Source organism: Fistularia commersonii, chromosome 6 (assembly GCF_037954325.1).
Source record: "Fistularia commersonii isolate RoL2024-O1a breed Wild chromosome 6, RoL_Fcom_v1.0, whole genome shotgun sequence".
Lineage (NCBI taxonomy): Eukaryota > Metazoa > Chordata > Actinopteri > Syngnathiformes > Fistulariidae > Fistularia > Fistularia commersonii.
In genome coordinates, this window is record NC_141289.1 from 16,167,055 (window position 1) to 16,281,538 (window position 114,484).

At 38.8% G+C, this 114,484-nt stretch overlaps 4 protein-coding genes across 4 annotated transcripts; all 4 read left to right on the plus strand.

The window, feature by feature from the left end:
* Positions 1-12,652: 12,652 nt before the first annotated feature.
* lancl1 (LanC antibiotic synthetase component C-like 1 (bacterial)) lies at positions 12,653-21,582 on the plus strand. The gene is made up of 10 exons (XM_086147506.1): positions 12,653-12,709; positions 13,001-13,103; positions 13,184-13,301; positions 14,451-14,661; positions 15,660-15,807; positions 16,149-16,295; positions 17,360-17,542; positions 18,328-18,504; positions 19,475-19,547; positions 21,033-21,582. Exons 2-10 carry the CDS (start codon positions 13,017-13,019, stop codon positions 21,107-21,109), a joined length of 1,221 nt encoding a protein of 406 aa, XP_086003632.1. The 5' UTR covers positions 12,653-12,709; positions 13,001-13,016; the 3' UTR covers positions 21,110-21,582.
* A 3,440-nt stretch (positions 21,583-25,022) lies between these two features.
* On the plus strand, positions 25,023-28,517 carry mylz3 (myosin, light polypeptide 3, skeletal muscle). Its single transcript, XM_086148405.1, has 6 exons — positions 25,023-25,142; positions 25,638-25,665; positions 27,259-27,402; positions 27,588-27,758; positions 27,844-27,921; positions 28,000-28,517. Exons 1-6 carry the CDS (start codon positions 25,140-25,142, stop codon positions 28,026-28,028), a joined length of 453 nt encoding a protein of 150 aa, XP_086004531.1. The 5' UTR covers positions 25,023-25,139; the 3' UTR covers positions 28,029-28,517.
* Positions 28,518-30,573: 2,056 nt separating this feature from the next.
* On the plus strand, positions 30,574-35,398 carry acadl (acyl-CoA dehydrogenase long chain). Its single transcript, XM_086148406.1, has 11 exons — positions 30,574-30,711; positions 31,484-31,663; positions 31,749-31,886; positions 31,964-32,128; positions 32,484-32,550; positions 32,630-32,794; positions 32,869-32,970; positions 33,350-33,463; positions 33,951-34,078; positions 34,160-34,246; positions 34,332-35,398. Exons 1-11 carry the CDS (start codon positions 30,623-30,625, stop codon positions 34,423-34,425), a joined length of 1,329 nt encoding a protein of 442 aa, XP_086004532.1. The 5' UTR covers positions 30,574-30,622; the 3' UTR covers positions 34,426-35,398.
* Positions 35,399-37,749: 2,351 nt separating this feature from the next.
* On the plus strand, positions 37,750-111,817 carry LOC147233518 (uncharacterized). The gene is made up of 20 exons (XM_086147413.1): positions 37,750-37,848; positions 65,960-66,035; positions 80,748-80,814; positions 90,797-90,952; positions 91,498-91,572; positions 92,907-93,149; positions 93,308-93,359; positions 94,177-96,959; positions 97,874-98,068; positions 98,210-98,347; positions 98,998-99,050; positions 99,866-100,180; positions 100,307-100,424; positions 100,574-100,630; positions 101,611-101,918; positions 104,985-105,077; positions 105,675-105,767; positions 106,419-106,500; positions 107,062-107,174; positions 109,771-111,817. The coding sequence occupies exons 4-20, from the start codon at positions 90,814-90,816 to the stop codon at positions 109,978-109,980; spliced, it is 5,067 nt and encodes a 1,688-aa protein (XP_086003539.1). The 5' UTR covers positions 37,750-37,848; positions 65,960-66,035; positions 80,748-80,814; positions 90,797-90,813; the 3' UTR covers positions 109,981-111,817.
* The last annotated feature ends 2,667 nt before the right edge of the window (positions 111,818-114,484 follow it).

Here is a 114,484-nt window from a genome sequence, read left to right on the forward strand (position 1 = left end):
TTTTCAAAATTACACATTCCATTGCCTCTGACTCAAAGCACTGCTCTCTTTGTAAATAAAAAAAATAAATAAAATTGACACTACAGTGTGATATCTAAAACCGAGGTATTATTTCACATAACATAGGTAGTGTTTTTTGATTCTTATCTTCTTCTTCTCCTTTCGACTGGTCACTTCAGGGGTCGCCACAGTGAATCAACCTTCTCCATCTAATCCTGTTCTCTGTATCCTCCTCTCTCACACCAGCTACCTTCATATCCTCTCTCACTACATCCATAAATCTTCTCTTTGGTCTTCCTCTAGACCTCCTGCCTGGCAGCTCCAATTCCAGTATCCATCTACCAATATATTCACTATCCCTCCTCTGTACATGATCGAACCATCTCAGTCTGGCTTCTTTGACCTTCTCTCCACAACATCTAACATGTGCTGTTCCTCTGATGGACTCATTCCTGATCCTATCCATCCTGGTCACTCCCAAAGAGAACCTTAGCATCTTGTTACTCATTGTTACTGTTTCTAGGCTATACAGCATCGCTGGTCTCACCACTGTCTTGTACATCTTTCCTTTCATTCTGGCTGATAGTCTTCTATCACATAGTACCCCTGACACTTTTCTCCACTCATTCCAACCTGCTTGAACCCATCTCTCCACCTCTTTTCCACACTCCCCGTTGCTCTGGATTGTTGATCCCAAGTACCTGAAATCCTCCAACTTTTTGATCTCCACTCCGTGTAGCCTCACCATTCCACCTGGGTTCCTCTCATTCACACACATATTCTCTGTCTGGTTGCAACTAATCTTCATTCCTCTCCTTCCCAGAGCATACCTCAACCTCTCTAGATTTACCTCAACCTGTTCTCTGCTCTGATCTGCGACTCTGTCCATCACCGCTGCAAACAAGAACGGGCTCAGAGCTGATCCCTGATGAAGTCCAACCTCCGCCTTGAATTTCTCTGTTACCCCTACAGCACACCACACCACTGTCTCGCAGCTAGCATACATGTCCTGCACCAGTCTAACATACTTCTCTGCTACTCCAGATTTCCTCATATATTGCCAGAGTTCCCCTCCTGGCAGACTGTCAAATGCTTTTTCTAGGTTTACAAAAATGCAATGCAGCTCTCTCTGGCCTTCTTTGTGCTTCTCTATCACTATTCTCAAAGCAAATACTGCATCTGTAGTACTCTTTCTAAGCATGAAGCCATCCTGGTTCTGCTGGTTCTGCATACTGGTGCGGAACATGTTGCTCAGTGGTGGAGGGCATGCTTTGCATGTATGAGGGCCTGTGTTCAATCCCTGGCATTGCAACGTCAGTCGCTTTGGATAAAAGTGTCTGCCAAGTGACTGTAATGTCTCAGTTGAGTTTCCACTACTCTTTCCCATAACTTTATTGTATGGCTCATCAACTAAGAATGAATTAATTAAAAATGTTTAACTCATTTACAGCTATATGGGTAAAAAGGTGAACTATTTTCTCACCAAAGGGATTAAAATATCAAAATAGCTATTACGTTTGGAATTTTTTTTATTTCAAGTGGTAAGTGTGCCAAAAGTTGCTGACAGAAGATCAGTTTGTTTCTGTTTCATGATGATAATCCAACACATATCAGGGACATCATTCATTCAATATCATTCTGCTCTTAATCATGGATACAGCTTTGCATAATTCCATCCAAAATAAGTTGCGCTACTAACACTTCGTTCACTGAGTTGTCAAACGAGGTCAAATAATGTGATTTGGGCTGATGAGACAGACACAGCATGGCTCCTTACTCACAGAGGGGTGCCACGTAGCTGTGTCAGTTAAGCGGCTGTTAGCCTAAAAGTCTGAGCGGGGGTCCCTGCAGTGAAGAAAGGGATCCAGCTCAGCAGGGGAAAGTAGGAGGAAGGTAGAGGCGATCAGAATCGTGTGTTGACTCCCAATCATGGTATCAGTCATAGAAGAGGAGAACTTTGTTCATGTGTGACTCTGCACAAGCCAGCTCAACTATCAGCGTGCTGAAACTGTTCACCAATGTATCATTGCAGGCTTTTAAAGTATCATGACTGCAAATGACCAAATACTTTTCACCGAGATCTTCTCACACATGAAACAGGATGAATCAAGATGGCGTATCAAGTGCCGAAGGCAGAAATCAGCTCCTAAAGTGGTGCAATCAAGCCTGTAAGTCAAAACTATGAACATTGAAATTTCACAAGACCTTAAATATCATGTCATAAGCTATCAAGAACATCTGTACCTGAAAATCACTTCTTTATCAAAATGGAGACTTTTAATCATTTCATGTTACCACACAATGTCACACTGCACAGCTCATTGCACATAGTGGAATACTTATTCCAATTATAACTAATAAACATATCGTATATATGCAGACATGTTATTTCATTTCATGCTATGATTCTGACCACTTGAGTATATAAACAATGACTTCTGGTATTTTGTATTGTGTAATTTTGTTATGTCACTCAGTCATTGTTCTCCTTACATGTTCGTACGGGTGGAAACTAAAAGACCAGTCAAATTCTACTTGGAAAATGAACTTCATTCATATTGTAAAGCAAAATTAGCAAAATGCTTGAGGCTCCTGGGGGAATAAAGTTAGTCTTATTGTAAAATGTCAGTTCAGTGATGCTGCATAAAATTTTGAAAAACAATCGTAAAACCTCTTAAAGAATATAAAACAAATGATTTAAAAGTAGCAAAACATTAACTGACCTTCAGAAATTAAATAAATAAAATGATTAATTAAGATAAGATAAGAGAGGATAACATTGTGGACAAGTGTGAGATTTACAAGCACTAAATTATAGAAGTTCTGCAAGAAAATAAATGCCAAAAAATAAATATGTATAGATGAAAACTATGGAAGGACAAAATTAGGACAGAGGAAATACACGCACACAGTATATATGCAGTGCATATGTATGTTTACATACATACCTTTTTATATACATGTACTTACATACATAATATATTGCAAATATATAATTCAATGCAATATTATTAAAAAGTCCTTGTATGCTTTGTAAGTTTTATACTGAATAGGTTTAAATATTAATATCTTTCTTTTAAAGAAAGATGTTACATGTTTGTTTTCTTATGAGAAAAAAAAGGTTTTCATGTTATTCTCTTGTGAGTAAAAAACAGCAGAATATACATACCCTAATTTGTCAGAAAAGGCTATTTCAAACGATTTACTCAATACTTAACGTCAATACTTTCCTAAAAAGAAGTCACTAATTTCATCACTTTAGCACGGCTTTTGTATGCATTTGAAACATCACAATTACACACAGTATCAACTCCAAAAAATGTAATATTAAACCATTCAAAAGTCAGGTCAAAAGTCACTCAAACTTTGAAACATAAAAAACAGCAAACCAAAGTAATGATTTTCACAGAATGTGTTTTTATGACTGGACTTTTCACTTCAGATCTCTTTTTCTGCACCAAAATCCCACTACTCAAACTGCTTATTTGGATCCGATTAATTCGATGCGGACAAGAGAGATATCTGTCAAATTTTAAGTTTGGTATACAGGCAGGTGGCCCTGCCTCAGTCAACGTTTAATCATTGTACCAGCTGCCCAATATCAATGCAGCCGGGCAAGAAAAAATTTCCAGTCCAAAGGTATAACTTATTTTGCTGGGTAGTGATGTGTAGGAGTTTTAAAATACAAAGTGCCATAAATAAAATGTTCAGTGTGCATAAAAAGCACTATATGTATCTTTCAGAGAAGAAAATGTGCAAAGGCATTGCTGTGGATAATTTAATTTGAGATTGAAGGCTTAATATCAAACCCTAACTTGCCAACTGGAGTTATGATTTCTATGAACAATTTGATATACCCACACAGACATACAAGTACAGACGCTCCCCTGATCATAACTTTTTCCTGATCTCTCCTTGATTGTCTGGAGCTAATTTCTCTGTTCTCTCATTCAGTCTATTGACTATCGGTCTATCAGTTTAGGTAGCTGCGAATGGGGAGGCTGGGCACCTAGAGTCTCACAGACATAACGGAAGCTGGATTTCATCCTATCCAAGATTCTTCTGACAAACATTTTTTGATGCCTCCCCCAGTGCCTGAAACCATTGTGAGGTGGCAAAGGTTTAAGAAAGATGAACAGCCGTTGGCATGATCGTAGTCAGAATAGATGTGTTTGTAGGTCGGGAGGGAGGGATCCTTCTTGTGATTGTGCAAAGGCAACATTCGGACTGGTTCTAATGAGAACGTGTTAAATGAGTCCATTTAGGAAGGCTGCGTGGGTTCTTAGCATTTGCTCTCTAATTAGGAAAGCTAAACAGTCCCAGTTGCCTTGGATCAAGCTTGGGGGGGGGAGGGGGGCGTACTGTGCGCAGGATGTTGGGCCATAAGCTGGGGGAGGAAGAGACGGAGGGAGGCTGAAGGGAAAGAGAAATAACTAATTAGTGGCTTCATGTTATACAATAGGTTCAAATTTTTGAAAGAAGGGATTTGATTTACCGTCAAAGCACTGGATGCAAACAACTTTCACACATGTCCAACAGAGACTCTGTCAGGGGGGGAGCAGTTAAGTTGAGGACAAGGCACCCATCTAGTGGTATGTAGGAGAAATACAACAAACTCTTGACGCTTTCTTTTTAAAAAAAACCTTGAAAATGGCATAGTGTTGACCTTTACTTTAATTGCATAGAATTTTCAAAGCTGGGTAGTCAGTAGTGATCAGCTGCTCAAAAGTGAAGACTCATTCATGTGTATGTAGAAGGAATATCGCCTTGGGCATCCGTGCAACACTTGATGATGACAGCAAAAGCCAGTTTGATGCTGCTCCTTTCTTCCGGGCAGCATAAATCCCTTTATGCACTGTCCCCCTCACAACAAAGGTGTTACTGAGCATTTTTTATGATTAACACTACTAATTTTCACATTTCTGGAATTTAATTAAGCCAAAGCCACTCAGCTCCACCTTTTTTGATTTTCCCTTTAAATGGTAGAAATAGCAGCTTCCATTCTCACTATTTTCTGTTTCAAAACTCGACCCCTCTGTACAGAAGACTGTTTAAACACTCTTCATGTTCCAGCAAAACTTTAGTTTTGCTTTATGCTGTTCAAGGTACTGAATCAGTCAATCTAATTGATACTCTACAGGACTGTCTCAGAAAATTAGAATATTGTGATAAAGTTCTTTATCTTCTGTTATGCAATTACAAAAACAAAAATGTCATACATTCTGGATTCATTACAAATCAACTGAAATATTGCAAGACTTTTATTATTTTAATATTGCTGATTCTGGCTTACATCTTAAGAAAACTCAAAAATCCTATCTCAAAATATTAGAATTTGTTTTTTTTTAATTGCATTACAGAAGATAAAGAACTTTATCACAATATTCTAATTTTCTGCCACAGTCCTGCATATCCCGGTCTGTCGTTCAGTTAAACACACTAAATGCTTCCCGCTTTGATGAAACAGGGATCAGATGGAACCACAGTGATTGTGTTTTCTCGACCTGTATTGGATGTGCTTAGGTGTCACTAATCTGCCGTGTTCACTCAGTTATCTCTTCCTCAATAGCAATCAAATAGTGGTCAGACTTGTTCTCCTCTGTCCGGCCATATCTGTCATCTGCCACTTCGTATCCATCCCATGTGTTTGTCTCTGTCTTTTTTCAAGGCTTGTATGTCTGTCTGCCTGTCACCTATCTTTCTCTCTTTTTTCACTCCCTTCGTCTGCTTCTTGCTCCCAGACATTCAACTGGTATGGCAACGCCAGACATCGTGTATTTTTAGCATGGCCACAGATGGGCTGATGGCAGCATGTCAGAGACTAGAATGTTCTTCATCTCAGCTGTCAGGCCTTTCCCCAGCACCCGAATGGATCCCGTCCTCTTGAAGGGGAGACTGTCACACTGGATGTTTTCTTCTCCCCTCTCTTTCCCTCTCTTCCAATCCAGGTTTTAATTGTGTCTTTTGGCACGATTCAATAACATCTATGATTGAAAGCGCAAATGAATTGCATGAACAGAAAATGCGGCATTCAGGTCTTTTGTGGAAACATTGAAGCCTATAATAGAGCAGGTGGAAAATTTTGGAGCATGTTTTTCCCCAGGTAAAATTGCCGTTTCTAACTGAAAAGATGTGTAAAAATTCCTCTCAAAACAGGTTTACAGAAAAGTCTGGGCTTATAATATCTTTAGATTTTCCCAGGCTGGTCATAAGAAGCAACAGTAAAGCTCAAACTTTTTTTTTTTGGATCGAGAAACATAGGTTTGTTCGGAAAAATAAGTGTTGTGGGTATTAACTTTTTTATAGGACATTTTGGCTTATTTAGCAATGAGTATAGTTTCACAATTACAGAATGGGAAGCCGCTAATTCTATGTATATATGTTTTTTTGTATTTGTTATATTCATAGCTATTGATAGCTACATATGTATTTATATACGGTTATGGTGGACAATCTCTATTTGGTACATTTGCTAAAACTTCCAACTAGAAAACTGTATGGCAGAGGAAAGTAGCCTTTTTGACTTTGTTATGTGTCTTATTTTTTAATTGCAAAGAGAATTGGAGAGCATGCTGCAGGCAAAGACTCGAGGGTCAAGTGGTCAGCTTTGTGTTGTGAGTCTGTTGAGGCTTCTTTGGCTGTGTTAAAACTCTTCTGCAGCTGCCTGGCTGTCCATGCGAATGTGCAGGGTAACCTGAGGATACTACCAGAGAGGAGAAAGAGGGAAGAAGTGAAGATATTTTTATTTTTTTTCGGTGAGTCAAAGATGATTTGAGGCTCAATTTGTTATACTATCAAACTGAACCTGAATATTGGGTTTGAATTAAGGTTCTATCATTATTTAGACTTGATGGATAAGGTTATATTAGGCATGATTTGAACATGGAAATGTAATCATGTGCAGGAGACAAATTTTGATTAGTAGCAACTCTGATTAATATATTCCCCTCCTTTTACCAGTTTTGCTACAGGCACAGCAGGAGGAATCTTGTAAAATGCCTCAAGCCCATAGGTCTCCATCTGAATATTGTCACATGTTGAACTTAATTTCCATTCCCCATCCTTCAAGGCAAGGTAAAATAGTCCCAAGATAAAGGAGTAAAAGCTCTATATGTATGAAACATGACTAGCCTTCACCTGAAGCCCTGTCATCAGCCCTGACAACAGCCCTAGTGTTTGATATGGAAATCTCAAATGAGATTTTTCTGACAGAGATGGTGGACCACTCACCAGGAAAAGAAACAGAGATGCAAACGCAAAGAGTGGCCTGGATGACGACAGCAAATCTGATACTCAGGCTAATAGACTGACAAACTTCAAAAGCACTTTTCAAAGACAAGGTTAGACAAGTCATTAATTAAGGATGTTGTGAAAAAAGCAGGTTGTAAAGTTAGTTGAACTAATGAATATATTGATGTGCATTATCAATACATTAGCAACAAAGGAAATAACTACTTAAGAATTCTGCTATCAGTCATCCATTGGGAAAAACAAAAAGAAGGTACCTCGAAAAAATATTCATAAGGATACAAAACCTGATGAACTAGCCATTTTTTTACACATTACCAGTATCTACATACAATGAAATAAAAATAAAATTCAGAATGATAAATAGGGTGATAGTAATTATCAACCTAATTTTAAATGGAAGGTGAATTAACTAAAGGAATGGGCTGATGCTGAACAGATGCCCAAAAGTAATTCCTCTATTAAATTTTTATTTTTTTACTCCATTACTCATTAGAATATCACACATGCACCGATTTGAAGACTATGGAGGATAGATTGGGTTCAAATAGATAGAGCGATGGAGAATTTATCACAATTCCTGGTTGTTGAGTAAACAAAAAAAGCAGAAAGATCGAATTAGGAAAGGTATTTTGAATTTTGAGAAGACACAAAAATACCATGTAAACAACTGAAAAGCAAATTACATGAAAAAACAACAAACAATCAACTACTTAAAATGTATGATAATCAGTTAATAAGCAAAAGGGCATCTCTACCTACATGCATTTACTATTGCTTTTTTATCTTGAGGTTTTTTTTTTAACCATAAACAGTTACCTTCACTGTTATAAAACAGAGTGATGGGAGCTGTATCTAATGATCAGATTAAGAATTGTACATCTTTCATAAATATTGAGCCTCATAAACCAAAGAAGGAACATTTAATAGCAAGGGATATGATTTAGGCAGCTTCATAGAGAGAAAACTGCAATCAAAAGCCTCCAGAGGTTGCAAGATTGTGCTCTGAACGCCTTGACGCATCAACAATGTTCTTTTTTTTCCTTTCAGACTGTGCTGCCATGGGGTAGAACACTGAGGGGTAGATTACAGGGCTGGTGCAGCAATGAGCTTTACAATAAGTAAAAATGTGGAACACCAGCTGGGAGCGTCAGCAGATTCCTAAATTTTCAATCAATAGCAACAGCGTGCTCTCGGTGACTAGGGTAATTATCACTTCTATCCACAGAAATGCCATGCTGTTCTGGCTTTGCAGAAGGTCAAAAGTAGATTGGTGGCACGTGCCATTTCCATGGCAGCAATTTGTGTAAACGCTGCTCTGCCCTGCTGCCCTAAATTCGGCTCTGTTTGGAATCCATTAGCACGTTCAGTTCGGTCATCATCAGAGAATTGCTAGAAAGGTAGGGGATAAGCTCTGGTGCAAGTGTAGGTGATTTTAAGTTTTAACCTTTTAAAGCATTATGTCTGTGGACTAACAACTGAGATTAGACCCCGAAATAGCAGTACTCCATCCCACACCAAGATGTGTTAAATATTACCATCAGAAAAATGCTGCCTTTGACCTGAAACAACCAAGAATTTTGTCATTTTCAAATATTATTTTCTGAGACTTGCGAGCTGAGCAGTGCCAGGATTATACATATGGCAAGTCCTTATACTCTTCCCTGATTGTTGTGCAAAATGCTTTTCATGAGCATGGTAATGCAAATTGATTTTTGTGAATTTCTTTGGGGTTAATAATGGGCAGAGGTTGACCCCAGATGGCTGGCAAGCATTTCTTGAGGGGAATGTAAGATTTAATCAGAAGTCCTATTTAAAGAGGTTCTGCACAAATCATGCAGGCAAGATTTGTGAAAAATTCACATGTTTTAAAGCAAATCTTGAATTGAGTTGTCTGGGACAACTTGAGTCCAGGCAGCACTGCAACATATGTCTGTGTATGATGGGATTTCAATGATATAAAAATAATGAGATGTGATTTTTTTTTTTTTTGTGTGTGTGATTTTAATGTGGTAATTTTATTCAAATTCAAAAACATGTCAGGTAGTATTTCAAAGGAATGAGAGTGGGACCTTTAAGATATATACAGTGTGATAATACATGAGTTCAAGACTCTAGGCATCCGTACTTCTGTACATCCGTACATCCGTACTTTTTCTTTTTTAATTTGAATTTGCATCATGGCACGTCTCCAAACATGGTGACAGATATTCATTAAAATATATGGAGCTGTACCAAAAAGAAAAGGAAATCCCCAGGTATATTTGTTATGCAACACCAAATGTAACAAATCAAATGCAATGATGTCAAAGACATAGACAATGCAACGCACACATAGCAAATACAGGAGTCAAAGCTTAGAAGTGAACAATTGAAAAATTGACTGGATCTGGGGTGATCTTACTCAGTTGTTAAAGACTCTCCGGCTCATTCAGAATGCTGTAGATACGAGGTATATTTGTCCCATGTTGGCTTCTATACCCCAACTCCCTATAAAATTTAGAATAGAATTTAAAATCCTTCTCACTTATTATGCCCTAAATAGCCGAGCATCTTCATATATCAAATAACTTTTAATCCCCTGTCACCCCCTTAGATCATTACACTCCCTAAACACAGAGCTACTGCTGCTCCCACATATTTATACAGTTTATACTGTTTATATATCATGTACAGCAGGTCCGGGTGATTAATGATAGGGAGGGAAATGTATTGACAGATGCTAGAAGAGTGATGGGAGGATGGAAAGAGTACTTTGAAGAGCTGATGAATGAGGAAAATGAAAGAGAGGCAAGGGTAGAAGAGGTGACTATTGTAGACAACAAAGTAGCAGAGATTAGTAAAAGTGAAGTGAGGAAGGCGTTGAAGAGGATGGGAGAAGCAGCGGTAGAGTTTCTGACTCTATTATTCAACAGAATCGTACAGAGAGCAAATATGCCTGAGGAATGGAGACGAAGTGTGATGGTGCTCATTTTTAAGAATAAGGGGGATGTGCAGAATTGCAGCAACTATAGAGGGATAAAGTTGATGAGCCATACAATGAAGTTATGGGAGAAAGTAGTGGAAACTAGACTGAGAGCAGAAGTCAGCATTTGTGAACACCAGTATGGCTTCATGCCTAGAAAGAGTACTACAGATGCAGTATTTGCTTTGAGAATGCTGATAGAGAAGTACAGACAAGGCCAGAGGGAGCTGCATTGCGTTTTTGTAGACCTAGAAAAAGCATATGAAAATCTGCCAAGAGAGGAACACTGGTAATGAATGAGGAAATCTGGAGTAGCAGAGAAGTGTGTTAGACTGGTGCAGGACATGTATGCTAGCTGCGAGGCAGTGGTGCATAGTGCTGTAGAGGTAACAGAGAAGTTCAAGGTGGAGGTGGGACTTCATCAGGGATCAGCTCTGAGCCCCTTTTTGTTTGCCGTGGTACTGCTAGATGTTTTGGAGAAAAGGTCAAAGAAGCCAGACAGAGATGGTTCAGTCATGTACAGAGGAGGGATATTGAATATATTGGTAAACGGAGAAGAGAATACAAAGAATAGGGTTAGATGAGAAAGCTGATTCCTGAAGGGAAAAGCCGAAAAGAGAAGAAGAAGGCTGTTTATATATTGTCATATTGTTATGGTGAAACTTGTTAATACAAGCCCTATCTGTTTATATATACTGTTAAGACTGTTTATTGTTTAGTTTTGCTAACTTTCTTGCAACGTCCAGTGTGGGTGGCTGAAATTTCCCCTCTGTGGGATGATTACAGGACATCCATCCATCCATCATCTTCCGCTTATCCTGCGCTCAGGGTCACGGGGGATGCTGGAGCCTATTCCACTTGTCATCGGGCGAGAGATGGGGTCCACCCAGGACTCATCGCCGGCCAATTGCAGGGTCACATATAGAGGCAAACAACCACTCACTCACTCATTCAGTCGGGGCAATTTTCCCAATTTTTTCCAATTAACCTGTATGTTTTTGGACACTGGGAGGAACCCCACGCAGACCCTGTGCATTCAGTTACCATGATTCTTTCCTGATTCTTCCAATCTCGATCCAGGGGGCGGACAATCTCTCTTTAATTAAGAATGAGGTACAAACCTTCTTTTTCGATAAAGCTTCTGGTTTGGGTTGGCTCCTGCTATCCTTTAGTTGTGCTGCCATTGGCTTAGGTTGCCGAGGGATATCCCACGATGAGCCTCTCTCATTCCTCCCACTATCCCTATCCTCTCTGCACTCATGACCCATCATCAATGCATACTAGTAACTAAATGTCTTCTCCCAAGTCCTTGGGCTGTTTCAGGGTCTGTTGAATTAAATTATTCTTGTATCACTTCAGCTATTCATGTAAGAGTCATTGCGACTGGCAGTAGTAGCGTAGTGATACATCCATCAGCATTTGGACTTTCCTTCACAAATAACCCCCTGTCTCTATCACACATATGCTTTCTATCTCTCTGTCCTCCTCTCTCTCTTGCACTCTTTCTCTCTCTCCCTCTGTCTCTCTTTCTTTCCCTTTCCCTGTTCTTTTTCACCCCAAACAGTAGAGCTTGAGGGTCCAAAGTTTCTATCAGTTGAAAGGCCTCTTTTCCTTGCTGCCGTCACCAAGTTCTTGTACATGGGAGAATGTTGGGTTGATAAAAGAAAAGAGTGTGGTCTAGACCTGCTCTACATGTAAAGTCACGGACAATTCTGTTGTGAATTACTGCATTTAATTTATTCTATCGTGATGTGTCATGGGGAGACTTACAGGAGAGTCCTCCCAGCATCCTTTGAATCAGCGTTCGGAACTTTGCCAGCCTCCTGTGGTTTAACACCTGGAAGTCCTGGTGTTTATGTGGGTGTCCATGTGCAGGTCCACGTGGGATGCCCTAACCAGTGCCATACTGTTGCACAACAGGAGGGCAGAATGTGGAGGCATCTCGAACAAGACTGTTTGCTTTCTTAATGACCCCCTAAGGTTTTCCTGTTTGTTGAATGGTTGCTACAACCTATGTGTCGAATTAAAGAATTTTTTTTTTTTTATAAGGTGATTCTTCTACTTAATTTGCCTGCTGCAACCCTAGATAGCCACACTGTATTATTTAAAATTATTCTCTTTTAACTTTTATTTTAGCTTTATATACAAATGTCTTGCTTGTTCAATTTTGAATCAGGATTTTAGACAATTGTTTCTTATTTTAGTAAGTGAGCTGACATGTCCATTGTGCCATTTGGGTAATAGCTGGGTGAAATCAAGTTGCGCGCAAATAATTTTGTGTCAGTTTTTTATTGTAACTTCGAACTGTCATTTCCTCGCCTTTGTGAGAGTGATGTTTGGCAATATGAACGCAAGTAAAACTATTTTAATTTCTCAATTTTGTTACTGTCGTAGTACTTCCACATCGCTAGATAGCAGTAGAGTGCTGCTGGTCGTCGTATTCGGGAAATATATACAGACGAAGAAGATCAACCATCACAAACACAGCACTAAGGGGTAATGGTTTAAGTTTTAACTGTTTACCTTTTTTAATGGTCCTTAACTTACAAAGTACTTTACATATTATCACGCTCATATCAATATCGGGGGTAACAAAGTGATAACTGCTCGCTTTTCGATGCATTTAAGCTAGCCTGCTGCAAGCTAACCTAGAAGTGGGTGTGTTGTTTATTCATTTTATTTACTTAGAAGTGGACAAACCGCCCTTCCAGCTTTGGGTTCGTCCTATCTTTTCTTACCAGTGTGCGCTTCTGTCTTATCTGTATATGTTCACAATTGATATCACAGATAAAAAGGTTTGGAAATGGACACACGGGCTTTGAGGAATCCTTACCCTGAATACGACGGGAGCCCTGAGCTCACCCAGGCTCTGTTCGATGGCCAGGGGAAGGTAACGTTCAGAGATGGACACCTTGGGATGCGCATCCAGATGATATTTATCTCATTATTTTTAATTTCTTAAACCTACAGCTCACATCAGAGTTCACCCAGCGGCTAAGCAGCAAGGTCACTGAGCTTTTAGCGGCCATGGAAGAAGGGCTGAAGTCTGCTGACCCAAGAGACTGTACCAGTTACACGGGCTGGGCAGGTAAAATATCGAGAGTCTGACACAGAATGGCAGTAATTGATATCCAAGCTGTATTTAAAATGTTCATCCACTGCGGTAAAAGTGTGTGTTTTCTTGTTGCTGCAGCTGAATGTAAAAACGGATGTGTGTGTGCAGTTACAGCTTTGCACTGTGTAAAAAAAATAAATAAAAATGATATCCTAATATTTGGAATCCCTTTTGTCAAAACAGATAACGTCCTGAAAGATACTAGTCTGATTGTCTTTGTCAAATAATCAAAACTTAGTTCTGCTTCAGTATAATAAGAAACAGTTGTTACATTTTAAAGACGTTCTCCTTTGCTTTCGGCCCCCTTCGCCACAGTGAATCACTGGCCTCCATCTAACCCCGTTACCCGCATACTTTTCTCTGAGACCGTCTTACACCATGTCCCTTTTCCATGTCTCCACCCAGGATCTGTCCTTGCGGTTCTAACCAGTTCCGAACCATATCAGTCTGACCTCTGACTTTCTCTCTAGAGCATCTAACATGTGCTCTCCCTCTGACGGACTCATTCCTCAATCGTATTGATTCCTTGTCTTTCCCAAAGCGTAACTCAACATTTGTCGTGTCTCTGCTTCCCTCAGTTCTGCCTTCTGTCTTTTCCTCAATGCCACTGTCTCTTAACTCACCACAAGACAAAGGACCACATATAGAAATGAGCTATTTAGGTAGAATGTGGCACAGCCATCTTTTTTTTTCTGCACAGTCCCTTAATAGATACAATGAAAAATCACTGACATCACAACCATATTGCAACTCTTTCCTTTCATTCTGGCTGGCTCTTTTCACCACCCATTCCAACCTGGTTGGACACTATTCTTTATCTCTTCCACAATCTCCGTCGATCTGTACCGTTGACCTGAAGTGCTGTAAATCCTCCATTTCCTTTACCTCTTGATTTTTCTCCCTTTTTAGAACAAATGCATTATAGTTTTGCTCATTTTAGGCTTCTGTTGTTGATTTTGCTTGTCAAATCATCACTTCAATTATCTCTTAATCTGTGATGCATGTGAACCAGCTGAGAGAAGACTTTCTTTCCAGAGAAGACTTTCAGTTTCAGGGGTCTATTACATAACAAAATAAGAAGAAATTAATGTATTTTTGTCAAGCTTGGCTTTATATTTTCAGGTATCGCTTTGCTCTACCTACACCTTCACAATGTGTTCAAGGAAGCGTCATTCCTTCAAAAGGCTCTGGACTATGTCAGCCGCAGCTTGAAATGTCTTACCCGCCGCCATGACGTCACCTTCCTGTGTGGGGATGCGGGGCCCCTGGCTGTGGCTGCTGCAGTGTACCATCACCTGCAAAGGCCTCAAGAAGCCGATGAGTGCATCAACAGGTCAGTGCAAAGGGGTATGGCAAATATTTACTCTGGTATTATAATGAAACTGTTTCGGGGCTGTTAGGGTGTAATAACCTATTTGTTTATTTGTATCTTTTTATTTTGTTTATATGTTATGTTGTCATAAGTTCAATATTAAATGCTGGATTATCAATGACATTAAGAAGAAATGGAAAGGGTTAGTTTGAGTCACCAAGACTGGTGACAAAAAAAAGGCAGTTTATTTTTTATAGAAATGATTTGTACTCATGTGGGAAAGGGATTTATTTAGAAACATTTAGTGTTTAGTCAATGAATTTATAATAATGTTGGCCTGCACCATTTCGCATTTTCGTTTTCCAATCTGTTGTGACATATTGTAATCTTTCAAATGTCCTTCATCAAAGTACTTTTGTGAATTTATAAATGCTGTGGGATTTACAACAGTGTGTTTGGTAAAACTTGCTGGTTTTCCTCTTAAATGTAAGCTGTTGTATGATGTGATGATGTGCTCAATTTTTTCAGTGTGGTTGATTTTGTTAAAGGTTATGCTCTCCATATGCTGTGGAAAGGTTATGCTGGATTATGCTTTCTATATGCTGTAGAAAGGTTATGCTGTGTTTTTTTTCTGGCCACATTTTGCTGCGAAATCAGAATCATATATTCAACTTTCAACCAAAAGTAATGTTATGTAATGGAACCTATTTACGATTTGCATGTGTTGTCATTACCAGAATGGGTTCATTTTATTATAGGTGTCTGTCATTCAGCTTGGGGATCATCAGGTTCTTTCTTATCTAGATATGACAGGTGTTTATCAAATACAGTTAGTGTGACTGTGAGCATATTTTCAGAGAGACCTGGGCAGTAAAACTTCATAGACAAACACTCCTGATCAAATTGATTTTTTCATCATTTCAAACATCAAACTGATTTTGATAATGATTGTATCTATTACAATAGTTGCAGGATTCGCTAAACTATATCAGCAAACCTTGTCACTGTGCTGTTCTCAGACTGCTGCAGTATCACCAGACTGTGGTCAAAGGTTCAGGGGATCTGCCCAATGAGCTGCTGTATGGCCGGGTGGGCTTCCTCTATTCCCTTGTCTTCATCAACCAGCAGTTTGGCCAAGACAGGATTCCACGGAAGTATATCCAGCAGGTGAGTCAGGATCAGATTGTTCAGACCTGGTAATAACATACATCCTGCGAGATGTTACTGCAAGAGGCCAGCTTAGAACATGTTTGTAATGCTCTTCAAATGATTATTAAAAAACATACTGCCCAATATGGATGGTATTGTATATTAACTATCACAAAATGGCTTACATATAGATACTGGTTCTAAGGAACTTTAGGTTATCTTGCCACTGTGCTGTCTCTCCAATACTACTCCCTGTTTCATTCCATGAATGAGAGAGTGAATGGTTGTTTGTCTCTATAGTCCTAGATTCCACTGATTTCAAGTCTTTATGAGGTAGAACTTCTTGTTTGCCTCCTCAGATCAGTGAGGCTGTCCTGGCTTCAGGCGAGCACCTTAGCAGGAAGTACCGGATGCAAGATCACAGTCCTCTGATGTACGAGTGGCACCAGAGTCAATATGTTGGTGCCGCTCATGGACTGTCCGGCATCTACTACTTCCTCATGCAGGTACAATTACTCTCAGGCCTGTGTAGAGTCTTGGGTCACTCTTGAGACTTGACAGGGTGACCTAACTGGATGCACATGAATGACCCGAAGACAGTTTTTATAAGAATATCAAACAAGTGCACTTGTTTTGAGAACTAAGTCAGTTTTAATTCTGTTGACAGGTAGTGAGGCTCCTAGATGCAACTGTGATGTTTTATGACATTTTACAGTACCCAGAAGATCTTAGACTGAGAATCATATTTACGATTGATGAACAGAATACTTGCAAATAACAGATAAAAATAGAAAGTGGTTAGCAGATAGCCCTGTCCCATAACCAGCAGCACATTGAGTCAACTGGGGTTCAGCACCAGAACTCTACTCTGAATCTTTGCTTCGAGCACATACTTATTGAACCACTCTTTGAAACAGAAATTACTAAATTTTATATTGTTCTCATGCTGGTGAACTACCCCTTCTCATTTGCAGAGCTGTTATAGTCTTGTCAAAATTGTCAACAATTAAAACGACAGCAATCAAGAAAAAATGTATTGTCTTCATATCAGTATTTCTAAATGTGTGCATTGTAAAATCTCTTTGAATCTAATGATCATCGGCCAACATTAAAAGGGGATAAAAAAAAAATTAAAACCATATTAGCTGAAATCTGCTTTTAAAGGAGCCTTTAAAAGCCCAGTAATTAACAGGAATTAGATTAACATTTTGCTTTAAACTAAAGACAGATTCCTTCAAAAAAATTAAGACACATGAAAATTAAAATTAAAATTTCATGAACAACAAAAATAGCAAGAATCACTGAAAATTTATAAATGGCCTTTATATATCGTAACTGAACTGGTATGGTATAACATTGTGTGTCTCAGGAAAATATGGTTTTTGAGCCAAAAAGTAGTTGATTGATTGATTTTTATTTTTTTCAGTATACTGTATTTTCTGAAAATGATCACATTTTCTAGATGTGGATGAAAGCTTTAACTCCTGTTTTGAAAATCACTCATATTAGTGACTTCAGTGTCTCTTTCTAACTCTTCATTATCTGTTTCCATGCCATCTGGCCCCTTCAGCCTGGCTTTGTGTCTGCAGAGGAGTGTGTCCACAGGCTGGTGAAGCCCAGTGTTGACCACGTCTGCCGTCTCAAATTCACCTCTGGAAATTATCCCTCCAGCACTGGAAAAGAGCGTGACCTGCTGCTTCACTGGTGTCATGGGTCCCCTGGTGTGATTTACATGCTCCTACAGGCACACAAGGTAAACACTGAGGGAAGTTATAGATACAGCACATCATCAGGACATTTGACCTCTGCATTTAACTCCTCATGGATGAACCATGAACAGAGGGCAGCTACGAAGCAGCACCAGGGGAGCAGTTAGGGCTTTAGTGTTTTGCTCAACAACACTTTGACAGTCTTGGAGGAATGCTGGAATGGAACCAGCAATGTTCAATGCAACAAATCAAAAAAAAAGGGCAGGGTTTGTTTTCTCTTGTGTGAAGGTTAATGGGATCCATCCTTGGTGCAAATTTTCCAAATATAATCTTTGACAGTCAGCACATGTAAATGTAATGATTGTAAATTTAAGGATAGTTCTTGGCATTTTTGTACATACCTGTAATATGTTTAACATAAGTTGATTTAAAGTTTTTTTTTATTGTAAATTTTTCTAGATCTTATAGGCAGTTGCTTTTTGATATTAAATAATTGTTAATTAGCAGACAGTGAATGCAGATGAAACAGTCATATTAAGTGGTGTTTGATTTTGTTCAATTTTTTGATATTATTAATTGATATTAAACAATTGGGATTGTAGATTCACAACAAGAATATAAAAAGAAGGTAACATTTTAATAACACTAACATTTGATTAATTTGGGGAATCACGATGGGGAGGGAGTATATTACAATTCTCTCACACCTTTATTTTATCATTGGTGACGTGAAACATTTCCCACCCACACCAACCACTAGTTTAGCAGGAAGAATGGCATGTATACAGCTTCATACCTTGCTTTAGTGTCTTCTCTGCTTTCCCTGCAGGTGTTTGGGGGCCCTCAGTACCTGGAGGATGCACTGCAATGTGGGGAGGTGATCTGGCGCTGGGGTTTGCTGAAGAAGGGCTATGGTCTGTGTCATGGCTCCGCTGGCAATGCCTACGCCTTCCTGGCCCTTTACCGCCAAACGCAGGACCCCAAGCATCTTTACAGAGCCTGCATGGTTAGACACCCTCTCATGTAATAACTGAAGAATCTGACGCTGTGGTTCCCCCGCAGGGCAGCTGACACTGATCTAGTTTGTTTTTGAATACGTCAGCAGTTAGTCAAAAGAAACACTGTTTTTACTCTGAAGTTGTCTCTGTTTTTTTTAATACTAACTCAGCATTAGCTTTATTGAAGCATAAAATGCATGCTTTAGATTTTCTTCTTTTTATTCTCCTTACATTGCTGCTAAGCATTCGCAGTGAAACATTTGGGAAGCTCTGATTGGGTGGATTGTCTTTAAAAAACACTAGGGAATTTATTATATCGTATATTGTATTACTAACAGGAGAACTAAAGGAGCTTTTACTTACTTTGTATTTTCTCTGTTTTCTTTTGCTCTTCAATATAACAAAGTATTTTTGAAGAGAGCAAATGATGGATTAAATGCCTAATGAAAGCTGACAATTGTTACTATTGTTAATTATGAAAAATCTTGAAAAACTGTCATTAGATAGGAGAGGAAACTGTAACAGTGCAATATGTAGCTATAGTTTGAAAATCTTTTTATGTCTTATTTTATATTCTGTGCATGCATTTCATTCATTTTGACATGAGTTGTGAAGGTAATATTGACCGATCACAGCACTGTTGGCTTTTTGCCATGTGGGAGGCAGAGTCTCTCATGTCTATTGACAATAGGTCGGTAGCTGTCAGTGTTAAAGTAAGCCTTACATGCTGTGAGCTTTGTCTGGATGCACTCCAACTGGCATACGTCCCTGTTAATATGAATCTATTAATGGAGGGCGGAAAAAAAATCTTAACATGATTTGCCAAGGCTGCTCCAGGGAAACCGACTGAAGTTTCGCTTATCAAGAGAATCCCGCAGAAATGTCTAGACTTTTGTGGATGCTACTGTCTCACTCCAGCACATTAGCTCTTCATCTACAGTTGTAACAGGCTCTCCCTTCCTCTCTTTGTCCCCTCAGTTTGCAGACTGGTGCATGAACTATGGCAGACATGGATGCAGAACACCAGACACCCCCTTCTCACTTTTTGAAGGTATTGAATAACAACACTTGACAACACAAGTTGCTATTTCCTAGGATATCGATTGTAATCAATAACCTCCAGCATTTATCAGTGTTTGCAATTATTGCATCAACATGTCATTTCATTTCGTGGCTACGGTTTGTAGAAAAGTTATCTCCTAAAACTAACTACTTAAATCTGACGTGATTAATGTTCCAGTAACTGGAACATTAATCACATTGGCTTCAGAACAAATCATTTTATTGGAACCTCTTGGGAAAAAAATTACCCAACCTTTTTTAAATATACCACCAAAGATGGCAATTTCTTTATTTAGTTACCAGTGCTATGCATCATGAAATGTCATTCAGACATCAGATGAAGCAAACAGAGCCACATTATCTGTAAAAAGCAGGGACCAAATTCTGAGGCCACAGGAGACCGGAAGCAAATCAGATTTTCTGCTGGCAGTGTTGACCAGCCTCTGACACCAATAATACAGGGACAAAACAGTTTGTATCAGGGGGTCCCTGCAGTCCATGCAATGTTGCAGAAGCGTGTAAGCCAAGAAAACCCAACAACACCTTCAGCATTGAGAACTGAAGGCGTGTCAAGTCGGGGTCAGTAGAACCCCATCCCAATCATAAAGTGCTGCCAGTGCACTGTTTCTCCGTCAGGCAGCCGGATGGCGCACCAGAATCACTGCCAAGCTGTGCAGTAGCCTCAAGTTTGATGACACAACCACAAAGTCGATGGACTGTGGCCTAGGATGTCCTGGTGCCAAGTGCACATATGTACACCCGTATGCCGGAAAATGGTGTTTGTTATGGACAGTCTGTGACAAGTACAGAACTCTAGTAACAAAACATTGCTCTGGTCAGATTTTGGGGGGCTGTTCCTCTGAATCATATGCTTGCGGGTCTCACTGTTGTTTGCCCATGTAAGCAGTCCCCCTGCAGAACAAGGGAGTTCCCAGCTAGAGCACTCTTTAGCATCCCCTCCAAGGTCGGTACTTTGAGCTGCTATTTGGTGCATCGGGGCAAACAACAGTCATTACATTACATTACATTTCAGTCATTCAGCAGACGCTTTTATCCAAAGCGACTTACAAAAATTGCAATTCAATAACCAAAAATCCAAAGTACCAGTAGTTGTTATTCAGAAGTCACCACTCTGCCAAATAGCCATCTCAAAACCATATACCGGTACATACATAATTAATTTCTTTGTTGTTTTTTTTTGGGGGGGGTGCTAAGTACGATTACTGGGGCAGTGCTTGGTGAAGAGGTACATTTACAGATCACAGCAGAAGATGTGCAGCGACCCGCTGTTCTGACCTTTAGAATCCATCCTCCGACCCAAAGGCAGGGGAAGACTACCCTCTTAATTTACAAATTTAACTATTTTTTCTTAACGCCATCTGCATATTTTTCTACTATGAACATTGATTTGTTTTTTGGTGTCATTATAAAGCTGTGATCCGCATGAATCCTTTCTCTTTCTCCCTTTTTGCAGGCATGGCAGGCACCATTTACTTCTTGGCTGACCTCCTGCAGCCAATGAATACAAGATTCCCTGCATTTGAGGTGTGAAAGGTAGTGTGTCCCCTCCTCACGCACTGGAACAACTGAATAAGATGACTCACTGTCTCTCAGTGTCATGCATGAAATAAAAGATATAACTGATCTTGCCAGGGCTTGTATCATCAGTTTCTGCTGCTTCAGACATTATGATATATTTTGTCTTGGCTGTGAGGATTAAAGGGTTAATCATAAAATAACTTGTCAGCTCAATAATAAATTGTCACATAAGCAAGTAACAATACCTTCTGACTTATGGAATTTCTCTTTTGCTCAAAGTGCATCAAGCAACTTTTCCTGAGTAGATTTAGAGCCACTTTTTTGTTTTGATTCCTGATGTCTGTAACATTAAGTACTTTTCAGTATGATTGCTACACTATTTTGCACTATAATAAATGCAGCAGCTGCTGTTCCCTGTGTTAAGGCTCTGACCACAGTACTGAGTGTACATTGTTGCTTGTTTGAAATAAACATGTGTCTCTTTACAACTGTCGCTACAGTTTCTTTTGGTGGTGTTGTCATGCAGCTGTCAGATATTGCCACAGGAGGATAGCAGAGAGTTGCAGATAAAAATCAGTCCTGGTCATTTCACTCTGCCATTCAGATTTTATAGACAAGGGAAAAACTGGAAATCAAAATGGAAATTTATTTTCCTATGTCAAACATTTTGGCTTTTTGGCTAATATTCAGGTTTTTGAAAATGTCTTACTGGATTCTTTTTAGCTTGTTTCTTCTTGATTTTCTGGCCATTTTTTGACATTATTTCATTTCTTGTCATTTCTTTCCTCTTTAAAATTTACATCATGACTATACTCTGAAATATTTAAGAAGTATTTTAAAGATGTTAATATGTCTCTTGACTGAATTAAAATATGTAATGGTTTTATGTGGTTTTCAGATAGTTTTCTAAGAGATTTTTCCCTTCTAACGCTTTGTTAATCATTATTCTAACTTATTTTTTATACTTTAAGTAATCATTGAATCCTCACTAATTGATGACCAAAGAATTAGGTTTTGTCTTGTATTTGATGGGCTTTTTTTTTGCTATCCAACAATAATAAGGCATTTTTCCAACAAGCAAAACCCGTTAATTCATTGACAAGAGACCAAAATGTTCTGCCCCTTCCTCAGATAACATTCAGCTCAACGGCTCTGCAGTCCTTTCCAAATAAGGCTTACATAACACCCTGAAAACTTAGCAGGGACACAATGCCACCACTTTTTTTTAAAACTCCAGGCCCATGTGTCTTTGCAGCGAGGGTCTTGACTGGCTGAAGAGGAGGAGTGTGAGGGGAGGCAGTTACTGCGGGTCTTGAGGAGCAGAAGTATTGCTTTCTCCACCCCCTTGCGCAGGAGAAACCGAACCCCTCCAGCAGAAATGAGAGTAAAAATAGAGCTCATTTGTCGAGGGGTGTGGTCTTCCAGACATTCATCTGCTTCACCCACCCCTGCAAATGTCCTTCAGGTCTTTACTAGCAGGACAAAACCGTTCTGTGACAGAGCTGATGAGCAACAGTCTGGCAGAGGGTGCGCAGACACTTTGTTTTGAGGCTTCCCAGTATTTCAAGTCTTCTAATTTTACAATAATGGACCTTTGGATTTATGTTTCTTTGATTGATCATTTCAGCTAATTGCAATTAGATCCGAAATAGAGGCTAGCATTGGAAAATAATCGCAATAAAAGATAGTAGAGAAAATTGGAATTGTTACAGGGTCAAGAACACTGATGTCTTCCTTTGGAGGTCCAAACTGTCTTATGGGAGGCATAGTGAAGGGGAGCAATACAATATTACAACTAACATCACACAGCATAGAATACTCATTACTACATTCTACATACTACATGTGTGATATGGTTTAAGAGCAAATTTGTTTTAAAATCTTTTTCAAAGTGATAAGTAATTTCTTCCATCTCTTGGATAGAATATAAAGAACCTTACTATGTAAAAGACTTCATATATCAGACAAATGTTATTGAACAAATGCTTGGATTAAAGATGATTGATGTAGCACGAAGAGTGATTACAGTTTACAAATGTTCATGTAACTTCCTGCATAGTTTTGAGTTGTAGCTTTCTTATATCCCTCATTTTTATTTTCAAAAATGTGAGTCTTTATCTCCAATATTGTGATTAGTTCTAGCTCACCTTTTGTGTATTTTGCAAATATAAGTTTGATGATATTAGCTTATTTCATGACTAACTACTAATATCTACGGGAATTCTTGGTATTTAAAGACAAAGTATTGTTTAATGTTGAATAGGGGGCATATTTAAGTAATTCATATTTTTTAAAGTTTATTTCTTATTCAAAGGTACCGTTAGGTACATCGTCAATTTCAGACTTTGAAGTAGCCCTGTTGGAGCCGAATCATGTTTCCGTTCCTTTTCCTTCATCGTATGGTGGCATACAATCAGTAGTGCAGCTGGATACAAAGACTACTTGCTGAGGGTTTTCTATTCCATTAAGACATCCACTAACCAAAAATAAAGCCATAAAATTTCCTCAGCTAAGTAAATACACTAAAGATATTCTAAGCGTTTTGAGGTTTTCAAGACATTTACACCAAATGTTGTTTTGTAATTTGTAAACACTTAATTTTACTACCCCTATTCTGAAGATTATAAATTCCAAAACATACTAACACACATAATGAAATGTTCTTTTGTGTGTTGAGCATATAAAAGATCTTTTTTGATATCAGCACCATGGAGAGCGCTGGAGCAGCTGTAAGCCCCAGACCATTTCACCTCCAAAGAATTACTTAAGGGAAATTTCGCCTACTGTAATCATTCTTTAACCTGCATTTCACGTGTGATATTTCTTTCAGCTAGCCTGGATTAAACAACTCAGTGCCTGGAAATATGCATGGTATGTACATAAGAGTGGACATGGTTTATACAATCAACCAGGTAGATGCACTATACATAGTATTTACAAATCGATGTGGTGTTTCGGTCGATTTTAATGTTCAAAAAATTGGCGCTAAGACAAATGCTATAGAAATAATTGATTTTCTAAGTGAAACTAAGTTCAAATAATGTATGTGGTAAAATGACCTGCAAAGACATCAACATTGAAACACTCATAGAAGTTTTTTTTTTTTTTTTTTTCCCTTGGTAAAAACTAACTGATCCAAAAATTCTATCTGATTATTCACATGGATCTTATGGAATACGGTTACATGTTAATATACCACTTCAACAAGCATTGTAATTGATAGAATAATGAATAAATTGCAAAAATAATCACCCTTTACAGGAGACCTCACCCAGACAGGAGAATACTGTAACTCCATCTCTGTCCATCAGACTAGCTATGTTCTAGAAAATGACCTGTAGAAAAGAATTGGAACACTGCTCAACTAGAACACAGAGTTCTTAATCAAACCAGTAAAGAAAGTTAACTATTGGGCAGATCTAGTCCCTAATACTTGATAATCAATTTCCATGTTTATGGTCACAGTTTAGTTCTATTTGCAACAAAACTTTGTGAATCAGTTTCGCAAACGCTAATTTACCCCGCTATTATTTATCCATAAGAGGAGGAGTGTGTGTGTTGCTGTTTAAAAATAACACCTTGAAATCCAGCCTTGTGGGTTTGGAACCCTTCTTGAAAGGACCACCGGGTCACTGACTTGTCGCATATACGAGGGAATCTGACCAGGCTCACTTTTAAAAGGGGGGAAATAAGTGATATCTCAAAGAAGTCCTCCTTTCTTGAGAGCGAGTAGTTTGAAAGCAATTTATTAATAAAAAAAAGCTCAAGGCAAAAAGTCTTGACACAGTTCTTCTGGCTGCTAAAAATAGCCATGTCCCCTTCTAAAGGCCCACTACTCTTGGAGCGCAGCTCTCCTTTCCATTTGCCCTAAGAAAGTTAAAGATGTTCCAGCATGTTACATGATCCACCTTGTTACCATGTGTGACATCACATGACCGGGTAAAATAAGAGGGGGTCTGACCATGGCTCAGCACCACTCTGTCTTGGGACATCGGCCTCTCCTCTTCCTTTCTTTCCGCTCCTCCTGCTTGAACTCTCCAACATGGTGTGTACTGAGTTGTATTTTGGACCCCTTGGGTGGAGTTACTATTTCTATACCTTGGGGATTTTCTTCTTTGTGGCATGAGATTGGATTCATCGTCTCCTGGGGGGGAAAAAACAAAACATAATTATGCTGAAACGCACTGAAATCGTGCTAGACCTTTATTTACATTGTTGCTCTTATTAGTTGAACTTTTAATTGTTGGAAGCTTGAAATAACCAGGATCACTGTCTTGCTGTCTTGAGAAATGCATCCACACATCTATAACTTAAATATAAAGGGTTGCATATGTTTGCGCTATTTCTGATGGCAAGCGACAGAAAAATTCAGTCTCGTATTGACTTTTAAGGTAAAGCATTGTTAAGAAACCTTACATAAATTAGATATGTTTGCTGATTTTGTGTATAGTTCATCTGCTTCAATCATTTTTTTCTTTTTGTCATCTGTGTTTCCATAAATGTCTGTATCTGTACATTTTGGTGTGTTTTTATGTCACAGACTGAGTTCACACCGGACCAGATTGAAGGTAAGTTTCCAAAAAATCATAGATTTTAAAAATATAATAGTGAGAAGTAGTAGAAGCAGTGCAAATCCGTCTTTCTGGTCTAGATGATACCATCCAGTCAGCTGCAGGAAATACTGTCACTGCCAGTTGTGCTGAAAGATTTTTCAGCAATTGTCAAACAAAGAGTGGGCTTTCCAAATTAAAATGTGTCACCGAAAATGAAGTCCAGAATGAGTGTCATGTGTCATTCCGTAGACGTGTCCAGTTGTCCAGAGGAATCTGATATATGTCTATTCTAAGTTGACCTGGCCTTGTCTTATGAGACACAGTGGCCCTTACCCAGCACAGGTGTTAATCCTTGGGCCCGGGGTTAAGATCCAGATCTTGTGGCATTCCCTTTCACAGGGATCCAGACTGTGATCCCCAGTTTCATTACAGCACATGCCCCTTTGCTGACAGACATATCCCACCCCCTATGTTTGGTGGCCCTTTGTTTGTATAGAGATGTGTGTTAATACCTTGCACTTTTACAACATCACCAAAGGTCAAACGTGCCTATTTTTCCCCATCTTTAAACCCTATGCATCCCATAAAGAATAAAAAAAAAAGTGTCGCTTCTGCGCATTTATGTGACACGTCTGGCATGATGCCGTTTTTAGCGCAAGACGAGGTGTTGATTACGACCTGGTCAGCATCTTTATGTTTAACCTGATCAGGGCAGGAGGGGCATGCCTCTATATGGCTGGAGGGTCTACTTTTAGGCGGGGTCTCTATTTCTCCCGAGGGGTTGGGGGTGCAGTGGGGTCGAGGATTGATGGGCTGGCAGTGGGGGGGGCGGGAGGGGGTACAACTGTTCCGACTGCTGTTGTTTTTGTTGATATTGTGGTTGGGAAGTCACGTAAGAGAATTAATGTGTCGGAAAGGTCACTTTGATTTTGGCACCGGGATTTGTAGAAATAGCTCAGCTCTGGTCAGGAACCTTTTCTGGTCCAGATAGGATACAGCTGTCGCTGCTGAGCAGCTGGAAAGAGTGACAGACGTATGCAGCTTTTAGTTTCTCTGATCCTTCAGCACAATGCGACACCACATAACAGTCATAGCTGAAGGAGGAGGCTGGAGGAGAGAGAATAGAGGAGTGAGTGGGGATTTGGATTTTAAAACAGATGATCTAGCCTGAAATGCAACTTTAATAAGGTTAAAAAAGAAGAAGTAAATAAAATGACTCCCTCGTCAATATTCCTGTTAGATTATCGTTTAGCTTTAGGTCTTTCAGCAGTGCGCCTTGTGGAACCACAAATCAGTTATATTATGTGTCCCATCTCAAACATTATAAGCCTTGCTGGCTGTAACAAAAATGAAGTTCTGCTTTCGTTTTTGATTTCTTTGTTTTTGCATGATAAATTAATGGCTGTAAATGTGTGTCTTTTAATTAATTTAATTACTTTGGCATTATTAATTTGATTTTCTCATTATTTACTATGATAAGGCTATGATCAAGCTGTGAACATGTTCTATTTACATATTCACTTATATTTGGTTTCAAGTATTCATTTATTGATGTAATCCCCTGTCTCTGCTTGTAATTCAAAGATCTTTTCCCTTCTTCTTCAACAGACTTCAAGGAGGCCTTTGGTCTCTTTGACAGAATTGGTGACAGCCAGGTGGCCTACAACCAGGTGGCTGACATTATGCGCGCCCTCGGCCAGAACCCCACCAACAAGGCCGTCACAAAGATCCTGGGAAACCCAACCGCCGACGGTGAAAACAAAACACACAAAGTTCATTGAAGAAATACCAAATTTGAGAATTTTAGATCTCCTTAAGACCTTGCTTATAGACCTGATGTGTGTATTAACTTGAGATTTGTACCGGTATAAAATCACTAAAATAGTTTTATCGTGAGATTAAAATAGATTTTAATGTGCCGTTTTAAAAAACCACAGACATGGCCAACAAGAGGCTCAACTTTGACGCTTTCCTGCCCATGCTGAAGGAAGTTGACGCTCTTCCCAAGGGTACATATGACGACTACGTTGAGGGTCTGCGTGTCTTTGACAAGGAGGGCAACGGCACAGTCATGGGCGCTGAGCTGCGCATCGTGCTGTCCACCCTGGGTACGTCTCAAGTCACCCTCCCCAAGTTTAGACACCCGCACAAATATAGCTCAAGTATGTGACCCTGACATGTATCCACCTGCAGGAGAGAAGATGAATGAAACCGAGATCGATGCCCTCATGGCCGGCCAGGAGGATGAGAACGGCAGTGTGCACTATGAGGGTGAGCGCTTGCGTCCTCATTTCCTCTGAAACTCTTCCATATGAAAAATGTTTTAAAAACACTCTTTCTTCTCTGCAGCTTTCGTCAAGCACATCATGTCTGTGTAAGAGGCCAGCAGTCAGAGTGCTGAAGAAACTGTAGCTCGCCTACAGACAGCCCAGTGTTCAAGACATCAACACTGTTTATAAAGACCAACCAAGGAAAGACAAGGACTTTGTACAAGGGATGTTGAAGCAAATCCATCTTGTTTGTTTTGTTTTTCTGTCCATTTCCTCTCAAATCCTCTACTCTCGGGACAACGCCATCATCTCTACATTGTAGACCCCCTATCACTCGGCCTCCACTCCCCCACTGGGGCACGTCTCCACTCGCCACATGGGGTGAGGAACGGGGGAGAAGGGGTAACCACTCATCAAGTGAGGGTAGATCCCTCCCTTCCCACCGCCACCTCATTCAGTCAAGCCATCACTGGCCCAGCTGCACCAAAGGTCCTGGAGAGCGGCAGTGGGTCGACTGCCAAATCTCCCACTCCCCTGATAGTTTTATTTATTTTCACTCCGTTTATTTCAGAATAAACTTTTCCAACGTACATCCCATTTGGGTTGATTCTTGAGCATTCATTGACCACAGCATTACACTTTTTAGGACACGACAAAGACGAGAACAGGAATTTGAATTATTCTCGGTTGAATCAAAAATAAGATAATGAAAGTAACGAATAAGATAATAATTAGTAATGAGTAGTAATAGTAATAACAAATAGTAAATAATGAATAACATCATTTAATTTGATGCCATGTGATCATAAGCAAAATGTACCATGAAATCTACATCAGTATAACTATCATTGAGTCGCTTTCCAGAAATTACAATATAAGAAAAGAAAAAAATCTTCAATTTCAGCATCTGTGTTTTACCATTTTAAACTGCATCTGTCTGTTAAACTTAATTTGTCAACATAAGTGCTACTGTTTAGTTATAGTTATATTATTATTATACACTCACATGTTCTCAATGAACCATTGCCAGATTATCCATGTAAGGTTTCAGAAGAGATGGGCTGTCAATTTAGGATCACAGAGAATTAGAAATTAAATATCAATACTTGGCATATTTTACATAGAGATTTTATTATATGTCAAAGGCATTGCGATGGAAAATGAAAAAAAATTGAAATTAAAAATCTCTGTTCAAAACATCAAAAGAAAGAAAAAATGCAATTAAACCACGTTACCTGTAAGACAAGGGTTTCTCCTTTCCCTTTACTGACCTTTTATCAGCACTGTTTACTCTGTCTGGTTTGAGGACTTAGAGAAATATTGTCATTTATTATCCTTGAAAACAAATCAACTCATTTTAAGAACTGCCTGAAAATGCACAAGTGAATTCAAGGATTTTCCTGTAAACATGGTAAAATAATGACAGTGGCAGTTCTCTAACAAATATGCATATATTCTGAAGGAAATAATCTTGTAATTCATAAAATAGATATAAGATATAAGATTCAGCTGGATGTGTCCCCATCTGAAGCTGCAGTGATGTGCATTCATCTGGAAAAAGTGAATTGTTTTGTACACTAGAATTTTATTTTGAGAACAGGTAGCAGGTGGACAAGGTAGATTTCTACAACTTTTCCCAGGGAATAAAACTTCATGTGGCATTAAAACTAATGATTACATTTCATCTCAAATTAACTAATACGACAAGCTTTAGAGACTCACACTAAAGCTTTCTGCATAGATAAGAATATAAGTCGTTGACCACGCCTGAAGAAATCACATGCTTAAGTAACACACTGCAGGTCAATGGATTGTAATCTTCAACTGTTAAACAGAATTGTTTGAAGGAAATCTTGAGAATGGATTTGTATAAGTCCATTTAGTAAATTTTATTTCCTATTTTCAGGCCCCTGTTTAAAGTGAACACACGTACTAGTCCATACATGTGTGTTCCACTTGCAGGAAATAAAGGCTCTATAGCTCCATCTTGGGGTACAACAAAACAAAAAGCTAGCCTTTGCAATATGACTTCAGTTATGCCATTCAAAAAATGTTCATTTCAATATTTTTTGATAGGCTAAGTTTAATAAAATTGATATATTTTTTATTACCCTAAATCAGTTACACATTGCTTTGGATGTTGATATACAGTTCGTATGATGCAGTCAGATGCAGTCAACGAATGGATTTGATAACAGGTTAACCTTATTTGACATTGGATCAAGTTTAATAATTTTTTTGCTTTTATTTTTGGCCGTGTGCTTCTTCTGTTTCTACATAAATGACAAAATATATAGGAATAATAAGTTATGTTTTCATCCTTACCAGTGGATGGCAGCATTATAGCGGGACGCCTTTTCCGCGTGCATTCGAAGAAATACGAGGAATGCAAAAAGTAAGAGGTCTCACTCTGTTACCAATTCCACTGGCTGGAAATACCCTGAAATATCACTTGCTAATGACGTATTAATATTCATTTCCAAATTGATTTTAGTCCATATGATTCAAATAAGCAAAATAAATAAAACCCCAAGTCCAAAAACTGAATAATCAATGTTTTTGTTTGTTTTTTTTAAAACAACGCAGAACATAAACATGTATTTGGTATCTGGGAAATGAGCACAAAGTGATGCATCTTCGTGTGTGATTTCAGACGTTGCCGTGTTGTTTCTTCAGTTTACGTCTCTTCGCTGTTTCTAACAATGTTTCCTAAATATTTCCCCAAAACTTGTTTTTCTGGTCTGATAAATGTGTTTCGGCGTGAACGAGTCGCACTGGAAGCTACTGCCAGGTGATTATTTAATTTAATATGCACCGAAATCTTTGTATTTAAGTCTTTAACTTCCGAAATTATTTCACAAAACCCTCGAGATTACTTGGTACACATTGAGTTTTGGACACTATTCACACTTTCTGCTAAAAAAAATACCTTTAATGCTGTTTTCCAAAATGTTGTGACTTTTTATCGGTGTATTTTTGAAAGTGGAACACAGTAACCTTTGACACAGTTCCCTCCGCGTCCTCTTTGTCAGGTTATATATAATAATTCATTTATTCAAAGTCCTTGTTTTGAACATCATTCTACTCTTATCTGGTGAAAAGAAAGTTAGCTAATAATATTGCTGATAGTTAATAATGTTGTTTTGACTTTAACCTCGTTGAATACCCTTAGGTTCCAACGAATGTAATTTCAAATATGGACTTTGACATTTATTCACTGTGAATAATATTAATCCAAAGCTACATCAGGTTATATGAATTAGCTGCATTGTATTATATTTCATATGTTGATTGATATTGCTTTAGGATTTTACTGAGCCTGACATTTAACTCCTTTAACTCCTTTAGACCTTAAAACACTTCATAGCCTTTACTTTGACACTTTATAGTTTTATTTGTATTTCTTATCCCCCCCCCTTTTTTATTACTGTTTATACAATTTCCTACTATTATTTATCATTGTTATGTTTTACTTGAAACTCTTGCACAACAATTTCCTTTGGGATAAATAAAGTTATTCTTATTCTTATTTGTATTTTTATTCTTATTTATCTGCCTCCCAGGCTGCAGCACACCGATGCCCAGCAGCTCAGCCATCCGGGCCCCTCTGCCCGACAGGAGACCTCAAGTGCCAAATCCTTGATGGATATCGGCACACGGCGGATCTTCAACGAAGACCATGATATGTTCAGACAGAGCGTCCGGCGTTTCTTCCAAGAGGAAGTGGTGCCGCATCATAAGGAGTGGGTTTTTTTTTTTTCCTCTGCAGTTTATACTTACTTTCATATTTCGCCCCTTCTCATGCGTCTATCTGTGCGATGTCCCCAGGTGGGAGAAGGCTGGCCAGGTGAGCAGGGAGTTGTGGGTGAAGGCAGGAGAACAAGGCCTACTGGGGGTCATGACACCAGAGGATTGTGGCGGCATTGGTGGAGACCTGTTTTCCGCCGCCATTACGTGGGAGGAACAGTGAGTCCTGCTTTCATTTCACAACTGTTCACTGTCCATCTTCCTTTATCTCACCGGATTCTGTGTTCTTCCACCAGAATGTATTCCAACTGCTCAGGCCCAGGTTTTGCGCTGCACTCTGACATAGTTATGCCTTACATCGTAAACTATGGCAGCAAGGAGCAGATCGATCGCTTCATCCCCAAGATGACATCTGGGACATGCATCGCCGCCATCGCCATGACGGAGCCAGGAGCCGGCAGGTGAGGCAACATTACATGTACAATATTTTTTCATACTCTTGTGCACTCCTTATCTTTCACTTGTTACTTAAGACCTTAAGACACTTTATAGTTTATTTGTATTTCTTATTCTCCCCCTTTTTTTTTTTTTTTTTTTTTTTTTACTGTTTAGTCAATTTTCTACTAATATGTAGTATTGTTATATTTTTCTTGTAACTGGCACAATTTCCTTCGGGATAAAAATAAAGTTATTCTTATTCTTATTCTTATTCTTATTCTTATTCTTATTCTTATTCTTATTCTTATTAATGACACCTTCTTTCACAGGAAAATGCTGTATAACCTAAACCTTCATGAGTTCTTTTGTTGGTTCCAGTGACCTTCAGGGTGTTAGGACCTATGCAAAGAGGGACGGAAGTGACTGGATCCTCAATGGCAACAAGGTGCCAACTTAGTCATCAAAATACAAACATTGATCTAATTGCAAATTGAGATCACAATAGTCTCATCTCCTGTCTGCAGGTGTTCATCACCAACGGTTGGATGGCCGACGTGGTCGTGGTGGTGACGGTGACCAACCGAGAGGCGAAGACAGCTGCGCATGGTATCAGTCTGTTCCTGGTTGAGGAGGGGATGAAGGGCTTCCACAAGGGACGCAAGCTGGAGAAGATTGGACTGAAAGCACAGGTACTTGAGCAAAGCTCATCTTCACATTCAGCCAATGTTTTCCAGACATGTGACTCAGGCATTCTCCTTTCAAGGACACAGCGGAGCTGTTTTTTGAGGATGTGCGGCTGCCAGCTGATGCCCTCCTGGGGGGGCTCAATAAAGGCTTCTACTACCTGATGAATGAGTTGCCCCAGGTAAATCAGTTTGTGCACTCCAGCAGGAGGGTGTGAAGTGTCTCTGGGCTCCGAGGCTTCACACATTCTGATTCTGAATCCTTTAGTTTGCAGGTTGATGACCTTTTTTGATTAATAGTTTGCCTTCAATCTGGTGAAACTGATTTTTTTTTTTTTTCACAGACAACACGTTAGATAAAGTGCACAATGTTAATGTACTAATTGGACAGAACTGTTAACAATGAAGAAATCAATTAAAAACAGAACCAGCACTTTAAACATATTGAAGCGTATTCTGGTTTTCACACTGGTATATTCTGTTGTGTGGCTTAATGACTGTAAATAAAATACTGGTAACCTGTTTCTCACTAAACATGATTTGCTATATTTCTTCGTGTAGGAACGTCTGGTGATAGCAGATATGGCCATTGCCAGCTGTGAGTTCATGTTTGAGGAAACCAGGAACTACGTATTGCAGAGGAAAGCCTTTGGAAAAACAATCGCTCACCTGCAGGTCCATACATCATGGTTTTCTTTTTCCTGCATATTCTCTTGACCAAAATGCTTCCATGGTTTGCAATATATAAAGTGGATCCTGCTGAAATTTTATATCAAGGCTGCTTGAATTTTTGTTTCTTCATTTAGATCAAGGGGAATGAAAAAAGGAAAGCCCTTGGTGGGTGCAGTTGTCAGTCAGTTCTAAAACAGCATGGTTGTCTTTGCACAGCAACAGACAACAAAACATCCCAAAAACAAATAATGTTTCTTTGGTGGAGCTAGATAAACAAGATTCACTCAGATAATTGCATTTGGTATTGCTTCTTTTTTCACACTGAGTAAAAACAATCACAAATGTGATAAAAGAATAAGTTAAAATTCACCTCCTTTAGTTCATATTTCCTTTACCTCATTGATAATTTGTTACATTTATATGTATAAAACATCTCTTATTGCGTAGGATTCCCCTGCTGAGGACTGTTGGTTTTATGTGTATTCCTCAGACTGTGCAGCACAAATTGGCGGAGCTGAAAACTGACATCTGCGTGGGCCGGGCCTTCATTGATAACTGTCTACAGCTCCACGCTGAGAAGCGTCTTGATCCCTCCACTGCCTCCATGGCCAAATTCTGGTGAGAATATCAACCCCCCCAAAAAACCAACCATTCCCTCTTCTGTTGGCTAAAGTTTGTTTGTCAATGTCCTCTTTCCAGGGCGTCAGACCTACAGAACAAGGTTGCTACTCAATGCCTGCAGCTGCATGGAGGCTGGGGTTACATGTGGGAATATCCCATTGCCAAGTAAGTGCTATGGATATTTTATTAAAAAGAATAAATAAGAAAAGACAGGAAACAAGTCACTGAATTCGCCTGTTTTAACCTTCAGGGCATTTGTGGACTCGCGTATTCAGCCAATCTATGGAGGAACAAATGAGATCATGAAAGAGCTCATTGCCCGAAGCATCGTCAGCCAGAAGTGATGCCTTTCCTGCACAGAATTGTCCTACTTCTAACTGGATAGTCACATAACAAATATAACTGTAGAAGTGTCTTCAGATGAGTTTGCAGAACGTCTGAGAGCAGGCTGCAGAATGTAAATTTAACCAGCAATCATTTTTCATAGCATGAAGAACTAAAGTTTAAGAGTTGTTCAGTCCTATTTCCACTTCCAAAATTAACTGAAAAGACAAATAAGTTCTTTCTAACTAACTATTTTATTTTTCATATTTTCTGCGCAAGTGGAAAAGAATCATGTAGCAGGAAAATTATTCTAAAAATAATCAAATAGTTGTTAAACCTTCAGTAAGGCAAACATGAATTGTACCAAGTTCATTTGGATGAACAAAACCTTCAAGTGCCCTTTTTATGTGTCTCAGTCAGCGACTCACAACTTCAGTCAGTCGAGTGACAGGTGTTTTGTTCGGTGGCGGTATCAAGGTGTAACCCAGTAGCAGAAACAGATCAGCTTGTCCTGCAACTGATAAAGTGCAACCAAGCTTACTATCTACCTGTCTACATTGATTGCAGCTTATCATGATAAACTTTCTATTGCTGAATGAGACTCAATTTCACTTTGCTTTCCATGTTCTCAGCTGTTTTTTTATGTGAGAACTCTTAAGTTAATTGTGCAGAATGAAAAGCTATAAAAACAAGTTGTATTTGTATGTATAACAATGGTTTTATTTAACTGTAAATATTCCCTTACATTAAGAAGCATTATCATAAAACTCAGAGGGCTAGACAGATAATTTAATTTTTTAGCATTTTATTTCTCCATGTCTGTTAGTCAATATTATGTTTGTAAAATGCACTGTAGGTATTCTGTAAATAAGTCCAGTTGCCATGTCCAGTTGCCATGAAAAGATTTTGACAAGATTTGGGTAAACAAATAGTTTGCTGGCCATGTATTCCAAATATTATCAGCAGTGTAATAAATTGAACACATTCATCCTCGATTCATCTTCAAGTCTGTAATTTCTGTGTGATATTTTACTCTTTTCCTGACTTCCCTTTCCAATTATTTGTTGTTTTCTATCAGTAGATGGTCTCCTGCAATGTAACTGAGATTAATCTGCTTGCAAAGTGATTAAATGCACAGGATTCCTTGACATCTTGCAAGTCCCAGTAAACATATCACCGATATATGATATATTATCACTCATAGCACATGGAAAATAAGATGTCCTGGAAAATACCACTAGCTTGGGAAATTATTCAAAATATACAGCTAATAATGCCATCTTCTAAGTGCAAAATAATATGACAGATTTATTTCAAATGTAATGTAAGTGTGTGAAGAATATTATTTTGAAGACATTTGACAGACCAATTTGTTTTTAGCTTTTAGGTTAAATCGTAAATTAAGTTTCAAGATGATAAATTGACAGAACAAGATAAGAATACTTCATGATAAGAGTAATACATAGCTGAAACCTCACTGATGACTGTCATCCAAGAGAGAAAAATGTTTTTTAGATAAAGTCCCTGAGGGAACACTTGATGAAAAGCGAACCTGGTGAGTTCCAGATGGTGTCACCCAGGCTGTGCTTCTCCTTCTAAGCCAGTAGATAGCAGTAAATGTCTAATACATTGCTGCAGTGGCTCTGAATGTTGGTTGTCATTCTGTAAAATATCTAAGCTGTATTTTCCAAGGATTTTTAACTTGTACTTATTTGCATTTTCATAGTACTTTTAAAATGTTTATCTTTATAACTCAGTGTGTCTATCAGTGTTGATTATTTCAATTTAACCTTAGTTTCTTGTATTTACCCCTTTTTTCAAGGTTACTGCTGCACGCTGCTGCGTTTGGAACGCCTGCCGTTTACATAGATAGATTGATTGATTGATACATAGATCGATAGCTAATAACAATGCATTTTTCTTTAATCATAATTCCTTTAAAAATGTCATTAGTTCCCCTTGAACCCAGGGTTTCTGAGTATATGTTGGCCTGTTACATCTTACATCTTAATTTTAAAAATAAACATTGGGAATCATCGCAAGCAAGGATAAAGGTTACTTCCTGACAAAAACCTTCCTTTTTTTTAAATTAAATTTGCCAGTTTATTATGTTTTACAACCAATTTACTTTGATTCATAGAAGTCTGGATGAAAGATGTGAGCAGTCATTTATTTTTGATACTTAATTTAGAAATGTATTTTGATGTACCTCCTGCCAAATGTATAATTCATGACTTACATAATGCCTCACTTTCTCCATAAGGCCTATTTCCTGAACAGTTCCTCTCCATTTTATTAAGTCTTGGAGTTTGCATGTTCAACATTATAGTTCCTTCGCAACTGGACTTCTCCGAAATCTGAATAAAAGATTTGAAGGATAATTTTGCAGAAACAGACTGAGACTGGACGTCCCTTCAGGAGATAGTATTCTGAATGTAAAATATAAATTTTAAGACTTATGTGGCCTAATTTCCTCCCCTATCTAAAAACTCAGTGCCAGTTGAGGAAGTAGACAGCATCCTCACCACACCGCACCCCCAGAAGGGGGGGGCTTCTGCTGGATCCATCCTCATCTTCCTCCCTTCCTGGGTCCACCCTCTCTTATATTTCACCAAATATCGCCTTCTTCTACTGTCTTTGCATTTGTCTGTACGTGCAACAGTTCCATTGTCTTCTGTGCAACAACCCCGATTCATACAAATAATACACATGTATTTATAAATCCGAATGCAGAATATGTTACACATGTTTCTACATACCTTTAACTTTATTTTTATTTATTTATTTTGATTTTCACCGTTTTTTTAATTTCATTTTTATTATTCACGATTTTATTCTTTATTTTTATATCAAATTCTATTAAGATTTTTCACCACTTTACTCTGTGAGCAGGAGCTGCTTTCAACAAAAAAAGCAATTTCCCCCTTGGGGGATCAATAAAATATTCTGATTCTGATTCATCTTTGCCCCTCCTTCTCACTGCCCACTTGGCATGACATTCATATCCACCCCTCCTCTTCCTCCCTTCTATCTTTCCTCAGCAACAGCCCCACCCCAAAGCTTCAGCTTCCCTCTCAGAGCACCCTCTTAGAGAAAAAAAAAAAAAAAACAGCAAACACACACTTGAAAGACCATTAAAACTAAAATGATCTATCACTTTTGCACTTGCTGTGTGTGTCTCCTTATCACTTGATAAGGCCTGTGTTCTGCAACATCCACAGCTGCATGAATTTGTTGCACGCATTCCAGCATCCAATCACAGGATTCACCCGTTGTGCGTCTGCCCAGCAGGCATTTGTGTAATCTCTTTGCGCAAACACCACCATACTTACGGTAGCTTAATTTGCGTGGGGAGGGATCAGAGGCCCCGCACGGCTCTCATTGTCACTCCAGCTTCTTCACTCACAAGAGTATTAGTGACGCTCAGCAGCCCCGACCTGCAGGTAAGAGCTGATGCACTTTGTCGTCTGCGGGTTTATAAACTCTCCCCTCAACATGAATATTAGTTTCAGATTTCTTTTTCTACATCTGCGAAAGTTTCTCCATAAGAGTCTTTATTTGCGATGCAATTGCTGTTCACTAATCCACAGCCGGTATGTCCATGGAGGTGATCAGCGAGGTGTATGCATGCATATGTGTGTGTGTGTTAATTGGAAGATGCGCTGCAAGCAAGTTATCACCTTTTTTTTTTTTTTAAGTGCAGTCGAAAAAGCAGCAATGGGCTGAGCCATGAAGAGATGACTGTGAATTGGCGCTTTATTTTTCGGGGTTTTTCGCTGTGTCGCTCTGGCCGCTGCAGCAGCCTGCGCCTTTTGTTCTGGTCCACGCCTGCATGGTGCTGAAACCGGCGCGCCTCGCCGGTTTCCATCCACTGCAGTGAAAACACAGTCATCCGTGGAGGAAGATAGTTTACATTTCCAGGTTACATCATTGTGCTTATCACAGTGTTTTTTCGCGTCTATGTGTTGCCCCACAAACGCGAATATGGGAGTTGCCCTGCCTTCAGTGGGCATCTTGTTTGTCACAACCAGTTGCCCTTGCAGGCGTTATCACCTTGCATTATCCAAATGTTGCACGATTAATATATTTTCAAAGCCATATGAAATCGCTTGAGTGAAATTGAAGCGCAATAACCGATAACACTAGAATAAGACCTAAGTGACGTGACCGCTGGCTATAACACAAGTCTGATGAATTGCAGGGTCCCTTTTCATGTCTTCAGTTATGCATAATAATCTGGAAATGTCCAGAGTTCAATGGCTCTGCTCCAAAAGCCTGCCTCTTTTTCAATGTCGCCTCGGCCTCCAAGCGATGAGAAGAAGCAGGAACAGAGGATTTCCCACGTCTGGATGGGAAAACATTCCTCTATGAAAAGAAATCACCGCTGGCATGAGACTACCCTGCAATGTCTTCATCTGCACATTCCAACCGCTTTCTCAGAAAAACCCGGCTATAGACAAGATATGTAAAGAAAATAAGGCAATTATATACTGATGATGTTGAATGTAGTCTCTGATGACATGTTCCTTCGATAAAGCTTCATCAACAGGCCTTGTGTTGGTTTAAGACCCCGGACGGTCTTATCTCAAATCAGGAAATATCTAACTTTTGAATCATACATTATGGTTTTAGGTTTCTTTGTTTAAAAGTCTGGGTGGCTTTCGTCATGTGAGATTTGGTTACTCTGAATCATTTTTCCTTTTTTCAATCCGCCGGCTTTCAATGAGGAAATTTTGTGGCAACAGTTAGGATGGAAGCCTCAATTATCACAGTGTGTGCGTACGCGCACTTAAATGCAAACTTTAGCCATTTCACCATGAAAGACTAAATGTTTTGACTGTCTGTTTGTAAGATGTGGCCTACGAGGACTTGTCACAGTCTTAGCTGAGTATTTAGCAGGCACGAGTTTTATGTGAAAGCTTAAAGCTTTCGGACGGTCAGAGTCAGACGATTTGTTACACCTTTCCATTTAGTGATTTTCAACCAAAGAAACTGTGATTTTTTTTTTTTTTAATTTTTATATATATACTGTGGCAGGTGTTGAGCTGAGCAGCAGTGATATACACGTTTGTCTCTAAAGCTAAGCTAACCAGCTGTTAGCAGAGAACTGTACTGCACAAACAGCTCTTTGCTCACAATTATGGTTCTTCCAATGCGACTGTGCTCACATGAAAGAGACAATAGCATCAAATAACTGATCATGCATCGCCGCAGTCACATATTTCAGTTTATTTGAACAAATTCTTGTTGAAATATTCTTGTCTTGGCAACTGGACTTGAATTTCTACGAAGCTCAAATGACCTATGGGAAATATAAATCAGTTATTTTCAGAAACTCCCCGCAGGTCATTAGAACTGTAGTCGCCCCTCGGACGAGGGGTGAAACGTCTTCAAGCGAAGAAATTCAAGTCCAGTTGCCAAGATAAGGAGATTTCGACAAGAATTCACCATGATCCGGATGACTGAGAACCTCAAGAGACATTTGAGCTAATATTTGTAAAAAAATGTAATGATCAGATGAGTTATTGATATTACACCATATAATTAAATAAGCAAAGCATGAGAAGAAATGCACAGTGTCAAAAATAAGTTATTGCTATGTTTTAAGTTGCCAGAGATTGGTGCTATTTAAATTAAGAGTAATGTAAAATGTCCAAAACAGTTTTCGTTTAAAATATTTTACTTTTTAATCAGTATCTGAAAGTATTGAAACAACTTACTGACTCTACTGGTCAGATGGGGATTATTTCAAACATTCTTTGCCCAGATATTAACCTGCTTCAGAGGAGGTCAGGTTTTCAACATAAGTAACCATGGCAACATTATCTCTTGAAAAGTGAACCGCCCACTTGTTACAGAAATACCAGGATCAACCTAAAGTTATCCCTCACTAATCCTGCTTCTTGATACGGGAGGATGGTCACTGCCTGCACCTATGCTTATAAAATCAGGAGATGTGCATCCAGCAGGTCATTGTGTTTCATATGTCTCCATGTAATTTTTAAATTTGGAAATAAAAATGACTTCAAAACTTAAAGTCTTTAATATTGGTGAACTTAGATCTTTTTTATTTATTGCAGAGAGCCATGGCATACATCAAGGGTGAATATAGAGGAGAAAAAGAAATCTGTTTGGTATTCAACTTCTTGGTGCGGTGACTGCTTAGTGGCTTATTGGAACAGCAGAAATAAACAAAAAACATGCAACTGCTTTTAATTTTATTTGTATGTGTGTCGGTGTGTGTGTGTGTGTGTGTGTGTGTAATATATATATGTATATATATGTGTATATATATATATATATATATATATATATATATCAATAGGACAACAGCTGAGCGTAAGTTAAAACTTGTGTAGTCCCCATTTATACAAAAGTTCATGGTTTCATTCCTTTATTTTGTTGTTTAATTTAAATTTTATCTTCTGTCTTACACTGTAAACAGAAAAAAAAAATGTCATTTCATTTGTGGATATTCCCAATGCTGATTTTCCTACCTTTGGAAAGGAAACGAAACAGTTAATAAGGCAAAGTTCTGCAAACTTTACATCTGTGATGGGAAGTTCTTTCTTATCATGCGCAACTCAGCATGGTTTACAAAGCATTTCAGTAACCACAAGAAATAAATTATCTTCTAAAGCATTCATTCATTCATTTTTTAACAATTCAAAAGTCAAGAGAGCAGACAGAGATTGGCAAAGTGCATTACAAGTGCGTTGTCTATCAGGTTTCACCAACTTCCCCTGTAAAACCAGATTGGACTGTGTGTAATCACCGATGGAGTAATTGCAGTGACGTTAAATCACAAAACAGCAGGTTGGGGGTTGTTTGACTAATTACCGGCATGTACTATGAAAATAAATGGTTTCAGTCGGTCGAGGTTTAAAACTTTAATTTGGTTTAGGTTTGTATGTCTGTTTGTGCTGGCATGTAGATTTAAAGCCACTTCTCAGTTTTCCAACCTCTGGGAAACTGTATCCATGTCCCTTTATCACACAGGGTTGTTAAGTATATTTCTCCATGTCAATTCAGTTTTGTTGCACTATCAAACTTGAGAAACCACAAACCCAGTCTGCGCTCCACTGAAATTCAGACATGCCATCTTGGCTGGCGATTCCCTCCTGTTGTGTTGGGCTTCTGTTTGCTGTAAAGAGCAGAGCATGGGTTTGTTTGTGGACTGATTTGAAGGCAAGCGTTGGGACCTCTGTTTACCACAACGGAGTTAAGGACTATTTCGGTGATGTGTGTTTGCGTGCGCTCTGATTTATCTTGGTGTAACAGTCACAGGTGTCTGAGGACTCAGGATGATGCCTCTTTTCCCTGCTGCTCTTGTTCCCCAAGGCCCTTTGCACTACAGGTGTCTAATGGGAGCTGGCAGAACTGTGCCTCGGTACGTGATTAAGTCTGGACTGTGAGACAGACCTAATCTAATTCCCATACGTCAGAGGAACCAAACAGCAGTGACCTGCATAATGACACACATTTTTTCAAGCACTTGCCCCTTTCCTTCAACTGAAAACTTTGGCATTTGTTGGTCATTTAGGACCAAAATTCAGTTAGTTGATTACTGCCTGTTCAATTCTATCTTAGTCAAGGAATGTTATACTCTGACTTATGAAGGGACTTCCGGGCCTTATCTATTTGCCCTCTGAAATTGCTAAGAAAGTATTGTATAAAAGGGGGATGACGGACACAAGCGGATGTTAAAAGGTCTTGTTTGTCCTTAGTAACCGTGTGATCTTGAGTTTCAAACAACGGGAATGATTACCGGAGTTTATCGTTTCATTGGGTTTTTTAATTGGTAAACCTTTCTGACCAAGGACAGCAATGTCCGTTTGAGTAAGACTTCCATCCTGAAATCCCCCGTCTTGCTGATTATTAAGTATTTTTTGCATCGAATAGTTTAAGGGACATCAGCTGCCCTGCTGTTAAGATTACCCCAAAAAAGATGGCCTTTTATGGTGATCAATTAGGTTTCCATTGTACTTCCTATGTACTCTACAAAAATGATACTGAAAAAAATGCTAGTCATAGCACTGAGGATATGCGAGGGTGGTGTCAATACATTGGCGTCATCATTTACTTTCAGCTTAATGCCGCAGCACTTTCTCCCGTTGTCCCTAAAAGGTCTGCAAACCCTATTCTTTAGAGGTTCTTTTGGTCCTGCACAATAAAGGGTGAGACATTGAAAAAGTTCCTCCTGTCAGACAGAGCTTATTCTCCCACCCTGCTGCCCTTGTGCCAGGGCTCCATCTTTGGCCGACGCTCAGGCAGCCTCTCAAACGAGGCCTGACAGCCAGTGTCACATTCCATTCCTCACGGACGATGGCCCTCGACAGAGAGGACACTCAGGCTGGGCATTCTTACACTCAACACCAAACTCCCTCAGATATTGGCATTCCAATCTTGTGTTGCAACTGTGCAAGATAACCCATGAGCTCAAGCATATATCACAAGCTGTGGATGACTGGCACTCGCATGAGCAAAGTTTTAACATAAATATACCCGTACTCCTGAGGTTCATTTTTGTGCAGTTTTGGCCAAAACAAAGCATATCAATGCAATACTTGTTTCCCTCCTATTGAAAGCTTTATTTAGAGCAATTTGTATGGACGAATGTCCAAAAATGCATTCCGAGAAGAAGTGCTGTATGTTCTCATGGAGTCAGGAAGTTTATATGTCTCTGTTTTGGCAGAGCCGTGACATGTAGTCCCACTTAAACTTGCTGTTCGAGGTTCACACCCCTAATTGGCGCATAAGAATGGAAGCAACTGTGCTGCTGACAAATTCTGGATTATATTATGCCTTTTCATATGTAGAAGCAGTTGGCCATGCATCTGTTTTAGTTTTTAGTTTTTGTCAAGCACCTAAACCTGGCAGTGTTGATTCTGCAGGGAGTTAACGTATTTTGTTTTGGTGCTATGACAAAGATTTGTTCAAGGACTTTCACAAGCAATTCAACCAAATAAATCAAAATATTTTCCATGTTGTTGACTTGTAGATGCTCGCTACTTTCTCAACTCTTTTTTTTTTTTTTTTTGGCAACAAGGTGCAAATTTATTTTCAACAATCAAGATAACGTACTGGAGAAGACATTACTTATATAGCAAATCAAAATAGAAAGGGGTCCTCCTTTACTTTTCACACAAAGATGTGAGAATAGAGGTAGATAATTGCGAAACAAGTATTCAAAATTCACTAAATAAGTTGCGTATTGTTGTGAAAGAAAAAGAGATAGGTTCTTGTTCATCAAACTGTAAACGTTATGACTAATTTTTCAAGCAGGGACATTGTTATGTGAAGCTGCTCTGATTTGTTGGACCTTATTTTGGGGCAGCAGTGTGAAGAATCCCCTAAATAGCCTTTAGCTTCCTCTTGAATTGTCCAGGGACTTCCCGTTAGCCTAGCATAGCATTTGAGCAACGCAACACTGAGCTTTTATGCTTTCCAGATGTTTTCCAGGCAAAACAGTGAGATTGTTTTCTCCCCATCCTTCTGCAAACAGCACTGGCAGCGGTCGGGTGAAGTGTACTGGAGCTGTTCTCTGCGCAATGAATGGGTCTAATTGTTGAATCCATGTCGCTGGAACACACAGATTAAGTTCCCCCATGCTTTTATGATTTTGTTCTTCTCAATTACTTCTCAATGTGAGAGTGTTTTCCACTAGATCCATTAAGGCTTGGACTGTAATGTCATGGAAATACGTCTCTAAGGATTTGAGGCCAATAGCCTCTGAGTCTCTGCATCTCAGTCTCTGTTTGTCTGGCCCGTTTTGGATGTATTGCAATCCCCCAATCCATAGGAGCTTCCCCACACAGCAGCTCTGTAACGCCGCTGTGAAACATCGAAACAGATGGACGGCATGAATGCATTGATGGTACATCTCGTTCTTCTGCTTGTGTTTTAACCGGACAGCAACAGCTCTGTGTCTGTTGGTGGACCCCCTGGCTTACTTCCAGCAAGACATTTACTGTGCTCACCCCTGACTGTGTCTAAAGAGGGACATCCTGTCTCAGTCATGTAACATATTAGAGCACGTGGGAAGACACTGTGGTTAACAAAAGTCGGACGCTACCCATATTGATGTCTCACTGTGTAAATTGTAATTTGTCGACAAAAAAAAAAAAAAAAGGGAAATAAGGGGATATTTTTGTTGTTTTGTTGTTGCATTATGAAACCAAGGATCCCATTCTATGATTTACATGGAATGACCTCTAGCTACTATTTGCCTTCACCCAGGAGATGCACTGTTACTACATCATACTGGATACACAGTGGTCTGTTAAGATAACTGGGTTTGTACGATAATTTTTGTTTTTTCATATCTTAAATGAATTTTACCCATTTAAACTAACAGAAAACAAATTAACTTGTTCCAACTAGTGATATCAGTCACGTGTACACCATGTTGGTGCTTCGCTATTATTTTGTGCTTGATTTCCATAGAAAGTGTCTTCTTTCTGGGTTCACCACTTGCCTGACCACTTGCTTTCTTAGGGCCCATGATGATTATTAAAAAAAATAAACAAAATAAGTACAGAGATATAAAATTATGCCACACAAGAGATGGGAACACAACAAGTGATATGCGTACTGTGCGAACTACCTGGACGAGGAATGCTGAAAGCTGCAAGGTGTTCTTCAAGGTGAGAAGCTGCAATTCGGAAGATGCTGGCAGCGTCATGAAGCGTATTGGAATTGTGGCAGCTTGCTTGGTGCGTACCACTCGGATTTCCATTTTTCTCGCTCTCGAATCCGTATCAATATTTTTTCCGTATCTCAAGGATAAAATTTGCTTGCGTCATGCTTCGTTTCTTAAAAAATTAGTATGCATAAGGATTTGTATCTTAAAGGGCCTCTGTATACCTCTACAAATATATTCAAAAAGACAGGAGCCATACTTTCAATTGGTAATTGATATTCATTCAGTCATTTTCTGTGCTGCTTAACATGCAAACAGGTTCCCTGTGGGATGAAAACAAATCTCAGCTGACACTGAATGAGAAGTAGATTTTAACTTGACCTGGTCTGCTGTAAGTGATCGGGCCTGATATCGAGAAATCCAACCAGTCACTCACATTCTCACCAATGTAGTCTTGCACATTTTATTACTGAGTAAATCAAAGAACCTAGAGAAAATTCTTGCAGGCTCAGGGAAAACATACAAACTCAGCAGAACAGCCCCAAATTGTTGGAATCGAACTGGGAACTTTTTAGTTGAGAGGTGGGCGTGCTGAACACATCGGCACCGTGCCCTTAACATATGTTTGGCACATGATGAATCAATAAGATAGAGCCCGAGAGTAGTGGCAAGCAAAAAAAAAAAAATTGGACTGACTAATAAATCATTTCATTTATTAGTCGGACAAAATAATGACGACGCATATAACATGAGCATGTTTGGATATGATATTTCCTGACACAGAAAGAAGCAATCGAAAGAGTTTTAATCTTTATTTGCTGCTGCCCTACATTGGAAAAAATCAACACCTTGTATTTTTGATAATATTCTAACATTCAACAAATACCATCCTCTCACATGTGTCTTGGTGCTCTCATTGGATCTCTGGTTTACAAGTGGTCTCAGTCTGTGTTGTTTACTACTGCTCCCAAAGGGACCATTTCGGGCCCCCCTCACCACGGCAACCCCTGCCATAGAAACCAGTTCCCTCAAAGGAATGACCTTTTTTCTTTTTTTTTTTTTGAGAACCAATGTGTGGACCCTCTGTGTTTCCCCATGCCTCCCTCTGTAACAGAGAATACATTTTCTAGAATCTTATCTCATACGTTCACCAGCGTTCCACCTGAGTAAAAATACTCCGACACTGACTTACTGCAACAATAAGTGTTTCCATGGTGATTGCTGTGTAGACATATGACTGTTTCCAAAAGGAAGAAATTACTTTTTGGTTACATAACTTAAAATAGTTTTTTATTTGAAAGTTTCAGTGTGTATGCATATTTCAGGCTATCAGACAACGGTAAAAGTAGTGACACCCCTGGTATCTTCACTGCGGTCTTGTGGGGTTGGAGTGACTTGTTAAAACACTACAGAGTCCCTTGTAAAAAAGCCAGCTGCTGGAATATGTGTGTGCGTGTCAGTAAATCGTCATAAATCTTTTTTTATGGCATGTTTCTAGCATGCCATTGGTGCAGAACTGATTTTAACTTTTTGTCAGCATTTTTTTCAAATAGTAGAATATACATATTTTAGAGAAATTGTGGAATGGTTCATGGCTACAGTTAATTTCTTTAAGAAAATTTTTACCATGCACAGAAAAGTGGAATTACAGTATATATCACTTTCTAAATGGTGATTGAATAGTTAGAATAATTAGTTATTTTACCTAAAAAATGAACTACATATTTCCATTTCGGTCATGAAGACAAAAACATTGATTTCAAGATTGGATCTAAAAAATCAGCTTGAAAATCAACAATTGAATCAAAAAGGAATAATTGCTTTGGAATTAAATTTCAACGATGATTGAAAGACATTTTCAGATCGAGTCAAAATTTTTATTAAGAAAATGTGTCTCTCTTTAACTACTGGTACTACTTTCAGTGGTCACTCCTCTATCTTGCACTCCATTATTACTAAGTACAAAGAAATATTACACAAAACAAATATTAAAGAAACCTCATGTGAATTTAAGTACAGAACTATACAAATACAGGTACATGTAGACAATGTAAAACCAATTAGAAAAAAAGGTATTATCCATTTTAAATGTATTTTTATTTTTCTGTGATACCTTTTTGTATTAGCAATTCATTGATTCAAGCAGTTTAAGACAGTCTGATAAAGGATTCATAAATGGGAAGAAATATCTATAGACTAATCCAGTCCTACACAAAAAATGTAATAAACCCCCTTGACTGCTTTAAAATTCATTTTTTTTTATATGCATGTAATAATAATCACATTATATGATAAATGAGTAAACCACAACAGGAGATATTTTTCTGCAATGATTAAACTAGGATTTCCTAAATCATTACATAATCCATGTTAATTCAATTTTTTTCAGTATATTTTCACAATGTGATATTTGTTTTTCAGTGATCATAAAATCGACACCTCTGCCAAAACTAAAAGCTGGTACCCTTCATGTACTTAAACCAGAGTGTGAAAAAGAAACCACATGTTTTGTTTTGTTTTTTTTCTTTTTTACTGCAAATTGTTAAGTTAAATTGAATTTGTCTGAGCTTTGTAGAATTACTTGCCATCACTGGCTTTTGTGAGTCATGCTATATAGTGAATGTTGGCATAAATTCATAGCATGTAATGTAGTTAAGGTTCATTTATAGACAACTTGAATGCTCGCCATTTGTCACGTTATCAAGTTCTCTGAGGAACAGCAAACCTGTCTTCCATGTTTTATCTCTGCACGTAAAATGGCTTTGCTGCTGAAGACAAGGCTGTAGAACCATGTTATAACCGAAGGAAAGACTACATTATACAACATCATTTTTTTCTTCTGTATCTCCCTTTTGTCTTTAATAAAGTAAATAATTTTCTTGCAAGGAATTAGACAACCATAAAGAATAAATCAGCATCTGAAAGGAGCATCCACTTCATGTATCTTCAATATTGCTATCTCAGTCAAAACATTACAAACATGTTCAAGTTCAAAGCTGGTACTCTTGGTATGCATTCTGATGTTATCTTTGTTGCTGTCCTGTCTCCAGGAGCACAAGAGCTGATTGTTATCTCCTGCTACTGTATGCTGTTTGCGTGTATTGGGGCCTAGCAGTTTGAAAGAATAACAAAATACTCGTTTTCTATTCAGTGTATTAAAATATAGACTGAATATGTTGTACAGTATACAGTTAAATCAATACGATCGGTCCAGGGTTATGATGGTTGGGATAGGCTCCAGCATCCCTATGACCCTAAGTGCTGGAAAAAGCGGTACATAATGGATGGAGTTAAATCAATAAAGTGTTCCCTTGGTTTTATATTAGTTTCTTGCTAATTTTAGAGGTTATTAATGGCATTATGCCATCATATTTAACCTCACTGCACAAGTTAGCCCAAAAAAAGAAGAGAAACCTATACTGAAATAAACTGTCTTAAACAAGAAAAGAAAAAAAGTCATACTTTCATCCTTGTATGTATTTAAATCTTAAAGTTGCATGTCACAATACAACATCACAGTGACCCGCTCAGCTCTACAACATGATAAATTCATGTTTTTCGTACAAAGAAAATGGCATAGCCCACAGGGAGTCTATAATTAGCCATCTCCCCGGAAAGATCACCATTCAAAGCCACCAGTTTTCCATCTTTCTTTTGTCTTCGCAATGTGGGTTGCCAATTATCGATTTTGTCTCTCCTCAGCTGCCTCTTCCCCGGCGCACCTCTCCCCTGTGAGGATGCAAGGGGAGCGGGAGCCCCCCTGCAGATCTATATATCCACATTCAGATGCTAATCCCATGCCATCTGCTTTATACTTTAACGGAAGGCTATCCTGGATTGTTTACAGCGGCCATGTCTGAAGGAGGGCAGTCCCTGCACCTTCAGAGTTTGCTACACTGCTTTCTAACATTGCACCTTAATCAAGCCATAATGACAACTCCCTTCAAAACCCCTCTTTTTTTAGCACGGGGTCACCAGTTGAATCGAAAGAGGTTACCCCCCACCCCACCCCCAACCCCCATCCAAAAGCAATGGACCCTTACATAATACCGCTTTTTTTCTGCCTGACCCCTCGCCCCGTCCGGTCAAAGTGACTCCAGATGAGTTAATCACAGTCGCTGTGAAACTGGTCAAAACTGCCAGCCTCTTAGCTGATCAACTGAAGCAGACTTGATTTACATGCAACCTTAGGGATGTTTTGCTCCCACTTGTTTGAGTAGGAATGTTTCTTAGGCCTTTCTTTTTTTTTCAGTGACTATACCTCAACTGGTGTGTGTGGGCTTGCGCTTGGCATTAGAGTTTCGGGATGACATAATAGAGTGTATTTTGGCAGTCACCGCTGGAAGTTCCTCTTCATGCTCGCACCCTGTATTTAGAAGACAATCTTTTTTTGGTCATCCCAGTGTAATGTACTTACAGTGCGGCTCCTGCATGAAGGCAAATAGTAGCTTGTGTTCAAACACGCTTTTAGTAAAATGGCTGTATTCAGTCAGAGTTTTAGGGGATTTGTATTTGGTTTTCTCTTGCATTTGTATGTAAAAAGCTTACGTGTACTGACATTTGTCCAGCTTCATCTATTTTTCATTAGAGTCCATGAAGTGGGAGTTCACAAGAATAATTTATGGAGCTGTGCTCACCAAAACATTTTTGAGCTGCAATCTAAATTCCATTATTACAATCGCATCGTATTAATGCTATAATGTCTTCCAAAAACATTGAAAATTCTGCACTTATTGGACTGAAAATGGCTCAACACGCTGCTTACTGTTTGAATGATGCACTTTGCCCAAAAGATGTTTTAAAGTATTTATTCATTATTTTATCTTCAAATATATTTATTTTTGGGTATGCCATTATTATTGATTCCCTCAAAGAAATAATGAATACTTTTCTCTGAGTAGCTCTTTAGCCCGTCTTCTAATCTGAGCTGAGTTGCACCAACTTTCAGGTGAACATGCATTTTTGCAAGCATCGACTCACTGCTCATGGTTACATTTATCTACATTACTCTTGAAGTAATTCACCTCTTATCTAATTTCCCTTTTGCATTTTGTTGTTGTGCTGAGTGTGCTGGTCTTGCTGCATGTACACTTAATGGTTGTTGTTCATCTCCATGAACATGCCTAAGGTTTGACGCAATTAGCTTTTTACTGACTGATCAAAGTACTTGCAATTATATGCCTTGCATATTAATCTAAAACAGGGGGGATTTAATAGTTTAATAATCCTGTGTTGATGCCAGTGTTGGATATTTCTGCTATCGTGACTGTTTATTTATCTTTTAAAAGGGGAAAAAAATCATCATTCTAATGATTTTCTAAATTGTTTTTGAGCCCTATATCTCATAAAAAACACTTTGTGATGTGTTGATAGAAGTGTTGGGTTCTTGCTTGAAGCACTGTTACTTGAAATGAGTATGTCTCATAATTCACATTTTCAAAATTGCAGAACAATGGGACTTTTTAGTAAAGTGATGTGTAATGTGGGAAGCTGAAACAGCATATTGGTGAGTCAAATTGATAAACTCTTGTCTTCATTATGCGAGTCTGGTTGGGCAAATGTTCTACACCTAAAAAATGATTTAATTTCTCCATGAGCACTTTATAACATTTGACTCCCAGGCATAGTCACATACATATATGTGCAGTTAAAGTTGAAGAAATACACATTATAAATAAATAAGAAAGTGGGGTGTGTCATACAAGCCATCTCACACTCATGATCCCAACAACTATACCTCAAATTAGTCTCAGTTATTTTGGTACTAAAATCATTCTTGCCGGTGGTATTTTAACCCCAAAATATGATGCTGATGTTTTATATGCTTTAAATCAGTTTACACGCTCTACCAATAGTAACAGGGAAGTCTTGGTGTTTTGTGTTTCTGTTTTTCCCAATACCCTCAGCAGTGATTCAGGAAGGAGCAGTGTGTGTTCCCCATGAGGCATGGAATGCATCTTATCAGCAAACCACTTCCTGTGCTGGGCGGCAGCCCATTAATGGACATACATGATCAAAACCACAAAGCAAAAAGCTTGTGATTGAAGATGATTTAATCTGCATCCCAATCGTGAAAAGCCCCAAGATTCTGCATCATTCCTTCTTCATGACTTAATCTGCATGTGGATAATCTTGTGTGTGAAATATCAGCCCTTTGACTTGGTACTTAACACAACGTGTCTCATTGTACCGTATAAAATCAGTGTGTCACACATCACTTTCTCTGCAGATTCTGTCACTCTGCTGCAGAGCCGCTGATGGTGCACGGATGGCTGATGACTTAACGTGCACTCTTTTTGTCTCGACCTATCTAGCACTTTGCCTCCGTCAGCATTTTTAGTGGTCATAAATGATAAATGACACCATGGAAGGTCCCATATCTCTTGCCCACTTCAGCATAAAACTGTATAAAAAAATTGTTTCACCCTTCTACTTTTCAAATTTGCAACTCCATGTAAGATTATTTTTTTGAATGAACTTGGAAGTTAGGTCTTCACCAAATTGGCCGAACAGGTCATTTAATTTCAGCTGAAATTTTTTGGGGGGCTTAAGTGATGATTTTGAATATTATCATTTATCAAAACAGTATCCTGTTGAAATCTGACATTTAACTCTTGCTTAATAACAACCTTTTTTGTCCTAAAAATCTGTTTTTGGTTTTGATGTTAGTAAGTTGAGTATCTGTCTGGCTCTAAAAGTGATCATTTTGCCTGGCTTCTGTTGTTATTGTTCTTTAAATAGAAATGCAGGACTTTTGAGTCACAACATCATTTTATACTTGTAACTTAAAGCTTAGCTCTTGGTATCTTGAGGGATATGATCAATTTCCATCTTTTATTTTGAGACATTGATACCAGTCTGTATTTGGCGAGGTAATTATCTCATTCCTAAACCTCTGAGGTCTGTAGTGCTTTGCCACATAATACTCCTATTACTTTCGGACACATACAGTGCTATTCTGCTTTTTATACAGAGTAGTTTCACTCATTTATCATCACTACATCCTCTGTTGTCACTACGTCCTCTTTATATTACCTCCCCCTCCACCACCACCACCACTTTGCTTTATGAATTACACAAGTAAGATGGACTTATTGATGGAACCAAAATGCACATCTGTTCAACCTGGGACTGCCATCACACGGCATTAGAAAACTATTTCAAATATAGCAGTTTTTAATAGTTGTAAAGATTTATATCATCACTTTAAGATGTATCTATATTAGCAGTTTTTAAGATCACTTAATTTGCATGTCTCTCTCAGCACAATTTTGGTCAGTATTTCTGAGTTATCCTGTGCTGCTGAAAATATTAAGAATGACCAAAGTCACATACAATGCGATGATGCATATCATTGGATATAGTAAAGTAAGTACAGCTGAAAGAACTGGTGGCATTAATACCTATTGTTGTTATGACCCCAACACAATTAGCAAAATATGGTTTTCTGTTTTTTAGAGACATTTCATGTCTCTAAAGTCAGGTAGCTTTGACACAAGTGGCCCCTCTTTTAGCTACAAGCTCCACAAGCCAGTTGTTTTGGGTTGTTGTGGAGAAATAATAATGGATGAGTCATGGAGTTCAAGTAATCAGTAAATATTTAGAATTATCCAACTGACTGGCATTAAATAATGTATAAATGTGACATATCCATCATACATGAAGATTATCCCTCTAATCTCGACGCCAACGACATTTTAAGGAACATAGAGAATGAACATTTCAGAACATTGAGATGTGTGATGAAGTCACGTCAAACAAAAAAGCGTTGGTTCATACAACTGACTAACAAATATACAAATTTGCACGAATTAAGGTAATTGGAATATTTTCTGATGCATTTCTAAACTTATAGATCTGTGGTCTGAGCTGATGGAAACATATAGTGTTTATTATTATTTTATTTTATTTTATTTATTTTATTAGTTTATTATCGTTATGTTTTACTTGAAACTCTGCAACAACAATTTCCTTCGGGATAAATAAAGTTGTTCTTATTCTTAATTTGACATAGTTAACAATAGCTCTAGTGAGACTAATTGGTCAATTGCAGAAAGAGGCCAAAGCTACTTGCACTATCCTTCGATGGTGGTTGAGGATTTGCTTTCCAAAAAAAGGATGATAGAGCATAACAGTTGTCATGAGGGTGGTTCCTGCAGTTTTCCCCTATCCAGCATGGCCAAAAATCAAATTCTGGACCTCCTATGACTCATTTCATTTTTAATGGGTGGTGGAAAAGGAGGGAAAACAGACTGGCGTGCTTGTTTTGGATTATTTACAAACGGGGTGGTTTTCCCATGTGAAGCTTGAATGACAGAGTTGTACAACAAGATTTGACTTCTAGCTGCAGATCGCTGATTATAAAAACCATTTGTGTTTATAATTGGCACAGTTGACTCATTGCCTACCAGGCAGTTCACCTTCCAGACCAGAATGTGGGTTTTTGTTGACATCTTTTTGCGAATCATTTGCAGAGGAGTGACTATGTTGCATTCATGCACTTACCAAGTGTGCGCGTGCATGTGTGACATCCTCCTTTACTAGAGCAAATGTCCTGTGCAGCTGCTGGCCCCTCCACCCTGCCTACTCCTGATGACTTCCAGAAACTTCCGTTGCTTGCTCAATCTAAGTGACACGTGTGTCCTCTCTTCTCCAAGCCTGATATACCGCAGTAACTTATCTGCTGCATCTGTGGAGTTACAGTCAGCATCTGCAATGAAATATTTAATGATACTGTGGGCCGCCTTCTAAGTTGACGGTTTCAAGAACTGGAAGTCGTCAATCATTTTTGTGCGTTATTTCATATCTTTTTGTCTAGAAATTGCTTCATGTGCTGAAAGCAATTGTTGACTTATAGGACTTCCCTCCTCTTACCATTCCTAAACTAATTGGGTGATCATTGCAGTAATAACAAGAAAAAATTACAATCAAAGTACGGTATGAATGGAGATGTTGTAGTATGAAGGCTGAATGTGCTTCATGGCCATCCAATAACCCAAAATACTGAGTGCTGAGATGATCACATCACTGGGTGGACGCAGTTTGTCCCTCACACTTTCTGCAGCATGCTACAGATCGCCTCGCTTGTCCGCAAGGGAGAAGTTTGCCTCGAAGGCTTTCGGCCAGAGAGTCTTTCTGCCAGAGAAGCAGCCAGAAAGTCTTTGTAATATGTGGTTAACATTGTGAAAGGTTCTATTTTAAACTAAACCATGATGTTTTCCTAAAATCTAACCAAGGAATCATGTTGTCAAAGCCTAACCAAACTGACACTAAACTGAAAATATATAAAAAAAAAAGAAAAGAAAAAAAAATGACTGTATGTCACTAAGTTTAAAGGAAAAAAAAAATGGACATGGACATTAGCAGTTCACCAACAGCCCTCCAGTTCTAGGCACTTTCAGAAAAGCATTTCCAGGACTCGTTCACCAAAGAACGCTCCTGCCTTTCCATATGTTGTTACTCTAATGGGGTTAGAAATAAAAATCTTTCTCAATTATCTTCAGACACCAAAACTACTCAGCTGATTTAATGAGACAGTTGATATTTTTGCATGTTAAAACACTGCATATCCAGTACTTATTCAATACATGTTGGTTCCACCAAGGAGGGGATTGGCCACAAAAAGACAGCCTTTTGTGGAAAACAAAGTTCTTATAATTTCTACCCTGAACTACCATCTCAGTGCAAAGTAGCTCATCTTGTCAAATGCTGGTCTGCTTGGTGGCTTTTTAAACATAGTCACCTAAAGGTCTGGGAGGCTTTGGAGATCTTTCTGGTAGAAGAGGGCAAAGTGATTCTTTTTGCTACATACAGTAGATGTGGTGGCATTGCGTATCAATGCCACATCATATTAAATGTCAATCAATTACTTTGTGAATTCAGTTCCCTGAGTCAATATGGACAATGAATGGAAAAAGATGTTAGGAGTGATTTTTTTGATAAAGTGGTAGAATTTTCCCGCTACCAAAATAAGTGTTTTCTCCTCATTTCAGTTCTTTCCTGCTCCCTGATTCCATGAGCAAATAAAAAATGAAAAATGCATCTTCCACTGATATTCACTTTGGTGCAGGCTTTTTTCTTGATCTGTTGCCGTCCTCTACCGTCCGAGTGCCAGATAGTCCGTGCCTGCGTCTGACTTGTGATGCCCAGGTCCCAGTGATCCCCCATAGGTGCCAGTTGCAAGGGGAGGGTGGATTGTAGCAGATAGAATATTACTGTAGGAACTAATAATTTAAAAAAACTCTGTCAATATCCCATTTAGCAATTAACCAATTTTTGTTTCTGATAAAAAAAACATAATTTTGACTTTTGGAAAAAAGTTTAGTTCTAGCTTATATTACAAAAAGCAAAATGATTTAATGTTACCAAAAAAATAACAGAAGTCATCTGTTGCTCATACAAATCCAAGACACACAGATTGAAATGAATGTGGTTCATCTGTTTACCAGGCGACAGTGGTGGGAGGAGAGGTGCCCTAAAGTAAGTTTTATTTTGATTTGTCTTGAGTAAACTGGTCTCCGGCAGTGCGGCTAAACTTGTCTGGTAACGTGTCTGGTAAACGTCAACCAAATCATTTATTTCAGGCAGTAGTTTTGATGTAATCCAGGCCATGAAGGGGTACAGAAAGGATGTATTATTTCTAAATCAATTTGTTGAGATTATCATTAGTGGCTGTCTGAAGCTGGCCACTGTCATTTTTGTTGTCATTCCTTCCACATTTGGTTAGTATTTCACTGAGCTTGCCTTTCTTTTAGAGCAACAACTCCATTGATTGTATGCATCCACTGTAGCTTGTTTTTCAGTCCTCAATTGAGACCACTGGCCCATGCAGGACTGATAACACTGTCAGACATGGAAATTGTCTGCTCGAATAATTGGATAATTTCATCCGGCACAAATTGGCGCCTGTCAATACTTTACTCCATATCGTTATATAGAGTAAAACTCCACTATTGATTATTTTGAATACAACCATTGGAAGGGAGATACTCCGAATTGACTAAAATCAAAGTGTCTACTTTTATTTTACCATGCAGGCAACATCACCATGTCAATGAGAAAGCTAATTACAGATCAGACAGATTTTTTTTAATCTATTGTACTCTATTGTTGTTTTTTTTTTGGTGTATTGATAAATGTAACCAATAATTTTCAATGTCAATTAATATTTCGATTGTATTATGACTTTTTTTATGATATTGAAAATGATCGAATCATTGTCCATTTTTGTTCTTTGTATCAAGATAAAACTAATAGTTTCTTCTTCTTCTCCTTTCGGCCTTTCCCATCAGGGATCGCCACAGCGAATCAACCTTCTCCGTCCAACCCTATTCTCTGTATCCTCCTCACTCACACCAACTGCCTTTATATCCTCTCTCACTACGTCCATAAATCTTCTCTTTGGTCTTCCTCGAGACTTCTTGCCTGGCAGCTCCAATTCCAGCATCCGTCTACCAATATATTCACTACATGACCCAACCATCTCAGTCTGGCTTCTCTGACCCTCTGTCCAAAACATCTAATATGTGCTTTTCCTCTGATAGACTCATTCCTGATCCTATCCATCCTGGTCACTCCCAAAGAGAACCTTAGCGTCTTCACCTCTGCGACCTCTAGCTCTGCTTCCTGTCTTTTTGTCCTTGTAACTGTTTCTAGCCCATACATACAGCATTGCTGGTCTCACTACGGTCTTGTACATCTTTCCTTTCATTCTGGCTGATAGTCATCTATCTCATGGTACCCCTGACACTCTTCTCCAGCCATTCCAACCTGCTTGAACCCATATTTTCACCTCTTTTCCACACATCCCCACTGCTCTGGACTGTTGACCCCAAGTACCTGAAATCCTCCAACTTCTTGATCTCCACTCCCTGTAGCCTCACCGTTCCACCCGGGCTCCTCTAATTCACACACATACACACTGTCTTGGTACGACTAACATTCATTCCTCTCCTTTCCAGACTATACCTCCATCTCTCTAGATTTTCCTCAACCTGTTCTCTGCTCTCACTGCAGATCACAATGTCATCTGGAAACAGTAGTTTACATCTCTATTATTTTGCCTATCTTTGTTGCTACTTGAACAAAACTAAAAAGAAAACAGGACATAAACAACAAACGCTGCATTTTTAAATGAAACACATTAGCCTGCTTCAGAGACAGGGGAAAGGGTTTCCCTGTAGGTAAGTCTTTTACTCCATGGAGCAATACGGGATGTTGAAAAGTAGCCCATTTGAGTTCAGCCCATGCAGGGTGCAGGGAGGACTTCAAAGTGCATGGCTACACCCTGTGGTTTGCATAAAGCCAGGCACATGCAAGCTGGCATACTCACAAACACACACAACACTGGCAGAGACACCAAATGGTAGACAGTTAATATACAGCGTACACTCTATTGTAAGCCAGGCACACACCCTCAGACAGACACATATTTATTTAAGTCCATAAAAACCGTTGACTGTGTTCTCACTCCGCCCTCATAGAATCACTCCCTCCTCCCGCTGCATTTATTTGGTTATTTTCACAAAACACAAACGGATAAACCGTATCTCCTTTTTCTCTATCTTTGCTCTGCAATGTATATTAAATGAATCCTCGAGACACATATTAGGAACTTCCTGTGTTCTTTAGAAACTACAGATGGGGCTGTGGGGTTTTCAGTTAAAGTATTTTATCCACCGGTGGTCCACTTGTTGTGTTCCAGTTCCTCGGTTGTGTTTTCAATCTTATGCCGGTTCACCTATGCAGACTGTGTGGCAGGTACTTGTCACAATTAAATTCTGTTCACTCTTCTTCTGGCTGATTCAAATTAGATTAACCTACATTCACATCAACTACTTATATTCCTGTGCTCCAATGCTGACAACACTGCAGTCTCAGGGAAGTGACATGCAAATGTTCGTGGACACTGGCTTGGTTAATTAGTGCCCCGTCATTGAAAAAATAAATACTTTAAAAAGTCCAGTTGCCACGAGAAGATTTTGACAAGAATTGAACATGACCTGGACGACTGAGAAACTCCACAGACATGAAACATATTTTTTTCACACAGACACAAACAAGGAAGAACTCCAGATTAAACCGCAAATTAAATAGATTGAACTTCAACTGTAATAGCTTTTAAACGAGACAGAATTGAATGAGATCATCAAAAGGTGTTTCCAATTCCAACAATTACACACAGTGCGCTGCTGAACGATTTTGGAATTCAATGCAAGCGTAACAAAATAATGAACCAAATCAGACCTCTAGTTGTTCTCCCACTCACATTATCTATCCTGTCTGCCAAATTTGTGGCTGTCTTCCCTCATGTAGATCTTGCAACTTCCTTTTTTTTGTACTGTGATTACAAAAGCTTGTCTTTAGTTTGCCGTAAACACAACAGCCAGGTGCTAAATACGTTTTCACTTTTCTTCAGTGGCAGTATGGCTTCATGAATCATAAATTATTTGAATATCTGTTTTGGCAAACCTTTGACCCAGTCAACTTAACAGCCTTTTGTCATTTGAATTAAATATTTCTGCTGTGAGCCTTTTGTGATACTGTGGTTTATTTGTGTTGTAGCAGCTAATGTAAAGTACGATCCAGACGGGAATGTTTGAGTGGAGTCTAACAGGACATCTGGGCTCTTGTATGCGCATTTCTCTATATCTGTCTTCAGGTTGTTTGCAGTTGCATGGTGCTCTGCTCTGCAGGTACCATTGCATCAACTGGAAATATTAATTTATTTTTGATTTAATTCAATTTAAAGTGAAAGAATTGTCTCACAGTAACTGACTATGGACAAATCCCTGCCACCCTGCTACTAAGACAGTTGACCTTCATGATCAGCTGATCCAGGTTTTCCATCCATGTCCCCTATTTTAAATCCAGGGGTGACCCTGTTTAGGGAGTTGATGTTTCTATCTAACTTTAGAACCGGCTACCATTTTGTTTCAGATTGGATCAAACTATACTTGAGTGTAGATTGAAAAGGCTAGTATTGCTTTTGGCTACAGGGCACTTTATAAATGCAATTTATGTTTATAAATGTAGTTTACCTTTAGCTCTGTTTACTTTTTATTTATTTATTTTTATTTTTTTAATGTGTGTCCAGGGTGTACCCTGCCTCTCGCCCGATGGCAGGTGGGATAGACTCCAGCATCCCCCAAGACTTTTAAGTGTCAGATAAGCGTTAGATAAGGGATTGATGGATGGATGTGTATGTAGTCTTAAGTGATAACCGGTCCTTTTCCATTTTTCCTTGAGCAACTGTTTTCTGGTTTTATGCTGCTCTGTGTGAGCCTGAGAGACAACTGATAAAGAGTTACTTTTTCACACTGACAAACAGTATTAAAGTTGTAAATTCAACTCATTGTTCCCCATGACAGGCTTATAATGTAAAACTGAAGCGTTAGAAATCTGTTTGATGAGATGAGATGTCATTTAATAATCCCATGCTTGGGAAATTGTTTAGAAGCAGCAGCAAGACATACAAGGACAAGACAGTGACAAGTAAAAAATAAATCAAATAAATAAACTCTGAAGTGTAAAAGCATAAAGTGTAACCTGAAAAAAAGAATTAAAAAATGCTGATCCATATTTACCTATGTACAGGAATAAGTAATGAGCAAATTGGCAATGTGAAGTAATGCAGTAACTGATCAGAGTGAGTTATTGCATCAGGTTATGGCATGAGATAGAAAAGGGATTTGATTGTATTTTACAAAACTTTATATAAGGTGTTTCAGTTCAACTTTTATCTCCATAAACAAATAATACATACATTCCTCTTTCTTGAAGAAAAAAAATCAAGTTGTACCCCTTCAACTAGACCATAGATTTAACAATTTAACCGTTAAATCTATCCATTATTGAACTTTGATGCTGTTCGGTTAAAGTGTGTTGTCATACACGAGAGCCATTTTACTGATATGTAACACAGTGACTCAAACTAGTTTGTTTATAATATGATTACAGTAATTATGATTTGAAAAAAGACAACATTATTTTTTTAATGCCATAGTACTGAACTGTTATTTTCAAGAAACTGCCACAACAAGACACTTGCAACCACTTAGCAAACACTTTAGCTTTTAATCCATCTGGTAAAGAGGAATACTTTTCAAAAAACCCAGGAGGAAGTTTTTGCCTTTATACTGTATATTTATATACATTTAAAAAAAAAGCTGAAAATGTAGGATGAAGTACAGAATTAGTTTTCCTGTGTTGCATAAAACATGCCTTGTTGATGGGTCAGAGATAAAGTGTGTGGGAGAATGTCCTGGTCAGCACGTGATAAAGGAGGGAGGCTATTGGTTGGATGGAGAGTATGGCCTTCTCTATCTGGTCCGCCTGCTCTAAACACATTTTCCTTTAACCTCAGTTGTCAGCATTCTGAAACACCACGATCATGATCAATGATCAACAAATAATTAAAGACAACTCATTGCCATTGAATAGATGGTTTGAAAATATACAGTAAATTACAAGTTGGTGAAAACAGCAAATGGAATGGATTCCATATCATTCAAGATGATGTTGTCTGTATAATAATCAAGGGAAATTTCTGAAAATACTACCTTGGAGCTTGTGGGGTTTGCATGTTCATTGCGTATCTGCGTGGTTTTCCTTCAGGTTCTCCAGTTTCCTCCCACAGTCCAAAAGCATGCAGGAGGTTAATTAGAATAAACTGGAAAAATTGCCCAGATGTGTGACTGAGAGAGTGAATGGTTGTCTATCTCTATCTGTGGCCAGTCCAGGATGTAGCCCACCTCTGGAGCCAATTACATTTGGGATTGGCTCCAGTGACCAAAAGTGTGCAGAAAGAAGCAGTAGATAATGGATGGACGAATGGTTCGTTATTGCTCTAGATTAGTGAGCTTTGGGCAGACGACCACTCGTGACCCTCAAAAAGGCAGCATGATCCACATAGATTTAGGTAATTCCATTTCCCTTGCCTCAAATCTAATTTGTTATTATTTGACCCAAACAAGAAAAAATGTAGATAACAATGTGTTGAGTTGTGTTGTTGTGTTAATTATATCCTGCTTTAAAGAAATCAAGACTTCCTTTTGGTGTTGTCTGGTGATCCGAATTTCTGTTCTTGACATGCAACAGCTAGAGACAGAGTCCATATTTGGGTAGAGAAAAGTAACATGGCTTATGGCCGGGGATTGTTGCTCATTTAACCATATATGACATGCTAAGAATTTCATTGCACAGGGAAACACGGTTCCAGACTGTACATATGATATAAACACTTTAAATCTTGAATGTTTTAATCCGTACCAGGATGTCTTTAAATCAAAAATTAAGTTTTCATGATCAGCTATGGAGTGGTAGATAGCTTTCACAATTATTTGATGAAATTCATATCATTTTCTGAATTATGAAATAGACCTGGAAGAATATTATTGTCGCGTTTCTGATTTTTTTTTCTCCTTAGTCAGTATCTGCATATAAATGAGTTTGTCTTGGGCTCCCATCCCTTAGTTTGGCTGCGTACTCTGCTTGCAGCAGTTGCTGATGTAGACCTACAAACTGGGTGACTGGCTAGTCTAAATATAATTACACCGCAGTAGGAATATGCATGAACTGCAGTTGCATTAGTCAGCACTTATTTGTTTGCGCTAAAACACACGATGCCTAATTTCTTTTTTCCCTTTACACTGAGGTGATTTTCTTTAGTAGTGAATCCTGCCCTTAATCCACTGTGTGACAGAGTATGTGATCAGCTTCCAAAACACCAGGTGTGATATGCCAGCCAGGGAATTCTTGATGGTGTATGTGAGCTGCAATAAAATTCACATAAGATGAATATGTATTCTGAATTTCTTCTTTTTAGAAATATATACATATATAGAATAAACAGGGACTTCATCTGATTTTGGCATGTTGTTTTCAAACACCACATAAAGCAGGACTGTTGCAGACTTACAGCTTCTCAAAGCAGCTATGAAATTGCTCTTCCAAATCTGGATGATGGGGTGCAGGCAGATTACTCCAAGGCCTCATTGATCCATATGGCTAATCCTGATCATATTGCTTTGGCAGGCCAACTCAATCCCACCCTCTGGAAGCAGATACATGCACAGTTTCAGCACCCCCTCCCCAATTCAGAGATTCCAGACCCACCTTTTCATTTTTGATTGAGTGTAAATTTCAGTTTAGTGACTCTAAAGGAAAAAATGTAAAGTAGAATTATTGTGTTTGTACATTACCGTCACATTTTAAGGGTATAAACAACATCAACCAGAACAACTTTAAAATATGTTAAATGGGGATATTACAGTTGTACTTTCGAATGAGTCAGCCTTTCACAGGTGCGTTGTTACAACATTGCTGAGTCACATTTCATCAAGAGTTATATGTGATTACAGCTTTGTGCCAGAATCTGTCCTGATTTTGTTTATTTTCCAACACAAGGGTCATTGGAACAATTTGGTTCTGATCTCAGACAAATGGAAGTGTTGGCAGGCAGGTGGAGGGGGCTGATTCCCAATTCTTAATATGTCTAAATTGTCCCAGGGTAAAAGAAAGTCCCTTCCCAGGTCAATGTGATCCAGCATCACCCGGGGTCTCAGCACAGGATGTCTCCTATAGTCCTTTCTCATAGTTTTTGTTAGTTAATGCATGCTTTCATGTATTACCTTAAAATGGTATTTCTGCCAATAACTCTGAAAGATAGGTTATATTCTTAATAATAACATGATGTTAGCTATTTCTACAAGACATTCACAGAATGTTTCTTGCAATACAAGGTTACAAGTCGTGCAAAAAAGAACATTGGAATATTAAGTATTAATCTTCAACGACAATAAGGGTGGACTGTTGGGGACGTGTTGCTGATTACCGTTGAGTTTGCTCTAGTCTTTTTGAAATGATTTGAACCACCCCTCCTTTTTTTGCCCTTTCTAACTGCCAAACAGCAATGAGTGCAAACAGCGACCGACGACAAAACTTAACCTCGCACGTCGTTTCAAATCATGCGAGTATCTATTGCAATAAATCCTGCACTCAGCACTAAACATTTGGAGATCATTGCCAAGTTTGTGGCCCTTCTTCTCGGGATCGTCAGTTTGCTGTCATGCCTGATGTCTTCCACATTTATAAAATAGTAGCAGTGCTTTCTGAACAGTAGGAGGAGGTCTGACATGTGTTTTTTTTTATTGTTTTTTATGCTCAAATCCAGCGTGTCTTCTCACAAGGGTGTGCCTCATATTACACTCCCCCATATGTCCTGCTCAAACACAAGGTAGAGAAAATATGTAATCTGACAACACACTGTCACTTGTTTTCTCTATCTGTCCGTGTGGTTGCGATAGACTTTCGGGCTTCATCTGGTTTCGGACTGTGGAAATCGGAAGGGTGGTTAACGGCAATCTCATTCTACCTACATTGCTGGACAAAACTTACATCACTTTAATACTAACCCCTTAATCAGGCTTTGGTCCAAACCTACTGCTGTGGTTTGAGCTCTGAGAGAATCTGAAAGTATAATATAGGGTGATTTCCACTCCTTTTTTGGGGGCCCGATCAAAGCTTCACTCCATAGGTCATTAGATGTTTGTGGCCTTGCAGCTTCAGTCCAGGCATCATTCCCTGCTCAACATGGGCTAAAGGCTTCCAGAAAGGTTGGCACTTATAGGACAGACTGCGCCTCTGAGCGCCCTCTCTTTGTCTCACCATCTCCGAATAAGCCACTTGGGTTCCACTTTTCTTTTTTATTTTGTCAAAACTCCAATTTGTGGCTGTAGCATGTGTGGTTTGAAACCTTAAAATATGAATATAAACTAATCTCATAACTCAATTTGACAGTAAACTTATTTTTGCCCACTGACATTGATTCAAATATCTCATTTGCTTTCTTTAAACCTTATCCAATTCAAAAATGCTGACAGGTTGATTACAGTGTCATGACGGCTCTTTCCAGACCCTTATTGGCTGGAAGAAGTTAATAATGGGAGAGGATGTGATGTGGCATGAAAGCAGCTCTGGCTAGCTCCTCACCCTATCCTCCTCTAATTGTTTAAGTGGTTTTAGGAACTTTATGACTGTGTCCTTTATGGTTCTGTTTCACAACAACCTCTGTGGTCTGTGTGAGGTTTGGCAAACATGTATGGGAGTGTCTTTTGACATCAGTCTGGTAATACTGGTTTGCTTTAGTGGGTTTTATTTGCTTTTTAAGTCTGTTAATGTAATACTCACATGTAAAATGTGCCATGGGAGACTTACTCAATGTGACATTACAGTAATCCTTCCATGTATTATAAAACATAATGTGATATTACTTGGTTTACTAAACAAAGCCATCAAAGGTTTGCACATCTTGCAAAAAATTGCAAATCTTTGCACTTGTCTGAGAGACGTTGCTTATTTTTACCGCTTGGCAATATTTACAGGGCTCGGATGACAATTACATTTAAAATGGCAACATATCAGGGAAGGAAATTATAATGGCTAAAGTATCAATCATCATATCATATAATTTTCAGGCATTTTTATTATTTGATAATACATGAAGGTACATGGAATTTACAGCAATGAAATAGATTCAACAAGTAACTGAATAAAAAAAGGTAAACACCCATTCCTTCACTGGGAATATGGTCAAACTGCAACGTCTAGCTGACTGTCAACATGTGTTTTCATCATGTCATCTGCAGTGTCTGTCTGCAGTGTCAGTGTCAAATGGTGTCCGCTGCATCGCCCAAACATGCTCAAAAAGCACATATTTGCTTGATAGCATCTCCCTGAAGATTTAGCTGAAATATTAGTCGTTGCTCCCGGCTGTTCTCAGCACCTAAACCCTAATGAGATCAACATGAGACCTTATCCATTTCACTTAGAAGATATTTGTATAATGCATACGGCACTTGCTTGTTTCATCTTTTTCTGTCAATTCATCTCATCTAAACTTTGCTCACATTCGATCTGCTCAGCTCATTTCATTTATTTACAACTCAAGCATTGCTAGCCGGTTAAATGGGAAGCTAAAGACCAGGACTGTCCGGAACCAAATATATTTCATTTCATGTGGTGTGAGGTCAAAGTAATGAGCAGAGCTTTCAGCAGTCAGCCAATGGTTCTCCTGAGCTGCATGCTTTCCCTGCTTGTCTGGTCCCTGCAGTCTCTCTTTCTCCCTCTCTCTCTCTCTCCCTCTCTCTTTCTTTCTGTCTCTCTCTCTCTCTTGCCCACCCCACCCCCCCATTCACTCTCTCCATCTCACTCTGCCTTTGTTTCACTGCTACACTTGGCCATGCCTGCAAATGAGCACCAATACAGAGCAATTATTCAGCATGGGGCAACCCCTCCTTTACACACTCTGCGACTGCACTGTCATGTTCAAATGTGGGTCTTTGAGAGAAAGAGGAGGATATTACAGATGAGATAAACACAAAGAAGAGAACGGTGTTGTACCCTCCTAGAAGTTTCTTAAACAGACGTGATTTTATTCCTGAAATAAATTTTCCCGCAGACATCAATCCCTTACAGACCTGAATTAATGTGGTAGACCTGTACTGTGCACGCACACACACACACACACACACACACACACACACACAAACACTAACAGACATGCATTTCTACTGCTTTGACATCGCCAGACCCTCCCATCCCCCAATCCACCCCTCCCCATGGCAAGTCAGACACTTGCTTGTAGGAAGCAGCCAGGGAGGGTAGCCTTCTGAGAGAGCGGCATGCTGGTTGGCTTGGTGTGTGTGTGTATGTGTATGTGTGTGTGTGTGTGTGTGTGTGTGTATGTGCGTGTGAAAGAGAGAGAGAGAGAAAGATAGAGAGAGAGCTGCAGTGAGCTTGCCGGCTCCACTCGCCACTGAAAAGCATCAGTGTTGCACTGCTTCTATGACTCCTTTTTCAGTTTTTCTTTTTTTCTCTCACTCATTTATCTTCATTCTCTTCTCTCTCTACAGAAGCCACTATCTCTGTGCCCCCACCCCCTCACCCTCGTTGCAGACAAAAGCTGGAATCATTGCCCCACCCCTTCAGGTAAGGTGTTGTTTTTCTTAAAGATTTATATAGACTTGCATCACTGCTGCTGCAGAGATGAATATAGTGATGCATCAGCTTTTATTGCAGCAGTAAATGTTGAGAATATATGTTTCGTCACCACAAAAATAAAGTCTCTGTCGTTTGTCCTATTTTTTTGTTCCTTCCTCCCTGCCATAACCTCTGGTTAATATCCAGCCACATATCTCTTCAGACATAGTAATTATTCTGATTATTTGTTGACATAGCCAAACAATAGCGTAAAAGATGGGAATCTGTGATAATCCAGGCGCTAATTCAGCATCTCAGTGACCTTTTAGTCTGTGACGTACCTTGTCTAGACATGGCTGATTATTTAGCCGGCAGGATGACATGGTTGAAGACCAAGTGCACAGCTGGTGTGTGTTTTGATGTTTAAAGATAAAAACCTTCCATCTTTATTCCAATTGAAATGTATTACTCTGGAATATTGATGATATATTCAGGGGCCGGGCCAGTGATGGCATGTGGCCGTTGACAGTCAGCAGCTCTACGCCAGCAGATTGTTGGTGGTTTCTCAGTGGGAGCGTCACACAGAGGAGTGTGACTGCAGGACTGCTCTGCTGCCAGCGATGAACTGGCTGTCAAGAGTTTGCTGACAGCCTTACATGGCTGAGAGGACATTGCAAGATGACCGGCAGTTTGGATGTGAGCAGGTGTTAATAGATGAATAAAACTTCCATCCTTGTTCTCTGCATTCTCTTTCTTTCTCTTTTATTCAACATTTCACAAGTTGCCAATCTCTTAGCCTTTCTGATCTATATTTGACTCTTCCATGCGATACATCTTTTTATGTTTCACCATATCATCATATCAAGTACCATTTTCTTTCTACTGAACAAATAAGTTGACAATAGTGTTTTTTTTAATATTTTTTTATGTTTTTAAGTTGCATGTACCCGAGTGATATTCTACTTCCCTCAGTTGGGTTACATGAAAGCAAAAGACATTGACAATAATCTGAATTTTCTTCAGTCTCCATGTGTTTCCCCTGGGGCTAGATTGGTAGCTCATCCACCTTTGATTCGGAATTTACATTTCTATTCCATTTTTTGTGTTACTTAAAGTAATTTAGTGTCATTGTTTAGTAATTGTATCATGGTCTGGAATTATTACATCAAATTGAAAAGTTATTGAGGCTTTGAAAATTTTTGTGAAATGGTATGTGTGTTTGTGAGTGTTTATATATGAATATATGTGAATATATATATGTGTTTTTATATATATATAAAAATATGTATAAGTATGGATGTATTCTAGGGCTCCATAGCTTTCTGCTTCAATTTCTTTCAGCTGGCTGTACATTTGTTTGTGTAACTGAGCGCTAGACGTCATCAGGGTGTCTGCCACATCCACAGTGACGTGGTCGGTCCTCCTTTCCTCTGTCTGGCCGTACGGCTGCTGTGCAGCTCTCAGGCAAGCTGTCTTTTCCTTTGGAATCCAAGTTCGGATGACTTGCCTTGGCGTATAAGGGAAGGAAAGGGGAGTATTCCTACCCTTTTCTTGACCTCGCTTTTTGGGGACACAAACACAGTCTTAGCCCCTCATCTGTCCCCCTTTCTTCACTTTCACATGTGTCTGTATCACTCTGTCCCGTTGAGTTTGTGTTCTCAATGTGCAGTTATCCTTCGGCACAAAGTCGGCCTTAGCAGTCAGTTAAGCGACAGTTGCAACTCTTGCGGAACAAAGCCTGTGGGTGAAAGGAACATTGTTTCGGAGTCAACAGTGTCTCTGATTCATAATGTCTTTCAGCCTTTGAGACTTTTGAATCATGGTCAGCAAAGATGTAGGTGTTCCACAGATGCCAAGTAAGAAAAAAAAAAAAAAAAAAAAAAGGAGGGCAGCTGTTGTTTACGTTGGCAAGCTGCAACCAGTTGTAAAATATGGGATCCTTTTTTTACTTTGTCTGTCGCCGTATTGTGACTTTCCGTCTCTAAATTAAACTCAGGGGTGGATCTTCCTTTTCCAGAGTGCTACAACATTTCATTTAAGGTCAAACTTGAAAATTATGTTTATATTAAATGTCCTCAGGAGTCAAACTCCCAAAGCTGTACCTAGCAAGTTTACCAGACTTCTTCATGTCAGTGGGTTTGTCATGTTGACAGACAAGCACATGTTACACATGAATGTGATTGGTGAGAAAGTGAGAAAAGTCACTTCTTGAGTTCTGTGAGTTTGAGTTTGGACGCTGAACAATTTTTGAGTAATATAAATATATAAGTAAATATGTTTACATTTTCATTTCTTCTTGCCATACTTGATATGGGTGACTGGAGTAACAAGAAGTCAAATGACTAGCTTGGAGTTCAGAAAATGTACCTGGTTTTCCAGCGAGGAGCTCAGAGTTGACGTGTGGTTTTATTTGATTTTTCCTAATAAGAACATGGAATTTCCGACCTCTGTCTTGAAGAGGAATGTGGCGCTATTATTGCCTTGCCCTCCGAAGCAGGACATCGAGTCACAAAGCTGGATAGGAATATTTTCTCCCTGCCTGTGCAAAGTCAGTAAAAGCCTCATTGAAAAACACAACTTTGTTCTTCTTTTGCATTTAACTTGAATTTATTTTCCCCCCATTAAGCTGTCGGCATGAGCTTGTAACCGACTGTTTTTTTCCGTCCTTCACGTCTACGTGTAGAACCTGCCGCCGATTGTTTGACAACATATAAATTGCTTAAAATTAAACAATAATTAAATAATTACAACCCTCATGCTTGTTGTACGTATACTAAAATGTCATATTATTCCAATATAGATCACGAGAGTTTCCACTTTGTATTTTTGTATTGTGTTAACTTCCTTTTGCTCACTCATTATTTCCCTTCAATCAGTACAAATTGTAAGTCAATTTCCTTGCATGTGTGAACATTATCAGCCTTCTGGACTGATTTTGATTCTGATGAAAAGTACTTTTGAATATATAAAGTGGGCATAGTATGTACCTCTCTTTTGGCAAAACAAGTAAAAACACTTAATGGAACAGGGAAACATACTGTATCTAACCCTCTGATGATTCAATGTTCAGAAATCTCATCCATAATCTTATGCTTTTCATTGCTACTCTTCCTGAGAGAGTTCTGCTTTTCATTAATAAGCATTTGGCCAGTCAGCAGCTGCAGCACATTCATCAGTATCAGCCTCTTGTGCTGCGGTGTTTTCTCCACTGAATCAGTTGAGGGAGAAACGTGCTATTTGGGGGCCTTGTGGGAAGTGAGGAGTCAATGGCAGATCGGACTTTAACAGCATAACCCTCTGTGTGTTTTTACTTGATGGGCCCACATCTGGAGGTCTAACTGTTGCCAATGAAGTGAGATTCAGAGGCAGTGGTATTTGATGTGGAGGGTGAGAGTTTGTAAAATGGCTTTTCGGCAAATAATACATTGTCATGTATGGGCGGTGCAGTTGCTAGCACTTTGGCTTCACAGCGCGAAGGATCCTCGTTCATTTCCGACAAGGGGACCTTTTCTCTGTGGAGTTTGCATGTTGTCTGCATGGGTTTCCTCTGGGTTCTCCACTTTCCAAAAACATACAGCAGGTTAATTGGAAAGAGTGCCCTGAATGAGCCAACTAATATTTAATTGGAGATGAAAGAAAATTATATTATTCATGGAGAGAATTGAGCTAAACGTTACAATTGTAAGCATTTGATCAATGATTTCCACTGAGATGACTCTGTATTGACAGCAGGATATTAAACATGTTCATGAAAAATATTGGCCTCCCAACCAACCCTCCACACTAAAATAGCAGAACCGGAATGCTGGCGTAAAGCATCGATTTTAATAGAAAATAAAAAACAAAATAGACATGTTAAACTTTAGTGTCAAGTTTGGCTTTGTTACAAAATGATTTATAGATTTGTTCTGAAAACCTGCATTGGCCTTCTTTCCCCTGTCAAATAGATAAATGAATAGCTAAGAACTTATCAGGAATCATTAGTAATCATTAGTAAACATTTGCACGATGTGAGATTTTTATTCTTCTTTTTAACTATTTTATAAAATTGCTTTCAATATACATATCTCCAAAGAAAGTAGCAGTAAAAAATAAGCTCCATATGTTCTCTGGATTCTTTAGGGAGAAAGCTTTAAGAGCATTTAGATTCAAGCCAAGTGGCCCTGTTATGACTCATCTTGTTGATAGATGAAGATGTGAGGAATGCTCTTAGGCCAAAAACCTACTTGTGTGTGAATAAAAATTGTTCTCCCACCTGTCTTGTCTCCTAAGTACAGCTGCTGACCTGCACCTGGTCAGGCTGGTTTGTGTAACTTAGTATGCAAAAGTGCTGCATGCATGTGTCAGAGTTTATGGATATGATGATGGGCAGAGAATGTTTGATTTTGCATGCATAGTCCGATTTTTATACACCCATTATGTTCTGCTTGTGTCCCGGAGGTAAGACGGTGGTTGTCCTTGCACACATAGAAACAGTTCCTGTTAATACAAACACTGACTTGCAAGCAAACACACTGCTCAAACTCATTAAAATGAACATGCATTGAAACATTTCTAACACTGAGCAAAAACATGAACAAGTAAAATAGTGTATACATACATACAATACAACAATTAGAACTGAAGTACAATTTAAGTGCCTTAAGTAGCTGTTGATATATTTCGGTGATGAAATATGGGGCCATTATTGGATTCTTATTTTTCTTCCCAAAACAAGGGGTAAAGACAATATTTACTGCTTATGTACAGTTAGGCCCAGAAATGTTTGGACAGTGACAAAATCTTCATGAGTTGGGCTCTGCATGCCACCGCATTGGATTTGAAATGAAACAACTACAATAGAATTGAAGTGAAGATTTTAAAATTTAATTCAAGGGGTTGAACAAAAACATGATACAAACGCTCCTCATTGCAGGGGCTCAAAAGTAATTGGGCAAATAAAAATAAGCCTAAATAAAATGTTGCTTTTCAATATTTTGTTGAGAATTGTTTGCAGTCAATGACTGGCCAAAGTCTGGAACCCATGGGCATCATCAAACGCTTAGTTTCCTCCTTTGTGATGCTTTGCCAGGCCTTTACTGCAGCTGTCATCAGTTGTTTGCTTGTTTTTGGGTCTTTCTGCCTTAAGTTTTGTCGCATGCTCGATTGGGTTGAGATCTGGTGATTGACTCAGAATATTCCACTTCTTTGCTTTAAAAAACTCCCGGGTTGCTTTTGGAGTTTGTTTTGGATCATTATCCATCTGTACCGCGAAGCGCCGTCCAATCAACCTAGCTGGATTCGGCTAAATCTGAGCCATGCATGCCCGTGCGATCACACTGCATCCACCATGTTTCACAGAAGCTGTGGTGTGCTCTGGATCATTAGCTGTTCCAATTCTGTAACTTTCTTCTTCCCATCATTCTGGTACAGGTTGATCTTAGTCTCATCTGTACAAAGAATGTTGTACCAGAACTGGCTTTTTCAGTTGTTTTTTTTTTTTTTTTTTTGCCAAAGTCAATTCTGGCCCTTCTATTTTTGAGGCTGATTAATGGTTTGCACCTTTTGGTGGATCCTTTGTAGTTACTCTAATGAAGTCTTCTCTTTCTGGTAGTCTTAGATACTGATACACCTACTTCCTGGAGAGTGTTCTTCACTTGAGTTACTGTTGTGAAGGGGTTTTTCTTCACCATGGAAAGGATTCTGCGATCATCCACCACTGTTGTCTTCTGTGGACGTCCAGGCCTTTTTGAGTTCCCAAGCTCCCCAGTACACTCCTTTTTTCTCAGAATGTACCAAACTGTTGATTTGGCCACTCCTAACATTTCCGCTATCTCTCTGATGGATTTATTCTTCTTTTTTCAGCCTCAGGATGGTCAGTTTAACCTCCATTGAGAGCTCCTTTGACTGAATGTTGTGTGTTCACAGCAACAGCAAACACCATACCTGCCTGGAATCAACTCCAGACCTTTTAACTGCTTAGTTGATGACATGTTACTGACGGAAGAGCCCATACAGCCTTGTTCCTTTTTTTTTTTTTTCTTTTTTGCAGCCTTCTGAGTCAATTGTCCAATACATTTGGTCCCTTGAAAAAGAGGTGGCTATGTAATAAAGAGCCCCTAAACCCTTGCTCCAATTTGGAGGTGAATGCTCTCAAATTACAGCTGAGAGTCTGGACTTTAAGCCCATATTGATTATATCATTGTATCCTGAATATATATTTTGTAAATAGCTAAAATAAAAAAAAATTGTGTCGCTGTCCAAATATTTCTGGGCACTAACTGTTTATGTATCTGTTTACGATAGTCAAGTATCGAGCCGTTGTCGCTACAGAACTTCATGGATCCGTCTGTCCTCTAAATGAATTGCGAAACTGCCTTCTATCGCTTTGCACCTGTCAGGTCGAACAGATAACCGGCAGATTGCCTGAAGGAGTCCAGGACGACGTGTAGACTTTGATTAGAAAAGAAAAGCGTATCACCATTACTCAGTGCCTCACATTCAGTGACAAAGATAATGAATCAGCAGAAAGGCTCAGTGGTTATCATGTGACAAATCTAATCTCTGTCATTCTTTTCAAGTGAGATTAGTAATTTATAAGCCTTATTGTTTCGACTTTGGCATGAAAATATGTCTTTGTTCCTGTTGCGTATGTGTATAACCGATGTATAAATATGATACATGCATCCCTTTTAAATACCCCTCACCTTGACAATGACTTTGTTTGTGTATTTGTCTGTTTGTGCTCGCCCAAGGGGTGTATGTGTGTGTGTGTTTGTTTGTGCGTGTGTGTGTGTCATCTGAGGGGAGAAGGTTGCTGTCAGTGTTAATTATAGATGAGGAATTGGGGCGATGGCCAAATAAAAAAAAAGAGGAAGGGGAAGCGTCTAAGCAGTGGCCGGGTTAGAATTAGTGGATCTTTTGGTTGGACCAAAACACCCAAGACAGCCAGGGATAGTCAGCTAGACCTATGGGTGCCAACGTCCTTTACATGGAGTTCAGTCTCTCGAACGTCCCCTTCACTTATCCTTTTCTATACAGATAACCAGCCTTGATTTAGTTCAGATGTAAGAAGCCCTTAACCAACCCAACTCCACCCGGCACCACCTCAAAGACCAATATCCAAACACACATGTACCAATACAAACTTTCAATAACGCATCCAAATATATTTATTCAAGTTTTTAATTGTATTCACTTTTTTCGTTGCCTTTGCTTTTACATTTTCATTTTTTTTTCCAATCAATTTGATTTACCATGATGGATGAAACAAATCAATAAGAAATGTCACTAGGTAAGATTCCCTTTTTTCAGATGTATCTATTCTATTTATTTCATAAAGAAAAATGGCCAAAACATGCATCTATCAAAACTTTTCCTTCCAAAACAGATGAAAAAAAAAGCATTTTAATGACCCAATGTGTAATTCCAAGTCTCTCACAAGGTACTTTACAAAGCTGCTGTCGATAAGGAGCCAGATATTTTGTGGTAACTCCAGTAGAGTTGATGACAGAAAAGGAGTAAATCTGTTTTTATTCATGAAAACTAATAAGGTGGAAGGAAATAGGAACGCTAGTTATGAATGAATTTTTAAAGAGACTGTATTTGAATGCCATTTGCAGCTATGTCTGTTTGTTTGAAGTACTTATTGGTTATCAAGCATCGTGTGCAGGGGTCGGAAACCCGCGGCTCTTTTATACTTACACTGCGGCTGCGAGTGGCTTGGAAAAATAAATTCTAAGTATTTAATTGATGACCATTTTTTTTGTGTTAGTTCCTTTTTCTCATTTTAGTTCTAACTGGGAAGATTATTGTGATATGGAAATATTAAAATAAAATTATATTTATTATTTTTCGGCGCTCAAAATAAACGTCACACTCGCAGAAGCCGGTACATCCGCAAAAAGCCGTTACATAAGCGACACACTATAGTTGTTTATACAAAGTGTAAAGGTAAGAAAAAGCAATATATACAGTGGTACCTTTATTTTAGACGTCGAAAAGTAATTGCGGCTCCCAGTGTTTTCTTTTCAGTGGAAACCGGGTCCAAATGGCTCTTTGGGTGTTAAAGTTTGCTGACCCCTGATTATGTGTATTAAATGTGTCTATTTGTTCTGAATTTTATACTTCCTGAGGAGGTTATGAATGAACTAAGTCAAGTATTATCAGACCAAATGTCTTGGCATCAACACATCCATTAAGAGCTTGTTTTGTCCCACAGTTAAGAGATACTCTGGAATAAAAAGCCATTAGTCAGTCATCTGAAATCACATTTGTGTATGAGAAAGAGCAAACCAAATATTTTGCTGAACAATATAATTTATAAATAGAGTACTACTGTTCACCAAAAGGAAACAGAATCAGGGAAAATCTAATTAAAACCTGTGAAGCCCCACTATCATGTTAATGTCAACACATGTATTTTTTCTGAGTATGCAGTGTTTATACATCTGGCATCCTGGTCTTTGTGTGAAAGAGTGTTCAGAATAAATTGCAAACTCCAGGGCCACAGCTGGAAACTGAGATTCTGTTTGCAGGCAATTGTTCTTACCATTGTGCCACCATGCTGCCTCGAGTATTCCAATGGGAGCGATAACAGCGGATCCACCCCCCATGTAATCCACTGATAACATGCAAGCGTTTCATTCCACATGTTCTTTAAGAATGTTGGCGATCGGCAGCAGGAACGGTAGACGATGCAGTCATGCTCTGGTTGAAATTTTTAAGAGCCGTTCAGTGGCGCAGGTGACTTAACTCAATGGGGTTCAGCCAGAATCACTGACCTCAGGAAAGTAGGGTTTTGTTGATGAATTAAGTACCTTAAGAAACAAACCAGGCTATTAAAGTCCTGTTGGCTCCTCTTTATTTCAGCATTTGACACTTTTATTGCTTGCTTTCGGGATTGGTAAAAATAATGTTTTGTTAGAGCAGCGTCAGTGTTTTTTCTTCATGTATATATTATTTTGTTACAGTCAAAAAATCCTCAAAGGGTTTTGTTTAGATATTGGTCAGTTGACTGTACAATTTATCCAATTCATCCATTATTTTAAAGCCTTCTGTCATAAATCTTGTAAGAAGCAAAACATGTCATTTAACTCTCATTACTGTATAGTAAGGGGATGATCATTCTGGTCTGGTCTGGGAAATATTGTTCATGCAGGAAGCCTCTAATACACTCTCAGAAATGGCTCACAAGAGGAGAACTCAATGACCCAGAATGGCAACAAAATAAAGGAAGACCATGTATGCCAGAAATATATTTTATATTTTCCATGTGTAAGTGAATATGGTTCTATCTCAAATCATTTCTCCCCACTACACCTGTGCATGTGTAAAAAAAGATCTATCTATCTATCTATCTATCTATCTATCTATCTATCTATCTATCTATCTATCTATCTATCTATCTATCTATCTATCTATCTATCTATCTATCTACCCTATCTACCCTATCTATCTATCTATCTATCTATCTATCTATCTATCTATCTATCTATCTATCTATCCATCCATCCATCCATCCATCCATCCATCCATCCATCCATCCATCCATCCATCCATCCATCCATCCATCTATCTATCTATCTATCTATCTATCTATCTATCTATCTATCTATCTATCTATCTATCTATCTATCTATCTATCTATCTATCTATCTATCTATCTATCTATCTATCTATCTATCTATCTATCTATCTATCTATCTATCTATCTATCCATCCATCCATCCATCCATCCATCCATCCATCCATCCATCCATCCATCCATCCATCCATCCATCCATCCATCCATCCATCCATCCATCCATCCATCCATCCATCCATCCATCCATCTATCTATCTATCTATCTATCTATCTATCTATCTATCTATCTATCTATCTATCTATCTATCTATCTATCTATCTATCTATCTATCTATCTATCTATCTATCTATCTATCTATCTATCTATCTATCTATCTATCTATCTATCCATCCATCTATCCATCTATCTATCTGTTTTGTTTGACGTAAGTTTAGGTCCCTTTGTCAAATATCACCCTCATACAAGATGTGACAGGTGCAGCTGTTTGGTATGCCTTCTAAATACAGTTTGAAATCATATTTAAGATAAGACAAAATAAACTTTATTGATGCCCATAGGGGAAATTCCTTTGTCATTGCAGCGTGACAAAAAAAGAAAATAAATATGAATATAAATATGAACAGAAAGGCAGAGGACAGGCAATAGCAAGACAAAAAATAAATAAATAAAACCCAAAACCCATGAATAAATAGACAGCAGATAAATAGACAACAGACAACAACAACAACAACAACATCAGGGATGACAGTTGGCAACATCAAAGAACAGTGAGGGTTAAAAATACACAACTAGAACTAAACAACAATATAAATAGAGTGACAAAAATAAATAGTAATGAATGAAATAAATAAACAAAAATAGGCAGGATGTGTGCGGACTGGGACATACGAGGATAAGATGATTTAGATATTTAGATAATTGATTATTAAGGCCGATTAATGAGACATAAATGAAAAATTGCCACTAATACAGAGAGCTTGACCTTTCGGTAGATAATTCTGGAATTACCTTTCCTAAATTTTCCCACTTGATCTCTTCTTTTGGCTTATTTCTTTGAAGTATAAAGATGCTTTCCTGGCCTTTTTGCCTACTGCTGAGATTAGGATTCATTTCCTGCCTGCCTTATCTCTTATGATGAAGTCAAATCTGCGGATTAGGTCAGATCCCTACCTCCTCCCCATTGGTCCCTCCCGTCTTTTCTTTCCGCCCTCCTTTGCCTTCTGTTTGACCCATTTGGCCTTCGTCCTCCTGGGAGGAACACGCAGGTCGAGCCTGGTGTCAGGACGGACTGAAAAGCCTAGTTGACTGCGCTCTTCCTTTCAAGGGATTGCTTGTTTGTCCAAGCTTGAAAATTCACTCTATTATTGTTCATCCACGAAATCAACCAAAAGATGTGCGCTGGAGGTAATTGGGAGACTGGCTAAGTGACGACTGCAAAGATGTCAATCCATGAGTGTTAGAATATGACAGCTGCAGTAATATAATAAAACCATTTTGATTACCTCCATCCAAAGATCTCTGGTCATATAACAAGACATTCATAGTTTGCTTGTGCAAACTATGAATGTAGTTTTATAACAGCAGACTAACTGCCAAATGTGGCACTAAAGAGGGTTTCTATTCTTATCACATTTATTTTTTTAGGGTGGCCGGGAACTTCTAGTTATCTTGCTCACTCCTAATCCCTTCTTTCTTTGCCTTCACCCAGATGAGACATAACTTCCTGTGTGACCCCAGGTTCCTGGTTGTCTGTCTGTGTTTTACTCTTGTCCTCTTCATCTTTCTCTTGGGCTCACTTTAGAATAACCTTTAACCACTGCGTGCCCTTTTTGAACAGTATCCGTCAACAACGGCATTAAAATCAAGACTTGTGAGTGATCTTATCTTTCCTAAAGCAGCAAATACTTGTAATTAGAATTATTATTTTTATTATTATTTACTATTGTCTCTTTTATTCAGCAATTATTCAGCAAAAGAAACACTTATTTCTGTATTCTAGAGTTATCTTCCTTTTTGAATGTCCATTTTCAGATTTCTTTCTTTTATAATAATCTTGTCTTAATTATTTTTTAGGTCCGTTCATTGAAAAAAGGAGCTTTGTATTTTGTATAACACTTTGTATAACACTACTTAACAGACAGGAAAGAAAAATCTAATTCCAACTCAGTGGTTGTGACTATTTTTCTCTTGTGGGCTGTCTAGATTGGATTTTGCCAACTCAATCTTTGGCGGACACTGAACAGCATTTGTTGCCATTTTCTTATGTTTTCTTTCATTTAATTTTTTTCAGACAAATAAAAAAAAAAAACAGATATTAGAAAAACAGAATTATCAATTACATAGACAAATCAAAATAGATGACACATCTCCAGTTTTCAATACGTTTTGCCTTAAAAGTTTTTATACAGTTGAGATATTAATAGAAAGATATAAAAAAGGACCATAGAGTTTTGTATTTTCATTATTCCTCACTTTAAGTCTTCTCATTTTCCTTTTCAAACAAATCAGTCATCTCGCTCTCTGTGGAATTTCAGCTCTGCTCTCTCTTTTCTGTCTGTCTCATCGCTCCTCATCCCTTTTTTCTCAGTGAAAAAGACCCCCCGACGGCCTATCAGCCTCCTTTTACTGTGTTTTGATGTTAACGGGATGTAACTCCAGCTCCTGACAATCCTAAAGCACAGAAAAAACTCAGCGTCTGTCTCTTTATGATTGTCCCCAGCTCCAACTCAGCAGACGCTCAGCCTCCCAGCGGACCAATCCAACAACGCATCCCTTATTGGCTATTTGTTGATGTGAATGTACAGTTTTGGAATTGATGCATGACTTAAGAGTTCACAGGAGGAGATTCAATAATACTCTCGTAATAAGTTCTCCATAATTATACAGGGCTGCAGTTTTTTTTGTAACACGTTTTTCCCTGAAGCTTTAGCAATAATACATTTTAATGCTGTTTAGTGTTTTGATGCTGCAGGGAAGGCAGTAGGTATGTGTGGGTATGTCTTACCAAATTTGCTGCTTCTTGTACTGCAAATGTTTTCAGAAAGGGGTCAACATATTAAAATGTGTAGCTGCCAGCGTAAACCGAGTGTCAGAAAGTGCTTATGCAAAACTGGTCTTATTTCCCTTTCCCTTTTTTTCCTTTTTGTCATCGTCATGTTTATCCCTAATAATTCTAACCAACACATCCGTAGAAGGGTGGTGAATCCTGTGTGTCTTTACTTGATATGATATTGATATGTCGAAATTGGTTATTGTGTTTTTTGGAGTGAAGCATTTCTCGAATCATGTTATTGATAACCAATAATATACATTTCACTTTGAATTTTTTTTTTAATTTATTTTTAAGAGAACAGTTTCTACATTCACATGAACTTGGAATTGTTGGAATGAGTATTTGGTGACTTTTGACAGAAGTAGGCTGCCATTTGCATAGACTCCCTTTCATTCTGAAAAGCTAGCCAGCAGAATTTAGGCTTTTTGCTGCCCACTGCACACAGAGAGGGGGCATTTATCCTCTTGTGTTTCTATAACAGTCACGAAGATGATTCAAATTTCCCAAACAAGATGCTACACTCATTACAAAAACATGATTGTGTTTGGGCCTGGGGGAGTCAAGTTTCCTTGTGATATCTGTGTTTGCTGAATATTAGAATGGCCTCAACATCTGTTTTGCCATTAATCTCGCTCCCGGGTCCTCAGATTCTAAGATATTAAGTGAGCTCAGAGAAAATGACCATTTCAATCGACTGAGGTGAAAAAAATGCTCTAGTGTGAAAACTCTGGACATTCATCCTTTAACACAACAGAGGGAAATACAGAAAAAAAGGCATTTTTAAGAGTAGGAACAGTAGCCCTGAACGCAATCTCTAAATTGAGTTTTAATGCTGATAAAGTCACACAACATGGTGCATGCCAGCAGCAGAGTAAATACGTCATATTGTAGATATCAGAATCAATATTGATTAAGCAGAAGATTTTACCATGACAAAATATATATATATATATTTTATTTACAAATGTGAGTTCAATCAGACACAAATAAGATAATCATGAAGAGAAGTGGAAATCAGATGAAAATATAAATAAAGATTAAAAGCTACTAGAAAGAAGTTGCTATCTAAGAAAAGACATATTTTGACTCGGGGGTGGGGTTAAAATGCTTGAAATTAAAAATGAATCACAATATAAAAAATGCACGTATGTAATGAGATTACGCTAATATGCATGCCAGTCTTGTGATAACAGGGTTTGTGTAACCATTTGCACAAGCTCATGCCCAGCCAAATACCGTAGATTAGATTGTTTTTGTTATTGTTGTAGCTGTTGTTGTGTGCAGCCCAACAGCAGCAGCTTAGAAGACAAGAAGGCCAGCACACTGAATCTAGGATTACTGTGGCTGGCAGACTGTAGGTGATGGAACTAAGCTGCGAACACACATGGTTCACGCATCACCTCGTCCAACAGTAGATAGAGATAAAAAAATGTCTCATTAGAACCCACATTAAATTCAGGACCTAAAGTGGGAAAATGTGAATGTGAATTAGAGTAAGGATTCCTTCTAAGGATTTGAGTATTATCTGTGTCCATATATATATATATATCAATATACTGTATATATACTACAAATAGATGTTTTGAATGCAGAGCAAATAAGATATTGTAAGCCTGTAAAATTATTAAAAATGATTTTTTTTTGTCTTTTGTCTTTTTATTCAAGCTTGGGAACGGCTAAGGGAGGCATTGGTCTGTGATCCGCTGGGGATGCATTATTTTTTATCTAAATCTTTTTAAATTACCTCAAAGTATTAGTATAAGGAATGCTAAGGGGAAAAAAGTAACGGGTAGAAAAAAATAAATCATACAGTGACTTCTTAGTGGTCTGAAGGGTAATTATCTAAAAAAAATTCTGTTTATTAAATATTTATTCAAAATATATTACTTATGGATGGATATTTTTGAAATTGATTTATATGGCCACTAAATATATGATAAGGTGCATTTTACATTACATAAATCAGCTTTCAGTTTTTAGATCTTTTCATTTCTTACCTGAAACTCCACAAGCTTCTCTGCCTTCAGGGGTAAATGTGTGCTTTTGAGCAGCAGAATACAAGTGAATTAACTTATGATGTGCCCCTTTTCTTGTTTCATGCAGATTTGAGCAGAGTCGTCACTTCGTCGCATCTCAATTCTGTTCATCAGTGAAGAGATTTTGAAGCCAGGTAAGCAACCAGAAGACCAATCAGTTCAAAACAAATAGAAAGTTTATAAACTAATACACTGAAACGGGATCAAAAATGTCTTGTGGGATCATTAATGCGTAATTAAGTTTATTGTGTTTTTTTTGGAAGTGGTTTATTTTTCTGTGTATTGAAACTACAACAATTTAACAGTAATCATCAATTAAAAGGATTTTGAGAAATTGCAAATAGCTAAATAAAAATGACTGAAATACAAAAAGAGGGGATTTATTGGTCCTTAAATCTTACTTTAAAATGCAGTACACTATCTTGAGACACTGGATAAACGTCTTAATTAAAAGCAGTCATGTCGGGTTGAGGGTGGCGTGGTGGCACAGTGGTTAGTGTCTTGGCCTCAAAGCACCAAGGTTTAATTTCGACAACGGGACCTTTTCTTTGTGGAGTTTGCATGTTCTCCCCATGTCTGCCTGGGTTTCCTCCCACAGTCCAAAAACGTAATTGCAAAAAATTGGAAAAATGTCCCAAAATTAGTGATTGAATGGTTGTCTGTCTGTACAGGACTGTCTCAGAAAATTAGAATATTGTGATAAAGTTCTTTATCTTCTGTAATGCAGTTAAAAAAAAAAAAAAAAAAAAAAACTTTTTCATGATATTCTAATATCTTGAGATAGGATTTTTGAGTTTTCTTAAGATGTAAGCCATAATAAGCAATATTAAAATAATAAAAGACTTGCAATATTTCAGTTGATTTGCAATGAATCCAGAATGTATGACATTTTTGTTTTTGTAATCGCATTACAGAAAATAAAGAACTTAACACAATATTCTAATTTTTTGAGAAAGTCCTGTATATGTGACCCTGCCATTGACTGGCAACCAGTCCAGGCCTGGTCAGCTGGGATATGCTCCAGCGACCCTGAGTGCAGGATATGCGGCAGACCATGGATAGATAGTGTCAAATTTAGATTCCAAGTCCTGAGAGCAGGGCCTGAAATATATAGTTTATATAGACCGGTGTTCTTCCCTTTTTTTTTTTTTCATTTTTGGAGTTAAAAGAACGTTTCTTCATTCTTATGAATCATAACAGTTCATCTGTGAATGAAGTTCGTTGGTATGGGCAGTATGGCCCGCTATCTATGAAGGGGTTGGAAAAGTGGATTCCTCATGTCATCTGTTCAAGCATTTCAAAGGAACACATGGAAAGAATAAAACAAAAAATACAAGCATCTCCTTAGGATAATATATATTCTGTGGCTGTACATTTATCTAGTCTGTCTGTATTTTAACACGTAACGTGTGTCCCATAGCCTTGTATTGTTTGACTAACATCAGATATACTTGGCCTGTAGGAAAAAGCACCTTCATCAATAATGCTCATTCTGTCTTATCACCTATATATTGTTCAGAGTTCTTCACTTCAACTGAATTCAGAAAATTCAGCTAACTATTCCTTTATTATCTGTACCATTTATCCTGTAATCAGGGGAGGGTGTTGGAGGTGGTGATGGGGTCTGGAGTCTGTCCTTGCAGTCATCGTATGAAATTCGCTCCAAACGGGTCCCTCGACGATCAGCGAGGTCGCGTGTTGAGACATACAACCTGCTCATTCATATGTCTGGGCAACTTAGGGTCCCCATTGTTTTACTGCACGTTGTTGTGCTGTGGGAGGAAACCGGAGAATCAGGAGGACGACCGCGCCCACACGGGGGGGGGAAACATCAAAACTCAACGTAGAAAGGCCCCCTGTTGGGATTGAACCACAGCATCTTCTTGCTGTGATGTGGAGATACTAATCACCGCCTCCAGCTAAACATCGCATAAAAATTCCAAAAGTCAAAAGCTGAAAATTACTTTCATTGATTGCTGACAGCTTAAAATCTGCAAGAAAATCAGCAGCAAATAACCAAGTGTAATTAATTAAGTAACTTCTTGTGTATGGCCTGGTGATTTTTTTGTTTTTTTTTTATATTGCGTATCTTACCCACAATGTCCTGTATGTACGTTTCAAAATATTACTATTAGTATAAGGCATCGCTATCAAAAAGAAAAAAAAAAAAAGCTTATTATTGGATTTTAAATGTACAGTTTTTGCTGCAGCCCAAGATGTAGTTTGCACACACCCTTTTTCCAGGAGGTGAAGGGTTTTCTCCATTAGGAGCCATCCATGGTGTCACTCACATTTTTGAAACCCAAAACCGCATATGGCAGCTGAAGGGCGATTTTTCTCACACCTACAAAGCCAAATAAATAGCTAAAACATGAAGCCCTGCCAGATGGTAGATTTTGTTCTGCTTGAACCCCAACATGACATTTCGCACTCACTTTTCCCATGACTCATGAGGCCCTGCGAGTAGGATCTAAGTGGCTGCACTCAGCCGGATGATTAGTCTGGCCATCCATGGATGTATAATAGCGGGTGAATTATACTCAGCAACATGCATGAGGACGAGGGGGTGGCGATATACGTTGATGTCATCCCAGTTCTTTTTCTCTTACAGAAGCAGTCATTAACTTTGAAACTGCAATCTTGTGTAATCATTACACAGAAAAGGAAGTGGCATTACAGTGCAAGAGTAGCTAAATGTAGATGCGGCATTGGATGTTTCAAAGTAGTATTTTGTTTGTGTGGCTATAGTTAGCATGTGAGCGATGTGTTTGCTACCAAGCTTGTTTTTCTGTGTTTTGTATTGTATTTTTTTCCTGACTTTTGGATTCGTGGCCGCTTTCGAGAGCATCACTGGAGGGGTGTGTTTGAGGCTAGAATGTGGGAGGCAAGTAAAGGATGGCTTTGAAAGATGGGAAATTGTGAAATGTAGGGGCTTTTGAGAGGCGAAGCCCAAAGGACAAATGTTTTATAGTGACATTTAAAACAACTGGAAGGACAACCAGTAAATGAGCAGTCGCTTTTATATGATGCGGCAGATAAAAATGGTCCATAATCCTATTTTACAAATAATGCAATTGGTCGTTGTGGCTCCGAGTCACTTGTCGACTGAATCATTTCAACAGATTTGTTGGTGCATGTTGAGGTTGGAGCTGTTTCATTTACTTCTCCTTCACCTGTGAAATCTAAGGAATGAGAATATTTGGAGTCTTAATTGAATTTAATTTGGATTGAGATGTTCTTCAAAGTTTGTTTATAACTGAACAGCATAACACTGGGTTGAGCATTTTGTATGTTTTTCTCCATAACTTTGGAACTTAGGGACAAGTAATGACTGCAGCCTTTCAACCTTGTATCTTTAGCTTTATCTTTCTTTAACATTGCTCACTCCATGTAATTTGAGTGAAGAAGAAAGCCCTAATTTTCTTTACCCTTTGCGAAAGAGTAGGTCATAGTTTTACCTCAGTGAAATTAGTCATGATATAATTCTTGCCAATTTTTGTGAAAATTCTCCTAATTTTCATGGAATTTTCCACTCCTTTTGCACGTATTTGCCTAGTTATTCATTCCTTAATTTATTGTATTTTAGCCAATTTTAGCTTCATGATTTTGAAGAAAAAGTTGTAATTAAGAAAAAAATATTTTTCGGATGTCATGTGGGCAAAAAACTGTAACATTTCTACATTTTTAGATATATAGTATTATTTAGTAGTAGCATTATATAGTGAAAGTAGAGTATGACAACAGGGTTGTATATGTATATGTATGTATATCATATTTGATATGATATACATAGACATATTGACAATATATTAAATCCCATCTATGTTAATTTTTTTTTATAAAAAAAAGCATTTAAGAAAGTTATTGTCATTGTTTGAATTGGGGAAAATTATTTTCGGTTGGTTTATGGTACAGTAGGTATTGTAGAAAAAAGATCATTCAGCAGTCCGCATGAACAATCGAAAAGTAAACCTCACCAGCACCAGCATGAAAGCCTAAAACGACACAAATAGCCTGGCCAGCAAACAGATATCAGAGTATTGATGAATGTAAATGGCTTGGCTCCAATTTGTGTGCATTGAATGATCCCCGAAGGCCGGGCCCGCAGGATCCGATGACCTATTTCAGCATCCATAACATGGTCGAAGTCCACTCAGTGCATGTTGTATTCACTGTAAACAATTTGGCACTCCCAGTTCAGTGTGCACATCACCATGGGAACAGTGACGTCAGTATGGGTGGGGCTTATGTTTTCCAAGAAAATGTCTTCAGTTGATGGGGGACCTGAAAGCAATAAGTCAAAAATCATTTGTATTTGAAACCAAACGGTAGCGGACATTCAGATCGGTCATTTCTTTTTTAGGAAGGAAACAGTCAGTTTATAGTTTCAAATTAAAAGTAACCCCTGGAGATTTATAGAGTGTTATCACTTTCACACTTTCTCAGTGGAACATGCTGTGGTTTATGTCTGATGGGGACAATTGCCATTATCCTGAAATATGATTTACTTATTCTGCATTACTTCAGTTAAGTAATATCCAGTTCCATCAATGTGAGTTAATAAAGGTGATGGACCCAACAATCATATTGATCAAGGGTGATTTTTGTCCCTTTCAATCTGAAGAATAGCTATTCCAAACCAATATCCTTAAAAAAGTATCTCTGAATATTGGTACAACAGAAAAATAACATTTCTGTTCATAGGTGGAGAATTCAAACTACATTTGTTTGTACATATTTGGCATATTTTACAAAAGGAAAATACCAAAACTGTACAGTCGCACAGATTAATAGATCTGCAGCAAGCTATTACTCACAACAAATAATACTTGATTATATGGCCCCTTTCACAATTCTGCTCTTACTTGGACCTCACCATTTTTATTCTATGAAATTTGTTGCTCTTGAAAGCCCCTTACAATACAATGACTTCTTTTCACATCTGAAATAAAGAGAAACTGCCCTTTTCTCATCCGAATAACAAAATTCATTTAAATGTTATGAACACCCACACTTCGTTTGAAATATAATACAATAAATCCTGGCAAATGTGGATGCAAACTGCACCATGATCTCAGGGCATCTATATCACTACCATTACGGTAGTTAATCTGTAGAGAGTAGAATCAGCCCAGGGTGTGTATCTGTATGTGCTTGTCATGCTGGTGTTCACTATCATTCACAGTTGAATGCAGTAAACATTACGCCTCAGTCCCCCCATATGTCTTGCTGAGTCAATGAAACATAATCCCCTCTTTGCCACAGGCAAGCGGGAGTTTTGGATTCAGGATTTGACTTCAGGTCTGCCCAGTCTTGTTTGTCCTCCTGGTTTCCTTCAACCATATGTTGGCTGACTATAAGAATCCACAGCATCTCGCTCCATAATAGTTACTTTAAGTTACAAGAATAAAGTTACCTTGGGCCCAAAGCAGGTTCTGTGGAAATATTCTCAAATATCTTGTGTAAAGTCTAATCAGAATTCTCAAACTGTGTTTTGAGGTGACTGTATACTCTTTAGAAATTTAGGTCTGCAGCAACATTTTGAAGCCGCCACACAAATGAATGAAACATGATGATGATTAACTTGATTCTATTCTTATTTAAATTGTTTTGCAAATTAAATAAAAGCTATTTTCGCACAAAAAATTGGGCATACTGTCTTTGCTCTGACCATTAAATTGAATTTAAAATTAAATTAAATTTTGAATATTTTTTCTGTTCTTTTTTTTTTTTTTTTTTCATCACTTAAAAATTTGGCCGCCTTGATAAAGACACAAATGGCATTAGTCTACTTCCTCCAATCCTTTTGGCTGGGCCCTTCAGGGGTCACCACAGCAAATCATTTGCCCCAGTTTAACCCTTCTCTGCATCCTCTTCTCTCACAACAAATAACTGTATGTCCTCTTTGGGTCTCTGCTATTCTTACACTTACACTACACTACACCAACCCTCTAAAGGTTGTGATTACCGGGTGATAATTATGTATATTACTTCTTTTCTGAAGGAGAAATCTGGTTATCAAGATTGACGTGGACACCTTTCTAGAAGTTATTAACTTATGTTTAATACAAAGTCCTCATACTAATTAGAATAAGACACCTTGAATTGAGGACGTTGTTGATCCATATGAAAACTGGTTTTCAAACACACACACACATGTGCGTGCACGCATACAGACACATCCATGCACACACACACACACACACACACACAAAGGATTAAGGCCAGGTTGGCCTACTGAGCCTGGCTGCCAGAGATTCCATCCTCCCTCCTAAATGGATGGTGACATTCCGACGTTAGTGGCGCTCCATGGAGGCGTGATGAGTGACCCAGATTGGCATAGAGTTGAGGGGGGAGCAGGGCAGATGGGGAGGGACGTGAGGTCGGATTAGGGACAGGATGGGGTGGAGTTGGCACTCGGGAGGCTCACAGGGACTATAAGGTGGGGTCGCATGGGGTCACCGACCTCAAAGATGAAGCACAAAAAGGAGGGCGAGGAGACAATGAAGCCCAGAGGAAGTCAGACAAGCCCCGGGCCGCTGCCACACCTTCTCATCTTTGTCTCTGCGGGACATCACACTGGCATGTCCGATTTAAGACAACCAGTCCCAAGACATAAACAGATTTGACAGTCCTTTTTGACTCCTACTTCTGTTGATACAACCCCTTTTTCAAGATTAAGATGCCATTGCCTCATGCTGGGCTTGTAATTGGCTGGTCGGTAGATTAAAAGTGATATATAGCTATAAGGCGGGTGGTTCAGCTCCAGGTTCACAGTCAATTTTTTATGACAGTGTTGGAATTTCCTACTGTCAAATAACACACACTCAAACATGGGTATACATACTATATATCTCTCTCTACATATAGATATATATATGTGTGTGTGTGTTCTGGGTACTCCTGTAACATTGATAAATACCTTTTTTCCTATCAGTCTAACAAAATAATACTGATAAAGAACTAGCAGGGAGTCATGGGAGGGTGTCTGATCATATTAGCAGGATGAGAATGACCGGGATGCTTGGAAAGTGAGGAAGGACTGGAGGGGAGTCACACCCAGGGGTCTGGAGGATAGTGTTTTTCTTTCCAAAATTCCAATTTAATACTGACACAACACCAAATTTGCAAATGAGTCTGTCACAAATCCATGTACAAAACAACTAAAATGTTATGCTGTGAAAATGTTAACATTTAGATATTTGAGTTTGACTTTTAGTTATATAACAATATATTTTCAAAAGCCTAAACATGATGAAGCGTAAACACCCTGACATTTAGATCACAACTTATATGTCACTTAATATCACGATCTAAACATCTTTTTTTGTCTAGCTGGGTACCTGCCGAGCATCATAAGTAGCAATCCTTTGAGGCAATTTACAAATTAAATATATAAGATGCTACCAAGGTATGCCAATACTGTATGTTTGGGATCAGTTATTGTCAATAAAAGAATCTCAAATTACGGGAACCCTTTCGATGTAATTGTTTTGATATGCCAGAGTAAAGGTTTAAGCTGCTTGCAGTAGCTACTGGGGTGGCTTTATGTAAGTAGCTAAGGTGTCTGGTGGCCCTATCACGGCTCAGTCTGGGTGTCACATGGAGCATGAAGTTGCCAAAACAACATTTAAGGTCAATGTAACTGGAAGCCGTCATCGGCGCAATCTGGCTGTCATGAGTACCAGTTTCCTCCCTCGGTAACAGCTGGGACCAGACTTGCCGATGAGCCCTGGGCTGAGATTTTCAGTCTCAGACAGTTTGGCCCAGTATCTTCTAGTGTCAGTGGGTCTCTCTACTCCCCCTCCTTCTCCCTTTTCATCCTTTCTCCTTTGAGTCGAATGTCTTCCCACCGCAGCAGAAGACATTAGCCGTAACTGCTATGAGTACGGTGTCATGCAACCCCGCAGGGGAGGACAGGAAGAGAAACAGGAAGACGGACGGACACAAAGGAGCAACAACTGTTTTAGATTTCTGCTTATGAATTGATTTAGTTTCTTTGAAAAAGTCAACAGTAAAAAACATGATGATTGATGACAACCAAAAAAAAAAAAAAAATGAGAGCAATGACAAAGAAGGCTCTTGTCTCAGACCACCCCAGAATTTTCCAAAGCGTGTCTCATTAAAGGGACCGAATTTCCCACCAATTTCATTCCCCTGCAAAGTGAATACGGACTTATTGTTGTGTTAATTGCAAATATTTTGACAAGTTTGTCCAAACTTACATGCGTATTGTTAGCGAGAAATTCCACAAGGATCGGTTGCATGGAGGTGCAAAGAAGAAAGAGGAAAATAGATGAGGAACTACGAGCAAATGTTTGCAAAAGGACAAGAAATTGTATGAGAGCTGGAGAGGGAGGTGAAAGGAGCCTCAGCGATGATTTGCTGTGATGAAATTAGCTGCAGCTGCTTGATGATGATGAATCTCTTTAGCGAGGCTACCAAGCCTAGAAGGGCCCCACACTAATCTTGTTTATGAAGCAACATTGTGTGTTTTCTCGGTAGAGGGTACATGTGCTATTTGAACGTAGTCACTCTAGTGGTACGCTCTTGATGGGGGCGAAGTTCTCTTCATTACAATGCTTCTAGATACGAGTCTGTTATGATTCACTTCTGTGTGTTTAGAGTGTTTTGCCTGGACTCCTCTGGAGTTGGGTAAGGCTGTCAACCCCATCTGCAGGACCCCTGTAAGACCTGTGCTAGTTGCCATGGTAACAGACTCCTCATTGGTATAAAGGGATTCATCTTACTTTTTGCTACAAAGAAGAAGACGAAGGAAGACCTTTATTGTCACAATACAATATCAGTAAAATTCGTCCACTGCATTTAACCCATCGTGGATTAACCATGAGCGTAAGGCGGTTCTGAGCAGCGGCGGGAGAGCAGTTCGGGGTTCAGCTATGAGGGGCGTGGATGTTTAACCAGTAATGTTCAGTTCCATGACCGCCCAAACATCCTCACATCTTAATCAATCCTTTAAATTATTCTTTAAATTGTTTGAAAATGCGACAGTCAATTATTATTGCTGTATTTAATATTGCTGATGTGTTTGTTCTCTGTTAAATATATAATATGAAACGAGGCCAAGAGGACCTGAGAACAAGTTAACTTAGTGTTTAGAAGAAAACTTAATTACTAGGATGTCAGGTATTTCTTGATTTTTGGTTTTACTTTTTCATTCATTTTTGGGTTTGTTTCTTGACAAATCTTTGCGCTCAAATGAGTATCCATCATAAACAAAAAAACAATTAACAACTGTAGTCTAAACACCATGAAATCTGATAGAGACACAATTTTCCGGTATATTTTTAAAAATTTTTCAGACAAAGCCCTGTTGACTGAGAAGATAGTTGAACAATGTGGTGTCTTACTCCCTCTGGTGGCTCTGCTTCTATCTTGCGTCAGCAGAGATTAGATCAGGGGTCAGGAACCTTTTTGACGGGGAGAGCCATAAAAGCCAAATATTTCTAAACATATTTCATCGAGAGCCATATAGTATTTTTAACGTATAATAAATTGAATATGTCTTACTTTTAATGGGACCTCTGGTGCTACATGGATTTGTTCGAAGCGCTGCTTTATATTCGACCGTTTCATCGATGCTAATTCATCATTGCATATTAGTGATACCGCAGATCCAAATGTAAATTTCCCCTGTCCTCTGGAATACACGATAATCATCGTCTTTTCTTATTTTCTTCTGTCTTTTCCATTACGAGGGTTGACGCGGATAAACTAGTTGGCTATCTGATAAATTCGATTTCTTCACCTATACAATGACCCGGACGTGCTCAGACCAATGGTTCCCGACTGACGGTTGACCCGTGAAATTTATCTTCAAAACAAATTTTTGTTTACTTTAAAATGACCCATGAAGAAATATCACAAGTATTTTAAAATCAGTTCCAAACCAATTTTTTTTAACTCAAAATTGTCTGGGAGCCATATACTGTCACCGGAAGACCCATATACCGTCACCGGAAGAGCCATATACGGCTTGCGAGCCATAGGTTCCCGACCGCTGGATTAGATGCTGGTTTTACCTGTGTGTTTTGGCACTTTTATTTCTTTAATTCCTGAAACTGGCCTCTGACAAGTGATCAACCCCCTCCCCAGTGGCCCAGCAGGCAGGCATGGCGGACGGTCGGCAGCCAGAGGAGCACTGGGCCCCCAACGGCCAGGAGAACGGCGAGAATGGCTACTCCGCCTACAGTTCAACCTATAGGGAGAACGGATATCATGGTGGGGCAGCTGCACATACCGGGACAACAGGTAGGCGCCATTTTTGGATGTATTCCTGTTTGTTTGTAGGGCCATTGGTTCAATAACACTGCAGCTGGGAGTAAATGTAATTAAGTTTATGGTGCCAAGAAAGGACTGTAACTTTCCCAAAGGCACTTAAACAGACCAAACAGCTTTTCCTCCTACTTTTAAGATTTATTTTAAGGGATTCACTTAACACTTCTATTACTCCCTCTTCCTCCATAAACGCTTCTGCTTTTACCTACGGGTAAACAAGAAAATGGATGGATCTTAATTTTTCAATAGTGTCAATAGTTTTGCATACCTAATCAGTGTTTCCCCTTATAAGGTAAGTTTTCGCTGCATTCAGCTGCACTGCATACAAAGTAAAATATAATTTCCTTCAATCAAATTGCAGAGAAATGTTGGATATGCGTTCGCTATCTTCAATTCAGCAGGAACACGCACACATTCCAAGAGGCTCCCACCAAGCTAGCAGGGCAATTAGTTTTTCATTTCCTTCCTCCCATCCACGTCTCGTCTTCCCGGTATATGTCTCTCTCTCCCCTTCGCAGTGGATGACTCAGCCAATTTGCCTCCCTCCCCTCCCCCTTCTCCATCCGCTGAGCAGATTGGGCCCGGGGCACAAGGTACACCAACACACACGGAAAACCACTCAGACCATCCGTGTGATAGTGTGAATGGTGGTGAGAGTGGTCAAACTAAAAACTCACTGTTTCTGGGACTTCTAGAAACATTTCTCAGAGTAAATTAGCCATTCCTCCTCCTTCTTCTGGTCCCCTTGCGCTTTTTTCAGTGTCTCAATGTCCCTTCCTGAATCACCCAGTCCTGCAATGTGTCCTTTTCACTCTTTTGACCAAAATGAACTGCAAGGTGCTCCATTAGACATCATTGATAATACAATAAACATCCCCACTAGATTGAGCAGATAGTATATAATCTTTCATCTCATTACTCTGCTTCCTGCTTTGAATATGATGCTTATTCATTTTCCTGAAGAGTAAATTGTTGATTTGCTCTCGGATTTTTGCTCAGAGAAAACAACGTCATCCGTTTTCTAATGCATATGGCATGCGATCACCCAAGAACTGTAATTGTCATGATGAGTCGCACTGCATGGGCTGTTCTCAATTAACATAGATTCATAGTTCATGTACATTGGAAAACGTGTTTCATTAGGTTTATTGGTTTTGTTACACATACATGCCTGTCTCAGAAAATTAGAATTTTGTGATAAAGTTCTTTATCTTCTGTAATGCAATTACAAAAACAAAAATGTCATACATTCTGGATTCATTACAAATCAACTGAAATATTGCAAGCCTTTTTATTATTTTGATATTGCTAATTATGGCTTACATCTTAAGAAAACTCAAAAATCCTATCTCAAAATATTAGAATATCGTGAAAAAGTTGTTGTTTTTTTTTTTAAATTGCATTACAGAAGATAAAGAACTTTATCACAATAGTCTAATTTTCTGAGACAGTCCTGTAGATAGACTTGGTATCTATCAATAAAGTGAGATTTCATGACAACTACCTAACGGCACAAAATGCATCAGACGTTTTATGAATCCTGTTATTTTGGAAAACACATCAAACAATATGCATTCAATGTTTATTCAATTTCAGATTGAACTCATATTAACCCTATAAATGTTCAATTTTTTTCCTGCAATCGACAATTTAAATATTCCATGCTCGGCATTAGAAACGATCAAATGCGCTGAAATAATGGAGTCAAAATATCAGCAATTTTGTCAAAAAAAAAAAGCCAATGCTGATATATTTGTTTTACATATTTAAAAATTAAATAACTTAACATCATAGATCTCCACATGGCAACAGGTTTGTTCATCACATTCCACATGTCTCCATCACCTGTTTAAATGTCTTTGTAAACCATTTAACCCCAGTGTTGTTATCCTTCATGTCTCATCCACTTACCCCCCTCCCTGCTTAGAGGATAAAGTAGATGTTGTCAGTGCTTTGTCTGAGGAGGAGCAGCAGCAGAATGAGGAGGAGGAGGCTTCTGGGGAGCACAACATTTACCTGGAGGAGGTGACTTATGAGCAACCAGGAGACTTGCTCTTAGTGCAGACAGATTTTGTAGCACAGCCCCAGGCTTTGGGCTGCCAGCAAGCCCAGACACCTGAGGCCCTCAATGGAGGAAGTCATCAAAGTGAACAGAGTCCATCGCAAAAAGGTGTGTGTGGTTTCATGGGGTTTGTGTGCGTTCATACAGCTAGAAGGCAAAGTATGCCGGAGAGCGGTGTCACTGTCAGTTTTGCATGGTTCTCGTGTGTCGTCTTTTCGGAACCGAGTACTTTTTGCTCTTTACCTCTAAGATGTGGTTCGGCACAGGCTTGGATGCCAACCCTCCTGCAGCTTCGATGCTCCGAATCCTCAAGCTTAAGTCGCCATCTGCAAAATGATCTTACATAGCATTTTGAGTTTGTGCTATTTCATGCAACACCTGGCCATTTGCTTTTCATTGGAACATTAGAACCTGATCAACCATTTTGCTGTTGGTCATCTGTGCACCTCTTGTATTGCCAGCTACAATGCAAATGCAAATATCACTGTCAAAAGTTTCAGTGTTGCTAGAATTAGTTTTGTTCATGTAGATTTTTGTGGGTTTTTCTGTTGGAATAATTTGAAGCAATCAGGAGCATATCAACTTGTTTGCGTGCTTCCTGAATTAAGTTCCAAATGTATCCGTTGTACTTGCTTTGAGATTCAATGCTGTTTTCATGTCATCCCAAAGCAATGGATTCTGTTTTCCTATTGTTATTTAGATCACACATTGATCAGTTTGATCACCCTCATTGGACATATATCATCATCCTTATCTTTTACTATGATTGAATTTTAAAAAATGTATATGTACAATAAAAAATGTATAATAATACATCATTTCCGTCCACATTTTTACAGAATATTTATATATTCATCCACGACTAAAATATCCCGACCTGCGATGAAAACAACCCAAATAATTTCAAATAATATCATCTTTCTTTCATTGATGTCAATCGATTGACAATTTTTGCCAATCCACATGTATTACAATAGGAACTCAAATATATTTTTATATTTATTTCTCGCCATCTTATGTCATGCAGATCATACCTTCATTCCAGTTTTGCACGCTATTGTAGGTGCTGCGACCTCACCTGCACTGTTTTGGTCTGCCACAATATACACTGTGCTGAATGTTTTGCTTGATGGAGAGCTAATATATGTGTGCAGAAGTTGTCGGCTTGTGTGTGGTGGCTAGCTTTTGTGGATGCAGCAAGTGAAGCTTTAAGCTATTATGTCTCGGCACGAAGTTGTACAGTATCCTTCAAACTCACAGAACGACCAGAAGAAAGTATCAGTAAGGAGTCTTGTGAGTCTGCGTCTAAAGAAGATGAGGCACAAGTGGAGATGCGACATCAGAAGCAGGTGATAGGTGAAAAAGCTGCACCGGAATTACAACTTACCTTGACTGAGCCTCCTGCTTCTTCCGTGGAAGAAAAAGAGGTTCCTGACAGCTCCTCAGTTGAGCAGGATAAGGAAGTTTCAAGAGAAGCCTCTGGAAATCAGCCTCTTGTAGAGCAGCGTCTTGTAGATTCCAATGTAAAATGGGAGAAACCTGAAGAAGAATCTTCCAAGATTGTCACTGACCAAAGGGAGGTTATATTTTCACCGAGTAAATCCTCTGTGAGGGAAATATTGGCGACAGAGGAGGAGCTGATCAAGGCAGGCCAGGATTGTGAAATAAAAGTCAGGTTGGATGAGATGCTATTGGTTGATATTCCTCAAGATGATTCTATACCAGAAACTTTGAAATCCGGTCCAGAACCTATTACACAGACCAAAGGAACATCTGCTGTTCAACCTGAACATGATCAAGGATCAGAAACATACTTTGAAACAATTCCAAAAAGTCACAACGACCAGTCACCTCAGACACAGAGTTACTATGAGATCAGCACTACAGCAGAGACAACGTTAATGGGGGAACCTAAAACAATTTTTGAGAAGCTCGAGGAACAACAGTTCGGCAAAATGCGGACGTGTCCCGGTAAGATCTCCTTAGAACAGAGAAGCCTCTCTCTGAACATCGCTGCTGGGTTGTCAGCAGGAGACACGGCTAAGAAAGAGGTCTCAAAGGCCTTTCCAAAAGGTTTGTGTCCAATCAGTGGGAGTATCGATGAGTCTGAAAGCTCAATGAAAACAACACAGAGTGACTTGCCTGGAGATTCTCCAAAAAAGACTGAAATATCTGAACTTTCAGTAAATCGCAGCTCCGAACAATCTCAAAGTTTCTCGGAAACATTAGACCTTGCCGGTGCTCAGCCTCGTCTGTGTCTTGAGAGAAGAGACGTTGACCCAAAGAGGCGGAAGTCTGTGCCTGCGAATGTGTCGGCTTTGGTTGGGAGTACCTTTGCTAAACTCACTCTTGGAGATCAAACCTCAAGAGACAGACAGCTGGAGGAACTTGGTTATTGTGTTTTCAATGAGTACTTGGGACCTATGCCTTCACCTGCTGATGTGCCCAGTCCAGCCGATTCTCCCCCACAGTGTTTCCCTGCGATTGCGGGTGAGGTTGAGGAGGGGCTTGGGACCCCAATGGATGACAAAAAAGAGCTACAACAAGAAGATCAAAAATACATTTTGCCTGAGATATCTCAAAAAGTAGCCACCGAAAAGAAAGATGCACCAGTAAAGGCCACTCTAATACTTGAAAAAGCCGTGACAAGTGGGATAAAACCTGATCGCTTGAGGATCCCTATTATTCCTTCCAAAGACAGACTCACAGAATTCCGTTTGGAGAGCGGTTTGCCTGATGACATTAAAATCCAAGCGATTCCTGAGGTGGATGTTGAAAAAGATCCATCAAGAGAGGCATCTCCCATCCCACCAGACAGTTCCTTTACTTTTAATTCAGCAGAAAATGGGGGAAAGGTCCCCTTGACTCCCACCACCCCAAAATCCCAGGATGATACAACATCAGACACCCAAGTCACAGATGAGAAGGCTGGGAAGGTCTTATCAGATACTGACACAAATACAGAACAAGTGTCTGAAAGTATTGGGGATGAACAGGCAAAGTTGCAAAAGCAAATGGACAAATCTGAGCAGAAGGTACCAGAGGAAAGAACAAAAAACCTACAAAAGGCCAATGAAGAAGTTAAGAGCGAAGAGAAAGATGATGAGATGATTCAAAGTGACCAATCCGGTCGTATCGATGTGAAGGGAAGTGAAGAGAAAGATACCTCAATGCCTATCCAGGACCTAAACCCCTTACATAAGAAAAGCCCCCAAATCCAGTTAGAGATGATGAATTTGGATAAAAGCCCCGCAAGGCCAAAAATAATCTCTCCAGTCATAATTATACCTCAAGCACAAGTAGAAGAAGATACTGAGGAGGATATTGAAATTGCAGAAGAGGTAATGGATGATTGCGAAGTGCCTGTGCTCAAAAAGGCAAACAAAACCGATGTTGTCAAAGAACAACAGGGGAAAGAAGAGTTGAGACTGTTGAAAGCTGATCCCGCAGCTGAGGATGATCCCAAGTCCGGAGCCGAAGATTGGAGCCATAGTGCGCAAAACAGCGACGAGGGTGAACCCGCAACAGACAGTTCACACCTGTCTCCATACTCGGAACCCGACCTGACACAATCACAGGAGAAGGGTTGCGGACAGGAGGAGGATAAGGTATCTGAAAATCAAGAACCCGATAGAGAGAAACGAACCGAAGAGGGCGCACAAGACGGAGGCCAAGAACAAATTAAGGAATTAGATAAAGTTCACTCTCATGGTGGAGTGATACAGGAGAAACCGGTGGAAGAGAAAGAGGAAGAGGGGGAGAGGATGAGAAAAGCGGATGAGGAAAAAGACATGGAGATCAGTCAGGAGGTAGGGGACGTCTCTGAAGGGTTCTGTCAGACCAGCCAAACTGCTAATGATGAAACCACCATGGACACGTCCATCTTTGATACAGACAGTGGCTGGATGGACTCAAAAGGTACAGAGAGCTATTAAACAATTACACACAATTTTGCTTTCCTGTGAAATTGTTTAAGGCAAAGGTTTTCAAAGTGTAAGTCGGGCCTCCCCGGGAGGATCTGCAGGCTGTTTCTAATGAGGAGGCTCATTAAAACGAATTGATCTGACACAATTTATCAATGAGGCATCATGTTGAAAATAAATGAATACATGTGATTCAAGATAGAGTCTGTGAAAGAGTAATGTGGGTAATTTTTTTTTTTTTTTTTTTTTTTTTAAGCTATGGATTGTTATTGATTTATTTTTCCACAGTCTGCCATTATTAAACTTCGAGGATAATCGCTCTTAATGTGTTTCATGCAGCCTGAGTTTATGTCACAGTGTTTTTTTTTATAGTTTCAGTAAATTAGTTTGAGAAATGACACATTCATGATTTGTAAGAAGCATATAAATGTGAGTAAATAAAGTAGTTCAAATGCTAAATGTATAAATAAATCAGTAAATAGAAATACATAAATATAATTAGATGTAAAGTATTACCCATTAGTCTGTCAATCATACATAACATTGACGGTATACTGACTGGTCTAATATAGGAATAAGAACTGCAGATATTCCCTTTTTCGAAACTGCAATCGGAAAATCTTCTGTATGTTTAACTCAAAACCACAGGGAAATTAAAATGTGGTGGATTTCAAGGTATGTTGTTGAATTGGCAATGAATGCGATAGTTTGTGAGTCAGTTAATATTTGCATCCCTCGTGTAAACCGGGGATTTTATCCAACGTTTTGTCTGAGTGGGAGGCCCATAGTTTCAGACTTTGAAAACCCCTGCTTTAGGGCATAAAATGTAAACATTTTATTGTTTTACATAAGAAACCGGCCTGCTGAGAGTTGAGTATTAGTTACTCTTGTAATCCTTCTCTGCCACAGATGATGACAAAACTATCATGACTGACCAAATCGAAGCCCTTCCTCAAATCCAGAGTCCTACCCGGACACCCGTGGTGGACAGACCCGCTAAACGGGCCCCTGGCAGAGGAAGGGGCCCCCTTGGCACCACTGAAAGTAAAGTCTCACGCAAAGTTCCCAGCCACCATCCCAGGGAGGAAATGAAGAAGAAAAAAGGTTACAATTCTCGACTTGAAAGAATTGTTCTGCCTTTAGCGTTAATTACTATCTTTAAACATTGATGGACTGCAGTAGCCTGTAGTGTATTTCACAGAGAGGTTTGTCTGTTTGTATAATCCTGTCTCTCCTCTTTGCTAGTGGGCATTCGGAGGGCGGACCAGAGTAAGGTCTCAGCCCTCCAAAGTCGTTCTCCATCTCGAAAGATTGTAGCCAAAGTGGCGGCCAGACATCCTAGGCCTGCACTGCTTCGCAGCTCTGGTAGACACAAAGCCACAGGTGAACACTTTTCACCAGGAAGTGTGCCGTTGATAGAGAGAGCGCAATCGCTCACGTTTGCTGCATCTAAAGATCAAGAAAGACCATGAGATGGCAAAATTTAGAATTAATTCTGAAATAATCAAGTCGTAGGACTAATGATGCCAGCTCTCTCTATTGATGGCATTTTGAGTAACCAAGCAGGTGCGATGTAGCTGGCAAACATCATGTGCTGCTGAAATGTGTTTTTTTTTTTTTTTCCTTCATTTTATTCCTGTCAAAAATGTTCTATATCCTCCTGCTTTGCTTCATATTCCTGTTAATTTTGTTCTTTGCAATAACAGGTGCGCTCCTTTGCTCTGGTTTTGTTCTTTATCTTTATTTCTGTGTGACTTTTATGTTGAAATGACTGCAGGATGTGAAGAGAGACTGACCTTAATGTTGTGTTGTGAAGAGGTAGTTTCATTGACCCTTGCATGGGTCTGGATGATTTTACTGTGCGCCATTTTCTCCAGTGAACTGTTTCAAAAGTCTCCATGTTTGAGTGGCCCTGTTTGACAATGTGTGGGGAAAAAAAAAGGAAAATAGATTCATGAAAAAAACAGAAGAGCAAAAAAATATTGGTTAACAGTTGAATCAATCAATACATCAGGATTGTGTTTGTGTTGCAGGTATTGAAAGTCATTACCCCCTAAGTGTCCATGAGTCCAGGGAGAGGCCAACTGTAAGTACTGACAAACATACATACACAGCGTTGATATCGTTGTTATTCTGTCTTTTTCCCGGATATGTTTACATTTCAGGTCTAATATTAATTATTCAAAATGTGCATGTGGTTGTTATTGATACCCTTTTATGTTTCATCATAAAGCCAAATTGGTATGAAAACCCTAGTGCTAAGCTATTGTTGTCGTTGTCCTGTGTTTTCTGCATGCCTACTTTTTTTCATTTTCTCTTCCTCCATGTCTACATTATGATTTTATTTTGCATGCCTGCATCCATCCCTGGTCTGATATCTGTAGAGAAAATCTGTGAGTACAGAACACAAACTCGAATGTAGACCTCATGGTGTGAGCACAATGAAAGCTAGCTATTCCTATCTAAGAGAACGACCAATTTCCCTTTTTTTGCCACAAGCAAAATATTAACATATTTGTTCTGAATGTGTAAAAGTTTCCTGGCTTGTCCCGTCTTTCATCAGTCAATGTAATAGAGACTGAGAAATGTAAAAAAAAAATCACTTCTACGTTTGTATTCGTAGGGAAATAATGTGTTTCAAGTACAAAAACAGAGCTCTCTAAGTGAACAAATAACTTCATTGATGACAAAATACAAATGATACTTTGACACACAGTGTACTTGAGATGAGATGAGATGAGATGAGAACAACTTTATTAATCCCGAAGGAAATTGTTGTGCCAGAGTTTCAAGTAAAAACATAACAGTAATAGACAATAGTGGAAAGGAGGAAGAATAAGAAATATAATGAAATATAAATTGTCTTGTATTTGCATCCATGTCTACCCTTGAAAACCATGAATGCTGTCATTTCATCTCCGCTTACCCCGTCTCTTTCCATCATTTCTTCATCTGTCGGTCACATCTCCTCAACTGTCTGCACATCATCTATCTACCCTGCATGCGTTGCCTCTCTTGGCTGTGCTCAAGAGCCCCACTCGGGCTGTTCTGTTAAAGATGGCCTTGCACGGCCCGGGGTCCAACCACCACCCCCCACGGCCCAGCTCCGCTTGTAGCCTTAAACGGAGCCCCCAGTTGGAGGCGGTGCTCAGCGAAACCTGCCCTTCCCCTGCATGTTTACACCAATCCCCTTGGTCAAACAAATGTGCAGAGAAGGTAACGAGAAAGGAAGAATGAGGGATGGCATAGTGTTTTAGAATTCCAGATAGGTTGCCACATCAGATGGGCATCATGCACATCAAACTTTTGTCCGTGTGCGTGTGTGTGTTTGTGTGTGTGCAGGAGAGAGCCTATCGTAGCCCTGAGAAGAGGTCGTCCCTTCCCAGGCCTGCCAAGTCTCTGACACGCCACATCCCCGCTGCTGAGCAAGAGGACAACAGCACCCCCTCCAGGCCGACCTGTAAGACCACAGTTTAAATAATGAAGACGCAAACACTAACTCATCTCAATGCAACTTTTTACCCTCCTGTGCATTTACTAATGACACTCCTGTATCACTTTCCTATTAATCCATTATTATATCTACCTGCACAACCCCACCCGCAAAAGCTATCCGCACCGACTCCAGAGCCGACAGCAGGTCTGGGAGAGCCCCTAGTATGGCAGGTAGAGCACCTAGTAGCTTGCAGTACAACCGTCGCACTCTCTTCATTGACATAAAGCATTGTATTCTTAGTGCCCAGATCATTGTTTTGTACTGAATATTATCATGACGTCTTCCTGCAGGTCTACTCCAAGGTCAAGTCTGAATATTTTGATTAATTTATAATGGATTTGACAAGAACAGCGCAAAAAAATATAAGACACAAATGAGAACCACTCAATATAGACAAATATAAAGGAAATGTGGCCGAGTGGGATATTGTAACCATAAACTAGTTTTCTTACGCTATCAACCCATTTCTCTTTTGATATCTGCTCATTTCTTCCTGATTTCTTCTGTCATTTATACTTTTGTGCAGTAAAAGTTATACATGCGCGGATATAACTTTTCTGTCCTGTAGTGTTATTTTGTGTTGCTGTTCTCTTTGACTTGGACCTCTCATTTTATAGTATGTTGCGTTTGTGGTCATTCTAGTTTCTGTTCAAACCGTGCATGGCTTAAAAAAAGATAATTTTACATGCAAAATTCCAATTAATTTCAATTAACACATTATGTGTTTTCACTTACATAAGTAGTTGTAGTTTATCACCTGAGAAATACATGCCAAGCAAGCCGAGGAACAAATATTATTTCTTATTTTGGTCTTTGTAAATCAGGCCTAATATCAGAAACATGGTTTTGCATTGACGCATGTTAAGAATAACGTCAACTGGAAACCGACTTGTCTAGTTCTCGTATCCCGGCAACAATCAGCATTAGATTGATTCAGCCGACTGTGTGATTTGCATGCTTTATCATTTGCCCTGCGTTGTTTGTTTTGTCGTAACAGAGCAAATTAGAAAAGTGTTCACTGTTCCATGTGCGTTTTGTTTCATCATCACCGCCATCAGCAAAGGGACAATCCCTCTTCTCTTTTTTTCTGTTTCCATTAAAGATTTTTCCCTCCATAAATGGGCCACTATTTTTTCCCCTCATCTGCCAGGCACAGATTCTCGTTCCTGGTCAGTCCGCAGCGGCGCCTCCACCCCCGGCTCCTCTGCCGTCACTCCTGGCACACCCCCTAGCTACTCTTGCCGCACACCTGGCTCACGTACCCCAGGCAGCCATACACCCAAGTCCTTCAGTGTGCTGCAGGAGAAGAAGGTGGCGATCATTCGAACCCCGCCCAAGTCGCCATCCTCCGCCCAGCGGCAGCTGAAGGTTGTCAACCAGCCCCTACCTGACCTGAAGAATGTCAAGTCCAAGATCGGCTCCACCGCCAACATCAAGCACCAACCCAAGGGCGGACAGGTGACAACCAGGCCACAGCATTGTCGTTCCCTTCAGTATTGGGGATATTATTGGATCCTTATTGGATCCTTCAAAACTCAAATTTCTGTGTTTACTAATTCTAAAGAAATACATTTTTAGAGGATAGAAAGATCCTTAATTTACAAGAATTCAGTTCTTATCAATCTGGCATTGAATTACAAAACACGATTATGAGAGGACATATTTTTTTCTCGGTAATTCAAAAGATTTACCCAGTTAAAGTAATAAGAAGAAGACTTTAAAAATCGCATGTCTTGAATGTGTAAGAATATTATTAGCATTAGCATTCCATGAAAGTATTGACATCCCATGAAGTATTTGTTGTCAGTCAACAATTGATCTCATGGATTACTAATATGTCAGTTTCACTTTATGTAGTCAATAAGAAAAAGCTAAAAAAAAATACATGTGCTATTTTACAGTTGAAAATGAATTTATTAAATCATATAACATCATCGAGTCTTAAGTGAAATTGGGTAACATTGGTTGAAAGAGGAGATTTATAGATGTAGTGAAGGAGGAAATGAAGAGAGCATGGTCAGATAGAAGGGGATGATTCACTGTTATGACCCCTGAAGGCAGCGGCCGAAAGGAAAAGAAGAAGTTATTTGCCATCCAAATTGTCTGTTTCAGCCTCAAACAGTTCCTTCCTCTGATATGTAAGGTGCTCACTGTTAGAGATGAAACACATTTGGTTCAAATGACTCTAATTTAGTCGATTTTGAAAATGGGAGAAACGCAGTTGGTCACATTATGATGACTGAAAATGTAAGTATAATTATGGCAATTTCTGATTTCTCCTATCCCCCTTCTCCTCCCCCTGCCTGCCTCGGTCTGAGATCCAGAAATATCTCAAATTACTCAAATATTTCTTCTGTCCTGCTACTACACCCGCCGTCACTGTCTGTCTGCTTCCTTCGCCTGTGCCCTGCTTGTCTGCTGTCATCTCCATCAATCCTGATAAATCACCACGGGCCGCCTGTGGCCATTTCGTTGACTTTCCTTTTGTCTTCTTTCTCTTTCCTATCAAATCTCTCCAGAAAAGACACTGCAAGGTTTTGACCGAACCCCAAACCACATGTTAGTCTGTAAAATAATTAACCGCAGGTTTGAAACGGCTAACCTGCAGGATCATTTGCCCCTTGGTTCTGCTTTTGTCATCGCCATGCTGGAGTCCCCCTCTTGCTTGTAGTGCTAAGAACTGCAAGTAGCCAGGAATTGCAAAGTGGGAATCGGTTTCAAGGACACTGAAAAACACGTCTATGTGTTCCTTCTAATATTTATTTATTGTTTTTTTTGTTTTGTTTTTTTTTCAATTCTAATTAAATAAATATCTACAGTTACATAGCTAATTTCAACCACAAAATTTATTTTCAAATTTTAAGATTATTGTCATTCACATATTTCTGAAAAAGTATTTTCAGGATTTTATTGTGATGGAATTCCACTGTTTGTCACACACCTAAGAAAAAGGATAGTGTGCTCCACGAGCATGAAAGTCTCTTTCCTCTGCTCCTCATCTTGGAGCTGTGATAGATATAGAGACGACTAATAGACCCTTTGTCACATAACCAAGGCAACAGACGGTCTCCATGTATTTCCGAGGTGAGACTTTCATTAACCCCAGCGACATGTGGGAGACAGATGTGATTCATTGCCGTTTTACCAGCTCCTCTTTTTTTTTTTCCTCAGGGAGAGATGTGACATAGGATCAGAAATTTTTTATGAAGCTGGGTGACGCATGGCTTGGAGAAGCAGCACGGAAGGGAGGCTGTGGTGCACTGAGCTCACAATCACAGGGGAGACATCCAGCTTCTCCAAGTTAAAAACAAAACAAACAAACAAAAAAAAAAAAGAAGTAATACATGTTTTTTTTTATTATCGTTGAGAAACGTAATGGTCAGTCGTAACTTAGAAATGATGAAAATAATTTCATTTTGATTGTTATATAGAAGCGTGCAAAATATATCAATAATGAACACCATATCATGGGTGTTTGGAGTATCTAAAAAGCAATACTTGGTTTAACAACTGAGTTTTTCTGAGCAAACTTGTCCAATTCTTGTCAAAAATTCCGGTCAGTCAATTGTGTACTTTAAGACCCCACCCCCACCCCCACAACCCCCCACCCCCCCAAAAAAACAAAAACAAACCAAAAATGATCAAGATATCATCTAAACATATTTAGGAAATTACCTAGACCTAAGTAAAAAGGTAATAATTTCATACATTTGAAAATTATAAATTAGATTTGCTCTGAGACAGCTTGGAAATACCTTGTATATTACAATATCAACAAAAATGTAAAAAATGAGGTGTCATTTTAAAAAAGCAATCCGTGTCTGACATCTTAAACTTAAATAAGTTGTTATGGTATCATCGTATTATTTTATTTCCCCAGAACTGAGATCTAGAGTGATGAATTTTTTTGTGCTTTATTCAAATGCTATTATTGTTCCTACACAAAATAAGTGTCAAGTTATTATCCATTGGTATTTGAATGATGATAGAGACCTTTCTGTGGCTGCTGATATTATTATTATAGTTATGTAGATCTGCCGTATTGGCAAAAACAGTTGTATGCAATATTAAGAGTGCTTGTCCTACTTGCATGTACAGGTAGCTGTCATTTCTGAAAACAATTTCTTGGATCTACTTTTCACAAACCCACACCTGAAACTTCCCCGTTGGCCCTCTAATGATTAAATTCTGCACGAAAGTCCTCAATATATTGACAATTTCCTTCAGTTTCTCTTGCTTTTTTCAGTGAGTGCATGGCTTTTATTATTCAATCAGGGGTTGTTTAGTGCCTTAGAATACTCACCCAGGACTTTTCTGATGGTTTGACTCGAGCAGGCGTTGCAGTCACGTCACCTGGTGAATGGAGCCCAGGCCAAAACTGCATCACACAGACAGGCATTGAATATAAATTCATGATTAATAACAATGCACACGTTTCATTCCTAACTCATAGCACACTTGACTTTTCCTCTTGAGGCACATATAGCATTTTTTTTTTCTTTTTATTTTGCGATTTTGTTTTAGGTACAAATTTTAAGCGAGAAGCTGGACTTCAGTCATGTTCAGTCAAAGTGCGGCTCCAAGGATAATCTGAAGCACTCGCCCAAAGGAGGCAATGTATGTACGTCTTTCTCTTTTCTCTCTGCTCTTTTTTTCTTCTCTCTTTTACTCACTCTATTCCTATCTCTCACTCTCCATTCAAATGTTTTATTGTTGTCTTTTTCTAGTTTTACAATGATCCATCTATTGTCCACCCTTAGATTGTTTCAGATGAGCAATTTTCAAATTGCAATGTGTTTGGTTTAAATTCAGTGTATCTATACTCAAGTTATATTCTTGCATTCAATTTTTATTTATTGCGATATTACTGTATTTGGGGGAATTGAGGATAAAGGGTTTTTGCTGCTGTAACTGCTTTCTACAAAACCGAATATGGTCCAGGTCTTGTTGAATAAACATCTTTATCCCTGCCTAAAAAAAACAAAAGTCCATCAAGTCCTGGCCTCTGTTTCCATTCAAAGATCTGGATGAGCTTCAAATGCTTCTGCATTTAAAGTGAGTGATGAGAGATAGATAGGTTGGGGATTTAAAAGTAGGACACTTTTACAGGATTATTTTTTGCATGTTTTTTGTGTTTTTAAGCTCAGCCCATCATGTTTACAGAGACCGTGTTTGTTTGTTTGTGTGTAAAAGAGAGCGCCTTGTCATTCCCAGGTCATGATTCCGAGTGTTAAATTGGACTATAGCCATGTTCAGGCCAAATGTGGCTCCCTGAACAAACTGCAGCACATGGCAGGCGGAGGAAATGTGAGTGACGCAAAAACAAACAAACAAACAGTGGAAAAAAAAACACATAAATACCTTAAAAGTATTTTAAAAATACATTAGCATAAACCTGTCATTATACCTGTATATTATGTGACTTTTAACAGACTGAATAAGTGTCAGAGATTTCTGACCCTACTTTGAGGTGGTCCAAGCATAAACAGTGGCAATGGAAAAAGACCTACATATTTTAAATGTTACTATTTTATCTTTTTTGTATCTGTATTATTTTGTATTCTGTCATTATTTTGTACCAGATATTTTCACATCACACAGTGATATGAAAATAACCAAAAGCTAAAAATATATATAGTATATACCGGATATGTGTGTCTATATTGATATAGATACACACATACACACATACAGACACACATATATATATATATATATATATATTTACTATTTATCTTTTTTTTCAGGCCACCCTCTGACCCCATCCTCTGTGATGTAAATACCTTTACATCATGCGCAATATTTGTTCATGCACTCACTCATGTTGTGTGAACTGAAAAACTACACCCCGCAGCTACTTCTTTACTGCAGTTTTCATATACCATGTTGTTAAACAGACCTCACTAAGCCGCGTTCAAGATTTGAACTGAATGACATTCTCTTTCCGGTTTCCCACAGGTTCAAATCCAGACCAAGAAGATCGATTTGAGCCATGTCACCGCCAAATGTGGCTCCATGTCCAACATCCACCACAAGCCAGGTGTTGTCTCTTTGGTTCTGAGTCAAGGAAAAAAAAAAAAGTAGATGAAAAGAATTAATTTCAGTATGTTTTAGAACTTAAACAAGTTGGGCAAACTACTTTGGTAATTTTGTATTCACTACCCTGAGCGAAACAGGAATGAGGAAAGTGGAATGCAATAATAAAAGTATCTACTGTTTCTTTCTTTCTATACCTAAAAGGCTTTGGACCTTTTTTGTGCAGCACTTAAGATCTTCCCCAGACCAAGGGCAAATAAACAACAACATACGTAAAGGAAGACTAGAATAAGCGTTGATATTATGCAAAACTTGCCAAAATATTCCACAGTTAGGTAACATGGTTAAAAAGAGAAAGAAATACAAACTGAACTTAAAATCAAATAAATCCATTTGAACATTAAACATGTTACAATAATGGTTACTTTCACAGAAATTCAATAATGGTGTTTGTGCACTGTCTGAGAATGTTTTCCCCCGCTCTTAGTTTTGCAAAAGCTTTCTGCAGGTCGGTGATGCCCTCATTTTAATTGTTTTTGTCTCTTCCTTACTGTCCCGTTCCCAGGGGGAGGCAATGTGCGAATTGAGAATGTGAAGCTCGACTTTAAGGAGAAAGCGCACGCCAAGGTCGGCTCCCTGGACAATACCAGCCACACTCCCGGTGGAGGGAATATTATGGTAAAAACTTTCATGTCTTTGAATGACCTGATTTACAAATGTTTTGCACCCACTGCTCTGTGTTGAAAACTAATGTGCATACTGTGTACCAATGTTTCATACACAAATACAGGAATCACTATTTTCTCACTTGGATGTTCACATGGTGCAAATGTAGATGTGCCACAATTGTGATGGCTCAACTGCTTTGGAAATATTAAACAGGCGTGTTCTAATTAAAACTTAAAGCATATGAAGGCTACACTAATTCCACAAGACTTTAATAGACAACATTATTCAGTTTTAATTAACACATTTGCAAAATTTATTAAACAACCACGCTGAAGCTGCCCTGCCTCATTGTGCTGCTAAGATAAATACATGAATAAATAAAGTGATAAATAAATAAATGTTATTGTTCTGATTGTGCTGAGCTCATAAGTTACAAGAACGGAACAAAAACATGCACTGGAAGGGATTCACGGTTACCAAGAAGTTATTCACCTGCTTGATCAAAATTTGTACCAGCTACATGAAAATAAGAAAATCTCTCAACATATCTTAGTTTGTATCACATTGTAAAAACACTTTTCACTCTTAAGCGGCGATTGTTGCTTTCGTCTCAGCGCTGTCTGGCTAGTGATGATGTCACAAGGCTGACTCGGGTTCGATCCCATTCCTTTTACCCTACGGTGCAAAAACATGCCATCCGTGCAACTCTTCCCATCTGAACTTGAAACAGACGTGAGCGAACATCCATCGTCTACTGCCGGTGGCGTTTCTTCCAGTGGGCTTCACTCTTTTCCCGAGGACCTTTTTTAACCTTTTTCTAGCAGCACCCGTGAGGACTTTCAGCAGCTGAGCTTTTAAATACAATGAAAACATTTCTTGGAAGTCTGCCTTTCCTGGGTATTTCTATGAGTATCCTCTGAGTTTCTTCACCACATAACTCTAAAAATAGATTTCTTCCAAAGAAAAGACACCTACCAACCAGTTTAGGAGGATTCCAAAGCCCACAACAGGGTTTTTGCGGCACCATGTGCTTTACGAGTCCGATAGTAAATTTTTGAGGGCATTTATTTTGCATTCAAATTAGGAATGTTTCCATAACCATATTAGTGAATGAGTCCCAAACATTCCTGCAAAAATATACTGCTCAAAAAAATAAAGGGAACACTTGAACAACACAATGTAACTCCAAGTCAATCACACTTCTGTGCAATCATAGTGTCCACTCAGGAAGTAACACAGATTCATTTTGACTTGTTTTAAGGACATTACATCAAAGTTGGATCAGCCTGGAGTTTGTTTTTACACTTTAATTTTGAGTGTGATTCCTAATCAGACCTCCATGGGTTGATACAATTGATTTCCATTGATCATTTTTGTGTGATTTTGTTGTCAGCACATTCAACTGTGTAAAGAGCAAAGTATTTCATAAGAATATTTCATTCATTGAGATCTAGGATGTGTTTTTTAAGTGTTCCCTTTATTTTTTTGAGCAGTGTATATTCACTATTTTTATACCATCAAGCATCAAGCATGACAAGGATGTCGTGAGGTTAAAGAAGCATGCGGATCCAAATGCAGGAAAATGAAGAAATAATTGAAAAATAAACAACTGAAAAAGTCATACAAAGACATTTAAAAAAAATAATAATAATACAACAGATGGAACACTAGGAAGAAAATCAAACAAAACACAAACAGTCTATTGAAACACAACCTAATGCAGCTTCATTAAAGACATGAGATGGAGAGAACAGGACAGGTTGGAGAAGCAGGGATTAACAGCTCTTTTTTACCTCCCCACCAGTTGAAGCTACTAAGCCTCTGGGACCCTTGAGATGAAGATAAAATGGCATATATGTATATTTTTATAATTGGTTATATTTTAAGAAAGAATGATAGTTGATAGATGAAATGAAAAATATACAAAGTATCACAGTTTATTGCTGATTTTTTTTTTTTTTTTTTTGCATAAAAAAAAACAAGTATTCTGTTAAGTGTTTTCTGATTTTAAATTGTTTTCCGTGTCTTGCCATCTCCTGGGTGGTCAAAGAGCTGTCAGCAGCGGTCGTGTTTTGAACCATGATCTACTTTTTGCTTGTACTTTATACTTGCTCTGCTCTGCTTTCAGCTACACTTCAGAAAATGTTATTTTCCGCTCATCTCCTGCTGGGTACTCTTGAGGAAATGCTGTTTGCTTGTTTTGCTTGTTTTAAATGTATATTAACATAACATTTTTGGATTTTGTTTCATTTTTGTTGTAAGATAATATCTCCCCGTATCCAAAAAGGGGAAAAACAAGTAGGTGGCAGGGAAAACAAACAATTTAGAGATCAATTTAAGATAAGATAAAATAAACATTATTGATCCTCACAGTAGCATAACAATTATAATTAAAAAAAGGAAATAAATATGAATTTAAATTTGAGTATTAATATAAATAGAAGGGCAGAAGACAGAATATAGCAGGGATGACAATGGCAACATCAAGAAACAGTGAGATTTCATGTGAATTTCATGTGAGAATCCAGTAAAAAGCTGGATAAATCCACAACCTGATTCAAATGAAATTATCAATGACCTCATTTTCCGCTTCCTCTCCCATCAGATTGAGAGTCACAAGCTGAGCTTCCGGGAAACGGCCAAAGCTCGCGTGGATCATGGTGCGGAAATTGTGGTCACCCACTCCCCTGGCATGGAGACGGGAGGGACATCTCCCCGTCTCTCCTCTGCCGGCAGCATCAACCTCCTGGAGTCCCCGCAGCTCTCTACGCTGGCCCAGGACGTCACCGCTGCGCTTGCCAAGCAGGGCTTATGAGCCACTCGCCTCCTCTTTGGATGTCCTCTGAAAGCCCACCACTCTTACTCTCCATCCCCTTTGGTGTCATTCACTCACAAGTATCCAGTGTTTCTCCAGTGTTTCTTCAGTGCAACATGACCCAGGCACACTCCTCTCTGTCAACTGAACGACCATCATAGGGAATTGAAAAAACTGAATACTAGGATAATTCTTCCTTATTGCACCCCCTTCATTTTTTTCAATTATTTCAGTCGCTCAGCTGTGGACTTTTCTGTTCTTTATTAAGTTGCGTAGAAAAAAAAAAAGTCAGTCAATGGATGTTTGTCAAAAAAAGGCTTGTCAGTTTTTATGATTGTATTGTGGTTTTTAAAGTGAAAAGCATCTCCACATTCCACTGTTTCCGTGTAAGAATTCTAGGTAAACTCATGCATAATTGTCTATTCAGCTTCTGATTAGACACAAGATGTAACTACTAGCTGCTAGGATTTAGTCCGAATTCATGTGAGAGACTTAACCTGCAGAAGTGTGTAACTGTACGGCTGGCGAGCATGTTTGCTACAAAAAAAAAAAAATGTGACTTTTGAGTAAAATGACATCTTTGTTTTTCTGTGGGTTTTACTCTGATGATGTGCTGACTCGTTGGACAAATTGTGTTTTACTTTTTTTTAAAAACACATATATACATACATATCCATGTATGTATAAGTTACTGTAGTTGAAGATTTGTACCATCCCTGTGGCTGCACTGGCTTATTAGCACTTAAACCATGGCAGTTAAGTCAGCCCGAGCGCTAAGAGGCTAGCTTCCCAGCAGATTTATGTTGTCCTTTCTTTACAAACAAATGGGTTGCTCTATTTGTGTGGTTTTACATTAGCTCTGTGTTTTATAGGCTATAATAATAATATTAATGCTGTTATGCTGGCATGGCAAAAAAAAAATAGATTTATTTGGATCAATTTAAAATTTTTCAGTGTGAGTATAAATGGCCAGAGTGCACTCAAGGTCACACACTGATTAGATCCATAACACCCCCTTCTGCATCCCCTGGTTCTGCAGAGGCCGGTTGAACAGCTTTGAAAGGGAAAAGAATCCAGACGAAGCCTGAAGCTTTACATGAAAACATTCCAGTTGAAGGAGCAGCTTGTTGACCCTTTTTTTGTGACTGTCGGGGGCTGGGCAATATATTATAATGTCGATAAACATTGACTGTGATGATGCGGATTTCATTTGTGTTGAGAATTTGGACGCACAATTTTCCTCTCTGTATCCTTATTTTTGCTTACCTGATGTATCAACTACTGATTTGACCAGCAAATTCAACCTATTGTTTTCAAAGTCATCTGCTAGAGTCATCTCCAGCAAGAGTATTTAAAAAGCAACTTGAAATATCAAAAATCAACCATACGTACCATAAAAAAGGAATAAATACAATTCAAAATATTACCTAAAAAGAGCAAGCTATGCTCTAAGTTTCAGTAAAAATATCTCTATAGGAAGTTTCTTTAAAAACTTGAAAAACACAAAATGTAATGATAAATTGGATTAAAGTCAGTCAAATAAATCTGTTGTTTAATCAATGTAATTGATGCAATTTTAATCGAACATAGATCTATCTTTTCATCTGCCCATCTATCTTTCTGTCTAGCTTATATAATGATATATATTGCCCAGCCTTAGCTGAACCTCTGTGGCTGTTTTGAACGAGGCAGTGAGGAAGAATGACCGTGTCCCCTCAACTTGCAGCTGTTAGATTTTTTTTAGAGAAAAAAGAAAAAAAAAAGAAAACAAAAAACTTGTAGCATACTCTCCGCTCACTATTGTAAGACGCCTCGACCCCCCCTGACGTCAGTTATCCTTTCCTTCCCCCATCCTGTGTTTTTCTGTGCTTCCCATCCTCCTCTCCCTCCTCTTCCCCTCTTCTCCTACTCTGCCTGTGTAAGTGTATTTAAAAGACCATGTAGATGTGTGCAAATGCTCCAAAATGTCTGAGATGTTCCAATGACAACTGCTCCTTCAGGATGACGACAACAGAAATAAAGACAATAATAAACCTGCTTTGTGGTTCTTTTTTGTATGAATCAACACATATCTCTCAAAGTGCGTTAGATAGATAGATAGATAGATAGATAGATAGATAGATAGATAGATCACTACAATATTAAAATGTCTGGTGATAATTTGATTCTTCCACTCTGAGGCAGATTGTCTCTTGGGCTTGTCCATGTAATACATTTGATGAGTGATGAAAGCAGTCACATCGCATTTACCTCTAAATGTCACCAACTTTAACTAAAGTAGGGAGGATGTTTTACTCCTCAGAATGCATCAAGTATTATCAGATTTCCAGACAGAACTGACAGCTCAGGATTTAACCTGCCATGCTTTAAGACACGTGTCAAACTCAAGGCCTGCGGGCCGATTGTGGCCTGCCACGTCATTTTATGTGGCCTGATCTGATTGTCTTAAAATAAATAAGTCAAACACATGCATTGACTATAAACTACATTTCCCACACATGCATTGACTATAAAATACATTTCCCACAATTCATGCTGATCATGCTACCTGCCAAGTGACAGCATTCCACCATTAGATTGCAGTGCATCCTTATCAATGTGATTTTCAACAAGATTTTCAATTGAGAAATACAATGTCCCAAATGTCCGGGAAGAGAAAAGTTGATACAGATGGAAGGCTGTTTCAAGAAAGATGGGAAGACAAAGACATGTTTGTGCTTCAAGGAGAAAAAACGGTATGTCTGTTTGGTATGAGGCGGTGTCGGTTGTCAAAGAGTACACTCCACGTCTGCATTTGGACACCAAATGCTAAGTATGCTAAAGCTAGCCTTCCCGAAAAAAACAACAAATTGCCAGAGAATTTAAAGCCAAACTATGATGCAGCAGTTTTTGTTAATGGAAGCCGCATCAAAAAACACTGCAGCAGTGAAAGCTAGTGGCTGAAGAAGTTGCACAAGCTTCAAGATCTTTTGGGGCCTTTTTGAAGCGGTTCATGCTGAAGGTCTGTAAGCAGTTGTGTCCCAACCAGATACAGACTTTAAAATGTCAGTTTATCAAGAAACACCATCGTGGACAGAGTTATGGAAGAAGCAGGATATCTGGCAACACATCCAGCAGAAGAGACACATATATAGAGCTTTTTCATTAGCTCTTGATGAAAGCACAAACACAGATACAGTAAACCAATCCATTTTCATTAGAATTGTTAAGTCGGACCTCTTTGTCACTGAGGGGCTGTTGAATGTAACTGCCATGCATGGGCCATTTTTAATATAGTGGAAAAGTCTGTAATTAAAATGTGACAAAAAGGTTTTGATTAAAGTTACTGCCATAACTAGTGTTGGATGATATTTTTCTTTATTCACTTGGATAGCTTTATCATTGATTGATGGAGTAATGTGGGTTTCTTAACATGACGCAAATGTAACATTTTGGATTTGAATGAGTTATAAATTCAGAGTTATTTAACATGAAGGAGCAGTTACATTTATTTTACATTATATTTGGTTACAGTTAGTAGCATTTATACTGTTAGCGTTACATTGATGGGCAATCATTATGCTGATGTGGCCCTCGGTGAAAATGACTCTGACACCCCTGCTTTAAGGTGTTCACATCTTGACATGAAAAGAAACATACTAAACTGGATTATATTATATTTGGAGAGTTTTCAGATCTGCTACTTATATACATGCAAAGGGCAATTGACAACATACCAGCTACGGTTCAAAAAGGAGAATTATAATCTGACAGGGTCACCAAAATTTGAAAAAAGCAGCAATAAGAGGTCTTATGTGAGTACACACAGATAAAATGACCAGATCCCATAGCTTTTCCACAGAGAGTAATATTTGCACAGTGTGACACTGATCCATTGAAATAAAAAAAAAATAGAAATAAAAATGAAAAACATATCAGTCAAACGTACAAACTGTTAAAGACACACCTAAGAATTAATATTGTTCAGGAAAAAAAAAAACAGTAAAGATGGGGATACTTGAATCCCAGATTACAATCACTGAAAATAGACTTTCTGAAGAAGCCAGACATCCTGTGCACCTCATCATCGCTATTTTTAGTCCCAGAGAAGAAGTGGCGTTTGGATGACTTGGAAATGAAACTGGATCTAAAGCTGGAGAAAAGACGAGGAAATGGACTGGATGAAGGTCAGAGATGCCCAACTTGGATTGCACAGAAAAGAGGAGCGTGGGCTGTTGGGCGCGCACTGCCTTGCGCGCGTGTGTGTGTGTGTGTGTGCGTGCGTGCGTGCGTGCGTGCGTGTGTGCGTGTGTGCGTGTGTGCGTGTGTGTGTGTGTGTGTTGGTCTGCTCACCTTGATAAAACAACCTGTTGATAATTCAAGGTTGTTATTTAAATTAAACTGCACTGATTTTAAACATTCTCTGTTTGGGTTTCTGGACAGTGCGGGCATGAGATTAATTTTTATTGGATTTTATTTATTATCATGCATTTACATGGATTCTATTTATTATCAATATATATAT

Excerpts from the sequence above, each read along its gene's own strand:
- mylz3 (XM_086148405.1), top strand. Across the intron at positions 25,666-27,258 it reads CACACCGGACCAGATTGAAG|ACTTCAAGGAGGCCTTTGGT; the intron begins GTAAGTTTCCAA and ends CTTCTTCAACAG. Across the intron at positions 27,922-27,999 it reads CGGCAGTGTGCACTATGAGG|CTTTCGTCAAGCACATCATG; the intron begins GTGAGCGCTTGC and ends TCTTCTCTGCAG.
- LOC147233518 (XM_086147413.1), top strand. The coding sequence starts at position 90,814 with ATGGCGGACGGTCGGCAGCCAGAGGAGCACTGGGCCCCCAACGGCCAG. Across the intron at positions 90,953-91,497 it reads TGCACATACCGGGACAACAG|TGGATGACTCAGCCAATTTG; the intron begins GTAGGCGCCATT and ends TCCCCTTCGCAG. Across the intron at positions 105,768-106,418 it reads ACATGGCAGGCGGAGGAAAT|GTTCAAATCCAGACCAAGAA; the intron begins GTGAGTGACGCA and ends GGTTTCCCACAG.
- lancl1 (XM_086147506.1), top strand. The coding sequence starts at position 13,017 with ATGGACACACGGGCTTTGAGGAATCCTTACCCTGAATACGACGGGAGC. Across the intron at positions 15,808-16,148 it reads CACGGAAGTATATCCAGCAG|ATCAGTGAGGCTGTCCTGGC; the intron begins GTGAGTCAGGAT and ends TTGCCTCCTCAG. Across the intron at positions 16,296-17,359 it reads TCTACTACTTCCTCATGCAG|CCTGGCTTTGTGTCTGCAGA; the intron begins GTACAATTACTC and ends TGGCCCCTTCAG.
- acadl (XM_086148406.1), top strand. The coding sequence starts at position 30,623 with ATGTTTCCTAAATATTTCCCCAAAACTTGTTTTTCTGGTCTGATAAAT. Across the intron at positions 30,712-31,483 it reads GCACTGGAAGCTACTGCCAG|GCTGCAGCACACCGATGCCC; the intron begins GTGATTATTTAA and ends TCTGCCTCCCAG. Across the intron at positions 34,247-34,331 it reads TGGGAATATCCCATTGCCAA|GGCATTTGTGGACTCGCGTA; the intron begins GTAAGTGCTATG and ends TTTAACCTTCAG.